At 42.5% G+C, this 144179-nt stretch overlaps 1 protein-coding gene across 1 annotated transcript; it reads right to left on the bottom strand.

The window, feature by feature from the left end:
- Window positions 1-29625: 29625 nt before the first annotated feature.
- On the bottom strand, window positions 29626-95920 carry GLDN (gliomedin; the record flags this gene model as incomplete). The annotated part of the gene is made up of 10 exons (XM_079700424.1): window positions 95546-95920; window positions 65681-65732; window positions 50579-50596; window positions 50101-50208; window positions 39595-39732; window positions 37177-37305; window positions 34405-34488; window positions 34182-34307; window positions 32485-32635; window positions 29626-30103 (listed from the first exon to the last, which is right to left on the bottom strand). Exons 1-10 carry the CDS (start codon window positions 95906-95908, stop codon window positions 29626-29628), a joined length of 1647 nt encoding a protein of 548 aa, XP_079556550.1. The 5' UTR covers window positions 95909-95920.
- Between the last annotated feature and the right edge of the window lie 48259 nt (window positions 95921-144179).

Here is a 144179-nt window from a genome sequence, read left to right on the forward strand (position 1 = left end):
AATTAAAGTGATGAAGGAGAGAAACCTGCAACCAAGATTACTCTACCCAGCAAGGATCTCATTCAGATTTGATGGAGAAATTAAAACGTTTACAGACAAGCAAAAGCTGAGAGAGTTCAGCACCACCAAACCAGCTTTACAACAAATGCTAAAGGAACTTCTCTAGGCAAGAAACACAACAGAAGGACTATACCTACAATAACGAACCCAAAGCAATTAAGGAAATGGGAATAGGAACATACATATCAATAATTACCTTAAATGTAAATGGACTAAATGCTCCCACCAAAAGACACAGATTGGCTGAATGGATACAAAAACAAGACCCATATATATGCTGTCTACAAGAGACCCACTTCAGACCTAGAGACCCATACAGATTGAAAGTAAGGGGATGGAAAAAGATATTCCATGCAAATGGAAATCAAAAGCAAGCTGGAGTAGCAATTCTTATATCAGACAAAATAGACTTTAAAATAAAGACTATTAGAAGAGACAAAGAAGGACACTACATAACGATAAAGGGATCGATCCAAGAAGAAGATATAACAATTGTAAATATTTATGCACCCAACATAGGAGCACCTCAATACATAAGGCAAATACTAACAGCCATAAAAGGGGAAATCGACAGTAACACAATCATAGTAGGGGACTTTAACACCCCACTTTCACCAATGGACAGATCATCCAAAATGAAAGTAAATAAGGAAACACAAGCTTTAAATGATACATTAAACAAGATGGACTTAGTTGATATTTATAGGACATTCCATCCAAAAACAACAGAATACACATTTTTCTCAAGTGCTCATGGAACATTCTCCAGGATAGATCATATCTTGGGTCACAAATCAAGCCTTGGTAAATTTAAGAAAATTGAAATTGTATCAAGCATCTTTTCCGACCACAATGCTATGAGACTAGACATCAATTACAGGAAAAGATCTGTAAAAAATACAAACACATGGAGGCTAAACAATACACTACTCAATAACGAAGTGATCACTGAAGAAATCAAAGAGGAAATTAAAAAATACCTAGAAACAAATGACAATGGAGACACGACGACCCAAAACCTATGGGACGCAGCAAAAGCAGTTCTAAGGGGGAAGTTTATAGCAATACAATCCCACCTTAAGAAACAGGAAACATTTCGAGTAAACAACCTGACCCTGCACCTAAAGCAATTAGAGAAAGAAGAACAAAAAACCCCCAAAGTTAGCAGAAGGAAAGAAATCATAAAGATCAGATCAGAAATAAATGAAAAAGAAATGAAGGAAACAATAGCAAAGATCAACCAAACTAAAAGCTGGTTCTTTGAGAAGATAAACAAAATTGACAAACCATTAGCCAGACTCATCAAGAAAAGAAGGGAGAAGACTCAAATCAATAGAATTAGAAATGAAAAAGGAGAAGTAACAACTGACACTGCAGAAATACAAAAGATCATGAGAGATTACTACAAGCAACTCTATGCCAATAAAATGGACAACCTGGAAGAAATGGACAAATTCTTAGAAATGCACAACCTACCAAGACTGACCCAGGAAGAAATAGAAAATATGAATAGATCAATCACAAGCACTGAAATTGAAACTGTGATTAAAAATCTTCCATCAAACAAAAGCCCAGGACCAGATGGCTTCACAGGCGAATTCTATCGAACATTTAGAGAAGAGCTAACACCCATCCTTCTCAAACTCTTCCAAACAATATCAGAGGAAGGAACACTCCCAAACTCATTCTACGAGGCCACCATCACCTTGATACCAAAACCAGGCAAGGATGTCACAAAGAAAGAAAACTACAGGCCAATATCACTGATGAACATAGATGCAAAAATCCTCAACAAAATACTAGCAAACAGAATCCAACAGCACATTAAAAGGATCATACACCATGATCAAGTGGGGTTTATTCCAGGAATGCAAGGATTCTTCAATATACGCAAATCAATCAATGTGATACACCATATTAACAAGTTGAAGGAGAAAAACCATATGATCATCTCAATAGATGCAGAGAAAGCTTTCGACAAAATTCAACACCCATTTATGATAAAAAACCCTGCAGAAAGTAGGCATAGAGGGAACTTTCCTCAACATAATAAAGGCCATATATGACAAACCCACAGCCAACATTGTCCTCAAAGGTGAAAAACTGAAACCATTTCCACTAAGATCAGGAACAAGACAAGGCTGCCCACTCTCACCACTCTTATTCAACCTAGTTTTGGAAGTTTTAGCCACAGCAATCAGAGAAGAAAAGGAAATAAAAGGAATCCAAATCGGAAAAGAAGAAGTAAAGCTGGCACTGTTTGCAGATGACATGATACTATACATAGAGAATCCTAAAGATGCTACCAAAAAACTACTAGAGCTAATCAATGAATTTGGTAAAGTAGCAGGATACAAAATTAATGCACAGAAATCTCTGGCATTCCTGTACACTAATGATGAAAAATCTGAAAATGAAATCAAGAAAACACTTCCATTTACCATTGCAACAAAAAGAATAAAATATCTAGGAATAAACCTACCTAAGGAGACAAAAGACCTGTATGCAGAAAATTATAAGACACTGATGAAAGAAATTAAAGAGGATACAAATAGATGGAGAGATATACCATGCTCCTGGATTGGAAGAATCAATATTGTGAAAATGACTCTACTACCCAAAGCAATCTACAGATTCAATGCAATCCCTATCAAACTACCACTGGCATTTTTCACAGAACTAGAACAAAAAATTTCAAAATTTGTTTGGAAAAACAAAAGACCCCGAATAGCCAAAGCAATCTTAAGAACGAAAAATGGAGCTGGAGGAATCAGGCTCCCTGACTTCAGACTATACTACAAAGCTACAGTAATTAAGACAGTGTGGTACTGGCATAAAAACAGAAAGATAGATCAGTGGATCAGGATAGAAAGCCCAGAGATAAACCCACGCACATATGGCCAACTTATCTTTGATAAAGGAGGCAGGAATGTACAGTGGAGAAAGGACAGCCTCTTCAATAAGTGGTGCTGGGAAAACTGGACAGGGACATGTAAAAGGATGAGATTAGATCATTCCCTAACACCATACACAAAAATAAGCTCAAAATGGATTAAAGACCTAAATGTAAGGCCAGAAACTATCAATCTCTTAGAGGAAAACATAGGTAGAGCACTCTATGACATAAATCACAGCAAGATCCTTTTGGACCCACCTCCTAGAGAAATGGAACTAAAAACAAAGATAAACAAATGGGACCTAATGAAACTTCAAAGCTTTTGCACAGCAAAGGAAACCATAAACAAGACCAAAAGACAACCCTCGGAATGGGAGAAAATATTTGCCAATGAAGCAACTGACAAAGGATTAATCTCCAAAATTTATAAACAGCTCATGCAGCTCAATAGCAAAAAAACAAACAACCCAATCCAAAAATGGGCAGAAGACTTAAATAGGCATTTCTCCAAAGAAGATATACAGACTGCCAACAAACACATGAAAGAATGCTCAACATCATTAATCATTAGAGAAATGCAAATCAAAACTACAATGAGATATCATCTCACACCAGTCAGAATGGCCATCATCAAGAAATCTAGAAACAATAAATGCTGGAGAGGGTGTGGAGAAAAGGGAACACTCTTGCACTGCTGGTGGGAATGTGAATTGGTACAGCCACTATGGAGAACAGTATGGAGGTTCCTTAAAAAACTACAAATAGAACTACCATATGACCCAGCAATCCCACTACTGGGCATATACCCTGAGAAAACCATAATTCAAAAAGAGACATGTACCAAAATGTTCATTGCAGCTCTATTCACAATAGCCCGGAGCTGGAAACAACCTAAGTGTCCATCATCGGATGAATGGATAAAGAAGATGTGGCACATATATACAATGGAATATTACTCAGCCATAAAAAGGAACGAAACTGAGCTATTTGTAATGAGGTGGATAGACCTAGACAAACCCTGTCATACAGAGTGAAGTAAGTCAGAAAGAGAAAGACAAATACCATATGCTAACACATATATATGGAATTTAAAAAAAAAATGTCATGAAGAACCTAGGGGTAAAACGGGAATAAAGACACAGACCTACTTGAGAACGGACTTGAGGATATGGGGAGGGTGAAGGGTAAGCTGTGACAAAGCGAAAGAGAGGCATGGACATATATACACTACCAAACGTAAGGTAGATAGATAGTGGGAAGCAGCCGCAGAGCACAGGGAGATCGGCTCGGTGCTTTGTGACCGCCTGGAGGGGTGGGATGAGGAGGGTGGGAGGGAGGGAGACGCAATAGGGAAGGGATGTGGGAACAGATGTGTATGTATGACTGATTCACTTTGTTATAAAGCAGAAACTAATAAAAAATAAATAAATAAATAAATAAATAAAATAAAATAAAATAAAGACATGCAAATCCAATCTATAATAATGGCTCACCTCACAACAGTCAGAATGATCATCAGCAAAACAGTCCACAAACAATACATGCTGAAGGGGTTATAGAGAACTGTGGACCCTCTAGCTGCTGGTGGGATGTCAACTGGTAACAGCCAGTAGTGAGAACAGAGAGGAAGTGCGTTTAAAGGTTAAAATTGAGCTACTGGTTTTCCCTGGTGGCACAGTGGTTGAGAGTCCGCCTGCCGATGCAGGGGACACGGGTTCGTGCCCCGGTCCAGGAAGAAACCCACGTGCTGCAGAGCAGCTGGGGCTGCGAGCCATAGCCAGTGGGACTGCGCGTCTGGAGGCTGTGCTCCGCAACGGGAGAGGCCACAGCAGTGAGAGGCCCGTGTACACCCCACCCTCCAAAAAAATTCAGCTACCATACGATCTGGTAGGCCCACTACTTGCCCTATCACCTGAGAAGACCAGAATCATAAAGACACAGGCTGACAATCCTACACTGCAGCACTATTTACCCTAGCCAAGACCTGGAACAACCAAAACGTTCATCAACAGATGAGTCCGAAAAGAAGTTGTCCATGTACACAAAGGTATATTTCTCCGAAAAAATATATAAATTAAATATAAAAAACAGACAAAAGTAAGAAGACATAAGCTTTGGGGGTGTATCCGCGCACAATCCCCTCTAATTTACAACCAAGGAACACTACTTCCAGGAAGGTACTGTTTCTCTTGTAACCAGAGTGGGGAATGTAGAAATGCTGCCGCCCTGTGGCCGTTTGCCAAAACAGCACCTTTAAAACCTTTGCTAAGGTCATCACGTCTTACTCACAAGGACTGAAGGGCTTTAAATGACACCTGGGTAAAAAATGTATTGAGGGAGGTAATGGTGAAAAAAATTCAAAATATGGCACATACTCCAAGAAGCCATTTAATGAGGTAAGCTGTACTCTTAAAAAAATTTTAAAAGTACATGGCTATAAGCTCAATATAAGGAATTATGAGACATATGCAAATCCAACAACAAAAAGTTATCAGCTCACAGCAGTCACAATGACCCTCAGCAGAAAAACACAAACAATAAATGCTGAAGATGTTGTGAAGAAATGGATAACCTCAACTTAAAATGGCTCCTAAACTGGTAAGTGCCAGTAACAGAAACACAATGGAGCTGCCTTTAAAAGGTAAACATTGAGATACCATATGATCCCGCAGGCTCATTCCTTGGCCTGTAACCTAGGAAGACAGAAATGGAAACACACACTTGGGCAAAACTGCACTGCAGCAGTGTTACTATACCCAAGACAAGGAAGCAACCAAAAACTCCATCAAGAGACGAATGGACAAAGAAGAACAGGTACATATACAGATGGAATATTAGCCACGGAAAAAAAATGAAACAATGCAGTTTGCAGAAACATAGATGACTCTGGAGGAAATCACACAACTTGAAGTAAGTCAGAAAGCTAGACACGTATCCTATGATATCAAATACAGGTGTTTCCTACAAATTGAAACCAATGAAGATATTTCCACAGAGAAAGCCAGTCACAGATTTATTTTAAAAAAGGATGGTTAGCCAATTAGAAAGTTGTGAAGATTGGATACATTAGGATATTGGGGTTAACACAGATATATAAACAAATGTGAAATATGTAATCACCAAAGACCTACGGAATTCCAAGAGAAGACTACTCAACACTGTGTCATAATCTACATGGAAAATGGATCCAAAGATGAATACATATATGTATAGGTATAAAAGAAACACATCTTGCACACCTAGAACAGGCAAAACATTACAATCAAATTTTTTGTCATAAAACATTAAAATTATATTAAAAAAATGAACAAGAATTAATGAGGCATAAAATTATGGGGGTTCTTCCTGGCTCATTCCATTCCAAATTACCAGCTTGGAACACAGCTTCCAGGAAGGCTCAGTTGACCTAGTAACCACATTTGAGAATGGAGAAATACTGTAGCATTTTGGCATTCCTGCAACAGCAATTTTTTTTTCCTTTTGTGGTATGCGGGCCTCTCACTGATGTGGCCTCTCCCGTTGCAGAGCACAGACTCCGGACACACAGGCTCAGCGGCCATGGCTCACGGGCCCAGCCACCCCGCGGCATGTGAGACCTTCTCGGACCGGGGCACGAACCCGTGTCCCTGCATTGTCAGGTGGACTCCCAAACACTGTGCCACCAGGGAAGACCCTGCAACAGCAATTGTAAACCCAGTGCTAATGGTCAGTTAAACTTCACCTCAATTTCAGGCTTGTAAATGACACCTACCCTCAAAAAATTTTGGGGGTCTAAAAGTGACCAAAAAATTCAAAACAGGGCCGCCGTTCAAGAAGAGAATTTCAAGAGGCATATTATAAACACAGTTTCTCTTTTCTTTCTTTCTGTCTGTCTTTTTCTTTAAGCTGAAAAAGGTCATGGAAAAATACTCCTCATCAGAAATTAATAAAGACATGCAAATCCAATGTATAAAAACATTCACCTCAAAACACTCAAAATGATCATCAGCTAAACAGTCCACAAACAATACATGCTGAAGGGGTTTTAGATAACTCTGGACCCTCTAGCTGTTGGTGGGATGTAAACTTGTAACAGCCAGTAGTGAGAACAGAATCAATGTGGGTTTCAAGGTAAAAATTGAGCTTACATATGATCTGGTAGGCCCTCCTCTGGGCCTATCACCTGAGAAGACCAGAATCAAAAGACACAGGCTAGCAATCCTACACTGCAGTAATATTTACCACAGCCAGCACTTGGAAGCAACCAAAATGTCCATCACCTGAGGAATGCACCAAGAAGAGCTGGTCCATCTACACAATGGAATATGAACCATGGAAAAGCATGAAACAGTGCTCTTTGCACCACCATAGAAGGACCTAGATATAATCACACAACTTGAAGTAACAAAGAAACCCAAAGAAAGATATGCTATGATACCACTTATAGGTGTTACCTAAAAAATGATACCCATGGACTTATTTCCAAGAAAAGGCCACTAACGGATTATGAATCCAATATTACGTTTAACGAAATGGAAAGGTGTGAGGAATGGATAAATTAGGATATGGGGGTGACAGACATATACTAATACGTATGAAACATATAATCACAAAAGACATATGGAATACTAAGAGAGGTCTATTCAACAATCTGTAATAGCGTACATTGGAAAGGATCCAAAGATGAATAGATAGACACATAGATATAATGAGCCAGATTTTGTACAACTAGAAGATACACAACATTTTAATCAAATTTGCTCTGATAAAAAATAAAAATTAAATTTAAAAACAAAAAAGAAGTAAGGAGATATAAGCTGTTGGGGCTTTACCTTGGCACATTCCACTCTAATTTATAGCCTAGTAACACGATTTCCAGGAAGGCTCTGTTGCCCAAGTACCCTGAGTTGTAAATGTAGAAATTTTGCCTCCTTGTGGCCATTTCCCACAAGAGCGGCTTTAAACCACGGCTAATGGTCACTTAATATCCACAAGGACTCAGGGCTGTAAAGGACAGCTGCCCTCAAAAATATTCTCTGAGGTATGGAGTGGCCAAAAAAACTCAAATGAGAGCAAATTTTTCAAGAAGAACGTATGAGAGGTAAGTTTTACACACCCTTTTTAAAAAAGGGAAATGGATAAAAGGTCAAAATGAGGAATTATTAGACTCATGCAAATCTAATCTGCAAAAAGGTTTCAACACACACCAGTCGAATGACCATCAGCAAAAAGTTTACAAACAATAAATGCTGAAGAGGTTTTAGAGAACTGTGTACCCTCTAGCTGCTGGTGAGATGTAATGTGGTATGAGCCAATAACAAGAACAGAAAGGAATTGTGTTTCAAAGTATAAACTGAAGTACCATTCAATCCAGCTGTTCCACCGCTGGGCCTTTCACCTGAGAAGACCAGAGTCGAGAAGACACAGGCTGGTAAAGGTGCACTGCAGCAATATTCACAAAAGCCAAGACATGGAAGCAACCAAAATGTCCAACAACAGATGAATGGACAAAGAAGAATTGGTCCATGTACACAATGGAATATTAGCCATGGAAAACAATGAAACACTGCTCTTTCCAGCACCATAGATGATCTTAGAGATAATCACAGAACGTAAGGTTAGTTGGAAAGCAAAAGACAAATATCTTATGATATCACTTATAGGTGTTATCTAACAACTGACACAAATCAACTAATTTCCACAGGAAAGACACTCACAGACTTAGAAAAGAAACTGGTTATCTAAAAGGAAAGGTGGGAGAAATGGATAAATTAAGATTAGGCTTACCTTACGTATACCAACACATACTAAATACATATATCAAAAAGACCTACCATATACAAGGGAGGTCTACGGAACACTCTGTATTAATTTACATGGGAAGAGGATCTGTATATGCATAGATATATATAATGTACAAATGAACCAGATTGTGCACACCTAAATGAATAGTATTTTAATCATTACCCTGATAAAAATAATTAAATTCAAAAAACGAAAAGGATGTACTGAGATATATACTTATGGGGGTTTTCCTGCCACATTCCATTCTAATTGACAACATAGGAACAGGACTTCCAGGAAAGCTCTGCTGCCCTAGTAACCAGATTTGGGAATGGAGAAACGCTCCCACAGTGTGGCCGTTTCTCACAACAGCAGCCTTCAACCCAGTGTTAATGGTCACTAAATATTAACAATTGGAAGCCTGTAAATGACAGGCACCCTCAAAAAAAATCCTGGGGTCGAAAATCGACCAAACAATTCAAAAGAGGGCAGGGTTTTAAGAAGACAATTTCAACAGGTATATTTTACTTGCACTTTTTTTTAACAACAACAAAAAGGTGTGGAAAAATCCTCATCATTAGGAATTATTTTAAAAATGCAAATCCAATCTACAAACACGTATCAGCGCACACCCGTGAGAATGACCATCAGCAAAACTTCTGCAAACAATAAATGCTGAAGGGGCTGTGGAGAAATGTGTACCCTCAGCTCTAAGTGGGACTAAACTGGTAAGAGCCATTAATGAATACAGAATGGAGGTGCTTTTAAAAGGTACACATTGAGCTACCATGTGATTCAGCAGGGCCACTCCTGGGGCTATGACCTAAGAAGACAGAATTGCAAAGACACAGGTAGGCAAAACTGCAGTGCAGCACTTTTACAATAGCCAAGACACGAAGCTACCAAAAAGTCCATCAACAGATGAATGGAAAAGAACTGGTCCATGTACAGGTGGAATATTAGCCGAGGAAAAAAATGGAACAATGCCGTTTGCAGCACCATACATGAGTCTAGAGGTAATCACAACTTGAAGTAAGACAGGAAGCGAAGGACACATATCCTATGATATCACTTATTGGTGTTATCTAAAATGGATACCAATGAAGATTTTTCCACAGAGAAAGGCAATCAAAGATTCAATCAACAAACATATGGTTAACCAAATGCAAAGGTGTGAGGATTGGATAAATTAGGATATTGGGGTAAACAGAGATATACCAACACATGTGAAATATATAAGCACCAAAGACGTAGGGAACACCAAGAGAAGACTGCTCAACATTGTGTCATAACCCACATGGGAAATGGATCTGAAGATGTATAGATATATGTATATGTGTAAAAGGACCACATCTTGCACACCTAGAACAAACAAAACATTGTAATCAAATTTGCTGAGATAACAAATAAAAATTAAATTAAGAAAACCAACAAGAAGTAATGATACATAAACATATTGGGGTTTTTCCTGGCACATTTCATTCTAATTTACAATTTGGAACATTAGACCCAGGAAGGCTCTTCTGTCCTAGTAACCAGATGTGGGAATGGATGTACTGAGACATAAGCTTATGGGGTTTTTGTCTGTAGCATAACCCCCATAAGGGCTTTTGGGGGTAGGCTGGGATGAAGTGAGCGAGTAGCATGGACATATATACACTACCAAATGTAAAATAGATAGCTAGTGGGAAGCAGCCGCATAGCACAGGGAGATCAGCTCAGTGCTTTGTGACCACCTAGAAGGGGTATAATAGAGACACAAGAGGGAGAAGATATAGGGATATATGTGTATGTGCAGTGATTCACTCTGTTATACAGCACAAACTAACATACCATTGTAAAGCAATTATACTCCAATAAAGATGTTTAAAAAATAAATAAAAACTGCTAACATACAAAAGTCCAGGACAAGATTGGTTAACAGGCAAATTCTATCAAACATTTAGAGAAGATCCACCCAATGGCAGAGAGCAGAAGCAGGAAGAACTACAATCCTGCAGCCTGTGGAACAAAAACCACATTCACAGAAAGGTAGACAAAATGAAAAGGCAGAGGGCTATGTACCAGATGAAGGAACAACATAAAACCCCAGAAAAACAACTAAATGAAGTGGAGGTAGGCAACCTTCCAGAAAAAGAACTCAGAATAATGATAGTGAAGATGATCCAGGACCTCAGGAAAAGAATGGAGGCAAAGATCAAGAAGATGGAAGAAATTTTTAACAAACACCTAGAAGAATTAAAGAACAAACAAACAGAGATGAACAATACAGTAACTGAAATGAAAACTGCACTAGAAGGAATCAATAGCAGAATAACTGAGGCAGAAGAACGGATAAGTGACCTGGAAGACACAATGGTAGAATTCACTGCTGTGGAACAGAATAAAGAAAAAAGAATGAAAGGAAATGAAGACAGTCTAAGAAACTTCTGGGACAACATTAAATGCAACAATATTCGTAGTATAGGGGTCCCAGAAGGAGAAGAGAGAAAGGACTCGAGAAAATATTTGAAGAGATTATAGTCGGAAACTTCCCTAACATGGGAAAGGAAATAGCCACCCAAGTCCAGGAAGTGCAGTGAGTCCCATACAGGATAAACCCAAGGAGAAACACGCTGGGACACATAGTAATCAAATTGGCGAAAATTGAAGACAAAGAAAAATTATTGAAAGCAGCAAGGGAAAAATGACAAATAACATACAAGGGAACTCCCATAAGGTTAACATCTGATTTCTCAGAAGAAACTCTACAAGCCAGAAGGTAGTGGCCAGATACACTTAAAGTGTTGAAAGGGAAGAACCTACAACCAAGATTACTCTCCCTGGCAAGGATCTCATTCAGATTCGATGGAGAAATCAAAAGCTTTACAGACAAGCATAAGCTAAGAGAATTCAGCACCATCAAACCAGCTCTACAACAAATGCTAAAGGAACTTCTCTAAGTGGGAAACACAAGAAAAGAAAAGGACCTACAAAAACGAACCCAAAACAATTAAGAAAATGGTCATAGGAACATACATATCAATAATTACCTTAAACGTGAATGGATTAAATGCTCCAACCAAAAGACACAGGCTTGCTGAATGGATACAAACACAAGACCCATATATATGCTGTCTACAAGAGACCCACTTCAGACCTAGGGACACATACCGACTGAAATTGAGGGGATGGAAAATGATATTCCATGCAAATGGAAATCAAAAGAAAGCTGGAGTAGCAATACTCATATCAGATAAAATAGACTTTAAAATGTACCAGAGAAAAGGAAGGACACTACATAATGATCAAGGGATCAATCCAAGATATAACAATTATAAATATATATACAACCAACATAGGAGCACCTCAATACATAAGGCAACTGGTAACAGCTCTAAAAGAGGAAATCGACAGTAACACAATAAGAGTGGAGGACTTTAACACCTCACTTACACCAATGGACAGATCATCCAAAATGAAAATAAATAAGGAAACAGAAGCTATAATTGACACAATAGACCAGATAGGTTTAATTGATATTTATAGGACTTTCCATCCAGAAACAGCAGATTACACTTTCTCCTCAACTGAGCATGGAACATTCTCCAGGATAGATCGCATCTTGGGTCACAAATCAAGCCACAGTAAATTAGAGAAAATTGAAATCATACCAAGCATCTTTTCTGACCACAACGCTATGAGATTAGAAATGAAATACAGGGGAAAAAAGGGAAAAAACACAAACTCATGGAGGCTAAACAATAAGTTACTAAATAACCAAGAGATCACTGAAGTAATCAGAGAGGAAATCAAAAAATACCTAGAGACAAATGACAATGAAAACACGATTATCAAAACCTATGGCATGCAGCAAAAGCAGTTCTAAGATGGAAGTTTATAGCTATACAAGCCTACCTCAAGAAACAAGAAACATCTCAAATAAAATATCTAACCTTACACCTAAAGGAACTAGAGAAAGAAGAACAAACAAAACCCAAAGTTAGCAGAAGGAAAGAAATCATACAGATCAGAGCAAAAATAAATGAAATAGAAACAAAGGAAACAATAGCAAGGATCAATAAAATGAAAACCTGGCTCTTTGAGAAGATAAACAAAACTGATAAAACATTAGCATTCCTCATCAAGAAAAAGAGCAAGGGGACTCAAATCAATAAAATTAGAAATGAAAAAGGAGAAGTTACCACAGACACCACAGATATACAAAGCATCCTAAGAGACTATTACAAGCAACTCTATGCCAATAAAATGGACAACCTGGAAGAAATGGACAAATTCTTAGAAAGGTATAACCTTCCAAGACTGAACCAGCAAGAAATAGAAAATATGAAGAGACCAATCACAACTAATGAAATTGAAACTGTGATTAAAAATCTTCTGACAAAAAAATGTCAAGGACCAGATGGCTTCACAGGTGAATTCTACCAAACATTTAGAGAAGAGCTAACACCCATCCTTCCCAAACTCTTCCAAAAAATTGCAGAGGAAGGAACACTCCCAAACTCATTCTATGAGGCCACCATCACCCTGATACCAAAACCAGACAAAGATAGTACAAAAAAAGAAAATTACAGACCAATATCACTGATGAATATAGATGCAAAAATCCTCAACAAAATACTAGCAAACAGAATCCAACAACATATTAAAAGGATCATACACCCTGATCAAGTGGGATTTATGCCAGGGATGCAAGGATTCTTCAATATACATAAATCAATCAATGTGATAAACCATATTGACAAATTGAAGAATAAAAACCATATGATCATCTCAATAGATGCAGAAAAAGCTTTCCACAAAATTCAACACACATTTATGATAAAAACTCTCCATAAAGTGGGCATAGAGGGCACCTACCTCAACATAATAAAGGCCATATACGACAAACCCACAGCAAACATCATTCTCAATGGTGAAAAACTGAAAGCATTTCCTCTCAGATCAGGAACAAGACAAGGATGTCCACTCTCACCACTATTATTCAACATAGTTTTGGAAGTCCTAGCCATGGCAACCAGAGAAGAAAAAGAAATAAAAGGAATACAAGTTGGAAAAGAAGAAGTAAAACTGTCACTGTTTGCAGATGACATGATAGTATACGTAGAGAATCCTAAAGATGCCACCAGAAAACTACAAGAGCTAATCAATGAGTCTGGTAAAGTTGCAGGACACAAAATTAATGCACATCAATCTCTTGCATTCCTACACACTAATGATGAAAAATCTGAAAGAGAAATTAAGGAAACACTCCCATTTACCACTGCAAGAAAAAGAGTAAAATACCTAGGAATAAACCTACCAAGGGAGACAAAAGACCTGTATGTAGAAAACTATAAGACATTGATGAAAGAAGTTAAAGATGATACCAACAGATGGAGAGATATATTGTGTTCTTGGATTGGAAGAATCAATATTGTGAAAATGACTATACTACCCAAAGCAATCTACATATTCAATGCAATCCCTATGAAATTACCAATGGCATTTTTTACAGAACTAGAATAAAAAATCTTAAAATTTGTATGGAGACAAAAAAGACCCCAAATAGCCAAAGCAGTCTTGAGGGAAAGAAACGGAGCTGGAGGAATCAGACTCCCTGACTTAAGACTATACCACAAAACTACAGTAATCAAGACAATAAGGTACTGGCACAAAAACAGAAACATAGGTCAATGGAACAAGATAGAAAGCCCCGAGATAAACCCACGTACCTATGGTCAACTAATCTATGACAAAGGAGACAAGGATATACAATGGAGAAAAGACAGTCTCTTCAATAAGTGGTGCTGGGAAAACTGGACAGCTACATGTAAAAGACTGAAATTAGAACACTCCCTAACACCATACACAAAAATAAACTCAAAATGGATTCGAGACCTAATGTAAGACCGGACACTATAAACCTCTTAGAGGAAAACATAGGAAGAACACTCTTCGACATAAATCACAACAAGATCTTTTTTGATCCACCACCTAGAGTAATGGAAATAAAAACAAAAATAAACAAATGGAACCTAATGAAACTTCAAAGCTTTTGCCCAGCAAAGGAAACCATAAACAAGACGAAAACCCTCAGAATGGGAGAAAATATTTGCAAACGAATCAATGGACAAAGGATTAATCTCCAAAATATATAAACACCTCATGCAGCTCAATATTAGAAAAACAAACAACCCAATCCAAAAAAGTACAGAAGACCTAAATAGACATTTCTCCAAAGAAGACATACAGATGACCAAGAAGCATATGAAAAGCTGCTCAACATCACTAATTATTAGAGAAATGCAAATCAAAAGTACAACGAGGTATCACCTCACACCAGTTAGAATGGGCATCATCAGAAAATGTACAAACCACAAATGCTGGAGAGGGTATGGAGAAAAGAGAACCCTCTTGCACTGTTGGTGGGAATGTAACTGATACAGCCACTATGGAGAACAGTATGGAGGTTCCTTAAAAAACTAAAAATTGAATAACCATATGATCCAGCAATCCCACTACTGGGCATATACCCAGAGAAAACCATAATTCAAAAAGACACATGCACCCCAATGTTCATTGCAACACTATTTACAATAGCCAGGTCACGGAAGCAACCTAAACACCCATCAGCAGACGAATGGATAAAGAAGATGTTGTACATATATACAATGGAATATTACTCAGCCATAAAAAGGACAAAATTGGGTCATTTGTAGAGACGTGGATGGATCTAGAGACTGTCATACAGAGTGAAGTAAGTCAGAAAGAGAAAAAAAATATCGTATATTAATGCATATATGTGAAACCTAGAAAAATGATACAGATGAACCGGTTTGCAGGGCAGAAATTGAGACACAGATGTAGGGAACAAACTTATGGACACCAAGGGAGGAAAGCGGTGTGGGGGTGGGATGAACTGGGCAATTGGGATTGACATGTATACACTGATGTGTATAAAATTGATGACTAATAAGGACCTGCTGTATAAAAAATAAATTAAATTAAATTTAAAAATTTAAAAAAAATTTAGAGAAGAGCTAACACCTCTCCGTCTGAAACTATTCCAAAAAATTGCACAGGAAGGAACACTCCCAAACTCATTCTATGAGGCCACCAACACCCTGATACCAAAACCAGACAAAGATGCCTCAGAAAAAAGAAAATTACCAGCCAATATCACTGATGAACATAGATACAAAAATCTGCAACAAAACAGTAGGAAACTGAATCCAATAATACATTTGAAGGATCATACACCATGATCAAGTGGGATTTATCCCAGGGATGCAAGTATTTTTCAATATCTGCAAATCACTCTGCATGATTCACCACATCAACAAATTGAAGAATAAAAACCATGCGATCATCTCAATATATGCAGAAAAAGATTTTGACAAAATTCAACACCCATTTATGATAAAAACTCTCCTGAAAGTGAGCATAGAAGCAACCTACCTCAACATAATAAAGGTCATGTATGACAAACCCACCGCTCACATCATTCTCAAAAACTGAAGGCATTTCCTCTAAAATCAGGAAAAAGACATAGATGTGCACTCTTTCCACTGTTATGCAACATATTTTTGGAAATTGTATCCTCGGCAATCAGATAAGAAAAAGAAATAAAAGGAATCCAAATCGGAAAAGAAGAAGGAAAACTGTCACTGTTTGCAGATGACATGACACTATACATAGAAAATCCTAAAGATTATACCAGAAAACTGCTAGAGCTCATCAATGCATTCAGCAAAGTTGCAGGATACAAAATAAATACAGATATCTGTTGCATTTCTATACACTAACAATGAAAGATCAGGAAGAGAAATTAAAGAAACAATGCCATTTACCATTGCATCAAAATAATAAAATACCTAGGAATAAACCTACCTAAGGAGGCAAAAACCTGTACTCCAAAAACTATAAGACACTGATGTAAGAAATCAAAGATGACACAAACAGATGGAAAGATGTACTATGTTCTTGGACTGGAAGAATCAATATTGTCAAAATGACTACATCACCCAAGGCAATGTACAGATTCAATGCAATCCCTATCAAATTACCAATGACATTGTTCACAGAACTAGAACAAAAATTTTTTAAATTTGTATGGAAACACGAAAGACCCTGAAGAGCCAAAGCAATCATGAGAAAGAAAAACAGAGCTAGATGAATCAGGCTCCCTGACTTCCAACTATACTACAAAGTTACAGTAATCAAGACAGTATGGTACTGGCACAAAAACAGAAATATAGATCAATGGAACAGGATAGAAAGCCCAGAGATAAACCCACGCACATATCGTCACCTTATTTTTGATAAAGGAGGTAAGAATATACAATGGAGAAAAGACAGCCTCTTCAATAAATGGTGCTGGGAAAACTGGACAGCTACATGTAAAAGAATGAAATTAGAACACTCCCTAACACCATACACAAAAATAAACTCAAAATGGATTAAAGATCTAAATGTAAGACCAGATGTTGTAAAATTCTTAGAGTATTATAGGCTGAACACACTTCGAAGTAAATCTCAACAATATCTTTTTTATCTGTCTTCTAGAGTAGTGGAAATAAAAACAAAAATAAACAAAAGGGACCTAATTAAACTCAAAAGCTTTTGCAGAGGAAAAGAAACCATACTCAAAATGAAAAGACAACCCACAGAATGAAAGAAAATATTTGCAAACGAGACCTAGATTAATTTCCAAAATTTCCACACAACTCATGCAGCTCAATATCAGAAAAACAACCAATTGAAAAATGGGCAGAAGACCTAAATAAATATTTCTCCAAAGGCATACAGATGACCAAGAGGTACATGAAAAATGCTCAACATTTCTAATTATTAGAGAAATGTGGATCAAAACTACAATGAGATTCAACCTCACACTGGTCAGAATGGCCATCATCGAAAGGTCTACAAACAATAAATGCTGGAGAGGGTGTGGAGAAAAGGGAACCCTCTCTATTGTTGGTGGGAATGTAAACTGGTATAGCCACTATGAAGAACAGTATGGAAGTTCCTTAAGAAACTAAAAATAGAGCTACTCTATGATCCAGCAATCCCACTCCTGGGCCTATATCTGGAGAAAAACATGGTTCGAAAGGATACATCCACTCCAATGTTCATTGCAGTGCTGTTTACAATAGCCAAGACATAGAAGCAACCTAAATGTCCATTGACAGATATATGTATAAAGGTGTGGTACATATATACAATGGAATATTACTCAGGCATAAAAAATGAAATAATGCTATTTACAGTAACATGGACGGAGCTGGAGATTATCACACTAAGTTAAGTAAGTCAGACAGAGAAAGACAAACATCATATGATATCGTTTATATGTGTAATTTTAAAAACGATACAAATGAACCTATTTACCAAACAGAAACAGACTCAAAGACTTTAGAGAATGAACTTATGCTTATCGGGGGGAATTGCTGGGGGGAGGGATAGACTGGGAGTTTGGGATTGACGTGCACACACACTACTATATTTAAAATAGAAAACCAACAAGGACCTACTGTATAGGACAGGGAACTCTGTTCAGTATCCTGTAATAACCTAAATGGGAAAATAATTTGAAAAAGAATAGATACATGTATATGTATACCTGAATCACTTTGCTGTACACCTGAAACTAACACCGTTAGTTTAACATCAGTGTTAATAAACTATGCTCCAATATAAAATAAAAATTTTTAAAAAGAAATTGAAGGTATAAGTAAATTCTGTGCTCATGGATTAGAAGAATCAATATTGTTAAAATGTCTGCTTTACACAAAGCAACCTACTGATTCATTGCAATTCCTATAAAAATTCCAAGGACATTTTTTCACAGAAATAGAACAAATAATCCTAAAATTTATATGGAACCACTGAAGACCCCTAATAGTCAAAGCAATCCTGAGAAAGAGGAACAACACTGGAGGCATCACACTTACTGATGTCAAACTATATTACAGAGCTACAGTAATAAAAACAGTATGTTATTGGCATAAAAATGGACACATAGGTTAATGGAGAGATAAGTTAACAGGTTAACAGAATGGAGAGCCCAGAAGTAAACCCAACCACATATGGTTAACTAATTTATGACAGAGGAGCCAAGAATAGGCAGTGGAAAAAGGCAGTCTCTTCAATAAATGGTTTTGGAAAAACTGGACAGCAACATGCAAAAGAATGAAACTAGACTACTATCTTACACTATACACAAAAATCAACTCAAAATGGATTAAAGACTTGAATACAAGACATGAAATCATAAAACTCCTAGAAGAAAACATAGGTGGTAAGTTCCTTGATATAGGTCTTGGCAATGATTTTTTTGGATTTGACACTAAAAGCAAAGGTAACAAAAGCAAAAACAAACAAGTGGGACTACATCAAACTGAAAAACTTCTATACAGCAAAAGAAACCATTAACAAAATGAAAAGGCAACCTACTGAATGGGAGAAAATATTTCAAATCATACATTTGACAAGGGATTAATATCCAAAATAAATAAAGAACAAATTCAATAGCAAAAAAACACAAAACTGATTAAAAATGGGCAGAAGATCTGAGTAGATATTTTTTCAAAGAAGACATACAGATGGCCAATAGGTACAGGAAAATATGTTGAACATCACTAATCATCAGGTAAATGCAAATTAAAACCATGATGAGATATCACCTCACACTTCTCAGAATGGCTATTTTCAAAAAGACAAGAGATAACAAGTGTTAGTGAGGATGTGGAGCAGGAACCCTCTTGCACTGTTGGTGGGAATGTAAATTTGTGCAGCCACTATGGAAAACAGTATGAGGGCTCCTCAAAAAATTAAAAATAGAACTACCATATGATCCAGCAATTCTATTTCTGGGTATTTAGCTGAGAAAATGAAAACACTAACTCAAAAAGATATATACACCCCTATATTCATTACAGCCTTATTTACAACAGCCAAGATATGGAAGCCACCTAAGTGTCTACCGTTAGATGAATGGATAAGGAAAATGTGATATACATACAATGGAATATTATTTAGCCATAAAAAGAATGAAATCTTGCCAATTTTGACAGCATGGATGGGCCTCACTGGCATTATGCTATGTGAAATAAGTCAGACAGAAATACAAATACCATATGACCTCTTAAAAGTGGAAAATGTAAATCCCAAACTCATAGATACAGAGAACTGACTGGTGGTTGCCAGAGGAGGGGGTTGTGGTGGTGGGGGGGGGAATAGAAGAAGGTGTTGAAAATATACAAACTTCCATTTATATAATAAGTGCTGAGGATGTAATGTACAACATGCTGAGTATAGTTAATAATACTGTATTACATATTTGTAAGCTGCTAAGAGAGTAGATCTTAAAACTTCTCATCACAAGGAAAAAAAGTTTTAACTATGTGAGGTGATGGATGTTAACTAAACTTACTGTGATAATCATTTTGCATTATATATACATATACATACATTTATCAAATCATTATGTTGTACACCTAAAACTAATGCTATATGTCAATTATATCTCAATAAAATTGGAGGGAAAAAAACCAACCAAACAACTGATTGCCTATTCCCTCCAAATGTGAAATAAAGACTTAAATGTGCAAAAGATCAATGTCACCAGAAGATTTGTACAATAAGAAATGTAAAAGGAATGTAAAGGCAGTCAGTCTTTGAAGCCAAAAGAAAATGATACCAGATGGAGGTTTGGATCTACACAAAAGAGTGAAGAGCACCAGTAGCTGTAACTACATAGATAAATTATATAAAGACTTTTACCTCACTATTTATATCTCTTTTAAAAACAACTGAATATATACACTACTATGTATAAAATAGATAACAAGTGAAAACCGACTGTATAGCACAGGGAACTCTGCTCAATGCTATGTGGTGACCTAAATGGGAAGGAAATCCAAGGAAGAGGGGATATACATATACATGTGGCTGATTCACTGCTGTACAGCAGAAACTAACACAACATTGTAAAACAGCTATACTCCAATAAAAAAAAGACAATTGATTGCTTGAAGCAAAAATAATAAAAATATACTTCTGGTTTTATAATCTATGTACTGGTGAAATACATGACAAAAATATCACAAAGACTAGGAGAGAAGAATGAAAGTATATTGTCAAAAAGTTCTTACACTATGTGTAAAATGGTGTATTGCTTGAAGATAGACTGTGATAAACAGTATAAACTAAAGTAAAATAACACAAAATAATGTAACTAATAAGCAAAGAAAGGAAGTAAGGTGAAATTATAAAAACAGTTTTCATTAGTCCACAAGGTAGCAGAAAGAGAGAAAAAAAGGACCAAAGGACAGATGAGACCATAGCAAGATGGTAGATTTAAATCAACCATATCAACAATTACATCATACGTAAATGTTGTAAACCAGAGATCAGCAAACATTTTCTTAAAGGCCATATAGTACATATTTTACATTTGCAAGTTATAAAGTCTCTGTTGTCACTACCTAACTCTGCTGTTGTAGCACAAAAGCAGCCACAGTCAATACATAAAGAAATGGATGTGGCTGTGTTCCAATAAAACATTTACAAAAACGGGAAGCATAGCAGGCCATAGTTTACTAGTCCCTTGTTTACCTCAATTCAAAGGCAGAAATAGATTGGGAAAAAAAGCAAGACCTAAATATATGCTGCCTACAAAAAAATATTTTAATATGATACCCACCAATTAAAAGTAAAAGGATGGAAAAAGATATACCATGCTAATATGAATCAAAAGAAAGCTGGAGGGCCTATGTTAATATTAGCCAGAGTACATCTAGAGAGCAAAAGGAGGGATAGGGTGCAAAGAGAGTCAGCAAGCAGTAAGATGGCTACACCTTCTGCCAAATGGATAAGGTTGCCAATATGTATTTCATTGCCAGACTCCTAGGAATGAGACCAACCAAGTAAGATAGAAAAGGACTTGTTGAACCTCCTTCATGTGGGTGTGCCTTTAGCCCTTGCTACTGTACTAGAAGGGTCAAAGGAGCTGGAAAGAATGGAGGAATCCTAAGCTTCTTTCTGAGAGGCAGTAAAGAATAGTTACTAACAGTGTGGGCTCTTGTGTCAGACAGCCTGAGTTTGAATCTTAATTTTACCATTTACAAACCGAGTGAGAGTGAGTGAGTTTCTTAATCTCTTTTAATCTGGAAAATGGGGATAAGGTTTGTACCTTATGGACTTCCCATGAGAATTACATGAGTTAATACATGTGAAGCATTTAGTACAGCACCTGACACATAGTCAGTACTTAATAAATGTGAACTATGATGATGACACTGATGTTGCCAACCACTGTGGTATTCCTTTGGAGAAAATGAAGCATTGTACCCTGCTTGTGCAACAATCTTTAAGTTGACACAATGACCCCCATCCTCTAGGAGTAAAATGTTCTTAAATATAAGTACCATTTGGAAAATAGATAACTAATAAGGACCTACTATATAGCACAGAGAACTCTATTCAACACTCTGGAATGAACTGTATGGGAAAAGAATCTTAAAAAAGAGTGGATATATGTATATGTAAAAAAAATGTACCATTTGGGGTGGCATGACTTAACCCAGGTGAATAAGGAAAAACTCAAGTTTTCCACATTTCCCCTCTACTCTCACACTCCTACAACACACAATACTTCTGACACCAGATGTGTGGGAGTTTTCACCCACTATGAAGTTCTTGGATACTGGTTGGTGTCTTAAAATTCAACTCAATTCTGACATTATCTACCTGGAGATAGCATGAGAGCCCACAGGATAAAGGCTCAGTCCTACAAGGTTGCCCCTGCTTCAGATGCCAATTGCAAGTCCACGTTGTTACCTGTGCTTCTGACTAACCGGCTATAGATCAGAAGTTCCAATGACTTCCTCTTTGGTTTTGATTAATTTGCTACAGCATCTCACAGAATTCAGAGAAACATTTTCCTTACTAGATCACCAGTTTATTATAAAATGATAAAACTCAGGAATAGCCAGTTGGAGGAGAAGCATAGGGCAAGGTATGGAAAAAGGACTTGGAGCTTTCATGCCCTCTCTGAGGGCACCACTCTCCCCAAATCTCCACATGTTCACCAATCCAGAAGTTCTCCAAACCCTGTCTTTTGGTTTTCTTATGGAGACTTCATTATACAGGCATGATTTATTAAATCATGCCTACATAATTAAATCATTGGTGATTGATTCAACCTCCAGCCCCTCTCCCCTCCCCAGGGGTTGGTGTGGGACTGAAAGTTCCAACCCTCTAATCATGGTTGGCTATAATGGCAACCTGCCCCTATGCTATGTTACCTAGGGGCTTTCCAAAAGTCACTTCATTAACAACAAAAGACACCTTTATGGCTCTCATCCCAGGAAATTCTGAGGTCTAGGAGCTCCGTGCCAGAAAGGAGACAAAGACCAATATATATTTCTTATTATAAATCACAAGATCACACCAGGTTTCAGCAACTTGAAACCAGGTGTAGGTGAAATCCGGCCCACACCTTTTTTGTGCAGTCTGCAAGCTAAGAATGCTTTTTATGTTTTTAAATAGTTAAAACCATTTTGTGACACATGAAAATGATAACACTCAAATTTCAGTGTCCATAAGTTGTATTGGAATCAGCCATGCTCACTCATTGGCGTATTGTCTGTGAGTGTTTTCAGCCACAACAGCAGAGTTCAGGAGTTGCAACAGTTCAGAGACCGCGTGTCCCACAAAGCCTAATATATTTATTATCAGACCTTTTACAGAAAAAAGTTTGCCAACAAGCTTGATTTAATGCATCCTTGAACTTCCCCCTTGTTTCTAAATGACCACAAACACTACACAAACTGCAACTTGGAAACTGCCGACCCAGATATCTCCATCCTAAATGGCAGAGTCCCAATCTTTCTCTGGCCAGGTCCTCACCTGGGTATAGAGACTTTCTTCTGTTGGGAGTTTAATCTTTGGAGCTTCGCAAAAAGCTTCTTTGGAGCTGATCTTCAAGTCCGGGGTCTGGTCCTCAGCTTTTTCTGCACTTCTACTGCAGGAGACAAGAGCCTCTTTGTGAGCTGCTAAGGAGGCCCTGAGCTTTCCCACATAGCTTTCAGTTGGCAATTAATTGCTCTCAGCTTTTTCTTATCTTTTTCCTTTTAGAGGGTCAATCAAGCTTAGCAATAGCCACCTGATTTCTTTATCCTTTTAGTCCCTATTTCTCCATGATCTCAAACACCTGATATAAAACATTAGCTGATGTATTCCTTTCCACTGCTATACCATTCCAGCTTCCCACCAATGAAAGTTCTAACAATTGAACCACCACATTTTTCCAGTGGCTATTTGTGCTCAATCTATTGTCAGCCATGAGGTCCTTATTGCAAACAGGGTGGTGAAGGATTCAGCTCCAAAGCCCCATCAGTGGCTTCATTCTGGGACCACATATGGTTAGGGTTCCCAGATTTCATAAATATAAATACAGGACTCTCAGTTAAGTAAGAATTTCAGAAAAACAAAATTTTTAGTGTAAGTATATCCCATGCCTTATCCGGGACATATTTATATACTAAAAAAATTGTTCTTTACCTGAAATTAAAATTTAGCTGGGCATCCTGTATTTCACCTGGTAACTCTACAACAGGTTGGGTTCCGCAGGAAGCAAACTCTGAGATGGAGTTTAGCTAGTAGGATGTCATTAAAGAGTGCCCTTGTTATCAATACCTTTGGAAGGATTGGAGGAGAAGGAAGCAAGAGGGCAGAAGAAAAAGTCAGTCCGTGATGCAGGTCCAGTGACAGATTTGGCTGAGCTCTGGGGATCTCTGGCACTAGAATGGCCCTTTAGAGTAGTTCCAAGTTGGGCTGAGTTGTCCAGGCCCTTATACTCACACTGATCCGTCATTGGATGAGGGAGTGCTTTCTGGGTGGAGGGGATCTCTGCAGACGAGGCAATTCCTGAAGGGGCTGACGGCTGAAGGCTATATGCCAACAGCACTCCCAGCACCAGGGGCAGAAAGGCTTTCCTGAAGTGGAATCCATGTAGTGAGTGCATCACAGTGTCTACTACGCTTGGAGACAGGATTAAAACATTGAGCAGAGAGAATAGATCATATTTAAGGGCTTTTCCACTTGAGCATCTATGATTAAGTGAAATAATGTGTTCAGATTGCTTAGAAGAGACCATGGCCCATAGCTGGTAAGCACCAGGCAGTAGTTGTGTTGATGTCTCTAAAACTTTGGGCAGGAAGGGTTGTCCAGTGGTGGGGCAGTTTTTAGAGTAACACGTGGCACTGCTTCAGCATGCTTACCTACCAACAGTCAGAAGGTGATGACTGTTGAGAAATTCTTTGGTGGGGAGTGTTCTCTGCCTGACTAGGCTTGATTTGCCATTTTCCTCTAGGTAGAGCTTTTCAAAAAGGAATGCCTTTTGAAAAAATCTTCAAAGTTAATTATTTTCTCTTTCCTGTTACAGAGACCAGATCTTTCCTTTGAAAGTGGCAGAGTGAGGTGGAAAACATGATCATAAAGTCAGGAAACAGTGTCTCATGTTTACCTTGGCACTTAAGCTGTGATGTTGGGTGAATCTTCTCTGGCCTCACTTTTCTAGGCTTTTAAATGAGAGGGTTGGAGTGGGTATTCTGTGAAGGTTCTATCTAGTGTTGACCATTTGTAATCCTGTGATTGTGTATGTGGCCTCTTGGCAAATGAGTTTGGGACACTGACCATGCCAGATTGCTAGACACAAGACTTCAGCAATTTTGAAATTAATTTTTTAGATTTTAGAAAGTAGTTTAACCACCACTTTTCAAGTAGCTCAGTTTTTGAGACTGATCATGGCAAATTGCTTGGAGGGAAAGGTAGGAAGACAAGTTAATTTCTTGCTTATTTTAAATCATAGAGTGAACAGCTATAAGATTGAATATGTGAACATCCCATGCAAGGTCTGAATGGTTCAATTAAAGGGGCAAGGCTATGTTCTTCATGGACTTTTATTTCTTTTTTGCTTTGTATTATTTTAAAGACAAAAGTCATCAGTAGCGCATGCCTGGGCCTCCCAGTAACAGAGACACTTCTAGGGAAGGTTTTAAAGAAGCTCTGTAGATCAAGGCAGCAGGTCCTTGAATTGTTTTTTTTTCATTATTTGAGGGCAGTTTTATTGTAAATTTGTTGTGTGACTAAGGGACCATTTTTTGGTGACATGAAGTGTTAACTACCTCATCAAACAGACCAATAGATAGAAACTGTTGATGCTGTGCCCCTCACTCATCTCTGCAGCCCTTGAATAAGGCTGTAAGAATAACAGGGTCACTCTGGTTCCCTGTAGGGATGAACTATAAAAGTTGCATTTATAATTTATTAAGAATCAATTTTTAGAGCACTTCTCATTTCACATAGAAAAATCAAGGGAGGTACATAGTACTATTATCCACATTTTACATATGAAACAGGTTCTGAGGGATTGAGAGACTTGCCCAAATTCACACAAATCCAATTTAAAAAATTTCTTCTTTTTTATTTTTAGCCTAAAAAGTCATGTCCTTTGTACTTGCCTCACCTAAGCCAATTAGTTAGCAAATATTCATTGCATTTATATCAGTAAGTATCTAGTCTTAGTAACTAGTACCTTTTTCATGTTTTCCTATAGAGAAAACATAGTCCATATCAATGATTTTTTTCAGTATTCAAAAGAGCTAGCAAACTGTGAGAGTTTGAACAGAGGAGCAACAAATATAATTCTACCACAATACTGGTTTTTGGTGGTTATTTTTTCTTTTAAATGTTACATGTAAATTAATAAGAGGTACAGATAACACTACACTTGTTTCAACACGTGATTGTGTTCAGCAATTATTTTTATTGACTAATTAGATTAAAGTTAAATAAATTCTAACCAAAAAAGAGACATTCACCATGATTCATTTGTTGTTCAGAATAGTTCAGAATCTGTGGTTACAGACTGGATATTATGGCTTTCAATGCAGTATGGTACACCACGTCACAGCAGCTTCATGAAGACTGAAAAGCCTGATCACGAACTTCTCCTTCATCTGGTTTGTGATCAGCCAGTCACAGCCAAAGTGTAGTCTGCGCAGCTCTAAAATGACACTTGGTTCTTCAAGCATTTGGGTGTCTCATTTGACTTTTTTATCTTGCAAACTTGGAAGGTAAGAGACTGTGAAGGTACCTAAGATCAGAATTCCTCATTTTAAAACTTTTCCCCCAGGACTCTTTCTTTGTCATAACACCTGTGCTTAGTGATACGTTGAGACCATAACCACCACATGGCTTCAATAGGACACATTATCAGTTTGCAAGAAAATGCTTTGAAATAGAGTTCACCCACATTTGAGGTTGGGAGGGGTGGTTTTATTTACTTTCTGGTGGGAAGCTATCTGCTTTAGATTAAAGAAGAATTAGAGAATTATCTGGTTTGATTCTGACATCAGAAGTGCAGACATTTGGAAAGTGCTTTAAAGTAACTTTGGTTATAAGTGACAATGTAAACTGCTAAAATGATATCTTGACCTAAAAACATTAGGTGGTACATTCTATTTTAGCAGTGAGCTCAAACCTTTCTCTCTCTCTCTTTTTTTTTTAAATCAAACACTGCAGGAAAGAATGAGTAAAATCTGAATTCTTTTCACTCTGTAAAGACAAACTTGTCACCCTTATTATGAAATTACTCATTTTTGTTTGTTGGTCAAACTCAGTTGTCCTTATATTACTCTGCCATAGCAAAAAACGAGAGAGAGAGAGAGAGAGAGAAATCCCAGTATAAACTTCGCTATATGTGAGTATATGTGAGTGAGTGAGTATATGATTCCTTACCAAAAATTTAGGGTGCTAAGATAGCTCAAATATAAAGACTAGGGTTTCTAAAACTTTTTTTCTAAAAGAAATATGTGCTAACTCAATAAGTAACCTCTTTTGGTTGCTACTGTATATACAATTAGTATTGTATATATTACTATTACAACTATCACTATGAAATTATACACATATTCAGGTCCCCTATGTCCAGAAACAGCAATGCATATTTTTAAATAGTTTAAAAGAAGACTAGTATATATTAAACACATTGATCTTGAACATGAAACTCTATTTTACTTTGTTATAAAACATGAATCTGAAGAGAGTATTTTTTAAAAGCTGTGATGACATGACACAACCAATCTAATTAAAAAGTGGGGAAAAAAGTTTCAAATACCCATTATTTTGAGAACACAACAACAATAAATTCCCTAATAGCTGCCTAGGTTTATTCAGGGTGTGGGGAGATTTAAATATTTAAATCTGTACTTCCCCTAAGTTTTAAAATGCTTCTATTAATAAGGTATAAAACCAGGACTCAGGGCCACTGAGAATCGATTTGGCTCCAGTGAAAAAGTTTCAGAAGCTCTCCCCCCAACACATTCATGTACTCAGTGAGAGCAAGTTGCTGAAAAATCTTTACATAAGTATCTCCCTAGGTCTCTTTCCTGGCTGCAGGACCACAGAAACTTTCCAGATTCCTTTCGACTCTCAGTGGCGCTGCCTGGACCTCAGTGCTGGGCTGAAGGGAAAATATGCGTATCTAAGGGCATTTAGGAGCAGGTTAAACTGGATTTTCTCCTTGCGTCCGAAGGAACCAGATCACATTCTTTAAAACTGTATTAGGGTAAGAACAGTTCATTAACTACTTTTTGGGAGGGCCATTTAATTTTATGCTGTTCTCACCCTTCTTCTTTACCAAAAACTCAAGCCATATAAATGACCACTTTTTTGTCTGGAACAAAACAAAATATAACAAACAGGCTCAGGTGAATAAGCCCTTTCAAGAATTAGGCTCACTTTATATTCTAGATCAGGGGTTGGCAAACTTTTGCTGTAAAGGGCCAGAGAGTAAATGTTTTAGTTTTTTTGGGCTGTTACTCAACTTTCTTGCAGTGATTCAACTCTGCCAGTGTAGAGGAAAAGTAGTCATATACTATAATACATAACCAAATGCCTGTGACGGTGTGGAATAAAACTTTGTTTACAAAAACAGACGATGGGCTGGCTTTGGCCGGAGGGTCATAGTTTGCTCATCCCTCTTCTAGATAATAATCACGAATGGTGCCTTCTGAAAACTGCAAAGAGCTTCCCAAGGTTCTCGCCAGCGTAATGCCCACTAGCACAGAATTTACTCTGATAGCAGATCCATATCTGTGGCAGAAGAACCCTGCAAGACCTGAGGATTCAATGTTTATGACCCAACCTGTGTATCAGCATGATCAAAAATTGATAGGAACCTGGAAGGGCCTGTTTCTGTTTCATTAGGCAACACAAGCAGGTAGTTATTCCTGGCTTTTGCTAATCTTGGAGTGGTAATCAGGAGCTGAGGATAATGACCACTCTGGTGCTGTGGTGGCAGGTGCAGATGCAGAGAAAGGTAATAAATTAGGGGTAATAAGGTACCTCAGCAGCCTTAAGGGGTCAATGCAGCTTCCAAGGCACCAAGTCATCACTAAGGAATTTGTTGCTCAAGCAATCAGGCTGATCAACTCAGAGGTAAAATTGCTCAGCATGTAGCTAAAAACCAAAAATCAAAACCAAATATGTAAAAGTTGTGAGAGCAGCAACAGCTAAGAATCACAGAATTCCCTACAACTTGAGGAAATCTTACCAATCATCTTAGCCAGCCCTTTCAAATTACCAGTGGGGAAAACGAAACCTAAAGAGGGAGAGGTAACTTGCCCAGCTAGTTTGTAAAGGAATCACCAAATATCAGCCATTTTTGAGTTCCAATCTGTTATTTTTCTCCTACAGAATCTGAATTAAAAGGGGGTCAGCAACCATATAAACACCCATGTCATGTGATTATGACAGCTAAGTACCTGACCACCCTTAAAGACAAGTTTTCTATTGGGATATACATGGTACCAGAGAACAGCTGAAATTTACTGAGGGGAATAGAATACATCCCATCACTGGTTTAACGTAGCTGACAAAAACTGTACAGGATAAAGCATTAAATGGCCATCTTCCCAAGAATATAAATTCTGGTCTCTCATATTGTATGATAACATGGCAAGAACAGATGGGGAAGTTCTTAAATCGAAGTTTGCATTGATCTGTTTCCCTCCTAACAAATCAAAGGCAAATGTTATCCTCATATCTTTGGTGTCCGTGACATAGAGGATCCCTCGGGCAATGAAGGCGTTGCCAGCCTTGGATTTGGGGTACGTGGTGTTGATGTGCTGCACCACAGAGAAGGTCTTCTCGTCCAGCTGTGCGACAAGGATGCTCGAGCCATCCACAATGGAAGCATAGATAATCCAAAGGCCCTTTTCATCTACAGCTAAATTGAAGTACGTCTTGGAATTTGCAAAGAGGTATTTTCGATCAAAATACAAGGCATTTTCAAGCTTCAGAGTTTGGGATGTCTCTTTGCCAAATTCAAATCTGAAATGTATAAAAAAGTAGATATGAGCCACCATTTTTGTGGACAAGGGTGGTTTTTTAGGCTCCTCCATTAAACTGGGGTGGGGCCTGAGATTCTGCATTTCTAGTAAGTTCCCAGGTTGTGCTCATTCTACTGTTCCGTCTGCAGTGCTGTGAGCAGCAAGGATGTAGAGGATGGTGACTACATCCCAGTGTCCACCTACTAGCCATGTGACCCCGATAAAATTCCTTAACCTCCTGAATCCTCAGGTGTTTGCTGACCTCCTGAAATGCCCTCTCAAAGTTGCAAGGGGCCTTAAAAGATAATCTAGTCCAGTTGTTTCATTTTACTAATGAGAAAAGGAGAAGTGACTGGCCCAGGAACACAAGTAAGTATCAGAGCCAGAGTTTAAACTCAGGCTTTTGACTCCAAGTTTGGGGGTTCTTCCTCTACTCCATGCTGGAGTTTTAAGACAAAAGTTTCACAGGAGGCTCAATGAAGGAAGTCACCAACTGAGAAGCGAAGCAGCAAAGTCATGGCTGTGACGTCATTTTTCTTGTCTGATAAGTGACTGGATCAATGAAGTGACGGCATGAAATCCCATGCCCCTCAGCTCCCAGAGGCCGTCTGATTTGGCAGACTCCACATCTAGATCATATCAAAAGTGGATTATGATTCAACTGCAGGAATGAAAATTCAGGAACTTTAGGCTAAAGGAGAAGAAAAAACACTAGAGGGTGCCATTGAGCAGCAGAAGAACTGAGAAGGGTGTGAAGCTGCGGGTATGCACTGGAACATAGCGAGCTTGAAACCAATCAAGAAAGCCTGAAGTAAGCTTGAAAAGAAACAAGAGTGAGGGCTTGAGAAGGCCCTGCTTGCCCATCTCAACTCTCGGGGTTCTCCTTCCTCTGAATGCCCGGGATTCAGGACTGCCATTGGGTTCCTGACTAGTACTGGCACCTACAACTGCATTCCTTGTTGAGGCTTGCCTCTCCCAGCAAAAAAAAGCATCTAATTCCAGTCTGCCTCTCCTTCTCCTCCCAGTCTGTGGCCTGGCACTGGAGCAGGGCCCCAGCATAGGTCTCCTAACCAGTGCCTCACGCAAACTTAGTGTCATTAGAAGACTCTCTTTCTTAGGGTGGCCAGTCCTCCTTTGGGCTCATTTACCCCAGAGCTCCCCTCCTACCACCCCATGTAACAGTGGTCCCCGGGAGCCACAGGACTGAATAAGAACAAATGTCACAGAAAGGAGTGTGTCTGGGGAGAGAGGGCTTCTGAACGGGAGGAGGGTCAGTTATCTTGTTCTGTTAGCACAAGATGCTGTCCAGATGACGAGGTGGTGCAGAAGCCCAGTAGAGGGGGGTGAGAGGCACAGGAGGGGACGCTTGCAGCCACGGCTGACACGTGTGTCTAATGTGGCTGGTTTAACTGCACGATGTACTAGGAGACCTGCCCCGATCCTAGCCTAGCTCTGCAGCACCAACAAGGTTGTTGAAGCTGGATCTCACAGAGGGAGAGAGAGAAGGGACCCAGTCCTCCCTCCCTTGTCTCTTGTTTGGAACGATGAGGACCATGGCTTTTGTAACACTGGAATTGTCATTTCAGAGCGGGGTACAGTGGAGGGCTGCAGAGGCTCTGGTCTGCCTTTGCATTTTTAATGAGGTCATAGGAGTTGGAGTCTCTCCTCTGAGGCCACGAGTAAGTAGGCAGGAGAGTTGGAACTTGAGTTCACTGCTCTCTTGATTTGCCCAAGATGACCCGCTTCTGTCTCTAAAGCCCAGAACTCGATTTCTTCAGGAGCCATGCAGACAATTTTCAGCAATTCTTGTGTGAAGCCAGGAAGCTTGGGCTGCTGCCCTGGGCACCGACTACCCGACTACCCGTGTGGCCACCTCCCCTCCCCGTGGCAAAGTGGAGGGAGCCGGGGAGGTGGCCTGGCGAGGGCTCCGTCAGGATGACAGAGCGATCTGAAGGCAGGGACCCTGACTTTGCCTTGCAGTCTCTAGTCCTCAGTGATCTCAGCCGTGACATGAAATTCTTCATACCCAACATTTTTCAGAGCAAAACCGATTTCGGGGTAATGATACCTTCCTTCTAGAGGGAGCTCTGGGTTCCGCTGCTTCCTTTCCCAAAGGATGAGAAAGCTCCTGCTGTTATCACTCCAGGCCTCCTTCTCTCTGGCCCTGACCTTACTCTTGGTGTCCAGACCAGCAATAAATGCAGATATGGGGCTCACTCATCGTGTCCTGTGGTTCATTTGGTCAGCAAACCCTCACTGATCTCTGGCTGTGTGTCACCCCTGGGGACATAAAGATGATGGAACCACAGTCCCTTCCCCTAAGTAGTTGAAGGATGGGCTGTGGGGCAGAGAGGAGGGTGCCAGGGGCCCCAGGGGACTCACCTCACTATGGTGTTGGAGCCTCCTTTGTGGTAGTAGAGAGAGTTGTTGTGAACGGTGTGCCCACAGCCATGGAAATAGTACGGGAGGTGGATGAGCGTGTAACTGCCGTTCAGCAGTGAGGGCTGGTCCTGGAATTCCTTCACCCTGAGGCCTGCAGGAGGGAAGCCAGCGAAAGGCAATCACAGCTTGGCAATGAGCGGGGGGAGGAAGTTAAAAGGACGGAAGATGAGAGTGAGATGTCCTGTAAGGGTCCTTGTCCACTTTCAAACGTCTCAGGCTCTCAAACTCAAAGGCCAATTCTCTTCTATGGATTCCCGAACCATCTTTTTTTTTAGTTTTTTTCTTTAACATTTTTACTGGAGTATAATTGCTTTACAATGGTGTGTTAGTTTCTGCTTTATAACAAAGTGAATCAGCTATACATATACATATGTCCCCATATCTCTTCCCTCTTGCATCTCCCTCCCTCCCACCCTCCCTATCCCACCCCTCTAGGTGGTCACAAAGCACCTAGGTGATCTCCCTGTGCTATGCGGCTGCTTCCCACTGGCCAGCTATTTTACATTTGGTAGTGAATATATGTCAATGCCACTCTCTCACTTCATCCCAGCTTACCCTTCCCCCTCCCCGTGTGTTCAAGTCCATTCTCTATGTCTGCGTCTTTATTCCTGTCCTGCCCCTTGGTTCTTCAGAACCATTTTTTTTTTTTTAGATTCCATATATATGCGTTAGCGTACGGTATTTGTTTTTCTCTTTCTGACTTACTTCATGCTGTATGACAGACTCTAGGTCCATCCACCTCACTACAAATAACTCAGTTTCGTTTCTTTTTCCGAACCATCTTTTCAACATAGTAACCACAGAGTTGGCTTTGATCCTCCCAGGAAAATGGCATCACCCTCTCCCCTACAATTTTATAAAATTTTCTATCAGGCTGACATAGGCCTGTATCGGGAAGAGCACCATGCAGTCACCTTCTGCCTCTTGCACTCCACGGTGGCCATGCTGACTCATGACCTTGCTCTTTCCTTTTGAGCCACAGAATCCTTCTCAGCTGGTCATCCAGGCAGTCACTGCCAGCTGATGTGTGAGCCTTGATGAAATGAAGCAGCGTATCTCAGCTATTGCTCTGACTAGTAGGTATGGCCAGGCCTCTTCTGGCATGGGGCCACCGCTACTACCACTGGCAATTCCTGACCACATTCCTTTGGGGCAGTGTGACTAGGGTCATGTTCAGATGCAGCAGACCTGCAAGATGACACTTCACCCTCTCCCCTGGGCCCTCTGCCTACAGATATCTGAGAAAAGTGGCCAAAAGTACTCTCCTTAAAGAAAGATAGACCATGCAGAAGAATTTGTCTCCAACATTTCTTCCGCATTAAGGTTTTTGGGATTTATAAACCCATCAGTCATAATGCTATTTGTTTCCTTCTGGACACTTTGCTGAAAATTGGAATAAGCTACACTGAGGGTGCCCTGGTCATGTCCCTGTGACCTGAACTGCAAGGCTTGTCACCAGTGTGCTCAACTGAGAAAAGTATTCTGCCTACTCATTTGGGCTTTCTAAAATAAAGAGCAAGTCTGTTACACCAATTAGCAGGGACTTCAGACACAGAAATAGGATAAGCCTGAAAGGAGGCAACGGATGAAAGATACAATTACAACACAGATATGGATCATCCACCAAGTGAAAGCACCTGAAAAATGTTCAGTCACCCAGATCCGTTCATCACTCTTGTTAGCAGACTCTCTTATCCAAGTCCCAAACGTCTCTTTAACTTTCAAAACTTGTGTTGGATTTCCAATGGACGTGATCATGGATTCTACCAAAAGAAGAGAAAAGAAAGTTACTCACCTACCAATTATGACTTTTAGCCATCTGATTTCTGAATTTTAAAACAGAGTGCTTTGTTTCTGTACCTGCTTGCAGGGAATGGTGTTCACTGACTTTCTCATCAGCTTTTCCAACCAAGGTATCATCATTTGGTACAGCACACATCTCACCTAAAACAACAACAACGATAATCAGAGCAAACTAGTTGGCACAGTGAGATATATATATAACTTTATAACTGGTTACACAACCTCAAACCAGACTCTAGTTCCGTAAGCATCCTTTACAATAGGCTCACTGAGGTTTTTGCTTGCTTGCTTTTAAGCACCAAGTCATACACTTCCAAATTTTTTCCCCTCCCTGGGGAGTTTCCAACAAGCGTTCCATGACAATATTTGCTAAGATACTACAATCAGGAAAATGTCACCTGAGTCAGCCATCCAAGCACTGAGCAACCTGGGAGAAAGACAGGCTTACTGACATGTTCCTGGTCCCTCTGGGCCAGTGGGAATCTATCACAGTCTGCATTTTTCTGGAGGGATTTTCACTTTCAGGGAAGCTGATGGGGATGAGGGAGCAGTCTCATGATGGGGTGACCCACTTTACCCTGTCTTCCTGAACTGCCAGGGAGTAGAATCACAGAGGAAGAAGGAGTCTAGAGGCAGCCCAGCACAGAGAGATTTGAGCCCCTTCCCACTCCATTTCCCACCTGTTTCTGCTTGAAGGCCTGTAGGACCCAGGTCCTTGAGGGGCACCTGATCCATAGTTGGTTTGAGGCTACAACTGAGCTCAAATTCATCCCTCTTGGCTTGTCATTGTTCCCCTTAGCAAACGGGCTTATTTCAGACCTTTGGTGGAGAGGTGGCTCAGGGTGGCAGAAGCAGGACAGGAGGCAGGGAGGAATATGGTCAGTGTGAAGACAAGAGGGAGTGGACTGCCTGGGGGTAAGGACCCCCTACCTGGGGGCAGGTCGGGGCAAATCAGGCTTTCTGAGAAAGGCCAGGCCCACTTCCCTAGACAAATTCTGAGGATTTCCAATCACCCTGTGGTTGCTTGATAGAAAGGAGCACCTCCACTGTCACTAGGGAAACTCACAGAATAAACTAGAGAGGTTTCTTTATCAGCAAAATAAGGAGGCAGGACCCTCCGCGGTCTCTAATCTTCCTTTAGCTGGATGAGCCTGTGTCTCTCTGAAGCCCTTTGTCACCCAAAGAGAGCAGTCTCGGGATCTGTTAGACTCCCCCCCCACCCCACCCCACGCAATGCTGCCGTCCTGGGTTTCATCTGGAGTTTCCGCTTAGGGGCTTGGGCTTCGCACAAGAGGGGGACAGAGAGACCCTCCCATTCTTAGTCTGAAGAAAAGGCTCTCATTAAGTCATGTAGCGCCCACCAGCTTCTAAGGCTGTGGGAGTGGGATGGGGGTTAAAGAAAGGGAGTTGGAGCAGGAGAGAGGGTCAAGTTCAGATGCTGGGTGCAACGAGGGCTCATTTCCAGGAGGAAGAGTGAAAGATAACGGCCTCTCTTTTAAAGCAGTTTTCACAACCCTGGAGCCCATCCCCTGCAGACCAGCCTCTTGGTAGACAGGTGAGGTGGAGGAGAGCAGCTCTCCAGCACCCCTCTCACTGCTGACACAGCCTCTGGCAAATCAGAATCCCCAAAGAGCAAGGTCAGACCTCCCCTCCGCTCAGGGGAAGGTTCCCACTGAGCTCACAGTCCAAGGGAGGCTGAACAAAGGGTGATGCTAATGGAGGGGGTGGCACTGACCCGGGGCGGGAGCAGCTCTGCGGTGATTTAACAGCTGGGCAGGATGTAATCAGGCTCCATTTACTGGGGGTGGTAACATCTTTGAAAGCTCAGATTCACCCACTCTGACTGTGTGTGCTCCCCAAATGTCTTTCAGAAAGAACAGTGCACCAGACAGAATGAAAGACTGTTTAAGAAAGTGGCAATGAAATCCACAGCAAGTGACAAAGAAACTCCAGTCAGGACCCTCCTCTCTGCCAGGAAGCAAGGCATCAAGTTGTGCTTTCTCACGGCCTAAGTTAGGTGAATTAGTCCCTGGTCACCACCGTGGGGAGAAGTTCTAGCTCTACCCTAGAAGGATTTCCCATTAATATGGCCCTTGATTTCTCCTTAGCTTTCAACCCCATGGCCACCCCTGTAACAACTGGCCGAGGAACAAACCATCCAGGCCTGCCAGAGATCAGGTGTCCCTTGGCCTTGACTGGCTTATTCTCAAAGTGTGGACTTCCGTCTCCGAAAGGAAGATGCTCTAAGCAGGGGCTTTACAGGCAGGCACATCTCGGTTTGAATCCTAGCTCTGTCACTTACTAACTGAGTGACCGTGGACAGGCTATGTAGTTCCTTGGGGTTTCAGCTTTGTATCTGTAAACTGGTAAGAATACGACTCCTATATCATAGGACTGTTGTAGAATTAAATGAACTGAGCACTTAGCCCTGTGCCTGGAACATCAACATTAGTGGTGGTGATGGTAGTACTGGGGTATTGTGGGAAGTTAGCCGATCTGAATTTCCCCATCATCTCCAACTCCCCAGCATCAGTCAAGCCCTTCATGCTCCAGGGATGGCAGATCTGGCAGGGAGGAGCAAAGAGTCTGGTGATAAGTGAAGGGAGCAGGATTAGGCCAGGGGGTGGGAGGCCCAATTCTAAACCTGCCACCAGTCCTCACCCCAGGCAGACTGCTCAGGCCTCCCAGGAACAGGTTGCAAGGGGGGACACTCGCTTTGGGCAAAATTTCCCTCTGTTTAAAACAAATCTGGTCACAAATCCTGGGTGAAGCCTGAGAGTTTGGGATCATTAACTGAAAAGGTGGTTCCCTGGGGCAGGGGTGGGTGACCTGGGCACTGGCCGGTGAACATGTTTGGCTGACGAGGGCCTTTGGATCTTCTGCTTCCAGGGGGCCCTGGGGGACCCGGAGGGCCCGGGGGCCCAGGTGGGCCGGGTGGGCCTTGGTCACCTTTGGCACCTGGAGAAAGAGAGAGAGAAGCAGGGATGGGGGTTGATTAAAGAGCCATTGGCAGAGATGGGCTTCACACAAGGGAGAAGGGGACCCAGCATCTCCAGGAAGGCTTGCTGAGTCCCCCTTCCCAGACATAGCTGTCCTCCAGCACTTGTTCACACAGAGTCGAGGGAGCACCCATAGTAGGTGCTGAGTTCCAACTATGTGCCAGGAACTGTGCTAGGAATTTTATAAATCTCCTCCCCTTTGTCATTCTCAGCCACTCTGTGAGATAGTATCAGCAGTTCCTCAGTGACCCGAGTCTCAGGGAAGTTCAGCGCTTTGCCCCAGGTCACAACTGGAATAGAGCTGGGACTCACCCTTAGGGGTGTCTTGCTCCTAAGCGCATCCTTTTTTCGTTGGCTGATGTTGAGAAAGCTCAACCCTGACTACTTATTAGAATCACCCAAGGAGCTCAAACACAATTCTAATGCCTGGGCCCCATCCCAGATCAATTAGATCAAAATGGTGGGGAAGCTGGTCATCTGTATTTTTAAAAACTTCCTAAGATGTTTTCTTCCTAAGATGTTTTCTTCCTAAGATGTCAGGTATGAGAAACTTGCCTCTATGTGGTGGAAGAAATCAGGGGCTCCTGTCCTGCTTTGTGACCTTGGGCAGGCAGCTTAACCCTCTGAGACTGGTTCTTCATTTCCAGATTGTCTCATACTCCCTGTCCTGACTTGTGAGAATACATTGAAGTCATCAGGGTGAGTGCTCGGACAGTTGGATTCTCTACACATCAGCAGGTGGAATCCCTACACACTTCCAGCTTCAGGTGGCCAGTGTGGGTACAGCCCTTTGCAGGGGCCATTGGTTATGGAACTTTCATAAAGATGCCGCTAGGCTGGGATATTCAATCCTTTTGTTCTACCCTCCTTTCCTGGGCTGACTGGTGATCTAAGATCCCTTTAGCTGCCTCTTCCCAGCCCCACCAAATAAGCACTTTCAGTCGCTTTAGAGTGGGCAAGCAGGGGTCACAGGGGCTAACAGTGGGTCTAAGCCCACTGTGGAAGGGGCAGAGATCTGTAGGCAGGCAAACACAATCCAACCCTCCTATTCCTTCTCTGCTCTCTGGCCCAGAGGACACACTCAGCTCTGGCCTGTTCTCTAGAACTGGGGTACACTCAGAGATGTTGCTTTCCTGAATGGTTTGTGGTCACCCTCACTTGTCTGGTAGTATAGGGCAGTGTGGTATTCTGGATGTGTAGATTTCCTGTATAACTGAGTATAACATGAACTTATATTTTCAAAGTATATTCACATATATATGATCCTGTCAAAACACTTATTAAATTTTACATATTTTGCATGGCAACTTCCCTGTTTGTTAAACAAAGCATGCTAAACCTAATTTGATCTTTCCTTGGTGCTTTGGTCTTAGCACAGTACCTGGCAAATAGCAGGTGCTCAATAAATTTTGAATGGCTGGATGGGCAACTGATTCAGGGTCATTGTTCTGAACATCTATCATCCTAGCTTCTTGAGGACAGATATTGTCTTAACTCATTTTCATATTCCTATTTCCAGCTACTAGCAAAATCCCTAATTCATAAATGGTGTTCTCTGGTATTAAAAAATGCTTATTGAACACATTAATAGGATAGTTATGTTTTTATGGTATAAATGGTCTGCAAAGTAGTGTGCTTTTAAAATTCTTCTGCCTCTTTCTGTGCCATGACCATCAGCTGTCACCTACTCTTTCCACCATGTAATTGTCTTTCTGAGGCTTGCTGTGCCTCCACCTCCTCCCCCATACACAGCAATTATCTGTTTTTAACCTGCGCTGGAAACCAGAAAAAGAAGATCAGCAACGATGTCTGCCCCAATTCTATGTCAAAAGTCTTAGGATAAGGGCCTGAGGATGGCTCTAGCTCAACTCTGAAGCTGTGCTTTCTGTCTGTTGTCCTCTGAGGTATCTGAAATTGCTCGCTTACTTGCCTTGTTCTGGATTGTGCTGGATTTAATAGCTATTTGGAAAAAGGAAGCTTCCTTCATCTGAAATCCATCCAGCCATGACACTTAGACCTGCATTATCTCAACTGCTCATGCTTAGATATCAGGTTTGGTTTCACCAACATTGGGCTTACATGCATGGTTCTCTCCTTGTTGAAAGCACAGAACTCTAAAACATGCTGCGAAACAGATGGGCACATAGGCAGCTAAGGAGAGAAGACCCGGAGCAGCCTTGCTACTAGAAGCCAGGCCAATTTCTGGGCCCATTCACCTTGGGAGAGAGCCTGAGCGCCAGCCCCTTACCTGAAGGAAGCACATCATTAGACACGTCCCCTTTGTCTCCCTTGTCACCCTTCTGCCCTGCTGGGCCCTCGTTTCCAGTCAAGCCCAGCTCACCAGGGTCTCCCTTTTCCCCTGGAGTTCCTGTGGCTCCAGGTGGCCCTGAGAGAAAAATGATTTATTAGCCTGTTGTGCAGGAAATTCTGGCACAGTAGCTACTTTGTAATATTGTACTTTGTATTTTTAAGGTGAAGTAGTTTCAGAAACCAAATACATAACACTTCATAACCATTTTAGGACAGCAGCATGTTCTCAGTTCATGAAAGAATAGTATCTCCAGGTGGTTCTGTTGAATTCTTTTTAGAGACATTTGGCTGGGCCAACAGGTTGGAGAGGAGTGAACCCCTAGAAGGACAGTCACAGCAAGAGCAGAAAGAAGGTAAAGCCTAATTGGAAGTCTGCCCTCCCCCACCCCACGCCCTCCTCACCCCAGCAGGAAGGACTGAGAACTCAGAGGGGTTTGTTTGGCACCATAAAGGTGGATGTTGTCCTCTGCATTATCTGGTATATTTCTCACAACATTGGAGTGGTAGGCTGGTCAGTTATCCTTACTCTCATTTTATAGAAGTTGGAACTAAGGCCTCAGGGGTTACAATTGATGCTAAGTGAGAAGCAAAAATCTTGATTCCAACTCCAATGCCCTTTTCTGTGACATTCCAATGCAAAATGCTTTTAATCAAAGTAGCAAAACAGGTAAAGCTGCTTTAGGACAAGCATTACAAGGGATGGTGATAGTGTGAACAAAATATAATGGAAGAAATCTCTGTCTCTGCTCACAGGGAGGCATCACTATAGGAACTACAGTCCTACCATCCACAGCTAGGAATAGTCAAGATCTACGCAGTGACTCATCTGAGCATTGTACTACAGCAGCATAGTATTCTGATGCCTGGGAGAAAGGAAGCAAACAACATGCATAATATGATTGCCTCGGCTCATAGTAGTTTCCACACAGCAGCTCAGGGAGGGGGAACCTAAACAAAGCCCAGCAATTTCACTGAGGTGAGGAGACAAAAAGTAGAGTTTGGGGAGATAAAGGTGGCTAGGATTCATGAGACAGAATATGAGAGAGGGGGTAATCATGTAGAAAGAGCTCTGGAGAACTTCAGAGGTGTTTCCTCAAGTCTTTGTCAGAGTAATAGTCTGTGCAGGGTGAAAGTCTACAAGGTAGGGAAAAGAATGAAAAAAAAGCCACTCACTACACAACTCTCAGAGCTTGCACAGGGAAAGGTTCTCATTCCCACCAGTCAAAAAAGAGAGATCTCAGAGAATGGTGCGCTGTTAGGTCGAGTCCTTGGAAAGTCTTCTCTTAGTAGTGAGGCTAAATTAGCCCAAGAGTCAAGGCTGCTGTGGATCTATCATAACAAACCTTAAAAACAAGCTTCAAGAGGATTAAACTGAGCAGAAAGTAGTTTAACTGCCCAGCCAAATGTCTCTAAACTGTAGTTTAAACTACTGAAAGTAGTTTAATCATTTAGTCAATGTAATGTAGTATATTAATAATTTAAGCAAGAAAAAAATTATATGACCATCTTGGTGGAGGCAGAAAAGACATTTGATAAAATTCAACACCCATTCTTAATAAAAATTCTCATCAAATGAGGAATAGAAGGGGACTTCCCTGGTGGTGCAGTGGTTAAGAATCCACCTGCCAGTGCAGGGGACACAGGTTCGAGCCCTGGTCTGGGAAGATCCCACATGCCACGGAGCAACTAAGCCTGTGCGCCACAACTACTGAGCCTGCTCTCTAGAGGCTGCAAGCCACAACCACCGAGCCCACGCACCACAACAACTGAGCCCGCGTGCTGCAACTACTGAATCCCGTGTGCCTAGAGCCTGTGCTCCGCAACAAGAGAAGACGCTGCAATGAGAAGCCCACACACCACAACGAAGAGTAGCCCCCACTTGCCACAACTAGAGAAAGCCCGCGTGCAGCAATGAAGACCCAAAGCAGCCAAGCAGCCAAAGATAAATGAATAAATAAATAAAAATTTATGAAAAAAAGAGGAATAGAAGGAAACTTCCTCAATCTGAAAAAGGGCATCTATGAAAAAACCTACAGCTAACATCATCCCTAATGATGAAAGACTAAATGATTTCCCCCTAAGGTCAGGAAAAAGACAATGGTATCTATTCTCATAACTTTTATTTCACACTGTACTGGAGGTTCTAGCCGGTGCAATAAAGCAAAGAAAAAGAAATAAAGGCAAACAGATTAGAAAGGATGAATTAATATTGTCTTTATATGCAGACGACATGATTATTTATGTAGAAAATCTATTAAAAAGTTGCTAGAACTCATGAGCACCTAGGCACACTGAGAGGGAAAGTGATTACTTACTATTGTGCAAAGGTATTGCCAGATATGGATCAGTTAATATGATACCCTATTGCAGGGATCATTTGCTCTTTTTTTTTTTTTTTGCGGTATGTGGGCCTCTCACTGTTGTGGCCTCTCCTGTTGCGGAGCACAGGCTCCGGATGCGCAGGCTCAACGGCCATGGCTCACGGGCCTAGCCGCTCTGCAGCATGTGGGATCTTCCCGGACCGGGACATGAACCCGTGTCCCCTGCATCAGCAGGCGGACTCTCAACCACTGCACCACCAGGGAAGCCCCCATTTGCTCATTTTGACAAGAGCCTCCTGGAGATACTGCTCAATAGAGATATTTTTCAAAGTGGCAGAGATTTCAGGCAATAGGGAAGAGCCAGAGGCATGTTTTAGTGCAAAACTTCAGTTTCTCTCAACCTCTTTAACCAAGAGGGCTTAGCATTCACTGTTTTTTCTAATTACCTTGCCAGTCCCAAGCCCCTTCTTATAGGTTCTGGCTGAGTGATTGCCCATTCACCCCTCTCCTGTGCCCCATCAACCTGGCCAATCCCCATTTTCCAACTGTCATTCTGTGCCATTGCAATTGTCCTCCCCCCAGATTTAAGACCAATTCTGAACCCTACCCCCAACTTCCTACCAGCCCCATAGGATTCCTATACAGCTGCCCCAAGAGAATCATAGAATTCCAGATCGGAAGGCACCTTAGGGGTCACTTAGATTAACCTCCCATCCAACCCTGAAAGCCCCTCTCCACCACCCGACTGGCTCCTTTCAAGCCCTTGCAGCAATGGGGAGGTTATTATATCACATCACACCACAGATCGCGCTGTAATACTCTGCACTGCCATCGGAGGCCATTATTCCCTAAAACATACATCTGGAGCTCTTAGCAGCTTTCCTTTAAGCCGAGGGAATGAAAAGGTCTTCCAGATTCAAGGCACCCTACACAGACCATCCCAAGGAAGTCAGCATGTATGAAAGAAACTTAAAGTGTTGATCACTGTTAAAAAATGTGGTGAACAAAGAAACATTTGCTAGATTTCAGCCAACTACTAAAAAAAAAACAACTCAGTGGAAAACGTGCAATTCAGCTGTAGATGGGGGTCAGAAGCCCCTGGTTCCCTGCCTCTGCCAGAGGTGATCTTGGGTGTCATCTTGCACTGATGGAGTTGCTGGGGACACAGTGGAAGAGGATGTGAAGAAGAGCAGGGACCTCTGCATGAGCACACGTTCTTTTGTCAGTATTTTAAATAGGCAATTTAGCACATTATCTGAAGGACACAAAAGAGAACACTGCCATAGTGTCCAGCCAGCACAATGCACCGAGTATAACTGATACTTTCTAAAGGTGTCACATGACCTACATTCAGCAATGCTCAGGGAAATGGTATCTTCTAGTTACTTAAGGGGTTTCTTTTTTCAGGCATTTATTCTAGTCACAAAGAGCCTCTCAGCATCATCGTTTGATTTCCCCTTCTTTTCTTTTATTCCTTCCTCTTATGCATTTTCCTCCTTTCTCAAAAAGGCAAGGTGTGAAATAGAAAAACGTTCATACTGTAATGCAGCTGTTATAATGCAGCCTGCACAGGAGCAGGTGTTTAAAGCTCAGGATATTAAGGACCTTTGTTTATGGATGTATTCTGACTCTCAGCTGTGTGTGCATGATAATTTTTAAGCTTTCATTAAGAAAGGGTAGGGGATGTTTTGTCTACGTACCGTCTTTGCTGCCTCCGCAAAGTTTTCCCTTGTCTTGGCCACGCACTGGCCATGGTGTGTCAGAAGTATGCCGCCACCTCATCAGAGGACTTGAACGTGGCACTTTCTACCTTCCCCTGATTCAGCTGTGCACAGGGACACTGTTAAACATTGTGTGGCCTGGACCCTGGCATTGTTGTCCCGTGATTCCTGGCAGGCTTTGAGTCAGCACATTCTGCCAGGAAAGAAAGGCCAGATTCCTCTTGCTTCGCTCGGGCACTGGATGTGGCTTTCTGCTATTTTCCTTCCCCAGTGGCGCCCACTCAAAACAAGCTGTTTTCCCAGCTTTAGAGTTTGGGGTTGTGTGACCAGCTGGGGTCAACGCCATCATCTTCACTGCAAGGGGTGAGGGAGGACATCTTATTTTTGGCAGGACCATCTATCACCAACTGAGGCAGAGGAAAGGGAGCCGAGGGTGTTGGGCAAAACCCAGACCCAAGACTGGGATGAATAAGGAGGAGGGTGTTTATTTCTGTTTTGGTGGAGATTCGATTCTTAGAGAAGACACTGAGGCATTAACTCTTGAGTGAGAAAGTGAGAGGCAGATGGAGAGAAAGAAAATGCTTGGTTTTGAGGCATAGCACGTCAAACTTCGAAAAAGACGCTAGTTGCAAAATTGACAACATGTACGTCCAATTCTCTCTAAATCTAAGTCGGTGTTTTCAAATAAATACAGGCATTTCCGCTCAGATTTCCTTCCTCACCCTTGGAAACACCAACAACAGTAATATCTAACACTAACATAGCACTTGCTATGTGTCAGGCCCTATTCTAAGCACTTTATATATATATATTAATTAATTTAATCTTCCTTACAACACTATGAGGCTGATACTACGACTGTTCTCATTTTACAGATAAGGAAACAGAGTGATTAAGTAACTTGCCCAAGTGCACACAGCTAGTAAGTGGAAGATCCGGGACCCAAACCAAGACTTCAAGCTCTGGCTCTGGCCTACTGCACCCTTGTTCTTAGCATCCCTAAGGTCAGACATTGAGGGTTATCTTCGTATTTCAATATCCTGGAAACAGCTTTTGGTCTAAAGCTCTAAACTCTGGTTTCGTCAGGTTAGTCTTCTTCTCAAGAGCCTGCAGTGGCTCCCAGCGGCCTCCTGCAGACATGGAGCTAAAGGCCCTGACCCCACCCCAGGCTCACCTGGGTCCCCTCTTAGATGCAGGGGCAGCCTCCTTAGAGGTTCCTCCGAGCGTGGCCTTTCTGTTCTCCCCCCTGCAATGCCCTCCCCATCTCCCCTCTGTTTGTCTCCAAGATGTTGATCACACTTAACTCTCTTGTCCTTTACACTTGTCTCTACTGTACAATCCATCCTCTACACTGGATTCTATTTGTTCATTATCTGTACAGGAAAGTTCAGATTTTTCTTCTAGCAGTATTCTCTGCTGTGTAGTATAAAGCATCTTCATATCAGAATAACCAGTTATTGAATTCATCCTGTATATACACTACATCTTCTCTTTCAACAGGACTGTAAGCTCTTATGGACAGAAATTATGTTCTATTCTTCTCATTCATGCATTCCTTCATTTTTCACTCATTAATTATTTACTGAGCCTCAGCTGGGGTTGGCTGAGAGCTATGCCAAGTAATAGTCTCTCCTTCATAGGCAAACACTAGAGCAAGCTGTTTAAAAACCAGAAGCCATGCTAGAGTTGTTGGAAGACAACCTCCTTAGCATACAGAGGAGACCAAGGCCCGATGAGGGACTGACCCGCCCAAGGCCTCAGAGCCAGTCGGGGTTCGAGGCAGGTGCTCCCGGGAACTCCTTTCCTGGCTCCCCTCTGCCAGGAGAGCAGGGACCATTCTGTCTGCCTGACGGGTTAGTACTCATTGAACTGTGCGCTCCTGCACACGTCCTGCGGGCCTCTCTGAAGGGCTGGCGCTCTCCCACCCTCCCAGGAAAACTCAGGGTCAGGCTCAGCATTATCCTTCGACAATTAACAGCACTAGCTCCCGAGGCCCAGCCTTCCTTCCCTCGGCTCCTGCTCTGCGGCACCTCCAGTAACGTCGCTCTCACAGCTCGGGCCCAACCCCCTCAAGCCTAGACGTTTAGTGCAGTCGTGTTTAAGAGCAGGGGTCCAGGAGTCAGAGAGGCCTGGGCTCGAGTCCCACCTCCTCCACTTATTAGCTTTTGGACGTTGGACAAGTTATGTCCATTAGTTCAACCATGACTTGATTGCCCTCTTTCGCTGGCTGTTCCAGGCTCTGGAGGTTGAGTCTAAGCAAGAGTGACATGGCCTGGTTCTCACGGACCTCATGTTCTCCCTAGGGAGTCAGACCATCAGCATATCAACAGGCAACAACTGGGAGAGAATTTCAGGGAGGGATATGTTATTGGAAAAGAGCAGGGAATGTGACTGAGCTGGTGAGGCAGGGGCCAGACACAGAGGTCAGGGATGATCTTGAAGAGGAAGTGACTTATAAGCTGAGATCTGCTCTGTGGGAAGGACGGGCCTCAAGAAGGGCCGGGCCACAGCAGTGCAAAGGCCCTGGGACAAGGGTGGGCCTGACCTGTTTGGAAAACAGAAAGATAAGGTTTCTTCATCTGGGAAAAATACGGCTGGTAAAAATACCCATCTCCTTGGGGTTGCTGTGAAGACTAAATGAGGTGAGTGTAGAGAGGACTTGGTAGCACGCCTGACAGTAAAGGTCAGCTATTTACTATTGTCCAGAGGATCACTGCTAGAGGGCACGGTCCAGCCTAACCCAGTCCTATCTCTGTGGAACACAGTCTCTTTTTCCTGATTTTGCTAATAGCACTTGTTGTTCCCTCTTTGTGGAATGCACGCCCACTCCTCCCCTCTCCCACCCCTTGCCTGGCAAACCACTAACGATGCTGGAACTCTCAGCCGAAATGACGGCCCTTCCTTCTCCACAGCCATGACCCTGACCCAGCAGGTCACATCCTGCATGAGACCCTGTGGCTGACAGAGAGACCCAGACCACTAACGTGAAGGCTCTGGAAGGGCCTGGCCCCCGCCTCCCATCTCACCTTGCTGCACACCCCCTCCCCCAGCTGCCCCAGCAGGGCCTTGGCAGGTGTGTGCCCTCCACCTGGGCCACCCTCCGCCTCGCCCTCATCCCTCAGGTCTGACCTCAGACGTTACCTCCCGACTCGCCGTCTCTGCACTGTAGCTTATAACACCCTGTTCTTTCCTTCAAATGTGCACCTCACATTGCGATTACAGATGTATTTGTGTCGACTATTTATGTCTGCCTCCCCACCAAAGATGGAAAGTTCCACAATAGGGGCTACATCTGTTTTGTTTCCCCACTAGAACTTGGAACCCTCTCAATAAGTATTTGCTGACAAATGTTCCCACCCTCTGCTGCTGTTCTTCCTGCTGCTCAGTCTGTCCTTGGCCTCCTTTGCTGGCTCCTCCCCTTCTACTTGGTCACTAGATGCTGTCACTTCTCAGGGCTTGACCCAGGCTCTCCTCTGCCGGTAGCTCCCTCCCTAAGGGACTGCACCCTAGCCCACAAGCCCATTGCCTTGGGTGACGCCCTAATGTATACCTCTAGCCCCGGGGACTTCTCTAACTGCAGACCTGCATCTTCAAGGCCCCCCCCCCGACACTTCCTCCTGGATGTTTCAAGGCATTTCAAACTCAGCACATCCCATGCTGAGCCATGACTGTCTCCCTGGACCTGAGTCGGTCTGGGGCCCCTCACCTCAGGGAAGAGCAGTCAGGCAGGATGAAAATCTCACAGTCAGTCTTGGTGATCCCTTCCCCTTCTTCCTCATATCCACCTTCCCCCAAGTCCTGTCGAGTTCACCCCCAAATATCACTCAGCTCATCGGCCTTTGCACACCCCACCTGCATCCCTTCCGCCCTCACGCTGAGTAGCTTCTGCCCTGTTTCCCTAACAGCAGCGCCTGTGCGCTCGCTCCAGTGTGTCCCCCACCAGCAGTGGTGGGGGTATTACAGAAAGGCAGATCTGATCATGTCACTCACCTACTTGAAACCCCTTCGTGGCTTCTCATGGCTCCCGGAATAAAGTCAATTCCCCTCCGTGGCCCTGCCAGCTCTGGTCCCGCCTCCCACTCCCTGCAATTCTGTTGATTGCTCTGTGGGATGGGAATCCATCCTGGGCTCAGGAAGGGAGCAGGGGAGGGAAAGCAGAGCTGTGGGGCTTTGGCAGGGTGACACGGACAGCACAGCCCTTGCTCTGATGTCGGATGGTCCAGGCTAGAGTCTAGGCTGGCCGAGGGCTGAGCAATGCTTCCAACAACCTACTCATAGAGCTAGGCTTTTCAAAGCCTCCTCCTTTCCCTCCTGTAGGCTCCTTTGTGTGGCTGCCAGGGAGGTGTGCAGGGCAGGTGTCTGAGTACAAACCCCAGTTCTTAAAATGCTCAGGGCTAACCTGATTTGGTCTTGTTACCTCTCTGGTTTCAACTTGACCATGCTCACCTCTCATCCTTTCTGTCCAGCTACGCTGGCTTCCCTGCCACTCCTCAGCGTCTGCAGGCACACTGGACTTACAGGCTCCGCTGGAACCCTCTCCCCCAGACAGTCCGCCACCTGCGCTCTCCTCTCCTCCAGGTGTCTGCTCAAAGGTCCCTTCTCAGGGGGCCTCACCTGGCCTCCCAGCCTACAGTCACGCCCCACCCTACACACTTCCTATCCCCTCCCCTTGCTCTATTTTTCTCTTTAGCACTTAGCACCGCGTAACAGACAATATATTCTACTTATTTATCTTGTTCATTGTCCATCTGCCCAGACTAGGATGTCAGCCTCATGAGGGCAGAGATTCTGTCAGCTTTTTCGTTTCTGGATCTCCAGCATCTAGAATAATACCTGCCACATAAATATGTCTTACAGAAATAAATAGACTTTTTCTTTTCTGCCCTCACTGGGTTGTGGGCTACATGCTAAGCATATCTCTTCAAAGCTAGAGATCTGTCTCAGACCTTTTTGGAGCTACCCCTTTCTCACCTGACCCACATCCAGTGCTGTATGGTGGTCCCTCCCCCTCACTGTTGGCTCTCATAATACTCATTACTGAATCCTCAGGACTGGATCACATTTCCGGGGTCTTTCTGGGATAAACCAAGTGCCTGAACACTGACGGTCATCATTAATTGATGCTGATATTCATTTATAATTATAGTTATTATCTGACATGTAAGGGTCCATTCTGCTCTGCAGTTCTGGCTGTAACTGCTGGACTTCTGGGGACGGAGTTGACATGGGCTGCGTGGGCCCATTTTCACAGAGGCTGCCCCTGGGAACACAGATATGCAGGCTTTGGCAAGTGGCAGAGCCCCTCAACAATTTTCTCCCTTTCCACTGGCTCTCACTCAAATTGTTTAAGAGCAGAAACGCTGGAAGGGGTTCCTGTGTTGTCTGGAAGAGTTGTTCTAGTGGTTCTTCTAGCCTGGGGCCTGTCCAGGTGAGTTGGGGCAGTGTAACCAAGAGATTGAAAATAGATAAGAGGGTTGGTGGAGCCTCCACCCTCAGCTGTGGCTAAGAACCAGGCCTTCCTCGAAGCGTCCTGAGGAGTCTCTAACCCCTGCCCTCAAGCCTCCACTGTGCCATGTGCCAGCTCTCTCCAGGTGACTCTGCCCCGGCCTTCCCCATGGACTTCCCAGGACTGGTGCTCAGAGCCCCTCAGAACTCGCTCTGCCCCAGCCTCTAGCCCCCAGACCCTACCAGGCCTTACCTGAGCCCCTGCTGGTCACTGCTCCCTGAGACATCTGACACCTTGGTGTTTCCAGGTCTTTGCTTGGGTGGTGGCAATGCCACCACTCACTGCAGGGCAGAGGAGGTCTCTCAGAGATGCCAGCCACATCTTCTTAATAGTCCTGTGACCCCTGGACAGGAGACCCTGACAGCTGTGTGACCACACAACCTGAGTGTCAGCCTGGATGCTGCCTTTCTACTCAAATCATTCTAGTGATTCCTCCAGCCAGGAAAACCTAGGGGTCAATATCAGTCAACTGATTTTCAGTCAAACACAAAAATTTTCTGGGCAGGAGGAGGCAGCGAGAAGGTCAGGCAGGAACGACCCTTGAAAGAACTTGGGGTACCAGCACAGACAGCCTTCACAGCCCGTGTAGTGCCCCTCCCCAGGACTGCTCACTCCTGACCCTTCCATCTGTCTGTCTGCATCAGAGCAAGCAGAGGAGTGGACATCAGCTGTCAGGTATACTGCTTCTCTCGGGCAGACTGGATATAAATCTTATCAGGGCTGGACCAAAGAGAAGGCCCTTGCCGCCCCAGAACACAGCAGCTTCCAGGCAAGCATTAAACAGCCTTGCATTCAGAGATGCAGCACTTTTCCCCCACTGCACCAGCTTTGGTTCGTCCAAAATGCAATAATGGAGACAAAAAACAAGGAAATGAATTAGAAGAGTGACAAAATACCCATTTTTCCTCTTTTTCCATTTGCTCCTTTTTCACCTTTTGGGCCCTGGAGACCAGGCTGTCCATCTGATCCGTTGTGTCCTGGTAACCCACCAATTCCTGGAGGTCCTGCATCAAAACACAGGAAATGGGAACATTTAAAAAAATCTTCACGGAAGTTAACATGATTTCCTTTAGCCAGTGAAACTGGCCAGGCATTGACACCTCTTCCAGATCTTCTCTGGCTTCTTCCTTTCCTTCTCTACCTTCCCTGCCCCCGCCTGCAGCAGTGACAGGTGGGGAATGGTGATAGCAAGTTCTCAAGTGGGAGGGAACAGGAGAGCTGGTGATTGGGGCAAAGAGAAGGAGGGGGACACAGTGATAGTCAAGGCTGCCTTCAGACTCTTCTTCCTTCCCTGCCTCAGTCCCTTCTGAGTGATCCTGGGGAGCCAGCCACCCATATCCTTCCCATGAACTTGGAAAATCCATGGGCTCTTACCTGCTGGGCCAGGTGGTCCTACAACAGAAAAAAAAATTTAGATGATAAACCACAGATGGAAGAAAGTCAAGCCAACACCACAACCCAAAAAACAAAGAGCACCTTCCCCCTCTTAAAACGTACTAATCATCTATGGGCCCTAAGGAACCATCCCATGCCTTTTATTTAGAACTCAGTATATTTGCCCAAAGATTCTTAAAAACAATTCAACAAAGACCCATTTGCCAATCAAAACCACTTTTGCTTAAATTCCAATGGACTAAGAATAATTTCTAAGTGGCTTCAATATAGACTCATAAATCAGTCATCTCTTAAGCAATCAACTTAATTAAATGAGGTTTGGTGACAATGTGGGTGGGCACTAGTGCAGCCCTGGCACAGGTAGGTGTCAGGAAGTGCTGCTTTTGCATGGCTGAGATCCAGCTGTCCCAGGAGCAGCCCCAAACACGCTCATCCAGCCAGCCTGTCTCCTCTAGGCCGCCAAGGGGAATTGAGAGCAGAAGCTGGTTTGCTTGGTCCCTATTTTGTTGCATAAAATAGCCTGAGAAAACTCAAGGGCCCAGATCAGGTAACAGACACCTTTCTTAGTGTGTAATTACCCAAGGATCTAAGGGGTTCATGTGAGTAATTTACACATAATCTAACACAATAATTTTGCTTCCACAAATAGTCTTAGTGTCAGTTATTCCATTTAAGCACTCGGACAAGCCAGTGAGGTCATAACATGAACAGTTGAGGGTCTTTTGTTTCTCCGGACCACATATAACAATCACCAATATTGGAGTGGGTAGGTCTTTCTAAAGATCCAAGCCTGTGACTCTTCAGAAAAACACCATTTATACTGATGAACCTAGTGGCAGGGCAGGAATAAAGATGCAGATGTAGAGAATGGACTTGAGGACACAGTGGGGGAAGGGTAAGCTGGGACAAAGTTAGAGAGTAGCACTGACATATACATACTACCAAATGTAAAATGGATGGCTAGTAGAAAGCTGCTGCATAGCACAGGGAGATCAGCTCGATGCTTTGTGATGACCTAGAGGGGTGGCATAGGGAGGGTGGGAGGGAAACGCCAAGAGGGAGGGGATATGGGGGTATATGTATACATATAGCTGATTCACTTTGTTGTACAGCAGAAACTAACACACACAACACTGAATAGCAGTTATACTCCAATAAAGATATATATATACACACACACATATATATATATATAGATAGATAGATAGATAGATATAGATCTATAAAAGAAAACCACCATTTACTAAGCACTTCTGTGTGCACCAAAATCTTCCTATAAGTAGAAATCTTGATTCTTGTGTCTGCTGTGTTTACGACCTATCTGAGGAAGGTGAATACTTTGAAACCACAACGAGATGAGGGAGCTACAGAGAAGCAAACCCCTACAGAGGTGCCGGGGAAGTCTGGGCACATGGCAGTCGGAGAAGGCTCTCAGAGAGAGTGAACCTTGAGCTGTGGCTCTGAAGACACAGTGGCCTGAGATGGCTGCAGGGGTGAGGGCTGGGCATCCCATGCAGGAGACCAGCTGGAGAAAAGGTACAGGGCGGGGAGCTTGCGTGATTCAGGGTGAGAGAAAGGAGGAAGAATGGCTCAGCTGGAGTGTGTAGAGACGAGGCTGAAGTGTATACTTGGCAGAGGGATGTGGGGCAGCAGCACTCGAAGACCAAGTGGAGGGGTGTAGACGGTATGTGCAAGGCAGTGCAGAGCTACAGTAGATTTCTTTTTTTTTTTTTTTTTTTTTTTTTTTTTGCGGTACGCGGCCCTCTCACTGTTGTGGCCTCTCCCATTGCGGAGCACAGGCTCTGGACGCGCAGGCTCAGCGGCCATGGCTCACGGGCCCAGCCGCTCCGCGGCATGTGGGATCTTCCCGGACCGGGGCACGAACCCGTGTCCCCTGCATCGGCAGGCGGACTCTTAACCACTGCGCTACCAGGGAAGCCCAACAGTAGATTCTTAAGCGGGGGGGGGGGGGGGATGACACTGAAATCAGCGTGTGTTTGATATCCTCTCTGTAGATGGATATGGAATAGAACTAGGGAATGAGATGAGAGAGAGAAAGAGACAGGGAAGGAAGGGGGTGGGGCAGGGAGAAAATATCCAGAGGATCTTTGTAGTTAAAGTTTGGGACAAGGTTGTGGATAAATGCGGTTGGTGACTGTAGAGTTCTAGAGGGAGCTAGACATTCGACAGGTATTTCCGCAGAAGAATGGGCAGGACGTGTCCATGTTTGATTGGGTAGGAAACAGCTGAGGAGGCCTCTCAGACGACTGAGCCTGGACACTGATGAGCCTATTTGACAGACATGAAAACTTTGGGAAGAATAAGTGTGTGAAGGTACGCTTTCAATACATACAGTCCTATGTTGGGCAAAAATGATTTGCTGAAAACGGCACGGCATTTTCTAGGGTCAGTGTAGCTTGTAGTCAGTGTGGTCAGTTTACCGCCAGATGGCGCACACATGCCCTGGTAAAAGGAGGTGATATGGCCCTTTGAGAGCTGTCAGAAGAAATCAATCAATCGTCAGTCCCGACTGCAGATGGAGCCAAATTCAGATGTGCAGATTGGTAGAAAACGGTAAACAAGCAAGAATCAACTGTATATAGTAGGTTTCAAGAGTTCTCAGGGAGGGATAAATTGGGAGATAGGGACTGACATATACACACTACTATATATAAAATAGATAACTAATAAGAAACTGCTGTATAGCACAGGGAACTCTACTCAATACTCTGTAATGATCTACATGGGAATAGAATCTAAAAAAGAGTGGATATATGTATTTGCATAACTGATTTACTTTGCTGTACAGCAGAAACTAACACAACATTGTAAATCAACTATACTCCAATAAAAATTAATTAAAAAGAAAAAGGACAGTCCAATAACCATTTCCATGCAGTGGAGTATTGGAGAGAGGTCCTGGCTGGAACTGTATACTTAGGACACATTAGTTATGGCCAAGGGTATCACTATGATGAAGTGTTTAGATCAGCGTTTCTTGACACTGACCTGAGATTCTTGATACCCTAAGGCTACAGTTTTTACACATTTGAGGCCACAAAATCAACTAGAATGCTTGTAAAAATGCAGATACCTAGGCCCCATCTGGAGATTCTGATTTGGTTTGGATTTAGAGTAAGGCCCAGGAACTGGCATTTTTACCAAGCACCACAGCTGTATGGGATGCAGGTGTTCCTGGGTCCCCTCGACCTGATGTGAAAATTTTCTGGGAAAAGAGTCAGTCCTTAAAGGGGCTCCTGTCCCTAGAAATATTGGAAGCTACTAGCCTTCAGGTAAGAGTGAAATGTCTGAGCCAAATTTGGGGATGTAGAGAGGGGGACACACCCCATCTGGAGGGAGACAGGTGATAGAAGAAGCACAAGGAAAGAGAGAGAGAGTGATCTGAAGATAGAGGAGGGAAGCCAGCAGGTCTCATGCCTTGAAGCTAGAGAATTTCAGAAGAGAAAGGATGACAAACGGTTCCAAAGAGCTCAGGAGCAGAGTGCTACAGTGATGATGACTGTCCCAATATCCCGGGATGCCAATTGAGCTGCTCACAGCCCCTTACACCCAGAAGAAGCCCCAAATATGAGTCATTATAATAACGTCAAATGTGTGCCTACTAGCTATTTAGCAAACCATCTTTCAGAATTTTTTTTAGCTCCTGACCCTTCTCCTCTTCTGGAATAACAGACCCTCTAGGAACACGTGTGGGCAGCCACATTCATGTTAACACTGTATGCAGGGCTGTTTCCTGGGCCTGCCAGCAGTGCAGCTACACAGGACTCCACGCTAAGAAGGGAGCTCCCTGCTTGGGTTTAAATGCTCTGCAGTTGCCGTTTGGACATTCTTAACCATTTTTTCTTTGAATTTGTGCTTTGTAAGTGAAGTCTGCTGGGACAGTGGACCATGGCCCAGGGGCTTTGAGTCTTGGTTTGTATGTGGCCCTGCCTCCTATCTCCTCCCTGCCTCCCCAGGACAGATTTCCCCTGCCTGCTCCTGTGCCCCTTGATGTGTCCTCCCCACTCCCTGCCCCATCAGTAACTGCTGCCACCTGCCACCCCAGTGGGGGCCCAGGCTCAAGGGCAGGGGAGGCTAGGGTTGGGTGTGTGCCCTGAGTGCTTTTGTCCCAGGGGGCCCCTGTGCCTGTGAGGGTCTGTACTCATGTAGTGAGTAGCCCATGCCTCAAGGAGTACGACATTAAGTAGCAAATAAAAAAGCCCCACCATGGCAGGTCAAGAGAGGTTGTGGAAGAAAGGAAAAAGCCTTTTTCCTGCTTCATGAACAAGGGACCCTGCATTTTCATTTTACACTGGGCCCTGCAAATGGCTCTGATTACCCCACCCAACACTCTTAGCTGGAGTTGATTAGAATTGGGTAGATGCGTGATAGGAGCTGAACCACTTAGATTTTTTTCTCCTTGCAATCTAAAGTTGACCCACAATGCCCCTACTTATGTAAAGTAGAGGTCTGTGGATGGCCATGCACAGTGAAAAATGTCAGTCTGCAGAGAGAAGAAAATGAAGGAGAGAGAAGCAGAGATGAGGGACTGGGTGTCTGCTAGAGAGTCAGAAAGGCTGAGACAGGAGCTGTATGGGTTCCCAGTGGCTTTCCAGTTCCTGGCTCCAGCTCCCTGGGTCAGGCTGCTTCCCCTGCCCTCCTGGTCTGTCTGTGAGATACCCTTCTGTCTCATGAGGCAGGCTTTGTTTTCACCAGACTGGGTTTCATTGTCATCTTCCTGGACCCACAGACAGATTGCGTTTCCCTGCCTTCCTTCCATGGTGGGGGTGGGGAAGTGAGATACCTCCAGGCCTGACCTTTTAAAGTACCCAATGGGTACCATCCTTTGTTCCCCTCTCTTCCCTTGGGAGTGACCTTGGCACCTGGTGCTCAGATGATGGAGCTACAAGACGGCAGCACTTGGATCTCTGAGTCCTCAGAACTGCCTAGGAGAGTCATCCAAATTTCGCTGGACTTTGTGGTATGGGAAATAAGCCTTTGCTGTGTTAAGCCGCTGAGATTTTAAGGTTTAATTGTTACCAGAGCATGACCAAACCTAGCTTGACAAATACATCCCTCTATCTTTTTAATAATTTATAACCTCTCACCTGCTTTCCCTCAGATAAGCTCTAATGGGCTCCTGATACAAGCAAACAGTAGAATCTTAATCGAGACAGGATATATAGGCACCAGAGTTATGGGGAGTGAATAATAAAGAAGTGTAAGTCTCACTTCCTGTCTTCAAGGGCAGGTGCTGGCCAGTGGCTAATGCTACAGGCTTCTGGAAAACCTGACTCCTTGGATGCTCCCACCACAGTCATTCCAAGTCATAGGAGAAGACACTTATCTCAAATTTCCTTTTAGTGGCCTCCCTTTTCAACCTGGGATGGTGTCAGAACTGATGCTGCCTGATCCAAGTGACCTGCTTAGCACAGCAATGACCACAGAGGAAGTGGCTACACATTTCCCAAAGCCTTGCTGATAGAGGAAAAAAAGAAGACAAAAAATCCAAATAGGTTTATCATTGCAACAAAAAGAATAAAATACATAGGAATAAACCTACCTAAGGGGACAAAAGACCTATATGCAGAAAACTATAAGACACTGATGAAAGAAATTAAAGATGATACCAACAGATGGAGAGATATACCATGTTCTTGGATTGAAGAATCAACATTGTGAAAATGACTATACTGCTGAAAGCAATCTACAGATTCAATGTAATCCCTATCAAACTACCAATGGCATTTTTCACAGAACTAGAACAAAAAATTTCACAGTTTGTATGGAAACACAAAAGACTCTGAATAGCCAAAGCAATCTTGAGAAAGAAAAACGGAGCTGGAGGAATCAGGTTCCCTGACTTCAAACTATAGTACAAAGCTACAGTAATCAAAACAGTATGATACTGGCACAAAAACAGAAATATAGATCAATGGAACAGGATAGAAAGCCCAGAGATAAACCCACGCACATATGGTCACCTTATCTTTGATAAAGGCCCAGAGATAAACCCATGCACATATGGTCACCTTATCTTTGATAAAGGAGGCAAGAATAAACAATGGAGAAAAGACAGCCTCTTCAATAATTGGTGCTGGGTAAACTGGACAGCTACATGTAAAAGAATAAAATTAGAACACTTCCTAACACCATACACAAAAATAAACTCAAAATGGATTAAAGACCTAAATGTAAGGCCAGACACTATCAAACTCTTAGAGGAAAACACAGGCAGAACACTCAATGACATAAATCACAGCAAGGTCCTTTTTGACCCACCTCCCAGAGAAATGGAAATAAAAACAAAAATAAACAAATGAGACCTAATGAAACTTAAAAGCTTTTGCACAGTGAAGGAAAACATAAACAAGATGAAAAGACAAACCTAGAATGGGAGAAAATATTTGCAAATGAAGCAACTGACAAAGGATTAATCTCCACAATATACAAGCAGCTCATGCAACTCAATATCAAGAAAACAAACAACCCAATCCAAAAATGGGTGGAAGACCTAAATAGACACTTCTCCAAAGAAGATATACAGATTGCCAACAAACACTTGAAAGGATGCTCAACATCACTAATCATTAAAGAAATGCAAATCAAAACCACAATGAGGTGTCACCTCACACCAGTCAGAATGGCCATCACCAAAAATCTACAAACAATAAATGCTGGAGAGGGTGTGGAGAAAAGGGAACCCTCTTACAGTGTTGGTGGGAATGTAAATTGATACAGCCACTATGGAGAACAGTATGGAGGTTCCTTAAAAAACTAAAAATAGAACTACCATATGACCCAGCAATACCCTGAGAAAACCAGAATTCAAAAAGAGTCATGTACCACAATGTTCGTTGCAGCACTATTTACCGTAGTCAGGACATGGAAGCAACCGAAGTATCCATCATTGGATGAATGGATAAAGAAGATGTGGCACATATATACAATGGAATATTACTCAGCCATGAAAAGAAGTGAAACTGAGTTATTTATAGTAAGGTGGATGGACCTAGAGTCTGTCATATAGAGTGAAGTAAGTCAGAAAGAAAAACAAATACCGTATGCTAACACATATATATGGAATCTAAAAATAAATGGTTCTGACGAACCTAGTGGCGGGACAGAAATAAAGATGTAGATGTAGATAATGGACTTGAGGACATGGGGAGGGGGAAGGGCAAGCTGGGACGAAGTGAGAGAGTAGCATTGACATATATACAATACCAAGTGTAAAATAGATAGATAGTGGGAAGCAGCTGCAAAGCACAGGGAGATCAGTTCGGTGCTTTGTGACCACCTAGAGGGGTGGGATAGGGAGGGTGGGAGGAAGACACAACAGGGACAGTATATGGAGATATATGTATACGTATAGCTGATTCACTTTGTTATACAGCAGAAACTAACACAATATTGTAAAGCAATTATACTCCAATAATGATGTTAAAAAAAAAAGAAAGTAAGTAAGGCCTGGGTCTGCTGCCATAGGAAGAGGTAGTGAAAGATGCAACTTCATAAACCTGGTATTTCCAGGCCTGGAACACCTCCGAGGTCTGTAGACTTGACTCTTCCTTACTCCTGCTCCCAGCAAGGACTCCCTGGGCCTCAGGATTCATGCCAGCCACAGCTTCAGTGCCAGAGAGGAGCTCTGGCCAGAGTGGGGGTGGTCCCCTCTTTCCCTTGGGAGGCAGGCATGCTTGGCTTTCCTTAAGGGATGGCCTGACAGGGTCCAAGCCCGATTCCACATTTGGAGCCCGAATCCACCAACACTAAAACAACTTGCTAGCTTGCTCAGTGAGGCCAGTTGAGTGAAAACATCATCAGCTACACTAGCTGTTCTGAGAATGGCCTATCCATTTGTTTACCAAAGGTTGAACTGTCTACAGCTTTGAGGCCTCAGTTCCCACCCTCTGTGTGCTGGTCCATCCTCTGCAACCACCCCTGCTGCCAGCTATTCTGCCAGTCCCAGGGCACCTGACGTGGGAAAGTATGTATCTTTCCTCATATGCTCCCATTAAACTGAAGCTTTGGTCCAATCTCATTTATTTGGTGCATTTCAACTTTGGATTATGACCATGGCAACCTTAAAAATTAGTACAGTAGGGATAGCAAATAAGTTTTTTTGTTTTTAATTTTATTTTTTTTCGCCGCGTTGGGTCTTAGTTGCAGCACGCGGGAACTTTGTTGAGGTATGCGGGCTCTTTGTTGCGGTACATGGGCTTCTCTCTAGTTGTGGTGTGTGGGTTTTCTCTCTCTAGTTGTGGCATGTGGGTTTTCTCTTCTTTAGCTGTGGCGCACAGGCTCCAGGGCACGTGGGTGGGTTCCAGAGTGCGTTGGCTCTGTAGTTTGCAGCACACGGGCTCTCTAGTTGTGGCATGTGAGCTCAGTAGTTGTGGTGCATGGGCTTAGTTGCCCCGTGGCATGTGGGATCTTAGTTCCCTGACCAGGAATCGAACCCGTGTCCCCTGCACTGGAAGGCGGATGCTTTACCACTGGACCATGAGGGAAGTTCCAGCAAATAGGTTTTATTTCAAGTGCCAATTCTAATCAATTAGTACAACTTTCTGCAACACCAGAAAAGAATGACCTGAGACCTGAGGCCATGCTTGGCAACAACTGTGATCCACTATTGATGTCTGCCTGGAAATAGGATAAGAAGTGTTATCACTGGGTTGGAGTCTCGTGGCTGCAAGGAGAATGGGCACTGTGGATTTCAAGCAACTCTGTTGCAACAAGCAGTTCAGCAATATTATGGTTTAGAGATTTTCCAACAAGTCCCTATGTGGAGGCCACTGGAGGTGAAGAATTACCCAAGACCTGCCTTCTTCAAGATACCTGCTCTTCCAGAAGATATGCTTCTGGGGTCCCAAGGAAACCTGGGCTCAGGGGTAAGATGTATCCAGAAAACCACATGTTATTTGACAAACTCTGCACTAGCAAAAACCCCAGACTACTCTAGCTAGTGAACTGCCCTCACTATTCACCTGAGATGTCACCAGCTGCACAAAACTACACGGCATCTGTCTTTGTCCCCAGAGCAACCACAGCTGAGTCCTGGGAAAGGGACAGGAATGGGGTTTCATGGTCACAGCTGGACTAGCCTCAAGTCACATGCACCTGCTTTTTTAAAGATGAATCTAGTGTGGAGCTAGATCTTGTTCTCAGGCCCCAAGCCCAGGGTCTGCCCTGGCAATCCTTCCTGAAGGCATTTTCTGGGAGCTCTGGACCAAGGCTCTCTTCCCCTCTCCCCGAAGTTCCCCAATTCAGTCCTGGGTCCTGTCACCTCCCCGCCCCCAATCCAGGCAGCTTGGCCTATCCCTAGGTACCTCCTTGCCTTTCAACTTGTACTTTTCACACCTAAGTTTTAATTGAAGGGATTTCTATGTAAAAGGAGGCCCAGGGCTTCCCTGATGGCGCAGTGGTTGAACGTCCGCCTGCCGATGCAGGGGACACGGGTTCGTGCCCCGGTCCGGGAAGATCCCACATGCCGCGGAGCGGCTTGGCCCGTGAGTCATGGCCGCTGAGCTTGTGCGTCCGGAGCCTGTGTTCCGCAACGGGAGAGGCCCCAACAGTGAGAGGCCCGCATACCGCAAAAAAAAAAAAAAAAAAAAAAAAAAGGAGGCCCAATTTCAAGCTACCATGAAAAATGAAGGGGCTGGCATTTGAAAAGCATTTTTAGGTGTCAAAGAATAACCTCCTCAACCCATTTCCAGCATAGATGCGATCCCGCCAGTCTCTCCTAAGTGGTCTCAATAGCTCCAGCCCACATTCACTGAACAGCTTGGCTCTCATTCTATCACTATAAAAATCAGAAAGAAAGAGGCTTTTCCTGTGCCTCTCAACAGGGCTTTTGTGCCTGTAATTCCATCCATTTGAGCATTTCTCTAGCGCTCATTACTGTCACACACGGGAACGCTGAAAAGGGACTTCCGGAGATGGAAGAAAGCTGCTTAAGCCACAAGGGTTTCAGAATAAAGGATCAAGCTGTTCTGAAGATATTTAATTTTCTGTGAGGGCTGAAATGTGACTTGAGTAACTCAATTAGCATCTTCTAAGAAGCCACAGGATTATGGCTTTTCTCTCTGAGGCTAAACTAAGCGAACAAGAGTCAGAGTTGGACACAGGGTTCCTCAGAGAAGCATCTTTCTTACCAGCCCACCACTCCCATTAATCACTTACATAAATCACAGGTTTAGTCATTCAACAGACTCAACTAGAGCTCCTAACACATGGCAGGTAACGAGAGGTACTGGGGAGAATATTGCAGAAGAGGTTTCTTACAACTCCACACACACTGTGCACTGTGAAGTGACCAGGACCTCCCCAGAGCCTGGGGCAATAGACTGAGGAGATCCAACACAAGCTTCACATGGCTTCAAAGTCTTGTGGTTATCTTTAAAGTCCATGAGAGCTATGCATTTACTCCGTAAAAGGATTTTTTCTTTCTTTTTTAAATTGAAGTAGAGTTGACCTACAATATTATATTAGTTTCAGGTACACTACATAGTGATTCAACATTTATATACATTATAAATTGATTACCATAAGTCTAGTAGTTTGCCACAGTACAAAGTTACTGCAATAATATTGACTATATTCCCTATGCTGGACACTACATCCCCATGACTCATTTATTTTATAACTGGAAGTTTGTACCCCTTAATCTCCCTCACTTACTTCACTTACTCCCTAACCCCCCTTTCCTCCCTGTTTGTTCTCTATATCTGTGAGTCTGTTTCTGTTTTATGTTTGTTCATTTGTTTTGTTTTCTAGTTTCCACATATAAGTGAAATCATACAATATTTGTCTTTCTCTGTCAGACTTATTTCACTTAGCATATTACCCTCTAGGTCCATCCATTTTGCTGCAAATGGCAAAATTTCATTCTTTTTAATAGCTGAGTAGTATTCCATTGTATATATATACCACATCTTCTTTAACCATTCATCTGTCAATGGGCACTTAGGTTGCTTTCATATTTTGGATATTGTAAATAATGCTGCAATGAACATAGGGGTGCATATATCTTTTCTAATTAGTTTTTTGTTTTCTTCAGATAAATACTCAGATGTGGAATTGCTGGATCATATGGTAGTTCTATTTTTAATCTTTGAGGAACCTCCTGTTTTCCATAGTGGCTGCACCAACTTATAATCCCACCAACAGGGCATGAGAGTCCCCTTTTCCCCACCTCCTTGACACTTGTTTTTAGTTGTCTTTTTGATAACAGTCATTCTAACAGGGTGAGGTGATATCTCATTGTGGTTTTGAATTGTATTTCCTTGATGATTAGTGAAGTTGAGCATCTTTTCATGTGTCCATTGGTCCTCTGTATGTCTTCCTTAGAAAAATGTCTATTCATGTCCTCTACCCATTTTTAATTGAATTGTTTGTTTTTTTGATATTGAGTTGTTTGAGTTTTTTATATATTTTGGATATTAACCCCTTAACAGATATATCAGTTGCAAATATCTTCTCCCATTTATTTGGTTGCCTTTTCATTCTGTTGATGGTTTCCTTTGCTGTGCAAAAGATTTTTATGTAGTCCCATTTGTTTATTTTTGCTTTTGTTGCCCTTGCCTGAGGAGACAGAGCCAAAAAAATATTGCTAAGACTGATGTCAAAGAGTGTACTACCTGTTTTCTTCTTACATTTAAGTCATTAATCCATACTGAGTTTATTTTTGCATATGGTATAAGAAAGTGGTCCTGTTTCATTCTTTTGCATGTGGCTGTCCAGTTTCCCCAACACCATTTTATTGAAGAGACTGTCTTTTCTCTGTTATTGGCTTTTAATATTTCTTGTAAGGCCTCTTTAGTGGTAATGAATTCCTTTACAAGCTTTTGCTTGTCCGGGAAACTCTTTATGTCTCCTTTAATTCTGAATGATAACATTGTTGGGTAAAGTATTCTTGGTTGTAAAATTTTTCCTTTCAGTACTTTCAGTATACCATGGCACTTCCTTCTGGCTATAAAGTTTCTGCTGAAAAATCAGCTGATAGTCTTATGGGGGTTTCCTTGTACATAACTAGTCTTTTTATTGCTGCTTATAAGATTCTTTAACTTTTGACATTTTAATTATAATGTGTCTTGGTGTGGGCCTCTTTGGGTTCATCTTTTTGGGGATTCCCTGTGCTTCCTGGACTTGGATGTCTGTTTCCTTTGCCAAGTTAGGGAAGTTTTCAGATATTATTTCTTCAAGTAGGTTTTCTGTCCCTTTCTCTCTCTCTCTTCTTCTTCTTATGGGACCCCTGTAATTCAAATGTTAGTATGCTTGACCCAGAGGTCCCTTAAATTATCTCATTGTTTAAAATTCATTTTTCTTTTCACTGTTTTGATTAGGTGATTTTCACTATTCTGTCTTCCAGATTGCTGATCTGTTCTGCATCCTCTAATCTGTTATTGATTCATTCTAGTGTATTTTTCATTTCAATTATTGTATCCTTCAGTTCTGATTGGTTCTTTTTTATATTTTCTTTCTCTTTGTTGAAATTCTCACTGAGTTCATCCATTGTTCTCTAGAGTCAGTGGGCATCTTTATGACTATTACTTTGAACTCTTTATCTTATAAATTGCTTATCTCTGTTTAATTTAGTTCCTTTTCTGATGTTTTGTCTTGTTTTTTCATTTGGAAGGTATTCCTTTGTCTCTTTATTTTGCCTAACTCTCTGTGTTTGTTTCTATGTATTAGGGATGCTGGCTACATCTCCTAGTCTTGGAAGAGTGGCCTTACGTGAAAGGTGTCCTGTGGGGCTCAGTGGTGCAATCCCCCCTGGTCACCAGAACACTGCTATGGGCATGCTGATGCATGGGGCTGGTCTTCAGTGCAACTGACTTCGAGGCCAGTCTGGGACTACTGTGGGTGCTCTGTGGTGCAGGGCTGGCCCCCTGGAGTGGGAGCCACTTTGGAGGGGTGCTGGTGCCAGCCAGGGCTGCCCAGCGGTTGGGGCAGGGCAGAAAGTGTTTTGGAGGGACCAGCTGGAATGGGTCCTCAGGGGAAAGTCAGGGTGGGGCACACAGTGTTAGTCAGGTTGATGGACAGTGACAGAAATGGTGCCTGCCAGTGGTTCCATCCCCAGAACCCTGCCCCTCAAGCGCACGCCTTAAAATTCATCAGTGAGTCTCCTTCTCATGTGACCCAAGCACTTTTCAAGCTGCTGCCTCTGTGCTGGGAGTCAGAGTGAGTGAATGTGTGTGCAAGCCCCTCAGGAGCATCTCAGTCTCCCACAGCCCTTCCACTTTCCTAAACGTAAACCTTACTGGTTTGCAAAGCCAGGCATTATGGGGGTTTGTCTTCCCAGTACAGATCTCCCAGGCTGGGGAGCCTGATGTGGGGCTTGTAGCCCTTGCTCCTCAGGGGGAATCTCTGTGGCTGTGACATCACTCCTGTGTGTGGGTTGCTGCACTGGGGGTGTGGGTTGGACTAGACTGTGTCTCTGCCACTCCTGCCTGTCTCACTGCGTCCTTTGCTTTCTGTTCTTTGTTTAGAAAACCTGTTCTGCTAGTCTTCAGGTAGTTCTCAGAGATAGTTGTTCTATAAGTAATTGTAGTTTCGGTGTGTCCACGGGAGGGAGTGAGCTCAGGGTCTTCCCACTCTGCCCTCTGGATGTGGACCTCTCCCTAATACACATTTAATGCAAAACTAATTTCCCTCTGTTTCCTCAGAATGCTACACCCCCTTCTCAGAGGCAGGAAATGAAGTGTCTGAAATCAGGCACCATAGGCCCATCCTTGGGCCTGGTTAGTGCCTGGCTGGGGCAGAGGGTGATGAATTGGGTGACTGGCCTCAGTTCAAGGTACCACACATTTCTAATTACCCAAGACCTAGTTATTTTCCATGGCTGTACTTCTATGGCAATACCAAAGATATTATTATTTTTCATAATTACATTATAATTGGTTTTTAGCCCAGTAAAAACATATGGTAAAAGCAAACCAACATGTATTTTCATAACCTAAAGGGTTCCTAGGTATTGGCCAGCACAGGTGTTCCCCATATGAGCTTCTGAAGGGCAGGAGGCAGGCGTCCCTGCCCTGAGACAAGAGGCTGGTCTCTCTCAGACTCTGGAATAATCACATCAAGACCATTCCCCTGGAACTTCCCTGGCAGTCCAGTGGTTAAGACTGTGCTTCCACTGCAGGGGGTGCAGGTTCAATCTCTGGTCAGGGAACTAAGATCTTGAGCAGCCAAAAGAAAACAAGAACAAAAGACCACTCTCCTCTTCCCCTAACCCATCCACCAGCCATTCCAGGTCCTAAGGCTTGATGTGCCTTGAGGTTAATTCCCTCCCTCCTTTCTACTTGTCCTTGATTCACTGAGTGGAGGGGGACAGAGTATGACCAACCTCCAGTCCCACCCAGCACACAGTAGTCACCACACAAAGCACTCTTCATAAAAAGTATTTTCTTAACTAATTAGCGGTTTGCATCTAGAGCTTCCCATTCAAGCTGTATGTATGATATAGGGAAATAATTACTTCTGGTAAGAGCTCTCTATTATTTTTTTTTTTTTTTTTTTTTTTTTTTTTTTTTTTTTTTTTTTTTGCGTTATGTGGGCCTCTCACTGTTGTGGCCTCTCCCGTTGCGGAGCACAGGCTCCGGACGCACAGGCCCAGCGGCCATGGCTCACGGGCCCAGCCGCTCCGCGGCACGTGGGATCTTCCCAGACCGGGGCACGAACCCATGTCCCCTGCATCGGCAGGCGGACTCTCAACCACTGCGCCACCAGGGAAGCCCTCTCTATTATTTAGCAAGGTCTTTTTCCTTTCTTTTCCCGTTTAAAAAACTAATGGAAATAAGGAAAACATCAATGGCCTCAGTTCAGGGTACCACACATTTCTAATTACCCAAGACCTAGTTATTTTCCATGGCTGTACTTCTATGGCAATACCAAAAATATTATTATTTTTCAAAATTATATTACTGTTGATTTTCAGCCCATTGAAAACATCTGGTATACAAGTAAACCAACATATATTTTTATAACCTAAGGAGTTCCTAGGCGTTCATTCTGCCCCAGCCCTTTGGCCAGCATATGTGTTTCCCACGTAAGCTGCTCTTGGTCAGTGCTTGGCCAGCCTACCTGTCAGGCAGATACCCCTGGTGCTGTTGCACAGGTCCACCATCACTCGGATCTGCAGGAAGAGAGAACCATTAAAGCGGTTTGGTAGGCAGTGGACCCTGAACTTGCCCTTTATTCAGACAAGCAGAAAGCAATTATAAAAATTTACAAAATAACTTCAGGAGAATATGTAGAAGTCTGAGGAAAAGTTAACCTAAAACTGAAAAGAAACCCTTAAAAGATCTAAAGATTTTTTTAATATCTGCAGCTCATCTATCAACATTGTCAACAGAATCTCCTTGATTTCTACCAAACTCTGAGAAGGCCAAGGATGGGGAAGAAATCACCAAATCTACATCCAGGCTGGCCCCCACAATGTCTGAAGGGCTCAATCTGTGGGTCTGAATAAAGAGGGCTGGTGAGCTTAGCAGTCAGAAGCAAACACTTAACTATCTGAGTGAGTACGGGTGAGGTACTTAACTCCTTGACACTTTGGTTTCCTCTGAAATTGTAGATTATATGAGTAGCTGTCTTGAGGGTTAGGCAGCTCCATGTCTGGCATGTGGAAACTGCCCTTAGAGGAGTGATTCTCATGCCATGTGGACACTGCCTACTTGCCACTGGATGGCCACCTGGAATACATGGTCACTGCATTGTGGTACCATCCTGACACCTGGTTCCCACACACCACTTTACACTCCTCCTCCCATGCATTTTCCACGCTGCTGCTAATGAGCTTCACAAAACCCAAATCTGATCAGGTCAGCCCTGCTTCAAACACTTTTGTGACTCCTTGCTGCTCTAAAGATACAGCAAAATTCCTCCTTCTCCAGCCTCAGCTCACACCATTCCCCCCTCCCTTTCTGTTCTCTAGTTCCACTCTGCCTCAGTTTTCTGATCTGTAAAATGGGGCTATTTGTAGTACTTACATCTTAGGATTGTTGTGAAGTTTTAGTGAAGTTATATGTGAAGCTCTTAGAACAGTGCCTGCCATGTAGGAAGCACACACAAAAGTGTTTTCTGTTTTGTGGAGGCAGCAGAGAGTGCAGATAGAGGCATGAATCCTGAAGTCAAACTGCTTGTGTTCTAATCATGGCTTTGCCATTCACAAGCAGTGTGACCTTGGGAAAGTTACTTAACCTCTCTGTGCTGCAGTGTCCTTGTCTGTAAATGGAGTTTACAGTACCTACCTTACTTAAAGCATGGTTATGTGGATAAATGAGTGAATACAGGCAATACTCTTACAACAGGGCCCGGCATATGATAAGCAAACTCTATTTATGCTACTGTTTTGATGGTTCCTTGGATATGCCTAGAATGACTTAGTTAATTTATCAATTTACCATCCAAGAATTTCAAATTTATACATAGAGCAATTTTTAGACCCAAATAATGTGGCATTTCAAAACTGTGGGAAGAAACATTATTAGTTGGGAAATGGAGTTGAGACAGCTGGATAGAAATGTGGGGAAAAATTAAAAAGATGGATCCCTATTTCACTCCTTACACTAAACAAGTTAAGTGAGCCCCATTAATCTAAAAATTAAAAGTTAAAAACTAGTGAAAATACTGAAGGAAACCTTGGGGAAAATATTTATAATGGTATTAGAGTAGGAAAGACTTTTCTAAGAAAGAAACAACGCTTACGCTATATATAGGAAAAATGTGATAAATTCAACTGTCTAATAATTAAAAATTTCTGCAAGAGGTAAAATACTACAAACAATAACAAAGGAGAAATACAAACTTAGAAAAATAATTGCAAAGGGCTTGTATATAAAGAGCTGTTACAAAGCAATAAGGGAAAAAAACAAAAACAAAGGAAAATGGGCATTGGAACCAGGCAGAAAGTTCAAAGAAAAAAAATAGTGCTTTATCTTCACTTACAGTTGAAGAAAAACATCAAATTATGAAATACTATTTTTACTTCTTAGGTTTGTTAATAAAAAGAATAACAGCACTTCTCACGAGGGTGTCAGGAAAGTAGCACTCTCATATTGTGTTGATGGAAATGTAAAGGGATACTGCCTCTCTGGAGGGCATTTTGACAATATCTATGAAAATTTAAATGGATCTACATTTTGGCTCATCAATTACGCTTTGAGATTTATTCTACAGATACACTCATATATGCATGAGAAGATGTAAGTACAAAGATGGTTGTTGCAAAAATGTGTGCAAAAGCAAAAACTAGAAACAACCTAAATAATGATCAGTGAGGTCTGGTTAGAGAAATTGTAGCATATTCACATAAGGAAATACTGTGAAAAAGAGTAAATTTAAATCCATAAAGCTGATATTGAAAGATCTCCAAGATAAACGAAAAAATACAAGGTACAGAGGAGTATGTATAGTGTCCTTTCATTTATATAAAAAAGTAGTACATACAAAAATGCTACTTTATGCTTCTCTCTTGCTGCTTTCCAGATTCTCTCTTTGTCTTTGACTTTCTAGAATATTTCTGGAGAGAAACTTAAGAAGGAGAACTGAAACCTAAAAACTCCTCCTCAAGTAAGGAGCAGTAGAGAGCCAGGGTCAGAGGGAGCTACACTAAGCATGATTGGCCCTTCTGTTTTATTCAAAATTTTTGCTGATTTCTCTCTCAATTAAACTCTTTGTAAAAAGAACATGTTTTGGTTTGAAGGGAAAATTTGTTTTGTCTTCTACCTAGGTTTATTTTGTTTGCTAGGAGATCCAGAGGGAAACTTGTACGGTATTTACTTTTTGTGAAGTGTGTCAGCAGGTGCTTACTGACTGCTTTAGAAATTTATTGTGAAATATATCATACATATCACAAAAATATGAAAGGTGTGCCAACAGTTTAAAGATGAATAATAAAACAAACATGTATACACCACCTTCAGCTAAACAAGGCTTTAGAGCATCCCAGGTGCCCCTCCCAAAGCACACCCTTCCCTCCCAGCCACAACCACTCCCTGAGCTGAAGTATATTGGGCCATGAAACTCTCCCTTTTGTACAGATAGCAACAGAGAGGCTTAGCGAGGTGAGGTCATTTATTCAAGGTCACACAGCTTGCTCTTGGAAAAGCCAGGCTCAGCTCCAGGTTTCCTGATTCCAGGTTTACTGCACTTTCTATTATGGCTCTGATGAGTATCTTAACGTAACCATAAGAAATTTCGATTCACTGTGTTTAGTCATGCTCATAAATTAATGCAATCAGCTGCACTACAAAATTTATCATCTTAAAAAATGTATAATTGTCCATTGAGAGGACCATTAGAGGCTTCACAATGCTTCATCTGTTGCCTGGGGGATCACAGCAGAAGGAGTAGTTAGAAACAACAGAAGCATCAATAGGGAAAATTAACCTTTCTCTCTTTTATGCTCATCACTGGTCTGCAGTTGGCACAGCTTCTATAAAAAATGATGAAGAAGGAGTTTTCATTTCCGGATCTTTTGGCTTCATTTATATGCTAAAAGTTAATTTAGATATTTACCAGGAAATTGTGTTAATCTTCACTCGGGAATATTCTTTTAACAAACATGGTCTATATAAGATTGTATCAAGGTAAAATGTGGTATGAAAAGGTATGGCCATAAGAAAACGAAAACTTTTTTTTTTCCTGATAATAATGATTAAGAGTTTGGATGAAAATAAGAAAAGTCAAAATTGAAAGTCACAAAATCTAGCTTGTCAAATTAAGGAGTCATATTTGGTATACAAGGCTTCCTAGATCTTGATTTAGGATTTGAGAACGGTGAAGCTGGAAGAGGCCTTAGAGCTCATTGTCCTGGGGGTGTCAGGCAGGACCCATCCAGGACGTGGCCCTGCCCCCTCTCGAGGCCATCTCCCCCTGCTCTCCCCCATTGCTCTGCTCCAATCACACTGGCCATCATCACTGGTCTTTGCCATGCCTTATAAGGCATGGGGACTTGTTTTCAGCTTTGACAACATATGGCAGCAATGGGAGAAAAGACAGCCAAAATGGGTCCCATTAGTGGCCTGACCAGACCTTCCAGTTTTCTCTCTGGATACAGAACTGGTCTCGCTGGATTAGTAGAACTCATGGGATCTTAGGAAATTCATGGGCAAGGAAGGGGCCCCTGAAGAAAAGTAATGGACTTCTTGCTAATCTGGCATCAGATGGCTTGAGCTGGCTCTAATTCAAACTAAAAATAGATGGGACTAATTTGGCAGCCTCTATGAGAAAGAAAATGCTATGAACTGGGAATCTCACTTGCAGGAAGCTTATACAATGATATCTGGGCAAGAATGATTATTGCAACATTGTGATGGCAAAGGCCTTCCAAAAATCTAAATGTTCATCAGTAAGGCACTTGTTAAACAGATGAGAAAGAATGAAGTAGATCTATATGGACTAATCTGGAAAGATGGCTTTGACATACTGTTAAGTGATAAAAGCAAGGTGCAGCCCAAGCCATATAACACAATACAGCTTTTTGGTTGGAAAAGAATATTTAGATATGTCTGGATAAGCGCAGAGAAAAGTTGGAAGGCTCATGAACCAAACCATTAACAGATTTTTTTTCTCCTGGAGACTGAGACTAGGAGATAAAAGGGGGATTTTCATTTCTTAGTTTGTATTGTTTTAAAAGATATGTTGGGATTATGGGTGAATTTTACTTTGCTATGCTTTAATAATTCAGAGAGAGAGAAGAGAACATGCAAGCATTATATGAACCCAAAAGATGGGTCTAATGATCCAGCTTTCTCTGGGAATCCAAATATTATGCCTTCACAATAACCCCCATCACTTGGAATAACTTGGACAGATCTCTGTTGCTTCTAGACAAATGAATGTAGAATGAACTAGAACAGCTGTCTAGTGAGTTGCAAATTGTTCATTAGTCGTAAGATATTTCTTTTTCCCACATAAATTGCCAACCCTCCAAATAAAAAAACAAATAGAATGAAGCTACTCTGGGTTAACTTATCTGTAAAATGAGAGGGTTGGACTAGATAGATGATTTCAAACTGTGCTCCCAGGAGGAATCAGGGGAGGAAGTGGGGAGGGACACCTGGAGACCTAGAGTCAGGGGAGGAGGGATAAGAAAGCTGAGGTCCAAAGAAAGCAAGTGAAGTAGCTGGCCCAGCCTCCCCTAGCTGGTTCCAGAATAGAGTCCTACTTCCCCCCACCCCCCACCCCGCATCTACTTTTTCATACCATTTAGCCTTTGCAAAAGGAATTGTCTGAAATTCAACAGGAAATGCAAATTTTTGCTTTAGTTTACTTTGAATGTGAACAAGATGTTAGATTTTTATCAGTTGATTATGCATCAACTTCAAGAAATCTCTTCTGTGCAAAAAAGAAAGGTTTAATCAAAAGTGTTTCTCATCAGAATGAATAGAGCTAAATGCCGTGTGCTGCCACTGCTCATCAGAACACAAAACCTCAGGTAGTTGGCTGGCCTCCCTCTTGAACTCCCTTCCTCTCACCTTTTACTCTCAGGACTGATTCACGAAAAAGTAAGGGAGCAAACCTGCCTGTCATCACCAGTTTACGTATTGCTGAAATAATGTGTCCTGTCATGGCTTCTCTGAAGTTCCCCAAGTACAGGTTCTGGTTTGCTGGGGGGAACAATGTTTAAGTTCCAAGTAACCTTTCAGATCTGACCTATTTTGTAACTTAAATTCCATTTTCTTAGACAACTGAATACCCTTTATGGTGCTCCTTAATTTGCAAATTGCTGTTATTTTGTGTATGCAAATCATCCTTTAGAAAACATCGAGCTATGAATGTGGTGGCCCAGCTGCTGGAGGGTTAGACCACAGGTATTGGCGGAATCTCTCATGGGGTCTGAAGCTGCGGTGAGCAATCCTGGACTCATCCCTCTGAAAGGCAGGAATTCACACTGGGACCAAGACGTGGTGATGACAATCTGCAAACCCTAACAGGAAGGTGCGGTTTGCTATGTACCGGGTGAAATACTGAGGCACGACGTTCTTCCTGCAGCCCCACAGGAAGATCAGCCAAAGGTCTAGGCATTTGTCGCAAGTGAACAAACCCTGGCCATCCCACACTAATGGCCTGGGGCCGAGTGCTCTTGTCAGTTGAAACTGGTATCCTCAGAGCCCAGCTAAATCCTAATGAGTCTTCCCCAAAGACCTCCATTCCCACTAACTGCCCCCTTTACAGCCCAGCAGCATCACCACGTGGCTGCTTGTTGGCACGCTCTGTCATGTTTTTCAGGCTCCTCAACCAGATAGGCTCCTATTGGTAGGGACGTACTCTTCCTGTACAGTGCATTCACTCATCTGGTCCCTTTGCCGACATTAGAATGGTATTGAGCACATAGTAGATATTCAACAAATACTTCATTATTGACTACTCAATCAATTGGGAGGGGAATGTGCTCTTCAACCAAAGATATTATTCCTTTTTTGACCAGCAGTACATGGGAACCGAACATCTAGCATGTGGTTACCTGTTTCTCTTTGTGCCCATTTGCTTAAGATAACCTTTTTGGCAAACACTCCACTAATCCCTAGAAAATAGGAGCTTGGAGATACTAGGGTTATCCTATAGGGTCCCTGACACATGGCTAACAGAAAATAACAGAAACACTTCATGCTGTCTTGAGTAGAAATACCTGGTTAGGCCTGAGTTGGCCAGGTAGAGACTGGGGTGCTGAATGAAAAGGAGTCTCAAACATCAATGAAAATGCAATGCCATAGGGAAAACATGGTATTCCCCAGCTCTTCCTGCTTTGCTAAGTAGATCAGAATGGAGGTGAAGACCAGCCTGCCCTCCAAGGAGCACGGGTCTCAGACTACTTGTCCCTAAGGCATTTATTTTCCCGAGTAGCTTACAAGGGCTGAACTGAATTGCTAGTGATGGTGCGGCCTCCCATTGCCCTCCTTCTCACCCTGCCTCAGTAATTGCCTGGATTCTCTAATAAAATGCTGAACAAATAGTTAACATGTATTGGTTTAGAGTCCACCCACAGTCTTGGCCAGCCCTCTTGCACACAAAGGCTGGGGGGTCACAGAAGTTGAAGCAGCTCAGGCTGGGCCCAGGCCTCCTCAGCAATCCCAGTTGGAAGGGGCAGTTCCAGCAAATGCCCTCACCCAATGTCTCCGGCAAGATTACTTTCAGCCCGGATCAGGGCCTGGGGGAACAGCCCTGTGCCATTTATTAACCCTGGGGACACCTAAAAATGCATGATGGAAGTCCCTGAAGGAGCAATTCCTTCCCCAGGTGTGCTTGGAGGCCTTCTTTAGGTCTGACCTGATGGGGGAGATGAGTGACTTGTTTCTTGTTGGCTGAGCAGGATCCCCTACTAGCTCCCCAGCCCCTTGACAAAACAGGACTCATGGCAATACTTACCCCAGGGAGTGGCTGTGAGGAGTAAATGAAGGAGTCCTTATAAAAACAACTTTTTGGTGTTCGTACTAGTGTTACATAAACATGATTTCTCATGATTTGAATGTAAATCAGCTGATTCTGCTTTTTAAAAAATCGTCAATTCATACTATTTTAATCAAAGCCTGATTACTAGTTTCGAAATGTAAAACAGAGTAGGATTTATAGAAATAACCAGATATAAATTGATAATTGCCCTAACCCACTAAATATAAGCCTCGATTGGTATTATAACTCTCTTCCTAAACCATTCCCTTCTCCCACCAGGAGCCCCTCAAGTGCCAGCAAGCCCCAGTTCTCAGCCTTGTCCCGTCTGCAGTTCAAGCAGCCACCTCTCAGGAATGGCCTGTCCTTTTGCATTTCCTCCTGTCGCCTGCTTAGTTGGGAGCTGCTGACAGCCTGGACTCCTCATGCTAACATGCTGACCCGGCTCCAGAACCAGGAGTGATGGGCTACTCTCAGAGGAGGCTCAGAACGCCTTTCCCACTATCTCCTGTGCTCACACCTTTCTTCCTCCAGGTCGGAGATGGACTCAAACATGGAGACAACATGATGTTTTATCTACTTATACTGCATCTCATCCTGACACAGTTCTCCCCAAGTCATAAGAGAAAGTAGCAGCTAAAAATCAAGTTACTAAGTTCAAATCCAACTTTAAGAAGTTGTTTTGTATTGAATTGCCTATTTTCAAGCCCAGCAATTTTACAATTTATTCTGGCCAGTTGTTTCTTAAAGGGGAAAAAAGCTCTTTCTATCTCTGTGTATTTTAAACACATGCAAATGTAATGGAATAGCTTTCAAGTGAAATTATATGTAACTATGAGAAAATATTGGTAACTATTTGATCTTGAGACTTGAGGTAGGAAAGAACATTTTAAGCATAAAAGCAAAAGAAGAACCCATAAATGAAGGACTTTATAGATTTGACTACATGAAAATGGAAAATTTTAAATACTCCCCACCAAAAAAAAACCCCAGCAAACAGAATTAAAAGATAACACCCAGGACTGAACAGTGTGGTGTAAAGAACATGAGTTTTGGGAGTCAGATACAGCTAAGTCTGATCTGAGTGCCAATTCCTTCACTCACTGGCTCTGTGTCCTTGAGCAGGATGCTCTCTAAGCCTCAGTGACATGTCTGTAAAATGGGAATAATCATAATAATGATAATAATAGCAACTACCTCATAAGGTTGTTACCAGGATACGGACTTTTTTGACACACATACCTAAAGCTCTTAGCATAGTGCCTGGCAAGTTTTAGGTTCTCACTAAATGTTATAATCATTACTAAGGGAAAAATACTGCAACATGTGTAATACACAAAAAGCAAATAGCTTTTCTATATAAAAGGTATTTGTAGATTAGTAAGAAAAATTTTTTAAACAAATTAAAAAATGAGTTAAAACATGAAAAATCTCCCACAATGATTTCAAATCACCAATAGACATAAAAAAAAATTCATCCTCACTGTAATCAAACACCTGCAGCCCCTTCCATGATGTTAGGGATTCAACCTGTCCCAGGGTTGGGTCCCGCTTATTTATTTATTTATTTATTTATTTAGTGTCCTACAATTCAACTCAATTCTTCCTTTTAAAAAATTGTTTCAGGTGTACAGTATTATAGTTCAACATCTGTATACAGTAGAGTAGACTACCATAAGTCTAGTTACCATCCATCAACATACAGTTGACTACTTTCACCCAACCCTCCAACCTCCTTCCCCTCTGGTAATCACTAATCTCTTCTCTGTATCTATGAGTTTGTTTTATTTTGTTTCTTGGGTTTTTTTGTTTAAGATTTCACACTTGAGTGAAATCATAGGGTATTTGTCTTTCTCCATCTAATTTCACTTAGCATAATACTCTAAAAGTCCATCTATGTTGTCACAAATGGCATGACTTCATTATGTTTTATGGCTGAATAGTATTCCATTCCATCTTCTTTATCCATTCATTCATTGATGGGCACTTAGGTTGTTTCCATATCTTGGCTATTGTAGATAATGCTGCAATGAACAAAGGGGTGCATATATCTTTTCAAATTGGTGTTTTTGTGTTCTTCGGGTAAATACCCAGAAGTGGAATAGCTGGGTCATATGGTAGTTATATTTTTAATTTTTTGAGGAATCTCTATACTAATTTCCATAGTGGCTGCACCAATTTACAGTCCCACCAAGAGTGCATAAGGGTTCCCTTTTCTCCACATCCTCCCCAATATTTGTTACTCCCTGTATTTTCAATAATAGCCATTCTAACAGGTGTGAGGTGATATCTCATTGTGGTTTTGATTTGTATTTCCCTGATAACTAGTGATGTTGAACATTTTTTTCATGTGCCTGTTAGCCATCTCTATATCTTCTTTGGAAAAATGCCTATTCAGATCCTCTGTCCATTTCTTGAATCAGGTTTTTTTTGTTGCTGATGTAGGAGTTTTTAAATATATTTTGGATAATAACCTCTTATCGGATATATGATTTGCAAATAACTTCTACCATTCAGTAGATTGTTCTTCATTTTGTTGATGGCTTCCTTTGCTGTGCAGAAGCTTTTTAGTTTGATTTGGTCCCATTTGTTTATTTTTGCTTTTGTTTCCCTTGCCTTTGGAGTAAGATCCACAAAAACATAGCTAAGACTGATGTCAATCAGGTTACTGCCTATGTTTCTTCTAGTAATGGTTATGGTTTCAGGTCTTTCTTTCAAGTCTTTAATTTATTTTGAGTTAATTTTTGTGTATGGTGTAAGATAGTGGTCTAGTTTCTTTCTTCCTTTCTTCCTTTTTTTTTTTGGCATATGGCTGTCCAGTTTTCACAACAATATTTACTGAAGAGACTGTCTTTCTCCATTGTATGTTCTCTACTGCTCCTTTGTCATATATTAATTGTCCATATATGTGTAGGTTAATTTCTTAGTTCTTAATTCTGTTCCACTGATCTATGTGTCTGTTTTTGTGCCAGTATAGTATAGTATATTATAGTATAGTTTGAAATCAGGGAATGTGATACTTCCCCAGCTTTGTTCTTCTTTATTAAGATTATTTCGGCTATTCAGGGTCTTTTGTAGTTCTGTACAAATTTTAGAATTATTTGTTTAAGTTCTGTGAAATTTGCCATTGATGTTTTGATAGTGATTGCATTGAATCTGCGATTGCTTTGGGTAGTTTGGACACTTTAATAATATTAATTATTGCAATCCATGAGCACAGAATATCTTTCCACTTATTTATGTCTCCTTCAATTTCTTTCATTAATGTCTTGTAGTTTTCAACATATAGGTCTTTTACCTCCTTGGTTAATTTTTTTTATATAAATTTATTTATTTTATTTATATTTATTTTTGGCTGCATTGGGTCTTTGTTGCTGCGTGCAGGCTTTCTCTAGTTGTGGCAAGCAGGGGCTACTCTTTGTTGTGGTGTGTGGGCTTCTCATTGCAGTGGCTTCTCTTGTTGAGGAGCACAGGCTCTAAGTGCACAGGCTTCAGTAGTTGTGGCTCATGGGCTCTAGATCGCAGGCTCAGTAGTTGTGGTACATGGGCTTAGTTGCTCCATGGCATGTGGGATCTTCCTGAACCAGGGCTCGAACCCGTGTCCCTGGCATTGGCAGGCAGATTCTAAACCACTGCACCACCAGGGAAGCCCCTCCTTGATTAATTTTATTCCTAGGTATTTTATTCTTTTTGATTTGGGTTTGCATTGCTAATGGGTTTGTTTTCTTAATTTCTCTTTCTGACAGTTTGTTCTTAGTGTATAGATATGTCATAGATTTTTTTTTTTTTTTTTTTGGCCACACCAAGCAGCTCTAAGGGATCTTAGTTCCCTGACCAGGGATTGAACCTGGGCCTCCTGCAGTGGAAGCGCAGAATCCTAACCACTGGACTGCCAGGGAATTCCCACCACAGATTTTTATATATTGATTTTGTATCCTGCTACTGTTCTGAATTCATTTATTAGTTCCAACAATTTTTTGAGAGTCTAGGGTTTTCTATGTATATTATCATGTCATCTGAAAATAGTGACAGTTTTTACTTCTTCCTTTCCTATTTGTATAACTTTTATTAATTTTTCTTGCCAAATTGCTGTGGCTAGAACTTCCAATACTATGTTGAGCAACAGTGGTTAGAGTGGGCATCCTTGTCTTGTTTCTGATCTTAGAGGAAAAGTCTTCAGCTTTTTGTTGTTGAGTGTGATGTTAGTTGTGGGTCTGTGATATATGGCCTTTATTATGCTGAGGTATGTTCCTTTTATACCTACTTTGTTGAGAGTTTTTATCATTAATGGATGTTGAATTTTGACAAATGCTTTTTCTGCATCTATTGTATTAAAATACATCTAGTCTAAAATGTGAAGTGGATAGCTGGTGGGAGGCAGCTGCATGGTACAGGGAGATCAGCTCGGTGCTTTGTGACCACCTAGAGGGGTGGGAGAGGGAGGGTGGGAGGGAAACACAAGAGGGAGGAGATATGGGGATGTATGTGTGCATGTGGCTGATTCACTTTGTTGTACAGCATAAACTAGCACAATATTGTGAAGCAATTATACTCCAATAAAGATGTTAAAAAAACAAAATAAAATACATCTGGTCTAATGTGTCATTTAAGTCTGCTGTTTCCTTATTTTCTGTCTGTATGGTTTATCCATTGATGTAAATGGGGTGTTATAGTTCCCTACTATTATTATATTGCTTTTAATTTCTCCCTTTAAGTCCATTACTATTTGCTTTATATATCTTGGTGCTCCTCTGTTGGGTGCATATACATTTATAAATGTTACATCTTCTTACTGGATTGACCCCTTTATCATTATCTAATGCCCTTCTTTGTCTTTTATTACAGTCTTTGTTTAAAGTCTATTTTATCTGATATGAGTATATCTACTCCAGCTTTATTTTCTTTTCCATTTACATAGAATATTTTTTCCATCTTTCACCTTTGGTCCGTGTGTGTACTTACTTCTTCTTTTTCTTTTTTTGGAAAAAAATTACCCCTTATTATTTTTTTGTTGTACTTTTAAAAAAACTTTTTATTTTATACTGGAATGTAGCCAATTAACAATGTTGTGATAGTTTCAGATGCACAGCAAAGCAACTCAGCCATACATATACACATATCCATTCTCCCCCAGACTCCCCTCCCATCCAGGCTGCCACATAACATTGAGCAGAGTTCCCTGTGCTATACAGTAGGTCCTTGTTGATTATCCTTTTTAAATATTAGTAATGTGTATGTGTACTTACTTCTGAAGTGAGTCTCTTGTAGGCAGTATATAGATGAGTCTTGTTTGGTTTTTTTCAATCCATTCAGCTACTTTGTCTTTTGATTGGAAAATTGATTCCATCTACATTTAAAGTAATTATTGATAGGTATGTACTTATTGCCATTTTGTTAATTGTTTTCTGGCTGTTTTTGTGGTTCCTATTTGTTCCTTTCTTCTTCTCTTTCTATCCTTGTGTTTTGGTGGTTTTCTTTAGTGGTATGTTTCAATTCATTTCTCATTTTCTTTGGGGTATTTACTATAAGTTTTTCCCCTGTGGTTACCATGAGGTTCACATATAACATCCTATGTAAATAGCAGTCTGTTCCAAGTTGGTAGCAACTTAAATGTGAACACATTCCAAACCTTTATATTTTTACACCCCTCCACATTTTACACTTGTGATGAGACATTTTAAATCTTTTAATTTTATGTATCCCTTAACTAATTATTTTAATTGTAGTTAATTTTACTACTTTTGTTTTTTTAACATTCCTGGTTGCTTTATAGGTGATTATCCACCAGCTTTATATAATATTTACTTTTTCCAGTGAAATCTTTTACTTTCATACGTTTTCATATAATTAATTAGAGCCATTTTTTCAGCTTAAAGAAGTCCCTTTAATATTTCTTATAGAGCCAGTTTAGTGGTGGTGAATGTCTTTAGCTTTTGCTTAACTAGGAAACTCAATTTTTCCTTCAATTCTGAATGATCGCCTTGCTTGGTAGAGAATTCTTGATTGGAAGCTTTTTCCTTTCAACACTTTGAATATGTTATGTCACTCCCTTCTGGCCCATAAGGTTTCTGCTGAAAAATCTGCTGATAGTCATATGGGGTTTTTCTTGTATGTAACAAGTTGTTTTTCCCTTGTTGATTTTAAGATTCTCTCTTTATCCTTAACTTTTACCATTTTAACCATAATGTATCTTAGTGTGTGTCTCTTTGGGTTCATCTTATTTGGAACTCTCTAGGCTCCCTGGTCTTGAATGTCTTGTTTCCTTCCCCAGATTAGGAAAGTTGTCAGCCACAATTTCTTCAAATAATTATTCTGGCATTTTCTCCCTCTCTTCTCCTTTTGGAACCCCTATAATGCAAATGCTATTCCACTTGATGTTGTCCCAAAGTTCCCTTACGGTATTCTTCATTTTTTTAAATTATTTTTTTCGTTTTGCTGCTCTGTTTGGGTGAGTTCCATTGCTTTGTCTTCCAGTTCACTGATTTCTTCTTCTACCTCATCCAATCTGCTGTTGAACCCCTCTACTGGATTTTTTTTCAATTCATTTACAACTTCTGTTTGGTATTTTCTTATATATTCTATCTTTTTGTGAATTTCTCACTGCATTTGTCCATTCTTCTGAGTTCAGTGAGCATCTTTATGATCATTATTATGAACACTTGATCAGGTATATTGCTTATCTCCATTTCACTTAGTTCCTATTTTGAGGTTTTGCCTTGTTCTTTTAATTGGAACATATTCCTCTGTCTCCTCATTTTGCCTAATTTTCTGTGTTTGTTTCTATGTATTAGGTAAATCAGCTACCTTTCCCAGTCTTGAAGAAGTGGCCTTATGTAGGAGATATCCTGTGAGGCTCAGAAGTGCAATCCCACCTGGCCACCGGTGCCAGTAATCAGGGGTGTCCCCTATGTGGGCTGCATGTGCCCTCCTGTTGTGTCCAGGTTGTAGCTACTCCTGCGGTACATTGGTGGGTGGAGCTGGCCCCATGAATGGTTGTGCAGCCTGGTTGTGGTGGCTGTTGTATGCTGGTGGGTGGGGCTAGCCCTTGAAATGGCTGTGTGGCCTGCCACGTTGGCTTTCATGCACTGGTGGATGAGTTATTGCACAGCTGGCTGTAAGGCCTGGCCAAGGCACAGGGGTAGGCAGGGCTGTTGGTGGGGCATGCCCATTGATGCTAACAGGTTATATAGAGATTTCCAAAATGGTGCCCTCCAGTGTCAGTATTAGCAAGGCAGCCTGAGATCACAAAAATGGCTCTCGTCAGTGTCTCAGTCCCAGGGTAGTGTCCCAACAGGTTCCTGCCTCTTTGGCAGATACTTCAAGATTAGTAAGTGGGTCCCCCTCACCTATAGTCCAGGCACTTTCAATCTGGTGTTTTTGCACTGATTTTCAGGTTGAGTGAGTCTGTGCATGAGCTCTTTAAGTGGTGGTTTTCTGTTCCCTGGAGTCCCATAATTTTCCTGGACATATTTCCTGTTGGTTTTCAAAGCCAGGTGTTTTGGGTGCTCATATCTCCTGTGCATGATCTAAGGGCTGGGGTGCCTCATGTGGAGCTCAAATCCCTTGCTCCTCAGAAAAAAACTCTGCCTTTGTGATCCTTCCCGATTGTGGATTTCCATGGCTAGGGTGTGGTTTTTTCCTTGGCATGACCATATTTCTGGTTCTCTTGTTCGCCTTGATGTTGTCCTTTTACCTTTTGTTCTGGAGACTCTGTTCATTCAGTTTTCATGTCCTTTTTAGAGGGAATTATTCCATATGTAGTTGTAGATTTGTTGTGTCTGTGGGTGGAGGTGAGTTCAGGATCTTCCTATGCTGCCATCTTGAACCCTCTCCTGGGCCCTCCTCTTTTAAACATCAAACTACCAAGCCTCTAATATCTTCTCCCACCCGATCTGGCCAGTGATTCTCCAATTTAGGATGTATTAGAATCACCTAGAGTGTAATCTACATACAGATTTCCAGACTCAACCTCCACTGATTCTGACTCAGCAGATCCAGAATGTAGCCCAGACATCAGCATTTTTAAACAGATGCTCCCAGGTCTTTTTGATGAAGATGACCCCCACCCACACTTTGAGAAGTTCTACCCTGTACCACCAAAAACAAGGGCTTGTTCCAGCGTCTTTCAGTTCCTGCAGGCTCTCTCTCTCTCTCGCTCCGTTTTCCTCTCCCAGAAAACTCCCTATGAACTCAGACCTTGAGAACAGAGTCCTGCCTAACGAGGTGGGGCTCTTTTTGTTCTTCTCCTGATGATTCTTCAGCAATTAAAAAAAAAATAAAACCAGAAAGGATCACAGGGTAACTTCTCCATAAGTCACCATGCTTTGTTAACTTATTAACATGCAAAACACTTTTAAAATTAGAGTTTTTATATCTTTCTGTATTTTCCAAGTTACTATAATGGAAACATTAAAAATCAGAAAAAAAGTTGCAAAACTCCTAGTCATTCTCACACTTCGTATATCATCCTAGCTGTAGCTCTGATGTCGCTTTCCCAAAAGCCTTTCTTCCCCATCTCAGGTTGGAGATGTTCTTATCTCCCCCACAGCATCCCTCACTTCTCCCATCAGGGAACTCTTGTCATTGCCTGGTTACTTGTTTGTTCCCCACTAATTGTAAGCATTTCGGGGAGGGGAAGTATATATCTTGTTTATTTTTATAACCTCAACACATAGCCAATAGCTTTCCACATAGTAAGCTGTGAATGAATGAATTCTTCATTCCTCAGCAGGATAGAGAACATTCAAGAAGCTAGAGGCAAGACTGAATATGTTAAATAGAAATTTAAAAAATATAAAAAAACACCAAATTCAAACTTATAGAAACGAAAGCTAGAATGTCTGAGGTGAAAAGTACACTGAGTGGGACTAAGAGCAGAAGAAAGATTAATGAATTTGAAGACATAACAATAGAAACTAGACAAAATGGAACACATCGAGAAAAAAGACTTAAAAAGCAAACAGGTCATCAGTGAGCTGTGGAAAAACTTAAAGTAGCCCAATATATGTGTAATTAGAGTCCCTGGCTGGCAGGGTGGGCAGAAAAGTATCTGAAGAAATAATGGCAGAAAATTTCCCAATTTTAATGAGAACTATAAACCCACATTTCCAATAAGCTCAGCAAAACACAAGCAAAAGAAACATGAAGAAAATGACACCAAGGCATATAATAATAAAACTGCTTAAAACTTTCAGTAAAGGGTAAATCTTAGGGGCAGCCAGAGGAAGAAAAGACACAGCCCACAGAGAGGAACAAAGACAAGAAGAGCAGGCTTCTCATTGCAAACAGGCAAGTGAGAAGATAGTGGCGTGACGTCTTTCAAGTACTAAAAGGGAAACATTCTCAATTCTATACTCAAAATAACTTTCAAGAATGAAGGCCAGGACTTCAGACATTTTTTACATCTCCCTCTATCATGCTCCACCTAAAACGAACCACCTGCCGTTCAAGGGCCTTTTTCCCTTTCTGAAGCCCTGACCATCCCCCAAGTTTCAGCTCAAATGCCACCTTCTTCTTGAAACTTTTCTTGATTGCCCATTGGATTTTATTCTTACTTCTCTTAGGGTCTTACTATCCTTTGCTGTGTCATATGTGCTTGAGGATTTTCCCCTCCCACTAGCCGATGAGTTCCCTGAGGGCTCCTTTCTTGTTTTTCCTATCACCACGGTGTGCACCCACACTGCCCAGAACAGGCGCTTAGCATCTGTTATACTGACTTACATATTACCTAATCCCTGAAAGATTTCTTTTAAACTTCTTTCCAAGGTACTTCTGATGACTTAGAAGTACCTATTTATTCATTAACAAATACTTGATAAGTTGGGCCCTATGTTTATAAAGGTAAGTAAGACAATCTCTGGGTACAAAAAGCTTGCAATATAGTTAATTAATATAATCAGTTGTTTATACAAGAGTTTTAAGTAAAATAATCTGGGTTTAGTAAGAGGTAGATAGACTCTTGGTTAGAACCTCCCTGTGTCCAGGTCATGAGTATTATCATGCTCAGCATCTCCACTATTTCCTGGTTATACCTCCAACTGGAATTCCTTCCCTCCCAGACTCTGGTATTCAGCTGCCTCTTCAATATCTTCACTTGAACATCTAACAGGAATCTCAATGTCAACATACCCCAAACTGAACTCCTGATATTCCCCTCAAAATTATTCCATCTGCAATTCTTCTATCTCATTAACGGCAATTCTATCTTTGCACTGCTTGGCCACTAACCCTGAAGTCACTGAACTCCGTTTTTCCCCCCCTCATATTCAAGCTGTCAGCAAATTCCATCAGCTGGACATCAGACATATCTAGACACTGTCCATTTATCATTCTACTGCTACCACCCTGGTCTCAGCCACTGTCTTTTTTCACTGCAGTAGCTAAATAAATGGCCTCCCTGCTACCACTGCCCACCCTCCCCACACAGAGAGTCTAGTTCCATCATAGTGATCCTTTGAAAAGGCAGGTCAGATCATATCACTCCTCTGCCTAAAATCATCCAAAGACTCCCCATAAAGGCCAATGTCTTCACAACAGCCTGCAAGGCCCTACTTGAACTGGTCCTCTTGTCCTTCCTTCCCCCAGTTATCCCCTCCCAGTCTTCTTGCTGTTCCTTGTGCTCTGGGGACACTCTCCTATCTCAGGGTCTTTGCACTTGCTGTTCCCTCTGCCTGAACAGCTCTCCCCTAGATTTCCACATGGCTCACTCCCTCACCTCCTTCAAGTTTTTGCTCAAATATCACCTTCTTAGTGAGGCCTTCCCCACCCAGAAGACTTCCAGTTGCATCTTCCCCTTCCTGCTCCCTAGTCCTCAACGCTGCTTTATTGTTCTTCACAGCACTCATCACTTTCTAATATTGTAGATAATTTACTTATTTACTTTGGTTCTTGTCTGCTCCTCCCCCCTTCCCCCACTGAACATAAACCCCAACAGGACAGGGATTTACATGGTTTATTCATAGTGTTTCTTGTGCACCCACAGTTGTGCCTGTGATATAGTAGGTGCTCAGTAACTACATGCCGAAACTAACACACACCTCCAAAACTCTTAGTATGAAAAGGAACTAGGTTCAGAGACTGGCAGATACCTTAGTATATATTTGCCCTTGCTGAATTGTGGATGCATTTTATGAGTGAAGTAGTATTCATCAAATACCTCACTAGAGGTCTAGCGAAGAGTGGAGATATATTTAAAGAGACAAGGTGATCAAAGATGACAAATTAGAGACCAAAACTGTACACAAACAAAGTTTTAGTTGTGTGATACAGACAATAAGTGCAGAAGAGGTTAGGGGTGGAAGAGATGAGTGTTTTGAAGTGAGCTAAGAATCACTTGTCTCCCCCAGGCCTCTAATGGAGTTTTCTGAAGCAGGAGTACTGCTGGAATAATCTCTCACTAACTGTTAATAACAATATTTTGTGCTCACATTGTTCCCTTCAACAAGCATCTTCAGTTAATTTTTGATTTTTATCTAAGCATTCTTATCTTCACCTTATAGTCAGAAAAGTATACATAAACCATAGTTAAGTAACTTGTCCAATGTTGGGGGAATGGACAAAGAATTAATCCATTATCCCAAACTCTGCCCTTTGGCATTCTTTGTACATAGCAAAAACATTTGTGAAGATGTTTTGTCCACCTACTCTCCGCTCAGAGAATAGCTACAAGTGGTTAGCCCAGAAAATATTTAGAGGAGGTCCTTGGGTTGAGATGCTCACCCACAAAATAATTGTTGATGATGTTAGCATCAGAAAACTGGCTGGATGGAACTGTTGGTTTGACAAACATGCTGTTCCTATGGGGTTCAAAAAGATTTGGTCTATGAAAGGATAAATGCATGAGTTCACCTTGAACATGAATAAAATATTTGCAAATTATCCTTAGTATAATTAACGTCCTTAAATTCAATACCCAGCATATACATATTGAACCCATGAACCATAAAAATGACTATCTGGGAAATAACATTCTTTCTAGAAGTCTGTGTGTTTCCCTTATGGCACCCGAGATGCCAGACCTTGTAGTTACTCTAGAACCTGCCCATTCTCTGGCAAGTTCTATTGATTCAATATCCATTGTTTTAATTACAAGGCTTCAAAAGTCCCTGAAGCACAAAAAGGAAGGATTTGAGAAATACTACATATCAGTAACAACAAGCTAACATATATTGAGTTCTAGGCACCATGCTAAGGACTTCACATGGATTATTGAATTGAATCCTTGTGATAACACCTAAGGTAGATACTACTGTCATTGCCTTCTTAAGAATGAGGAAACTGAGATTCAGAGAGGTTGAGTGATCTGTTAAAGGTCACACAGCTAAGAGGGGAGCTAGGAGTAAACACATAGTATGATTCCAGCACTCATTATAAAGGCTTTCGGGTCTGCCTTTTACTTTTTAGACTTGTAAAGACCTCTCTCATGGAGAAGACAGAATTCTTCTTGGAAGAAATGGGTTCTCCTTTCCTTGAATATTCTTTTAGTCTTCAGTTTTCCTTCCCTCTTTTTTCCTCTCATATTCAGTCTCAAAACAAATTTAGCATCCTCACTTCTAAACTAACCCACTTTAGGTTCCTCAATTCTGTCCATGATGCCACCATCTTTGGATGGATCTGGACCAGGTGGTTCCTTTCTCTTTCTTATATCCAATTAGTTCCCAATTCAATGCATTCTTATTTCTTGGTATTTCTAGGATCTGTATCTTCTCCATTTCTGATGCCATCACCTTAGCCAGACAGAACCATTTCCTGCCTGGACTAATGCAATAATTTCCTAACTTTCTCCCTGTCTCTTGTCTCTCCCCTGTGCAGTCCTTCCTGCATTGTACAGCCAGACCAGTCCTATAAAACCACATTCTTCATGATTGCCCCTTGAAAAATTCTCCCAATTGCCCATCAGATTCATTCTCAACTTTTCAAAAGTAGAAATTCAAGGCTCTCTCTCATGTAGCCATCTTAATTCCTCTCCCATAGCCCAAACTCCCCAGTGCAGGAAAGCTTCTTGCTTTTCCAAGCCTTGTACCACATTCATTCCTGTCCCTAGACCTTGGCTCAAGTTATTACCTGCACTTGGAATGATTTTCCCTCCTTGCCTGCTCAAATCTCACCAACACTTCATTGCCCATTACAAGTTCTGTCTCCTCCATGAAACCTGCTTTCATCACTTTAGTGAGGATTGATTTTCTCTCTTTGTCACTGCCCTGATGCTTACTGTAAAGGATTTTTCTCTAAAGGTCTTCCTGTTCAGAGGGATTGATTCCAAGGTCCTGAAATGCTGCCTAAAGGGAGAAGGCCTTTTCTACCTTTTTTTTTTTTTTTTTTTTTTTTTTTTGCGGTATGTGGGCCTCTCACTGTTGTGGCCTCTCCCGTTGTGGAGCACAGGCTCCGGACGCGCAGGCTCAGCGGCCATGGCTCACGGGCCCAGCTGCTCCGCGGCATGTGGGATCTTCCCAGACCGGGACACGAACCTGTGTCCCCTGCATCTGCAGGGGACTCTCAACCACTGCGCCACCAGGGAAGCCCCCTTTTCTACCTTTGAGTGAAAGGATTCCAGACACCAATCACACTAAGTTACTGAAAAACTGGGGAATTATTTTGCAGCTGCCAGCTCATCATTTTAGCTTGGGTACAGTTATCCACAATCCATTTCCAAGTCCTTCTCAGTTTTTACATACAGCCAATGCAGGATCTCCAAAGTTCCCAGCACTTTGATAAGCACAAGAAACTTTCTGAGTGGCAAGATGAAGGGGTTATTCTACCTATTGTGTTCAGAACAAATTGCATTTTAAGTGATCTTTAGTTGGCCTTGTTGTTTTAACTCTACCTTTCAGTAAAGAAAATTGTGTCTCAACTTTAGTCAGACTAGAAGTAAATTATATCTACTTAAAATATAGAGCTATTAAAACCCAAAGAGCTACATAAAAAAAAAGCAGCTGATGGGCTGAAAAATGCTCCCTTTGTAGAAGAATTACAACCTAAAATCATCATCTTGTTTTACACAACATGACCTTTAGTCTGTAGATAAAATGCATGTAAATGAAGCTTGAATGTCAACTAGATTTGGCCAAGGATTTTTTTCTGGTGCGGGGGGGAGGGAGGGAAGGAGAGTTTGAATAATGTAGATTTTTTTTTAAATGTCTTTTTTTTCCAGATAAGTATGTTTTATCAGATATAAAGACTATTTTGATAGTTCTCACATAGGTACCTATATCCTAGAGAACATGAGACCCCTAAGAAGTAAATTGTTCTCCTTTCTTAGAAGTTTTTTGCTCTACCTTCCACTCACATTTTGTCAATTTTCCAAATGAAAGCACCCAAAACTTTTTTCAGGACTGCCACCAACAGGAATCAGCAGGAGTTAACAGCTACGCCAGTCAGAAATGGGGTGAATGTGACTCTCTTCTAGTGGGTGTCAAACCTCGTCATCAGTGGCCATGAAACAGGGGTGAGGCCCCAGGAAAGCCTGAACTGTTGAAGAAGCCTTGTTCCCATATCAAGGCTAATTCTGTTTTGTTTTCAATGACAAGATGATTTAGGTTGGTGTGATGTCACCCTAGGCTTCAAAAGGCCAAATATGATCCCGAAGCAGCAGCTGATAAAAGCACATATGATCAGACAACTTGGCATTCTGAAGAAAGTGGAGATGAAGAGTAAACCCAGAAACAAGATACTGAGGGCTTTGGACAAGGAGGGCTACATGATAAAGTCATAGTGATTAATCTCAGTAACAGCAACAATGAACACTTACTGGAAATCTGACTATACCAGGCACTGCCCTTTACCTACACTATTTCCCTTAAACCTCCTAACAGCCCTATGAGGTGCATACTATTATCTCAGTCTTACAGAGGAGGAAACTGAGGGTTGGGGAAATTAAAAGGCTTGCCCAAGGTTGCCCATCTACCAAGTTGTGGGCCCGGGATGAGAATCCGTCTGACTCGTGGGTCAGACGACTGCCACAGCATACCTCAGGGAAGCATCAGGGAGAGAGAATTGGGCTGCAAACCTGACTGTGAAGAAGGAACCCCAGGTCTCTCAAGTTAAGGGCAGGAACACAATGGCTGAAGGTGGCAGTAGCACCACGTGGAGGTGAGCTTAGACCAGCCAAAGATGGATCCTGAGACACGGGCTTTACAGAGGATGAACAGCCCCTTGGCACTGGAAGACCCGTGATCTGAGCAGTTGTTCTGCAACTCACCCAGAAAGGGCTCTCCGCCCAAGAATCTCTCAGCCTGTCATCTAGTGGGCAGTGGTACAAAATGACAGGCAGGTCTGAGGGATTCTGCTGTCTCCCCAGAGTTGAGTGGCACTTTTCCGGGGGGGACCATGACTTTGAGTTCATTTTATCCTTGGCACAGTAGCAGTGAAGGTTGAAGGAAAGGCAGGGAAATAGCAGAAAAAGATGAGAGTGGACAATTCACGAGGCCCCAGCAGGTCCATCCTGCTCAGGCTGTAAAGGCTCAGCAGGCTTGTTCCTGCTGCCCTCACCTCTGCTGCTTTGGCTAGAAAGAAGCTAAGAACTTTTGAATAGCCACAGGACCTGAGAGCAGGTCCAAATGGTTTAATGCCTTTAATGTGGTCAACACAACTTCCCTGTCCCTACGGGTCCAGATGCTCAGTCTTGACCCATTTGTTTCTCACATAAGTCCTTAGAGAATCATGACAACTGTACATCTACACTGAATGCTTTATTTGCATGTGTGCAAAATATGTGTCAATGAAGAAAGTGTCTGAAGGATGTAGCTAAGGGGCCACCTTTCTCCTGTCTTCCTCACATACCATCATGACATACCTCACATACCATCATACTTCACATGAGTGAAGTTTATGGCTGTGTTCACAGTACCAATACCAGACACAGTCTTAGCAGAGATGTAGCTTCAAATTCTTTCTTACCCTTGATACCTGGAAATGGCTTCTAACATGCAAATTAACCCCACAGTGTCAGGTGTGACATCCCAAGTGCCCACGTGCACATGCTGCTATGAGGAAGGCCACGGAAACCCACCTCCCAGTCTCTCCATGTGGGTTATTACTTTGGCTGCCCAGTCTTTTTTTGTTCTGCTCTATCAGGCCTCTGAGCTCTCATCAGGGTCCACTTCATGTGAGAGGACCTAATGGGGTATATGTTTCTCCCCTTCAACTGAAGAGAATAGATGGGGTGTGAAACAAGGCCTAGATATGGGGTTAAATGGGTGGCTAAAAGCTGTCCTAACACTGACTGCTCTTGACTTGGGAAGTCAGCTTATGGGGAGCAAAGGCTTGAGGGCTGGCTCAGCCCCACAGCCTCCCTCTAGAGTGAAACCACAGTCTCAGGGCAGCTCTGTTTCCTTGTGGGAGGTCTTAAACTCCAGGGTTAACCCTATGCTAGAAGAACCCTGATTTTACTAAATTAGCTCTCCAAAGGAACCATCCCTAGCACCCCTCCGTTCCCATGGACCACTGTCTAAATAAGAGGTTGGCAAAGTTTTCTGCAAAGGACAAGACAGAAAATATATTAGTCTTCGTGGGCCGTATGGTCTCTGGTGCAACTACTCAGTTCTATGGTTGTCATGTGTCAAGCAGCCACAGACAATACATTAACAAGTGGGCATGGATGCATTCCAATAAAACTTTATTTATGGTTACTGAAACTTGAATTTCATATAATGTTCATGTGTCATGAAATATTATTGATTTTTTTTCCTATCCATTTATAAATTTAAAAATCATTCTTAAGTCATGGGCCGCACAAAAACAAGTAGCAGGCTTGATTTGACCTTAGGCCATAGTTTGTTAACCCCTGGTCTAAATCCTCAGCTTTTACACCCTGGAAGTGACCCAGTTCGAGGGGGAAAGGCAAGGGTTACCTTCCTTTCCTTCAAGGAAATATAGCATCCATACAAGCAGAAGCTGTAACTATAGGTAATGTGATTTTTGTCCCCTGTAAACAAGATAATGCATAGATCCATATAAGTGTACCTCATAGCAGTCATCATGAAAAGTTCTGTTTGCTATAATGCATTACTGCTTAACATAGCTGGAATCTCCTCCTTGAGAATGACCTTCAGAACACATGTTTTTGAAAAGCCATAGTGACAGGAAATCTCCATCCTCCGAAGGTGGAGTTAATGTTTAGAGACAGCCAGAAACAAAACAAAATGAAACAAACCAAACCAAACTGAATGCAAAAAACCATCTCCATTTAATCACCAATAATGATAACAATGGCATAGATACCACTATCCTTTCAGAACCAGGCTGGGAAATCAGTGGTGGGGGTGGAGGTTGTGCTGGAACTAAATAAAGCCATTTTTGTTCAAAACTACTCATTATTATGAGATGAGCCTGCTGCAAACTAAGCTTGGCCCCTAACAATGTGAGTGTTGTTTGGCCAACACACTGCCAGTCAATTCAAAAACATTTTGAGGGAATTTTTGTCAATACTTCAAAGCCAAGAGATTTCACATAAAAAGTCAGATTTTTTACTTTTCTTGACAAAATCAAAAGATCAGGCACACTGGGCTCTCATTCTCATACAGCAGCCACCAGCAAAAGCCTCCCCTATAGACACAGCACATGAACCTTGGGCTGGAGCAGTCCCTACCATGCCCTATGGCCCCCAGCCCAGGGGCAGCTGCCATGTAACCTTGTGCTTATGGCCTTTTCACTCACGATAAGAGTAACACAATCACATGGTTCAAAAGTCAAAATGATGCACAAAGCTATGCAATGAAAGGCTCATTCCCACCTCATCCCCACCCTCTCTAATTAAATACTTTTGTTAATTTCATTTATTTTTTCCCCCTTCTTCCTTACACTTTTGTCACTTAAAATATATCCTGGGGGGCTTCCCTGGTGGCGCAGTGGTTGAGAGTCCGCCTGCCGATGCCGGGGACACGGGTTCGTGCCCCGGTCCAGGAAGATCCCACATGCCGCAGAGCGGCTAGGCCCGTGAGCCATGGCCGCTGAGCCGGCACGTCCGGAGCCTGTGCTCCGCAACGGGAGAGGCCACAACAGTGAGAGGCCCGCGTACCGGAAAAAAAAAAAAAAATATATATATATATATATATATATATATATATATATATATATATATATATATATATATATATATATATATATCCTGGGGATTGTTCCCATAACAGAACATAGAGAACTTACTTATTCTTGTTTTACAGCTACCTCGTATCCCAGTGGATGTATAGGTCAGTTTATTTAACTAGTCCTGTAGTGGACACAGGTTAATAGTCTTTAGTTTTTACAAATATTCTGCAATGAATAACTATGTGCATACGTCATTTCAGAGGTGATAAAGTCTGTTGTGCAGGATAAATTCCCACAAGCAAGATTACTGGGTCAGAGGGTAAATGGGTTTGTAATTCAAAGGTATTGCCAAATTGGCTCCCATATGGGTTGTAGCATTTTGCACTCCAAACAGCAATGCAAGAGCATGTCTGTTTCCCTTCAGTTTCCCCAACAGAATATGTCGACAAACTTTTGCAGTTGTCATTCTGACAGGTAAAAATTATATTTCAGAGCAGTTGTAATTTGCATTTTTGAATCAAGAGTTCTTTTCCTGTGTTTTTAAGAGAAATTTGTATTTCTTTTCCTGAGAACTATCTGTTCCATACTCCTACTGGATTCCTATTTCTGTTGCAGATTTCCCTATTAAATTCTTATCTTTTTAAATCAACTTCTAGAACTGCTATATATGTTCAGAAGAGTAGCCCTGTACCTATGATATGAGCTGCAAATATTTCTTTCCAGTTTGTCATTTATCTTTTGCCTCTGTTTATGGTGTATGCGTTTGTTTTTATTGTTTGTGATGCAGTTTTGTTGTTGTGTGTGCTTTTTAAATGTGGTTAAATTTACTTATTTATTTATTGTTTGCTTCAGTCTTTTGAGTTATAGTTTGAAAGAAAGGTATTCCCCATTCCAAAATTAAAAATGAATTTACTCATATTTCTTCTAGCAATTTTAGACTTTCATTTTTTAAATGTAAATCTTTGATCCATTTAAAGCTTGTTAAGGTGCACATTGTGAGAAGTAAAACTTTCTTGGGTGCTCGACCCAAGATTTCAGGGAGGATGATAAAGCTACCAGAACATCCATAAGAGTGAGACCTGAAGAATGGGTGAGAGAGAGCAGCTGATGAGAGGAAGAGGGAGAAGAGGGGTGGCGAGGGAGTGGAGACTAAACAGAAGCAGCAACTCCTGCAGGAGTTCCTGGCAGATGGGTTCCATTACTGGTCAAGTCACTGGTACCCAGGGCCCCTTTTATTACTTTTCTCCAAAGTACCCACTTACTTTTAAAGATTTAATGTGTTTGGCTGTACCAAACTAACTGTAATTAAGTAATAATTAGTTATGTTGCCCTTTTAACAAAGTCATTTACAGCTGCCAATCAGTTTCCGGTCAGACTGTGCTAACCAGAATGACCACACTGAGTTGATGTACTTAGGGCCAAAAGCACAGAACTTAGAAGTGTCAGTTGGCTTAAGAAGGCTCATCTTGGATAAATGAGCCATTTTGGAAGACTTTTTGAAATGCTGAAATTAGTCTGCATACAGCTTACTTCTTTGTTCCTAGATCTCTAAGGACATGGGACTTCTGATTTCACCCTCATTCAAGACCTACTGGTGCTATATAAAAGGGCGAGGGAAAGTGTAGACTTCAACCTTCAGAAGTGGGCACATTGACCTCCATGCTGTACACTAAATAGTTCTCTTAGCAGCTTTTCTGCTCAAGGTTCCCTGAGAAAGTTCTTAAAAATTGTTTGCTCATGTGAATAATTCTCTGTTCTGAGAAAAACAGAGAGTAAAAATGCAAAAAATCTGCAAAGGTGAATGGTGACAGTGTTGCTAAAATAAAGTATGTAAAGGGCTTTTCACCAATTAAGTTGGTTCCTCTGCCCAAAGTAGAGACCTCGAGGGAGAACTGATGAGAGTGAGATGCTTAACATAGCTGACCGTCATCGGGAAGGCATGCTAAGGTCCTTTGTGTTGGTGAGTGGGCACCACCCTTATCAATTAATTCAGAATCTCTGGGAGGTGGGGCCTAGGCATCAGTCATGTTTAAACTCCCCATATGATTTCAATGTGCAACCACTGCTCTGGAACGGTGTTATTCAAAGTGTTGTTCTCAGACCAGCAGCACTGATGTCAGCGGGAGCTTGCTACAAATGCAGAAGCCCCAATTTAGACCTTCTGAATCAGAATCTGTATTTTAACAAGATCCCCAAAATATTCACATGCACATTAAAGTTAGAGAAGCCATGGTCTAGAGGAGCTTTTCTCAAAGTGTGGCAGCTAGACCACCTGTATCAAACTCATCAAGGGGCTGGGAAGGTGGGGGAATGGGGATCAGGGGACTTCTTAAGGAAGCCGATTCTGGAGATTATAATTCTACAAGTCTGAGGGTGGGGCCCTGAAATCTGCATTTTTAATATGTTCCCAGGTGATCCCTAAGCCTACTGTTTGAGAACTACTCCCAAGAGGAATATGATAGTGGTTTTCTCCTGGCCTGCATAGAAAGTCCCTCAGTGACTCCAAAAGGTCAAAGCACACCCACTGCAAGTGGGGGATGAGTTGGCGATAATCTACAAGTGCTTCTCAGCCTGACAAATGTAATGTTTCTGCTGACTTGCAACAGAGCAGGTGGCGATAGTTAAATCAGCTTTCATATTGACACAGAAATGAGTCTCTGCGTCCTCTTGGGTTAATGACTGAACAGGATGCAATTTGGATACATAAGCCTCTACCTTAAAAGCAGGATTAAAAATATAAAATGTTGATGTTCAGATGCATCCTTCTCAGATGATTTCAAAAACCCCTCAAAATGCGTGGTGGAGAGCCAAGAAAGAGTGAATTCCCTTAAGGAGATTTCTTCGTTTTACAGAGTTCTTTTTGAAATTTTTGCTTGGGCCCAGATTTCTAAATGATAACGTGGGTAAAAACTGAATCCAGGAATGGAAAATGTGATCTTTCTCAAAAGATGTGTTTGAAGTGTATAGTACTTCCATGTAGTTTTATTTTATCTTTTTTATATAAAATACTCCTTGATTGATTGATTGATTTTTGGCTGCGCTGGGTCCCTGCCGCTGCCCGCGGGCCCTCTCCAGCCGCGGCGAGCCAGGGCCACTCTCAGCCGAGGTGCTCGGGCCCCTCATTGCGGTGGCCCCTCCCGCCGCAGAGCATGCGCTCCAGGCGCGCGGGCCTCAGCAATTGTGGCTCACGCGGGGGCTCCAGAGCGCAGGCTCAGCAGCCGTGGCGCAGGGACCCAGCCGCTCTGCCGCATGTGGGATCCTCCCGGACCAGGGCTCGAACTCTTCCCCCACCCTCCTCCTCCCCTCCCCCCTCCCCCCTCCCCCCTCCCCCCTCCCCCCTCCCCCCTCCCCCCCTCGCATTGGCAGGCGGACTCCCAACCACTGGGCCACCAGGGAAGTCTTCCATGTAGTTTTAAAAGCACTTCAGCTCATGTAAGATATTTAAAAGCTTCTATAACAGGTTTAAGTGGATTTATCTTCAAATACCTAGGATTCCAAAATATGGCTCACACTTGACTTGAGGTGACAGAACTGAAATCTTTGTAATTTTAAAGTGAAATAAGACCATAGCGGTTGTAACGGATAATGAAATGAAATGGGGAACTGCAATGTGATCTAAATGTAATTGTTAATTACTGAGATAAAATCAGCAAAAGCAAAGAAAGTTAACACTGGAAAAAAGATTTTTGAGGCTTTGATTTAAAGACTTTTTTAACAGCAGTGTTTCTTAAACCTTCTGGGGGTAGTGCAATGGAGCCCCTTTGAAAATCTAACGAAAAGCTATGGATTCTCCCTAGATACACGCTCCTGCGAGAGCACACGCTGACATTTTCTGAAGTTCCATAGACTTCTCAGAGCCCATATGATGAACCTCAGCTTTGACACTGCGTTTTAAGAAAATTGCTCTATGTTGATTTCCACTATTTGTAACCACTTTAGACACAAGATTAAGTTTCTCTGTAGAAAGGTCCCGGGGGTTGGTAAAATTAGGGCTGATTGTTTTCACTTAAACAGACTATTAGGTCGGCAGTCTTGTGCTGATGAGCCGAGGCCAGGTGAAACGCCAGACCACTAGATCATGCCAGGGAAATAATCCCTTTATTGAAGAAGCCTGCGCTCTCTCAGAAATGCTACCTCCGTGCTCTCAGGGGGCCCCTACGAATTGCACAGGCACAGCCCGGGGCTGCTGTGGCTCCTGGCACACCAGAAGGTGAAAACTTATGTCCAAAGTTAGGAAGTAGGCTCTTAAAAACACTGCCTACTCCCCTCATTTATCTGCAGACTGAACGACGTCAGAGATGGAAGACTTACCCCTTCACTCCCTCCCCCATTTAACAATGAAGAAAACTGACCCCAGAGGGCTAAGGTGCTTGCCAAGGTGACTTCCCCAGAGGGCTCACACCCAGGACCTCTCCCCACGGCACTCTGCCATCTGGCCAGGGGAGGAGATGGCGTCTAGGGCTCTCTCCCCACACTGTACGCCGCCAACCCCGGCGGGGGCGCGTCAAGGGGAGCTGAGCCCCCGCCTACCGGCACCATGGAGTAGGTCATCATCAACAGCATGTCGTGGCTCTCGGCGCGAATGTGCTGCGCCGGCTCCCCGCCGTGGCTGCGCTTGTTGCGCGCGGCGCTCACAGGGTCTGGCGGTGGCGTGGGCGCCCGGTGAGGTGCGTGACTCAGCTCCGCCAGGAAGGCGCGCAGGGCGCTGTCCTCGCGCTGCTCCCGGCCACGCTGCGCCTCCAGCGCTCGCAGCGCCGCGCTCAGCCCGCGCCACTGGCACAGCGCGAACACCGTGCCCGCAGCATTGAGCGCCGAGAGCAGGGCCACGGCGGCCAGGGCGCCGCGCAGCCCCCAGCCCGCGCCCCCGCGGCCTCGCTCCGCGCCTCCGGCCATACTCTGTGCGCCTCGGGCCGGGTCGGGCAAGGCTCTGCCGCCTTTCAACCCCGCAGCCTTTATACCCTGTGGGCAAGCTGTGGGCTGGTGGCAGCGCCGTGAGTCACGCCGCCCTTTGGCCCGGCTGGTGGGGCGGATTGGGGACAGTAGCGGTGGCGCCCGAGCAGCCCGGAGGGACAGGCAGGCGGAGAGGGGGAGAGGAGCGAGTGGAGACAGTCCGCGGAGGGGGGCAGGGCTCACGCTCCTGGTGCCCGGCCAAGCAAACCAGCAAACCCGCCTCTCCTTTCTTTTCCCCCGCTGCCCTGTGCGTGGGCATTGCCGTGGCCCAGACGGGCAGAACGAGGGTCAGACTGAGGGGGAGAGCAGGAATTCTTATGGCCTGAGAAGTCGCTGGATTCCACCCCCTCCTCCCCCTACACTGCCCTCTCTGGAGAAAAGGATCAGCATGCCCAGATGCCAAGGCATGTGCCCACTGTTCTGGGAGGTCTGCTGCTGGGCTGGGTCCCAGGCTGCCTATCATTCCTCCCCAGGGTCATAAGGCCTCATGTGGCTACTGAAGACCCCACTCGATCTTTCCTAGGAAGGGAATGGCTAGAGACAGGGAAACGGCTGGCACTGGAGGGTTAAAAAAGCCACCCATCAGGACCAGAAAAGCCCAGCCCTGCATGACAAGCAGGAATCATCTGTGAAGGGAGATTATTCAGGATGTGACAGGCCAAGAACTCTCCCATGAGACCCATATCTGGGAGGTAGCAAGGTGATGAGAAAAAAACCTCCAGAGTGGAAATCAGGAGAACTGGTTCTAACCCTATCCTGCTGCTACCCAGCTGGGGGACTTTGAGCATGTCCCAAGACCACTCTGGACTGATTCTGAGGTGCTTTCTGGCTGAAGGGTTGTGACTCTGGGTCCCTGCTGGACCTTACCTTACTTAGCCTGTCTTACTTGAGGGGGGCAGTTGCCTCATACCTCCTGGCTACCCCTTCACAGCCCCCGCCATTTCCTGTTAGCTCATTTGCTTGCTGTGCCTCAAGGGTCACTGTACCCCCCTCCCCCATGCAGAGTCACTTCTCAGTCTCCTCCAAGGACCTCTTCATCCCTATTTTTCTCAGCTTTCTCTAGAATGGCTCTGCCTCCCTGGGGCCCCAGGGCCTGCAGGAGGCCCTGGTGGTGTGGGAAGCCACAACTAGAAGACAAGTTTGCGGTTTCCACAGCCCATTATCTCAGAGAAGGAGGTGGCTCCCTGCCACTGAGCCAGCTGGAGCTTCGAGGTTCTGTGTCAAGGTCTGGATTCCTGAGTTTTGATTGGGACATTGACCAACTTGCATATTCTTAAAAGAACATCCAGGATGAGGAATCAGGAAAGCATGAAGGCCCAAGTGGTTCATGAAGGACCTCAACTATGGGGACATGATGTCTGGGAGGGGATGGGGGTGATACAGAAAATGTTGTCCAGTTCCTCCCAACTCCAACATACTATGACCTATTGGAAGAATTGCCATGTGCCCTCATCTCTTTTCATCTAGGCATAGGATGCCAACTGTCAGGCTTAGGACCAATGGGGAGAAGCCATGGAGAGACAGAGTTGGAGGTCGGTCGGCCCCAGTAAGATTTTCATTATGTCACTAAAACCTTACTGAGTGCCTACTGTGTGTTGGACACAGTAATGGGTGTTGGAGGTACAGAAATGAACAAGACAAGCAGCTTTTGCAGTGTAAGCAGTTGGAGTCCCATGGAGCCTCCTGAGCTCTTTATCCTAACATTCATACAGTTTCTGTTGCCTGACTGTCTGTCACCAATGCCCACCATTAACAACAGAGTATACAGCTCCTGAGGTTAGGGGTCACATCCTGTTTAACCCTGTCTCCCCCACAACAAGCAGCACAGTCCCTGGCTTAAAATGGCCATTCAATAATTACCTGTTAAATGAGCAAATGAACAAACAAATGAAAGGCTGTATGGTGAGGGCAAGGCTATGTTAAATGATGTGTGTGTAGTGGTGGTAGGGCTTAAGAATGAAACCCTGCTTATGCCGCAGAACAGGCCCCACCTTCCTTGGAAGGCTGCCTGTCTAATGGTCAGGAGAGTGAAAGTATCCTGACACACACATCCCCACCCCTTCTGGTTCAGGGCCCACAGGCAGTAGAAGATGTTCAATGGACTTTAGTGTGGTTGGCTATGGGCTGTCTGAACTTGCTGATATCCATATACTGTGCCTGCGCTGTTGACCAACTTCTTAGTTCTTCCAGATCTTATTTCTTTAGTTGGGTTATAGTATGCTTAAGGAAGGGACCTCTCTTCACTGTGTCCATCACAGCATGGACTTGGGCGAAGTAGTAATATTTGATTAATTGTCAATGCTTTTTTAGGAACAGGACTTTGAGTGGGTGGTAAACTTGGCCTTTTGTCTGAATACAGTGACTTTGAGGTTGGTTATGTGGGACACTTCAATCTGTGGCTTCCTAAGCCTCCTGAGACTTTTTCAGAGGCTGATATGTCTCTGTAGGCTGCCCTGTCTAGTATTCTCTGGATGAGCTGGTACATTCTACTTATTATTAAAAAATAAAGTTAGCTATTAATCTGGCCTGTTTTGTTGATATAGGGGGTTCAAGATACAGCGAGGACATGGGGAGGTATCTGAGTTTCCTTTTCTGGAGACCAAAGAAGCCAAGAACATCATGTGCTATCTTTACAATGAGAAGTAGTTTTTCCATTAAAAGGCAGATGCTTCATTTCCAAAGGTTAAATAGAATGGTCCTTAGAAAATGATTCCAGCTGGTTAACTTTAGGGCCCTGGAGAATAAAATCCAATTCAAGAATATACTCCAACTTTAATTCCATGGCATTTTCTCCTGATTGTGAAGTGAATAATTTTCATTTACTTTAAGGCCTAGCACTTAGGTATTTTGGTCCAAAGGTTGGCAGCTATGTTGTGACTTCTGATGGTGCTTTGCTGCCTCCCCAGCCCCACCCTTCCTCTTTGCCACTGGTTAGGGAGAAAGTCTCTCTAATAATTGCCAGCATGTACGTCTATCTTCCATCCAACCACCTCTGGTTTTAACTCCCCATTTCTACATTTTAACCCCAAGAAACTTCAAGCCACCCAACCAAAGTTAGAAATTCTCTCATTTTCCTTGTTTGTTCACTCGTTCATTCATTCAACCATTCATTTATCCAGTTATTTAACAAATCGAGTGCTTACTATCTACCAGGAACTGTGCCAGGAGCTAGGAATAAGATAGAGAGCAAACCCAGACACCATTCCTGCCTTCCTGAAGGCCTACAGTCTAAGAGGGGAGACAGATTAACCAAGTACTCACAGATGCGAGGGTATAATTCTAAATGAGATGATGAGATGGATGCCCTGAAATAAAGGAGTGTGATTCTGTGAGATTATATCACCGAGGTACCTGTCCTAGACGTGGAGTGTGGTGCCAGGGAAGGCTTCCCAGAGGAACTGATGGTGCTTGAGTTGGAAACTAAAGGTGAGTCGTCATTAACTAGGTGACAGTTTGGGTGGGAGAGTTGCAGGCAGAGGGGAGAGCATGTGTGAGGCCCTATAGCAGGAGGTACCATGGCTTATTTGAGGAACCATTAAGAAGGCCAATGTGGCTGCAGCATGGAGAGCACTGGAAGCAAGGAGGGGAGGGAGTGAAATGAGGCTAGAGACAGAGTTAGGGGCCAGTCTCTGTGGGTGGGACTTTGTAGGCCTGGGGTCTTTATTGTTAGAGGAGTGGGACGCCAGTAAAGGGTTTTAAGTGTATGTGTGTGTGTGTGGGGGGGGGTTGGTTTGGTGGATGACAAATGACAGCGTTTCGTTTTCAAAGATTACCTTTTCTTGCAGGATGTGCAGTGGCTCCTGTCACTACAGAAACTATGTATGATCTCTGACCCTCACCAGGCTAAATCTCAGCCTTTAAACCCACTTTTCCAAATGAAATAAGAAAACATTGAGTTCTAGAAAGTGCCACTTTCTCTTTCACTGCACATTTAAAGGTATTTAAAAAATAGAACTGCAACTAATGTTTAGATGATTTGGCTAATCTTGATACTAGCTGGAGTTTTTATATAATACCCAGCAGATATTTGCATTTTCTGAGAAGTCAGCCTTTGGTGCTTCAGGCTGAGACCACCAAATCAGGTTATGCCTAGGGTTAGGAATAAGGCTAGATAATATTGCTTCCCTTATGAGATTTTGGTCTAAGTTGATCAGGTAACAGATTTCCACCTATCATAGTTATAGTTTCTTAGGCCTTTGAGCAGCCCAATTATTGTTGGACATGGAGCTGTCCAAGGTTGTACAGTAGTGCTATTTCAAATTTCCCCTTTACCCTTTCTGTGCTTTGTTTCCTTTGTTTGCAGTAAACATACCCCCCCATCCCATCCTGCCCTTTTAGCACATGGTAGCCAATTGTCACAGATTGGGTTCCCTGGAGCAGATACTGAGATGGAATTTGGGGTGCAAGATATATATTAGGGATCAGCATCTATGAAGGAAAGAAAGAGGAAGCAGGATTGGGCAGAAGGAGAAGTCCAACTCAGTGCAGTCCTGCCAAGCCTTGGCCAGCCCACTGGGAAGCTCTGGATTGAGTATTGCCCATCAGTCCTGTGTCAGGCCAGAATGACTGGGCTTCCTCCCTCTTCTCTCTGGGTCACGGGGCAGATGTGGGCTGCCCTGGGGAGGGTGTGGCCTTGGGCCAGGTGGCTCTTGAAGCTGAGGCACACCTTGACCTTACTCCCTGCAGCAAGTCCTTCCTTGAAGGGGGACATGGGCACATCTCCATGTCCACATTTCCACCTGATTAGTGACAGACAGGTCCCCAAATTCCAACATTAGTAGACTCTTAATTGTAACCTTGTCAGACTGTTGAGAGAAGTCTTCTTTTTCATCTGGAGTTATGGCCTTTCAGTAAATAAAAGAAGTGATTGTTTTCAGAGGCTGAAGGAAAAATATGAAGAGGAGCTCCAAGACTGGCTTTGAAATGGCTAAATCCGTGGAAGTAAGATAATACTGCAAAGCCCCACTTAAGAAACTTGAACCGCTGTTTTTGAAAGGACAAAACAAAGCTTTATATGTGTAGAGCAGTTCAGTTTTCAAAGTACTTTCTCATGTCATTTGAACCCCATAATAAGCCTGTGAAGTGAGCAGGGTAAGTCTTACAACCACTTCACAGATGGAAAAGCAAGGCTCAGGTGGGGTAAGTGCCTTGCTCAAGATCATCCTGTTGTAACCTCACCAGCATTTATCCATGCCCTCTTCATTGAAAGTGGGAACCTTCTTGGCCCAAATTTTGGCCAGTCAGGAATGCTCAAGATCATGGGCAGAAAGTAGGGAAAAATAGGGCAGGGAAAGGATTCAATTTGATGAAATGGAAAAGGGCTTAGAGTGGCACTTGGCTCCAAGGCTTATAAACAAAGGCGGTGTAAGCACTGAATGCTAGAATGTGTGAGCTTCACAAGGGAGAGGAAACCAGTCCCCAGTCTAACATTTTATGGAGGGTTCACAGAAAGCAATGATGTCAGAATATGATTTCCTGGAGACTAGGTAGTGGAACCAACATCTCTGCATCTCAGAGATGAATAGTGAATCTGAAAGAAATGTGAACTAGGAGTCTGAGAGCCCAGGACCTTTTCTTCCTGGGATCAGAAGCCAGAGTGACAAGCAAGATTATATATACCTCATCTCTCCAGAGGCTAAGTGGGAGGGACCAAAAGGGATTCCTGCCAATATCAAGACTGGAGAAGATGGCACTACATCTACAGAGCCAGGGGACTGAAGCCAGGCATTGGAGGACTGCCCCCAGCCAGGGGGAGTGCAGATCAGACTACAGACCCTGACTGCGATGACTTCTTTTTCTTTTTTTCTTAAGAGATGTGCACAGCTGTGATACTGGGCTTTATCTCTCCTATCCTTCTCTCTCTCTTTTTTTCATGATCTTACAAAACAATTAGGAATGAATTATTCTTGTGTGTCATTTTACCTTCTTTCTTTTTAAAACATGTTATCGTGGTAAAAACACTTAACATGAGCTCTACCTGCTTTACAAAGTTTTAAGTATATGATACAGTATTGCTGACTATAGGTACAATGTTGTACAGCAGATCTCAAGGATGTATTCATCTTGCTTAACTAAAATATTACATCCTTTGATTAGTAACTCTCTATTTCATCTTCCCCCGCTCACCCCCAGTCTCTGGCAACCACCATTCCACTCTTTGATTCTATGAACTTGACTATTTTAGATACCTCACATAAATGAAATCATGTATTTGTCTTTCATGATGACTTTTTTCATAATGCCTTTTTAGCATAATATCCTTAAGGCTCATCCATGTTGTCTCATATTGCAGAATTTCTTTCTTTTTTAAAGGCTGTATAATGTTCCATTGTATGTATATACCACATTTTCTTTATCCATTCATCTGTTGATGGACATTTAGGGTTGTTTCCACATCTTGGCTATTGTGAATAAAGCTGCAATGAACACAGAAGTGCAGAAATCTCCTTGAGATCCTGATTTCAATTATTTTGGGTGAATACTCAAGAGTGGGATTGCTGGATCATGTGATAGTCCTATTTTTAACTTTTTGAGGAAACTTCATACTGTACCATAGCAGCTGTACTATTTTGCAATCCTACCAACAGTGTACAAAGGTTTCAGTTTCTCTACATTCTCACCAACACTGTTGACTTTTGGTTTTTTGATGATAGCCAGTGTGAAATGATATCTCATTATGGTTTAGATTTGCATTTTCATGATGATTAGTGATGCTGAGCAGTTTTTCATGTACCTGTTGGTCATTTGTTTGTATTATTTGGAGAAATGTCTATTTAAGTGGTTAGCCCATTTCTTTAATCGGGTTATTACTTTTTGTGCTATGGAGTTGTAGGAGTTCTTTATATAGTTTGGAGATTAACCCCTTATCAGACATATGGTTTGCAAATATTTTTTCCCATTCCATATGTTGCCTTTTTACTCTGTTGATTGTTTCTTTTGCTGTGCAGAAGCTTTTTAGTTGGATGTAGTCTCACTTGTCCATTTTGCTTCTGCTGCCTGTGCTTTTTGTGTTAGATCCATGAATCATTACCAAGACCAATGTCATGAAGAATTTCCACTATGTTTTCTTCTAGAAGTTACAGAGTTTCAGGTCTTACACTTAAGTCTTTAATCCATTTTGAGTTGGTTTTTGTGTATAAGGGTCCAATTTCATTCTTTTTTATATTTATATCCAGTTTTCTCAACATCATTTATTGAAGAGACTATAATTTTCCCTTTGTGTATTTCTCAGCACACTTGTCAAAGATCAATTGATTGTATATGCATGAATTTATTTCCAGGTTCTCTATTCTGGTTCATTGTCTATACTTCTGTCTTCATGCCAGTATCATACTGTTTTGACTACTATAGTTTTGTAATATACGTTGAAATCAGGAAGTGTGATGCCTCCAGCTTTGTGCTTGTTTCTCAAGATTGATTTGGCTGTTCATGGTCTTTTGTGGGTCCATATGAATTTTAGAATTGTTTATCCTATTTCTGTAAAAAACTGCCATTGGGATTTTGACAGGGATTGAATCTGTAGATAACTTTGGGTACTATGGACATTTTAACAATATTAAGTCTTCTAATCCATGATCACAAACTGTCTTTCCATTTGTGTGTATTTTCTTTGATTTCTTTCACCAGTTTTGTAGTTTTCGGTATGTAAGTCTTTTACTTCCTTAGTTAAATTTATTCATAAGTATTTTATTATTTTGTGCTATTGTAAAGGGACTGTTCTCTTAATTTCCTTTTCAGATAGTTTGCTGTTCGTATATAGAAACACAACTGATTTTTGTATCTTGCAACTTTACTGAATTTGTTTATTCTAACAGTTTCTAATGGAGTCTTTAGGGTTTTCTATTTATAAAATTGTGTTTTCTGCAAAGAAGGACAACTTTATTTCTTTCCTTCCAGTTTGGATGCCTTTTGTTTCTTTTCTTACCTATTTGCTCTGGTAGGACTTCCAGTACTATGTTGACTAAAAGTGGTGAATGTAGGCATCCTTACCTTGTTTCTGATCTTAGAGGAAAAGCTTTAGTTCTTCACTATTGAGTATGATGATAGCTGTGGGCTTCTCATATATGACCTTTATTATATGGAGGTACTTTTATGCTGTTCTTAGTTTGTTGAGGGGTTATTATCATGAAAGAATGTTGAATCTGTCAAATATTATTCTGCATCTATTACAACAATCATGAGATTTTTTTCCTTTATTCTGTTAATGTGGTGGCTCACATTAATTAATTTCCATCTGTTGAAAGACTTTAGCAACCCAGAGATAAATTCCATTTGGTTATGGTGTATGATTCTTTTAATGTGCTGTTGGGTTCAATTTGCTAGTATTTTGTTGAGGATTTTTACATCTATATTTATCATGGATGTTAACCTGCAGGGTTTTTTTTGTTTGTTTTTTGTTTTTTGCGGTGTCTTTATCTGCCTTTGGTATCAGGGTAATGTTGGCCTCATAAAATGAGTGTGGAAATGCTCCCTCCTTTTAAATCTTTTGGAAAACTTTGAGAAGGATTGGCATTAATACTACTTTAAATGTTTGGTAGAATTCACCAGTGAAGCCATCTGGTCCTAGGCTTTACTTTTTTGGGAGGTTTTTGATTACTCATTCAATTGCTATATGAGTTATAGGTCTATTCATATTTTCTATGTCTTCATGATTCAGTCTTGATTCTTGTCTTCATGATTCAGTCTCATGAAACATACATGAGTGTATGTTTCTAGAAACTTACCAATTTCTTCTAGGTCATCCAATTTGTTGGTGTATGATTATTCATAGTAGTCTCTTTTGATCCTTTTATTTCTGTGGCATGGGTGGTAATGTCTCCTCTTTCATTACTGATTTTATTTATTTGAGTCTTCTCTCTTTTGTTCTTAGTCTAGCTTAGGGTTTATCATTTTCATTTATCTTTTCAAAGAACCAGTTCTTAGTTTTGTTGTTTTTTTCCTGTTGATTTTCTATACTCTATTTATTTCTGCTTTAATCTTTATTTCCATTCTTTGACTAATTTTGGCCTTAGTTTGTTCTTTGTTTTTCTTGAGGTGTAAAGTTAGGTTTTTATTTGATATCTTCCTTCATTTATAGTGTAGGCATTTATTTCAATAAAATTTCCTCTTAGTATATTTTTGCTACATCCCGTATGTTTCAGTGTGTTGTATTTTGTTTTTGTTTGTCTTGAGGTAGTTTTCTAATTTTCTTTTTGATCTCTTCTTAGAGCTAATTGTTGTTTAAGAGTGTGTTGTTTAATTTCCAGACATCTGTGAATTTTCCAGTTTTCCTTCTGGTATTGATTTCTAGTTTAGTTCCACTGTGGTCAGAAAAGATAATAATCTTAAATTTGTTAAGACTTGTTTTGTGACCTAACATGTGATCTACCCTGGAGAAAGTTCAATGCGTACTTGAGAAGAATGTGTGTTCTGCTGTTGGGCAGAATGTTCTCTGTATATCTGTTAGGGTCATTTGTTCTATAGTGTTGTTCAAGTCCCATGTTTTCTTATCAATCTTCTGTCTGAATGTTCTATCCATTATTGAAAGTGAGGTATTGAAATATTCTACCATTTTTCTATTGCTGTCTATTTTCCCCTTCAGTTCTGTTGATGTTTACTTATATGTTGAGGTGCTCTGATGTTGGGTGCGTATATACGTATATATATTGTTATATCTTCCTGGTAGATTGACATTTTTATCTTATATACTTATTTGTCTCTTGTAACAACTTTTGCCTTAAAGTTTATTTTGTCTGATATAAGCTTAGCCACTTTTACTTTCTTTTGGTTACCATTTGTATGGAATATCTTTTTCAATCTCTTCATTTTCAGCTACGTATGCCCTTAATCTAAACTGAGTTTCTTGTAGACAGCATGTAGTTGGGTCTTGTTTTCTTATCCATCTAGTCACTCTCTGTCTTTTGATTGAGGAGTTTAATCCATTTACATTTAAAGTAATTATTTACAGGGAAGGATTTCCTATGACCATTATGTTAATTGTTTTCTCTTAATCTTGTAATTCTTTTGCCTGTCTTTTTCCTCTCTTGCTGTCTTACTTTGTATTTTGTTGATTTTTATTTTTGTATTGATAGGCCTTGATTCCTTTTTCTTTTGTGTAACTTTAGGTATTTTTGTGTCTATGGTTACTTTGAGGCTTACATAAAATATCTCATAGTTGTAACAATCTATTTTAAGCTGATAACTTAAATTCAATCACGTACAAAGACTCCACCCTTTAATTTCTCCTGACCCTCCTTATGTTACTGTTGTCACAATTTACATGTATTCATGTTGTATCTCTTTTAACATATTTTTTAGTTATAGTTATTTTTAGTACTTTTGTTTTTTAACTTATATACTAGAATTAAAAATGATTTACCCACCACCATTACAGGAATACAGAACTCTGCATTTGTGTATATATTTACCTTTACCAAGATTTTCATGCTTTCTTATACTATTTTGTTTTTAGTACCCTTTTATTTCAATTTGAAGAACTCCCCTTTAGCATTTATTATTAGGAGGTCTAGTGGTGATGAACTCCCTCAGCTTTTGTTTGTCTGGAAATTCTTTATTTATTTATTTATTTTTTTTTGCTGCACCATATGGCATGCAGGATCTTAGTTCCCCAACCAGGGATTGAACCCATGCCCCCTGCAGTGGAAGCACAGAGTCTTAACCACTGGATTGCCAGGGAAGTCCCTTATCTTCATTTTTGAAGGACAGTTTTTGCCAGGTGTAGTATTTTTGGTGGCAGTTTTTTCCTTTGAGCACTATGAATATATCATACCATTCCCTTTTGGCCTGCAAGGTTTCTGCTGAGAAATCACTGATTGTTTTATGGTGGCTCACTTGTATGTGACAAGTTGCTTTTCTCTTGTTGCTTTTAAAATTCTTTGTCTTTGACTTTTGACAATTTGATTATAATGTGCCTCAATGTGGGGTTTTGTGGTTTCTTATTTTTGGTTCACCTTATTTGATGTTTTTTGGGTTTCTTGGATCTGGATGTCTATTTCCTTCCCCATATTAGGGAAGTGTTCAGCCATTATTTCTTTGAATAAACTTTCTAGTCCATTCTCTCTTTGATCCTTCTGGGATCCTCACAATGCATCTATTGGTCTATTTTACAATGTCCCATAAGTCCCTAAAGCTTTCTACACTCTTTTTCATTCTTTTTTTCTTTTTGCTCTTCTGACTGAATTATTTTCAATGACTTGTCTTTGAGTTCACTGATCCTTTTTTCTATTTAATCTAGTGAGTTGCTGAGCTCCTCTAGTAAATTTTTCAGTTCAGTTATTGTGTTCTTCAGCTCCATGATTCCTGTTTGGTCCTTTTTTAAAACATTTTCTATCTCTTAGTTAAAATTATAATTTTGTTCATGCATTGTTCTCTTGAACCCAGTGAGTATCTTTATGACAGTTATTTTTAATTCTCTGTCAGATAGATCATATAATTCCATTTCATTAGGGTAGTTCTCTGAAGATTTATGTTGTTACATTGTTTGGCACACCTTTTCCTCGGCTTTCTGTGTTAGTGTCTGTGCACTAGACAAAGCAGACTGGCCTTGTACAGGAGGAGACTCCCACCAATCAGCCTGGCTAGCAATTCTGAGGGCCTCTCAGTCTTTCACGCTAACCTAGTCCATTTCTTTTGTTCTTTGCAGTCCCCAGGTGTCTAGGGTCATTGGACACTCTGTCCAACTTCTTCCCTCCACAGGGAGAATCTGGGAACTGGGTTTTTTTTTTAAAAAAACCTGCTTGCTTTATGCTGAAACATGAAAGGATACTATGGTGACTGCCAGCCCAAATCTCTGTCTCTGTTCTCACTAGCCCCCAGGTGGCTAGATTTTGCCAGGTCACATCAACATTCCAAGACAAGCAAGTCAGAAGCCAGTCCTGTAGGAAACCTCCAGAAAGTTGTGGTATTAGAAGCCTGAAGAAACCTTTCCCTTGCCAAGGAGAATCAGGCAGCTATGGCTTTTGTTTGTTCACTCTGTGCTGAGTAGAGGGGAGAAGCCATGGTATCTACCAGTCCACATGGCTGTCTCTGTTCTCCTCTGTGTGGTTAGACTGTGCTGGACACATCAGAGCTCCAAGACTGGCAAGACGGAAGCCAGTTCTATGGGAAGCCCCCTCAGAAAAGTTGGGGCACTGGACATGTGAAACAACTCTTCCTTTCTAGGAGAAACTGGGAGCTAAGGTTTTTCTTCTTGATCATATAGAGCTGTGCTGGGGGTAGCAATTCTGGCAAAAGGATGTCCCTAGTAGCTTCAGTAAGTCTGGCTTACTGTTTGCCTGGGGTGCATGAGACTTTCAGTTGGTTTCTGGATTTCTCACTGACTGAGGGAATTTGTCGATGAATTGCTGCTGAATTGGTGTGTTTGTGGGGGGAAGGAGGGCCCAGGTCTTCCTACTCTGGTATCCTTCTCAGATATTACTCTGAGATGGCTTCTTGAATGGAATCATACTGCTTTCTTAAAGCTGGGCATGTAAGCACCTGATCTCTAAATTGCCCCTTCTTCTGTGTTCATAAGAAGGCACCAGTATCTGGCACCAGTAGGTATCCTGGCAAAGGGACCTGGCTAGATGAGAGGGAGAGGAATCATACAGGTGCACTGAGTTTATCTTTGTTCCTGAGAGTAGGAGGTATGAGAAATCTGGGAAATGAGAGTCTTCCTCCTGTGGCCTTGATAAGGGGACTAATACCCACCATTTGTGGGTCTGCTCCTTCTTAAGGTACCCTAGCGGCTGGAATGGAGCCCAGAGAGCAGACATAAGAAAAGACTACCATAAGAGGGACCAGCAATACTTAGAAGAGGCTTGCATGAAACCAAGCCGAAAGAGAACAATGATAACTTTAAAAATAAGACTAGGATGTAAAGATTGCAGTAGAGCACAAAAAGACTTTCTGAAACCAGAAGATAAGATCTGCAGACAAATTAAGTAGATAGAAAAGAGGTAGTACTTAAGTAATACGAAGTAAAATTTCCAAGCTAAATTAAAGGACTGAGTCTGCTGATTGGAAGGTTTCAGTAAGTTGTGGGCAAGACAAATGAGTCATAGCTTGGTAAATTCCTGAAGTCTGAGAATAAAAAGAAAACCTACACTCTTCCAGAAAGAAAGTACAAGTTACTTACAGAGGAAGAAGTATCACGGGGGCATCAACTTTCTTATCTATAACACTTGAGGCAGAGAAGACTGGAGTGAATCATGTAAAGATTAACAGAAAAAAAAAAAAACTGCATACTGAAAATACTGTAGCAAGGTCTTACTCCCCTGTCAGAGTGATAGAAATATATTTGAGGATATGCAAGGATTCAAAGGACATGTCACCCACATCTTTCATCAGAGAAAAAGATGTTAAGAAACGATCTAACCAAACAATAAATGAATCAGCTTAAAGGCTTCAGGATAGAGGGAGGATGGAAAAGAAAACAAATAAGGTTGAGCAAGAATCTGTACAATATATAATTAGTTATATTTGGATGGATAATAAAAGACCATTTAGGAATGTGTAATAGAAGTGCTCAAAATAGAAGAGACATATTTCAAGGGAAATAGCCTGGAACTAAAAGTACTGAAGGAGAAAGAGGGGAAGTAAAAGTTTTCCACAGGTCTCATGTTGCTGTGTGAGAGTGGGAAGTGAAAGCATTCTAAAGATTTCATCCTGCAGAGAAGGAAGAACAGCAGGAGAATAGAGAATCTGGAGGAAATAGTTGGATACATCTTCATATAATGGGTCTGACTGAGTGACACAAAGGAGGCAGCTGGTAGAATGGAAGAGTACAGCCCCCAAACTAACAAGGAAAATAAAAGAATTGAATAGCAACTTGAGTTAATTAATACAAAGGAAATGGGGGGGAGGGATGAAATAAATAATGAACATTAAGTGAAATAAAAGAAGTCACTGATGACTTGTTTGCTAAATACAATACATACTTTTCAGCCTAAAGGTCAGTCTTGTTTGACCTCTCTGCAACCTTTGGCACTCTTCATCACTCCCTCCTTCTTGTCACTCCTTCCTCCCTTGGCTTCCATGACATTACTTTCTTCTAGTTTTCCTCCTATTTCTCTGACCATTCCTTCTCAGCCTCCTTCAACTGCTCTTCAACCTCTGTTCGCCTCAATGGCCAGTATTCTCCTGGGTTTTGCCTTACAGCCTCTCTATAGACTCTCTCTTGGTGACTTCACCTACTTCCAAAGCTTCTGACCACCACCTACCATGGAGGACTCCCAAACTCTGTCTGTAGCCTAGGCTTCTCTTTTGAGCTCTAGACCCACAGGGCCAACTACCAATGGCCTCCACCTGGAGGCCCACAGTGACCTCAAACTCAACACATCCAAACTTTCCCCAAGTCTCCTGCTCCTTTATTCCCTCAAACAAAACAAAAACCCTTATCAAGCTGATGGAAGGAAAGAGCATACCATTTTACTTTTTATTACTTTATTAGTGATGGCAAGGTTTTAAAAAATATTTTATCAATCAATTGCATGTGTGTGTGTGTGTGTGTGTGTGTACACAAATCCTTTCCCCACTTGATATTCCTTATACCCCTTCCTTCCTCCCTGCCCTGTGCCTTAATTTGGGTCCCCATCATGCCTCAACCAGACTACTGCAGCACTTTCCCTAATGCTCTTCCTGTTCCCAGTCTGCTAGTTAATGCACCTATATTTGACTCTTCAGTCCCAGTGATATGTTTATCATACAAATCTGATCATGTCACTCTCTTGCTTAAAATATTTCGGTTGCTTCCTATTGCCTTCAAAGTGAAAAACAAACTTGCTGGCATGGTTCACACAGGGCCCTCCATGATCTGACCCCAGCCTATTCCCTCTGGCCTGTCTCTCACCATTCCACACTGTGCCTTATATTCCTTCTCCCAGCTTCCTGGAGGTACCTGCTCCTTCCCTGTTCCCTGCCACAGCAGCGCTCATCTCTAGCCTGTTTTGTCCTTCTTCCCTTCTCTATCTGCCCAACTTAAATTCATTCTTCAAAATTACGCTAAGTGAAATAAGTCAGACAGAGAAAGACAAATACCATACGATATCACTTATATGTGGAATCTAAAAAAAATAAAAGAACAAACATAACAAAACAGAAATAGACTCAGATACAGAGAACAAACTAGTGGTTGCCAGAGGAGAGAGGAGTGGGAGGATGGGCAAAATAGGTAAAGAGGATTAAGAGGTACAAACTTACAGTTACAAAATAAGTCATGGGGATGTTCTGTACAGCATAGGGAACATAGCCAGTAATATTGTAATAACTTGTACGGTTGATAGATGGTAACTAGACTCATAGTGGTGATCATTTCATAATGTATAAAAATATTGAATCACTGTGTTTTATACCTGAAGCTAACATAATATTGTATGTCAACTATACTTCAATAAATAAAACACTTCACCTCTGGTGGTCCCTCTGGAGAGCCTTCCTCATCCCTGACCCCACCTCCTTGGGAGGGTTAGCTGCCCCAGCTATGTGCTCCCACTGCAATTGTGTTTACCTATCCTGGTGTACATCCCATCATTTTACAGTTGCCTTTTTACCTATCTTCCTGCCAGGCTGTGAGCTCCTTAAGTGTAGGCCTACATCTTGCTCATCATTATATTCTCAGAACTTAATGCATGCCTGGCATACAGTAGACATTTAATGCATTTTTGAATGAGTGAGCAAATACCTGATAAAATGAAATATCTTTCCTACAGTTTCTTTCTGAGGCCTCCTTTCCTGACCACAGGATTCACTCGCAGAAGGGGAAGTAATCACAGTTGCACACTGCCATCTCCTCTGCCCAATGAAAGAGGGTGCTCCTTTGAGAAACTTTCTCCATTCCAGGTGGTGTTTGAAGGGGGTTCTCTACATCTGCCTACCTTGTAAAACTTCCCTGCCTTTGGCCCTGGCCCTCTTGACCTTCCTGGGGAAGCACTACTAATACCAATGTCTTTCCCCAAAGCTCCTCCCTGTTTCAAAAGAGACTCTAAGCCTGAATGTCCAAGCAGATACTGAAAAAGGGGCCAAAGCCCCAGGGGCCAGTCAGTTCTAAAGGGTGCCTTGTTGGCCTTCCCTCCCCTTCCTGTTTGCCATTGCCTGGTTCATGCTGAGTTTGGGGTGGGGTGGGGTCCTGTGTGCTGAAGCTGGAGCCTCCTCATACAGTGCTTCAGGGTATCTTAGGGTGGACTATGGCTATGATGGTGAGAGCCCAGGGCTCTGGGATGGGGGACCAGAAGGCAGGAGGCAGGGCAGGGCAAGGACATGGCTCAAACTTGTGTGAGAGTGTATTAGTTAAGGCTCTTCAGAGAAACAGAACCGATAGGATGTGTATAGAACCAATAGGAAAAGTATAGATAATATTTAGATAGTCTGTATACACACACACGCATAAACACACACACACACACAGATTTATTATAAGGAGTTGTTCATGTCATTATGGGGGGTGACAATATGTGCAGGGTGTTGGCAAGCTGGAGACCTGGGAGTCTGATGGTGTGGTTCCAGTCTGAATGCCAGCAGGCTCAAGGCCCAGGAAGAGTCCATGTTTCAGTTCAAGGCCTAAGACAGGAAAAAGTCAAATTTTCAATTTGAAGACAGTCAGACAGGAGGATTCTCTCTTACTTGAGGGAGTGTCAGGCTTTTTGCTCTATTCAGGGCTTCAATGGATTGGATGAGGCCTACCCACATTAGGGAGGGCAATCTGCTTTACTCAGCTGATTTCAATGTTAATCTCATCCCAAAATACACTCATAGAAACACCCAGAATGTTTGGCCAGATAGCACCCCGTGGCCCAGTCAAGTTGACACATAAAATTAACCATCACAGAGAGCAATAGGGTGAGCAGAAAACTCCTAACTCTAGCTTTTGGAAGATTCTCCCCCAACAACATACACCCCTGCCCTGTTATTTAGACTTCCCAGAGAGGGTGGTTCCACCTCCTAAGAGGCATTTTTGGAAATTTATGGAGGCATTTGTCACAATGATGGGGGTGGTGGTGCCACTGATACTTAGTGGACATGGGCAGAAATGTCAGATGTTCTACAGTGGTCAGGACAGTCCACACCCAAGGGACTATGTTGCTTGACTTTCAAACATCCCACTGGATGTTCACGTCTGTGAAAATCTTGTTCATAATTATCTGGGTCTAGCATCCAATTTCATTTTATATATAAACACAAAGGATTTTTTTAACAGTTTTAACATACATTGAATTTCTCAGGAGTGCAAGATTGAATGAAGGTAGTAAATTTTGTTCAGAATTTTTACTGAGTGTTGTTCACCATTCTTGAAAATAATATGAATGGCAATGCCAATCACAGTAGGTGAGTGGCCCTTAAAACACATGTGTATCTGTGTGCATTTATATCTATTGCATTCATGGTCATTCTGCATATAGGTGCACACATCCAGCTACTCACTAGATCTTCCAGTTGTAGTTGTGTACACATTTTTTTCAGGTATTGACATACTTATTATTTTACTTTAAAACTGCTTTTCTTTGTTTCTTGAATATAATGCAGTGAATGTATTAATTTTTCTGAAATTATGGATTTTAGAAGGGAAATTCTTTGTATAGGCAGATTGTTTTACCTCTGGTTTTCATTTGAGCATAACAAAGGGAGAGTTACAAATGATTTGTTATAAAAAGAGCACTGGGTTTAATGTGACAGAGAGCCACTATTCCAAGTGAGCCAGTGTCCTGAAGAAATGCTCATCTGTCTGTCAGTCCCAAGCCTGGCCCCAGGGGGCCTGTGTACAGTGAGGAGACTGGGTCCCCAATAACTTTTTCTTCACTTTGTGGTAACTTCAGAAGTTAACAGATCCCTAGGCAAGTGGCTGATGTGTCCTGCTCCTTAGTGTCACTGAGATATTACTTTGTTTAACCAAGGGGTGGAAGGATCAAGAGGCTTCCTGCTTAGTTCCTCCCAGGAGCTTATAGGCTCCGCCTCCTCCATGAAGGCTGCCTGGATCAGTTCCACCTCAAGAAACCTCTCTCTCGCCTCTCCTGATCTTCCTACGCTTGCTCCATCTTAACTTCTTTCCATGAGTTCATTTCCTATCATCTCCTCAAATGGATTGTAAATTTCTTGAGGGGAGAGCTTGATGTGTCCTGTGTCCTAAGGTGCTCATTAAGGATGTTGAATGAATGAATGAATGAATGAGTGAATAAATGAGTGGATATATCATGTGGAGGGAATATTGGATTGCTTTACTAATTTAATCCCAGTGTCTGTGGAAATCAAATAGAAGGGACTGTTCTGTGCTTTCTAAACAGCGAGATCACCAGCTAGCCCCCTAGTGGTGCCTTGGGCTTTAATCAGCAATTTAATTAGCCCTGGCACCTGATTCTAGAAGAAATGGAGAACAGCAATGAGCTCAAGCAGGAGAGAGCTGCGCTATCACCAGCGTGACATATGGCACCATGTAACACCTGTCAGCTTCCATTTAGGTTACTTTACTTCTAAATGTTAGAAGTGTTCATTCTTTTGAGATGCTACATAATTAAGACCTTTTATTGACTGCCTGAAACCAAGAATATGAGTTACTTTTGGATGATTAGGAGTGTATACAAAGTAGCTGGAGGTGTAGTGGGTGTAGGGAACACAGTTCTGGATTTGGATTCAAAAGACTGGCTTGATCCCTGACTTTTCCACCAGCTAGCTGTATGGCCATGGACAAGCCAGTTCATACTTCCAGGTTAAAAGTCTATGAGTCAGGGCCTCCCTGGTGGCGCAGTGGTTGAGAGTCCGCCTGCTGATGCAGGGGATACGGGTTCGTGCCCCGGTCTGGGAGGATCCCATATGCCACGGAGCGGCTGGGCCTGTGAGCCATGGCCGCTGAGCCTGCGCATCCAGAGCCTGTGCTCCGCAACGGGAGAGGCCACAACAGTGAGAGGCCCGCGTACCGCAAAAAAAAAAAAAAAAAAGTCTATGAGTCAATGAAATGCAGTAAACAACTATTTAAAGGAACTACACAGTGATGCACTGGCAGAGATAGATGTGCCATGGAGCAAGAGATGCTTAAGCTTTAAAGCCCCTCATTACGCTGACCCTTCCCAAGGCCCTGTGCCTTTGAGTTTGAATGCTGTCATATGTACATTGTTTCTTTCTTTAGGTACTTCACATAACTTAGACAATTCTGATAAAAAAATATGAGTGAAAGTCTAGATACCTGGGATTTACTAGTTTTAATATTAAACTTGAGCCACGTTGTACGTTTTTTTGTAGTTGAGAATTGTCCCAGCAAGAATTTTCTACTGTAAGGTCCATGTCATGTTCCTATTAGTTTTGCTACAGTCTTATTCCTCGTTGTCCAGGAGTTCTGGACATTTGACTTAAATACTGCAGATGCATTTTTCTTCCTTTGTTTTCCTAGAAGAGCTTTGCCTCTGGCCTCTTGGAAGGCATGGCTGGGTTAGGTAAATTATGCATTGAGTTGACAGCCTTCAGTAGAACAGATCCTTATTCCATAGCAACCTGATTTGGACACCTGCCTTAATCAAACTGAGAGAATTTGGGGGGACTCAGGAATTCTCTTAATTGTTGGGTAAGTATGAGAGACAAGCTCCATGGTTTAGCATCATACTGTTAGCCCAAGAAGGCAGAGCAGAGAAAGCAGATGGTGAAGGAGGTGAACATCTTTAGGCTGAAATTTCTTACAAGCACCCACAAGGCATCTCTCCTCAGCTTGCTTTTCAGAACCACTATAAGGGCCTTGCAGCCTGGTTTGCATACCCACCCCGATCAACGTGGGGACTGTTTATCTGGGCTTAGGAATTCTCTTAATTAGTTTTTCTTGTTTACTGGTATTTTATTCCCTTTTGCCTGAAGGAGAGAAAGAACTGTTTTCTTTCTTTGTTTATTCTTCCTGGTCATTTTCACCAAAAATGAGGTTACATCTCCACTTCTGACTTCAATTTTTGTCGAAGATGAGCCCCAGCATTTTCTTATTGTTTTGCTTATGACCTCTGTTTTCCCAGTATAATCACTTCCTCCTCAGAATTATGACCCACTAGGATCCGTATGGCTGACAGTAAAAACTCCAGATCAGTGGACAGCTGAAATGGGTTTACAGGTAACATTTACTTTGCCTGTCTGAAACCTGCATTATCCATTTATGTTTTCCTCATTTAAGTTTAATTTCCACATGTTTGTTTGTTAGTTGGATTTAAAATTGCGCTTAGTTTTAAAACAGCTTTGAATATGCCTTTTATCTTTTTGGCTCAGATTTACCTTTTAGTTTATATTATTTCTGTTTCATCCTCAACTAGCCATGAACTGGATTTGAAGAACCGGGTTATACCCCAGCTCTGATCAGTGTGACCTTGTCACCCAGCATGCATTACTTAATTTCATCAGACTGGGGCTTAATAAACATGATGGTCCCTCTCTTTACAGTGTTTGAGTGTCCTATGAATTGGCTTTGTTTTATTCACTCTTGTTTCTGTTAGCATTTTTAGAACAATTTTCAAATTTATATGGGAGCACATTGTCATCATATGAGCCTAATGGTAATTAGGAATGGCTAGAATAAGTGCCAGCATAGTATTTATGATTTATAAATATTGATCTTGGGAAATGCTGAGAAATGTTTACATTTAAATAAGAAGAGTGTCTATCGTGTCGCAGGATTGGAGGGCTGTCCTCTGAGAGGAGAATGTGGGAATAGCCCAATTCTATGGGCTGCCTGGCTTTAAAATAGCCCCAAGCTTGTCATCGTGCTGCCCAGTCTTCAAGGGGGCTGAGAGATGCTGTGAACAGTGTCAGAAGGGCCACATTTTTGTATAGGTTAAAAAAAAAAAAAAAAGCAAGACCTCTATGTCTCCTGGTTTTATGCATGACACAGACCCTCCTCCCTTCTGCCCTGCATGCCAGTCTCCTGCTGTCCTGTTACGGTTGGTGTCAGAAACCTTGCCTGTGGTGAAGTTCAGCCTGTGAGCTTCAGAGACTTGGAGTGTTTTCTTGTGGGGGGGAGGAATCCCTGCAGTGATTAGGAGGTGGAGAAGGGACAAAGCGTGGGGCAGCCTAGAATGGAAAGCACTGGCATCCTTCTCTCCCTCCCGCGTCTTCTCCGCAGGCCTTGTGAATGGCAGAGCTGAGACAGAGCTGACTTAGGGAGTGGGCTGCTTTCAGACACACCGGCAGAGGAGGTGGTGCAGGGTGCGGACATGTAGGTCTGTGCTGAACTTTACAGTTTGCAAGTGCTCTCACATGATCTCGTGGGTGTAGGTCAGAGGCTCCAGAATCATTTTATAGTCATAAAAATTGGATTTCAGAGTGATTAAATGAATTTCCCAAGAGCACACAGTTTTTAAAGAAAGGGTAGAGCCAAACCCAAATCCAGAAATTTGGCATTGGAAGCCTCCCATGCCACAAAACATCTCCCTCTCTTGGTTCATCTTTGGTGCCTCAAGTTCAACTCTTCAAAATGAATTTCTGTGGGAATGTAATGGATTTTTTTCTCCTATGAAATATCCATATTTCAATTCTTGAGGAAACATTAAGCCTGAGCGTGAGTTAGTCAGATGGCTCCTTCCCACTTGAGTGCAGACACGATAGAAGGAGTTTCTCGTCAGGTGGGAAGGAGAGGGCTGGAGAAGCCAGGCATGGCAGGCAACTGCAGGCCACCCAAGGGCCTGGACTCTTGGGGTGGTGGGGCTGTGAGGATGGGTCCAAAGAAGGCAGCCCAGGAGGCCACTGGAAGAGTAAGCTTGGGAGGAGGGTAGAAGGTCAACTGCCTTCTTTTTACTGGGCCAGCTAAGGCCTGTCCAGGGCCCTTGTGGTTCCAGCAGTCATTTGGTACAGCAGAAAACACTGAATTCCTTGGAGCCGTTGAAAGGCTTTCATTCAAGCCTCAATGGCTTTCATTGGAGGCTTGAAAGTTTGGAAGCTCTGTGTAAGAAGCAGTTTAGGAACAGTTCAGCCAGAAGTGGGTTGTGTTCCCTGCAGACCTATAATTCTAGGAACTGCACTGTTTCCTAATGGGATCACTGGCTATGGACTCATGGAACTGAAAAAGACTCCAGAGCCAGAGCGGAAGAGAAACTTAGAGATCCTGCTGTCAGGGACTTGCCCAAGGCCACACGGTAAGTTAGTTTCACCCCAAACTGTTGCAATCAAATGTACTCACAAAGACCTCACAAGGGAGTTTGGGGAGGGAAGGTGGAAAACATGTTGTCAAACATTAGAGTATGACAAGTTCTCCTCAGAAAGTTCTCTATTCTACCAGGAATTTTAAAAGTGACAACTGAAGGGGGCCTATGATATATTTTTAAGCAGTTTGGTGGTGTTACTGACATTTGAGTATTTCCAGTTTGTTTTTACAGCTTGGGTGGTGAACAGCAGCAGCAGCAACAAACTCTTATATCACACTTCTCTCTAAAAGCCAAAGCAGTTCCCTTCTGTAAATATAGTGTACAAAAAGAGAGAGGCATTTGCATATGGTAGCTCTCTGTATTAATTTTTCCCCTGTGCTTCCAAATCAGGCTAGGGGCTGCACAGTCCAGAGAAAGCCTCCATCTGTTCTCGGCAGGAGATCAGGGGAAGAACACTGCCTGGCAAGCAGACCGCCTTCCTCCAAAGAGGCCAGGGCCCTTAAAACTCATAGATGAGCTCCCCCCGCCCCCGCCAGCAAGGAGGCAGGAAAGTGCTCGCACCTGTGCACTCAGTCCACCTCAAGTCCAGGAAGCAGCCCTGGCAGCCGGTGGCGGGAAGGCCGCACGTACAGGGGCATGGGAATGGAGTTGCATCTCTACCTTCTCACCTCTGGCACAAGGCAGGAGCGTGCTCCCTGGCTTAGCTGCTGCTGTCAGGAATTTCAGTTTTCAGGCTTCTTTTCTAAACAGCGTTTCTCTCAGTGTAGTTCACAGGATGTTGTTGAATTCCCCTTTCTTTCTTTTCAGGGAGCTCCTCTCCGTGAGGGCCTAGGCCTCCCCTGTCTCAGGACAGGGTCCTTCCCGCCTGCACACTCTCTCATGGGCCTCCAGGGCCAGAGGATGAGTCCCTAGTGCTGTCCATCTGCTATGTTTCCACCTGCTCAATCCGGCAGATATTCACTGATGACAGACTCTGGGTCAGGTCTGGCGTGTGTGGCAATGGAACTGTCTGCTGTCTGACCTTGTGGAGGCTACAGGCCAGTGAGGGAGACAGCTACGGGGTCATGAAGGGAGAGGGCTGAGAGGGACCTCAGGAGTGGGGTTGATGATGCAGATTCCATGTCTCCCCAGACTGAGGTATCTTTTGTCTTGTTGGGGCCACAGAGAACTTCAAGAATTGCCAGTGTCCGTAAACAGAGACTCTGGGAATGTCCTTCTGTCTTTCCCACTCACTTGGCACCTGACCGTGTACCGTTTTGTACTGGACTGTTGCTTAGCTGTGTCTCTGAGTTCTTGCCTCAGCCAGATGACGAGCTTCTTCAGGTGGTGCCGCCGAATCCCATCTGCTTTCCCTAGTGCTTCCTCAGCCCAGGGCCCGGGGTGGAGGCAGGTGCTCCCTCCAAAGGTGTTTGGCAAACACACTTGTGCTGGGGGGAGTCAGGCAGCTGGGACCTGGGGTAGGGCTCATGGCCAGTGGAGGCCTCAGGGGCTTGGCTGGCTTCCTTTGGCCCCCTTCTCCTCTGAGTGTGGCTCTTGACACAACCTGATTTGCTCCCAGACTTAAGGCCAATGGCTCATGACATAGTGGTGAGCAAGGAACTGGGCCACAGGCTGTGCCATCGCACAGAGGGGAAAGAGCATTTGACAGGGGGATCTAGGTTTGGACCTCAGGCCCTCCAGTACTTGTTAACTTGGGTCTCCACGTCTGTAAAATGGGATGATGCTGTCTAGCTCCTAGCCTTGTGAAGATTAAAAGTAAATGTGTGTGAAAAAATGACGAAAGTTTGATTGTTGCTTCATGGCCTATAAGGGATTTCTCATCCCTGATCTCATTTCAACCTCATAGTAGAGCAGGCATTATTATCATTTCCATTTTACAGATGAAAAACCTGAGGTTCAGAGAGTGTTGACCTACTAGAGATCACACACTATTAAGAGGTAAACTGGGCCTGGAGCCTAGCCTGATTTTGGCCAACCTCTGTTGCTGTCTGTCTAAAAGGACAGCTAGTACATGTGCAGTGTGGTACAGGGTTTTAAAGTCCTCTTGTGCCCACCAGCTGCTTATTTCTCCTAGAGGAATGTATAAATGCAACATATTGCTATATATAAAATACTTAGGGCATGATTTTCATGAAACTGCTGCAGCCAATGAAGCAATGAACCTTTGGTAATCATGTGGATACAACTGCTTAACTGGCTATCACTTATTGGTGACAATGACAGGTTATGAGGATTGTGTAAAAACTGTAAGAATGTCTACAAGGTTTAATTATTATCCCTGGTGAGATATTTTGACTATGCTACAACATGTGAAAGTGTTTGTAAGAACTGTATGTGCTTCTGCATCTGATAGAATCTGCTTATATCTTCAGGAAACTTTGTTATGAACAAATTCAAAACAGAAATATAGATCAATGGAACAGGATAGAAAGCCCAGAAATAAACCCATGCACCTATGGTCAATTCATCTATAACAAAGGAGGCAAGAGAAAAGACAGTCTCTTCAATAAATGGTGCTGGGAAAACTGGACAGCTACATATAAAAAAATGAAATTAGAACATTCTTTAACACGATACACAAAATTAACTCAAAGTGGATTAAAGACCTAAATGTAAGACTGGATACTATAAAACTCTTAGAGGAAAACATAGGCAGAACACTCTTTGACATAAATTACAGCAATATCTTTTCCGATCCACCTCCTAGTGTAATGGAAATAAAAACAAAAATAAACAAATGGGACCTAATTAAACTCAAAAGCTTTTGCACAGCAAAGGAAACCATAAACAAAACAAAAAGACACCCCACAGGATGGGAGAAAATATTTGCAAATGAAGTGACTGACAAGGGATTAATCTCCAAAATTTACAAACAGCTCATGTAGTGCAACATCAAAAAAAACCCCAAATAACCCAATCATAAAATGGGCAGAAGACCGAAATAAACATTTCTCCAAAGAAGACATACACATGGTCAAGAGGCACATGAAAAGATGCTCAACATTGCTAATTATTAGAGAAATGCAAATCAAAACTACAATGAGATATCACCTCACACCAGTCAGAATGGCCATCATCAAAAATCTACAAAAAATAAATGCTGGAGAGGGTGTGGAGAAAAGTGACCCCCTCCTACACTGTTGGTGGGAATGTAAGTTGGTGTAGCCACTGTGGAAAACACTATGGATGTTTTTTTAAGAAACTAAAAATGGAGCTACCATATGATCCAGCAATCCCACTCCTGGGCATATATCTGGAGAAAATCATGGTTCAAAAGGATACATGCACTCTAATGTTCACTGCAGCGCTGTTTACAATAGCCAAGACATGGAAGCAACCTAAATGTCCATCGACAGATGAATGGATAAAGAAGAAGTGGTACATACATACAATGGAATATTACTCAACCACTAAAAAGAATGAAATAATGCCATTAGCAGCAACATGGATGGACCTGGAAGTTATCAAACTAAGTGAAGTTAAGTCAGACAGAGAAAGACAAATATCATATGATATCACTCATATGTGGAATCTAATTAAAAATGATACAAATGAACTTACTTACAAAACAGAAACAGACTCCCTGAACTTAGAGAATGAACTTATGGTTACAAGGAGGGAATGGTAGGGGGGGAGGGACAGATTGGGAGCTTGGGATTGACATGTACACACTGCTATATTTAAAACTGATAACCAACAAGGACCTACTGTATAGCACAGGGACCTCTGCTCAATGCTCTGTAATAACCTAAATGGGAAAAGAATAAATACACATACATGTATAACTGAATCACTTTGCTATACACCTGAAACTAACACAACGTTGTTAATCAACTATACTGCAATATAAAATAAACATTTTTAAAAAATAAAAAAGAGAAAACTTTGTTATGAACAAATTTAAATTACTCTTTCATGTCTGATTTCAGATATTTTAAGTGGTGCATCAGAGAATAGGAATGTTGATTATAGTGTTTATAAGGAAATGGATGAATATTCTACTCATAACTATTAAAATCTGCTGGACTTAGGCTAAACCTGATATGTCAAGCTATAATAAAATAAGGTGAACATATTCCATCTTTAGCATGATTAGGGGAGAGGGTGTAGGGATGAGAATCCTAGGCTGAGCTTGGAAAGAAACAGCGACTGCTTGGCCAAAGGAAAGGGAGGTTGTGCAAGACAACAATGGGGTGGACAGGTGATGGCCCAGGGCAAAGTCTGGCAAAGTGCCTGGCCCCTTGTACTTGGGCAGTGAATGCAGAGGGACCAAGATCCATCCATTGTCTTCAGCTCTGCAGGCTACTTCTCAAGGTGTTTCCTGTGGAATTTCCAGAAGAGAGCCAGGGTGGTCAGCTTAGAGGAATACGTGGTTCATGTTGGAACACTGGACATACCACATTACTGGAAAGATACACACTGGATGATCTGCACAGTGAAACTCAACTTTCCAAATGCTGGCAATGATAGGAGATTCAGTTCCAATGACCAGTTGTTTATTGAATGGATGCCAGTGCAAATCAGAACAAATGCATTCTAACCATGACAGTCACAGGAAGGACACAAAGAACGGAGTGTCCCTGATCCCATGAAACAGCTCAATGGAATCTGTGAACTCTAGAACCTAGAATGGGAGGACTCTTATATCCCTTCCCCATGACCAGCCAAGATTAAGAGCCCTGGGAGGCCTGAGGTCACAGAGGTCTGGGTATCTGTGGGCCCACTCTCTTCCCAGAAGATCCCTCACCCACATGGGGTCATGTGCAGAGCATGGGTGGTGTGACTCCTGGATGGGAGTCTGGCTCCTGACTGCAGGTGGAGTGAGCACAACTGGAATCTGGCAGGAGATCCTTGGCACTGGTCAACCCATCAAACGAGGTAAGTCCTTGGAGTCTGAGCAGGGACAGGAGACTATTCCATGCTTTGGCAGCGAGTGGGAAGATGTTAGAATGGGGGGCTCAGCAATAAAATGGACAACCTGGAAGAAATGGACAAATTCTTAGAAATGCACAACCTGCCAAGACTGAATCACGAAGAAATAGAAAATATGAACAGACCAATCACAAGCACTGAAATTGAAACTGTGATTAAAAATCTTCCAACAAACAAAAGCCCAGGACCAGATGGCTTCACAGGCGAATTCTATCAAACATTTAGAGAAGAGCTAACACCTATCCTTCTCAAACTCTTCCAAAATATAGCAGAGGGAGGAACACTCCCAAACTCATTCTATGAGGCCACCATCACCTTGATATCAAAACCAGACAAGGATGTCACAAAGAAAGAAAACTACAGGCCAATATCACTGATGAACATAGATGCAAAAATCCTCAACAAAATACTAGCAAACAGAATCCAACAGCACATTAAAAGGATCATACACCATGATCAAGTGGGGTTTATTCCAGGAATGCAAGGATTCTTCGCCCCAAATATATGCAAATTAATCAACGTGATACACCATATTAACAAATTGAAGGAGAAAAACCATATGCTCATCTCAATAGATGCAGAGAAAGCTTTCGACAAAATTCAACACCCATTTTTGATAAAAACCCTGCAGAAAATAGGCATAGAGGGAACATTCCTCAACATAATAAAGGCCATATTTGACAAACCCACAGCCAACATCGTCCTCAATGGTGAAAAACTGAAACCATTTCCTCTAAGATCAGGAACAAGACAAGGTTGCCCACTCTCACCACTCTTATTCAACATAGTTTTGGAAGTTTTAGCCACAGCAATCAGAGAAGAAAAGGAAATAAAAGGAATCCAAATCAGAAAAGAAGTAAAGCAGTCACTGTTTGCAGATGACATGATACGATACACAGAGAATCCTAAAGATGCTACCAGAAAACTACTAGAGCTAATCAATGAATTTGGTAAAGTTGCAGGATACAAAATTAATGCACAGAAATCTCTGGTATTCCTATACACTAATGATGAAAAATCTGAAAGTGAAATCAAGAAAACACTCCCATTTACCACTGCAACAAAAAGAATAAAATATCTAGGAATAAACCTACCTAAGGAGACAAAAGACCTGTATGCAGAAAATTATAAGACACTGATGAAAGAAATTAAAGATGATACAAATAGATGGAGAGATATACCATGTTCTTGGATTGGAAGAATCAACATTGTGAAAATGACTCTACTACCCAAAGCAATCTACAGATTCAATGCAATCCCTATCAAACTACCACTGGCATTTTTCACAGAACTAGAACAAAAAACTTCACAATCTGTATGGAAACACAAAAGACCCCGAATAGCCAAAGCAATCTTGAGAACGAAAAATGGAGCTGGAGGAATCAGGCTCCCTGACTTCAGACTATACTACAAAGCTACAGTAATCAAGACAGTATGGTACTGGCACAAAAACAGAAAGATAGATCAGTGGAACAGGATAGAAAGCCCAGAGATAAACCCACGGACATATGGTCACCTTATCTTTGATAAAGGAGGCAGGAATGTACAGTGGAGAAAGGACAGCCTCTTCAATAAGTGGTGCTGGGAAAACTGGACAGGGACATGTAAAATTATGAGATTAGATCACTCCCTAACACCATACACAAAAATAAGCTCAAAATGGATTAAAGACCTAAATGTAAGGCCAGAAACTATTGAACTCTTAGAGGAAAACATAGGCAGAATACTCTATGACATAAATCACAGCAAAATCCTTTCTGACGCACCTCCTAGAGAAAAGGCGATTAAAAAAAAAAATAAACACATGGGACCTAATGAAACTTCAAAGCTTTTTCACAGCAAAGGAAACCATAAACAAGACCAAAAGACAACCCTCGGAGTGGGAGAAAATATTTGCAAATGAAGCAACTGACAAAGGATTAATCTCCAAAATTTATAAGCAGCTCATGCAGCTCAATAACAAAAACACAAACAACCCAATCCAAAAATGGGCAGAAGACCTAAATAGACATTTCTCCAAAGAAGATATACAGACTGCCAACAAACACATGAAAGAATGCTCAACATCATTAATCATTAGAGAAATGCAAATCAAAACTACAATGAGATATCATCTCACACCAGTCAGAATGGCCATCATCAAAAAATCTAGAAACAATAAATGCTGGAGAGGGTGTGGAAAAAAGGGAACACTCTTGCACTGCTGGTGGGAAGATGAATTGGTACAGCCACTGTGGAGAACAGTATGGAGGTTCCTTAAAAAACTACAAATAGAACTACCATATGACCCAGCAATCCCACTACTGGGCATATACACTGAGAAAACCATAATTCAAAAAGAGTCATGGACCAAAATGTTCATTGCAGCTCTATTTACAATAGCCCAGAGATGGAAACAACCTAGGTGTCCATCATCGGATGAATGGATAAAGAAGATGTGGCACATATATACAATGGAATATTACTCAGCCATAAAAAGAAACAAAATTGAGCTATATGCAATGAGGTGGATAGACCTAGAGTCTGTCATACAGAGTGAAGTTAGTCAGAAAGAGAAAGACAAATACCGTATGCTAACACATATATATGGAATTTAAGAAAAGAAATGACATGAAGAACCTAGGGGTAAAACAGGAATAAAGACACAGACCTACTAGAGAATGGACTTGAGGATATGGGGAGGGGGAAGGGTAAGCTGTGACAAAGTGAGAGAGCGGCATGGACATAATATACACTACCAAACGTAAAATAGATAGCTAGTGGGAAGCAGCCGCATAGCACAGGGAGATCAATCGGTGCTTTGTGACCGCCTGGAGGGGTGGGATAGGGAGGGTGGGAGGGAGGGAGACGCAAGAGGGAAGGGATATGGGAACAGATGTATATGTATAACTGACTCACTTTGTTATAAAGCAGAAAGTAACACATCATTGTGAAGCAATTATACTCCAATAAAGTGGTGAAAAAAAAATAAGAATGTGGGGCTCAGAACAGGTCTATGGAGTTGAAGAAACATGGCTTTTTACCTCAACTTTGCCATCAACTGAGCAACACTGGGTAGGTGGCTTCATTTCTTTGAGCCTCTGTTTCTTCATCTTCATCTGTAAAATAGGGATGGGCATTATAACTTTCTTGTTAGGCCGTTGAGGGTAGTAAATTAGATAATGTATGTAGAGCATGCAGCACTGTGCCTGACACTTGGAGACTTACCACACAGTAAAGGAGCACCCTGGCCACAGCAGCCTCATGGGGGTGGTGAAGCAAGGGCCCCAGAAAGCATCCTCTGACTTAAAGGTAGGTCTGGATCCTAGACTTCTGGCAATTCCCAAAGCTTCCTCTTGGAGGTGTGGGGGTGATTGGAGGAGTGCACAGTCCAGTTACCTGGCTATGTCAAAGTGTAAAATCTCCATTCTTACACTTTCTGCCCCAGATCCTTTCAAAGGCAGAACAGAACTGTGGGATGACTCTGGACTAAGTGTCAAGAGAATTGAGACTGATTCTGTCACTCCCTGGCTGGGTGACCTTGGACAAGTCCTGTAACCTAGGCATGGATTTCTTCATTTGAAAATTGGGGGAAAGGTCATTTGCTCTATTTGTCTGTCATAGGATCAAATCCAACCTCTTTAGCCTGGCATTCAAATTCCTTTCATTATATTCCCTGATCTCAGCTCCTGTAAATCCTCTTCATACCCACATGGGCCTGCGAAGCTAAACCTTTCTTAGCCTTTCCTTCATACCCAGACAGAACCTTCTTGCCCAAATCTTGTGTGTCTAAACACCTTTGCATTCCCTACAGCATTTAGCACAGGGTCTTGCATAAAATAGATGATTATTTTATCTATTAGGATTAGGTTTGCTTACATGTGACAGGAAAATGAAAATAGTAGCTTAAACTAGAAATTATTTCTCTCTCATAGAAAACAGGTCCAACAGAAGTAGCCCAGGGCTGGGATGGTGTCTCCAGGTAACAGGGACCAACGCTCCTTCTGTCTTCCTGTTCCACCATTCTTAGCACATCATCTCATGGTACACTATGGCTGCCAAGTTCCAGACATCTCATTCTCATACTCATTCGGCCAGCATAAAGGAGAGAAGAAAGAGCCCAAAATTTGTCTTCTCTCCCTTTAGGGAGACTTCCTGGGTGCTACATGTGACTTCTGCTCATATCACCTTATTGGCTAGAACTTAGTGACATGGTCATTCTAGCTGTAAGGGAGGCTGAGGAATATACTTTTTAACTGAGCATATTGCTATTTCTAATAAAATTGATAGGGAAGAGGGAGAGAAGAGATACTGACATACCCATATGGTTACCTCTGCCACAGTTATTAAAAGAATAAAAATTATGAAAACACACTACCAAGTTTAAAGCCTCATACAATGGATGAGATTATGATTACAAAATACTTACCTTGTTCGAAATGGTACTGGTGTCCTGATCTTTAGGTTAGAAACAGCCGAATTCTTCTTCACCTCTGGTGGGAATGTGGTGACATGTTTTTTTCATAGAATGACAATTCAGAGCTATAAGTGAAGATACATTTTGGCCCTTCTCCCTTACCACATTTTACGAATGAGGAAACTGAACTCCAGAGAGGCTAAGTAATTTGCCCATTGTCCCATGACTAATGAAGGAGCTAGGACTAATACTTGAGTTTCTGGACTCTATCAAGGGTTTTTCTGCTCCTCTGTGATGAGTGGCCCATTCAGGTTCTGGAGGCCTTGAATTCTGTGGGTATCCCAATCCTGGCTGGGGACGCTGCTTGTCCAGCTCCCTTGTAGGCAGATCTAGGTCACCATGTTGTCAGCTGCATCCCTGCTGGCATGCAGTTCAAAAAGCCTTCCATCTGCAGAGAGGGAAACATCAAGAAATAGAGGAGCGTGCTATTTAAATAATGAGGCTTTTTTGCTCACAGCAAATAATTACCTCCCTTCCTTTGTACCTAGAATGCACAGGGTCCTGAATGAGGTCCTGAAAAGAAGCATAAGAAATGGTTGCTGCCCTTGAAGATGTGGATGTATGGATTCATTTTTCTTTTCATTCATTCATTAAAACATTATTTATTGAGCATCTACTAAATGTAGACACTGGGTGCAGCACTGGGGATACAATAGTAAACTGTGCAGACATGCTTCCTGCTCTGAAATTGCTTATAGTCCAGTGGAGGACAGAGACCAGTAAACAGGCAACTACAATATGGAATTAAAAGTGCCCTGATGGGAGGGGACAAGGTACTCCAGGTATGTCACCTGGACTAGGGTGTTGGGGGTAGGGTCAAGACTTGGTGGGTGAGATAACATTGAAGTGGAGACCTGAAGACTGAGGATGTGTAGGCCAAGGGAGTGCTGTGTGAGGGGCACGGAGGGTGGAAAGGAAGAGTACTCCAGATGGAATGTCCAAAGGATTGTGTGTGTGAGGAGCTGAGAGGGCTGTATCATGACCAGAGTGGGACAGGCCTTGGTGACCACGGTGGAAGAGAGGCGTGGGGAATGTTGAGAAATGTGACTGGAAAGGTGGGCAGGACTTTGAAAGGCCTGTTGGAGAGTTTATATTTTATCTTGAGGCTAGTGGGATAAAATGCTTGAGGCATATTTGTATTTTAGAAAGAGTCCTCTAGCCTCAGGGTAGAGAATGGATTGGAGGGGCAGGTTAAGATGTGGGGAGACCACTTAGGAGGCTGTTGCAGTGCTGGTGGCCTGAACCAGAAAAAGGCCCTGAGAGGTAGACAGAAGTTGATGGATTTGAGATATCGCTGAGAGGTACAACCGACAGTCTTTGGTGACTAGTTGGAAGTAAGAAACTAGAAAGACAGAGGAAACTAACATTCATAAAGAAAAATGTTAAAATAACAAAGACAGATGTTAACAAACAAAGCCATGGAACAAGAGCTCTATCCAGAAAGAAAATGGCAGCATGATCCGTGTGTTTTAAGGAAAGGATAATTGCTGTGGGCTGGAAAGATATTAGAGCGCTTCCTGGAAGAGTTGAGATTGGAGCTGGGCCTTGTGTATGGGTAGGATTTTGGTGAATGGAGAGGACATTACAGACTGAACAATGATGCAAGTAGGAGTACTGAGGCAGAACGGTGTGTGATTTTTTTAGCAGATGGTTTGGTTGTCATTTTCTTGGGAAAGCCACAGAGAGCTGGTTCTCCAGGGGGTGCAACTAAAACTTTTGCTGAAAGGAGGGACCGGGGAGATGAATCTCATTGCTCTTTCAGAGTGGTACAGAGTTCTTTGTGTATCCCAAGGCCATTTGTGTTGGAACCTCAAGGGGGTCTGTGGACCACTAGACAGCCCAGCATGACCAAAACCCCACAGATCTCAGCTTCCACCAGGAAAAAGACAAAAGGTCCTCCTTCCCCCAAAGGAATGGTTTTATGCTTGTGGGTCTTTTGCAGTGACCCAGGTCCCCATGTTTAGAGCTGCTACACCAGGGTGCTGCTTTATAATTTCTGGACCCCTGCAGAACCCTGCCTGGAAGCCTGCATTGTGAGTGAGGCCTGTGGACCCAGCAGAAAGACTTCTTGAGCCCAAGACTGTGGAAGACACAGCTGTGTAACCAGGTGTGTGGAGCAGCCTCTCCGGCCCTGGGGGCAAGTGTCCTGCCAGGCATCATGCCCTGTCTGACCACCCTGCCCCACACCTCTGGGTACTGGCTCCAGCTATGGCCCCCTGATCCCACGTTCTCTGGTTCAAAACCTGCTGGCGTCTTCTGTCTTGGTCCAGCCTCCAGTCTCTGACACTGCCTCTGATCTAAGGACTGCTGCAATCTTCCCAGGGACCCCTTTCTAGGGGCATTGGCCCCTGACAGTGACCTATAAGGTAAATAATTATAACCTCCAATTGACCAGCAGCACCACTTAAGGAGCCACAGTGCCCTGGAGCCGTGCTGGACTCTTCATGCCTTCATTTCTAATGCTCATGATCCTTTTGCGAAGCACATGTTATCCCATCTTACCGAAGAAGAAATTGAGGGAGATTAAATGGCTATTCAAGGCCAACAAGCCAACCTGTCCACTGCCCTGCACATCCTGTATGTGAGCCAGGGAAGTCTAGGAGATAATTTCAGCAGCATTGTGCTAGGCACTTCAAAAAGGTTACATTTTATCCTCACAAGGACTTAACAAGATAAGTACTATTATTCTCTTTTTACAAATGAGAAAACTGAGACTCAGAGAGGTTAAGTATTTATTCCAAGGTCACATAGCCAGGAAGTGGAAGAGGTGGGATCCAGACCTAAGTCCGTCACCAAAGTCTCCTCTCTCCGCCTCTCCAGGTGCCTAAACAGGTGAGGGTCAAACCTTTTCCTGAATCAAGACTCCTATGCCCCGGTAGGAAAGCACAGTGATTCAGGGAAATAGTTACAGTGGAGTCATGTGCCCTGTCCTTTCCCAACCCACTCATGTGAGCCTTTTGAAGTTTTTATAGAGGGAAGAACCAGGACCAGAGATGAGGGAGGGCTTTGCATGGCACCATCCTACCACTCTGTTTTCTCAGTCCCTTCTGTTCTCTTCATGCCTCATGGACATGGTTCCTAGGGTTTGGGCCCAGGGCCCCAGCTTACAGGATGCCTAACCTCTGCTCCTCCTACCCCCTGCTCCTCCTACCCCCACCCTCCTGTTCCAAGGCCAAGACTACTCAGCTTTGATTCAGGTTGGATGAGTCATTAAGGGTAAAACAAAGAAGAGAAGGTCTATTCCCTTGCCAGGGAATGAACCCACCCACATTTTGACTTCTTTTTGTTTTGAGATGATGACACTATGCAATGACTCAGAGTTATCACACTCAAAGAGACTACTTTGTATTCTTCTTGAAAATGAAGGCAATGTGTGAATAAATGAGCTGAAAATGGCTCATGCAGGGAGGGAAAGAAGACCTCTGGGCACATCAATGCAGCATGGAGGCTGAATGAATGTGCAGGAATGTGAGGGGACAGAATTCCTTGGTGGAGAGGAGAGCCGAGTGGAAGCAGATGTGAGGGCCATGCAGCAAAGCTCTTCAAAGCTCCTCAATGGCAAAACCTGAAGAAACAACCACCAGTCCCCAAGCCTATTTGACTTAAAGCCAAGCACATTCACAGGCACTGGAGGGACGGAAGAGAAGACTTTTTCAAAACAGCCTTCATACACAGAGTGTGGGGATGGAGAACTTTTCTGTGTCTAATACCAGAAAGCCTCTCCAGCCAAGCAGCCTGGCTGGAGGGCAAATGAGGGAATGCAAAAGGCACAGAGCATCTTGGAGCCGACTCTCAACACTGTGTTCTTCTCGGGAGGAATGAACTGAGAGGATCTAATCTACTACATCCTGTCCTTCTAAAGTGGGGTAACTGGCCCTGTGCCCAGTAGCTGTAGCTCACAGCTTGGCTCTGGCATTGCCCAGGGCCTCTGGTTCTTGGTGGTGGGAAAAGAGGACAGAATTGGATGCCAGAACAGTTGGCGCTTTCTCCAGCTTAGTGCTGGATGGTCTGGGGCAAAATTCTCAACCTCTCTGAGACTATTTTCTCTGAGAAAACTGGAGGTGATTGCTCTCATCTACCTGAGAAGATAGCGGTTGGGAGGATGAAATGAGAAAATGCGTGAAATGAGAACTACTCTGTTAACTGTAAGATGCTACACAAGTGGTAGTTATTATTGTGTTTACAGACATAGGGAATTAATGTGTTCTGACAGACGACATTACACTAGGAATCCAAGGCAATGAGGGCATTCCATTCCATTCCTTAGCATCTGAAAAATATGATGACATTTGAAACGAGTTTACTGGGAGTGAAAGTTTTCTATAGAGCTTCCTTTCCTTTGCAATGAATTCCAGGCTTCCCAGGGTGCTTGAAAGTTTCTGTAGGAAGCTGCTGGGGAAAGCCAACCTCCATTTTGGTTGCTTTGAAACTCCATTTTTGGTTCTGTGATTATCTCCATTTCAGTCATTTGCACCATTACAAAAGGTGCAAAACTCTTGGCAGGAAAATGGTCTCTTGTTTCATAGCACTAGGTTTTGATAAATAATGTTATAATTTTTTTAATAGAAAAAGTCTACATAGGAACTGATCATCGATATCTTAGAGCTAGAAGGGAAATTAGAAGACCATGTAGCTCAACCTTGAGATTTTTCAGACAAGGAACTGAGGCCTAGACAGGGGAACTAGTTTTCCCTGGGTCTCACACTTGAGTCAGTGAGCCAGGATTAATCTCCTGGTGTCTTGTATTCATGTGCTCCTTCCCTGACACCAGGGTCAAAAACTCAGATGTCTTTAGGGTCCAGGCAGGTAAGAAGGAGAGTATTGGTGGGTAAGATGGTAAGAAGGGGTAGAATGTTCAGTTCAGTTTTCTTTAAGTTTATACTGTTTGCAGAGAATCTGTAATTTATGTCTTTCACCAAATTTGGGACATCTTCAGCTATTATTTTTTCAAATTTTTTTCTCTATCAATCTTTCTCTCTTCTCTCTTAAGAACTCCAATGACATGGATGTTAGACCCTCTGATTTCCTCTCATAGATCCCTGAGGCTCTATTCATTATTTTTCAAACATTTTCTCTCTGTTCTTCAGATTGAATAATTTCTATTGATCTTTCAGCCTACTGATACTTTCTTCTGGCATTTGCATTCTGCTATTAAGCCCATCGAGTGAATTTTTATTTCAGATATTTCTCAGTTCTAAAATTTCCATTTGGCTGTCTTTCCTTTTTGTTTTTTGAATAGTTTTTGTTTCTTTCCTGAGATGTTCTATCTTTCCACTCATTTCAAGAGTTTTTACCTTGACGTCATGAAGGATGGTATAATAGCTGTTTTAAAATTTTTTTCTAGTAATTCCAACATTATCATATCTTTTCCTTGATAACTGGTCAGATTTTTCTGCTTCTTATCACATTGGATAATTTTAGATTGTAATCTGGACTTTTTGTATGGTATGTAGTGAGACTCTGGGTCCTCTTAAAATCAGGACAAAGTGACAAGACAAAAAAAAATAAGAACTACCCTCATACTCTTTACATAACAGGGTTATGTGAATTTTTCTGAGTTCCTCTATCCAGAGTTATAGGTTTTCTCTCAGGGATTTTAGGTACCTGAGCTGCTAGCATGGTGGCAGTGCAGTCTGGGGGCTACCTATGGCCTTAAAGCTGAACTAAAGGATAAAAAATATGAGAAAAAAGAACAGGGTTTTGTCCACACTCTCTAGATTGTAGGGTCCAATCTTCCAGGTCATTTGGCCATAAAAATGGGCTGTTTCTTGGAGTTGTTGCTGTACATGACTGCCATGCAGTTTCATAACTCTGTACAGTAGTCACGGACAGGTCAAATCCAGGAGAAAAATCCCAGGAAACTTGCTGCTACCATATTGGTCATTCATCATATTTTGATTTTTTTCCCCAACCCCCCTGCTTTATTTACTGTTCAAAGTCCTCAGTTAGTTGTCTTTGTTGTTGTTCAGAATGTTTAGTTGTAATCAGTGGGAGAGACAGAGTGCAGCATGCCTCCTCCATTTGGTTGGAACCAGAAGTCTAGCAACACACTTGGAATCCTTCTCTTCTGGTTGGTGCTCCCCAAAGTGTTACTGGCAGCAGCCCACTGATAGAACCTGTGTTTGGGGATCCTATATACCCTGGTCTGGTGGTACCAGCTCCCAGGAGTCTATGGCTCCAAGTTTTCTGCCTTATTTGGGTAGATACTTGATATAGATGTTCACTCAGCAAAGATGTATTGTATGCCCCTATGTGCTACATCCTGGGGATACAAAAATGGCTAATATATGGTCCCTGCCCTCAATGAGCTCACAGTCCAGTGGAATAACAGGAATTTGGACTAGAAATTTAGGACCCGAGTTTGAGATCTTTCTCAAGGTCTCTTGTGAGCCCCCAAACCACAACACATTGTCAGAGAGCATTTCCCAGCCCAGTTCTGGGGCTTTGCCTTTCTAGAAAACATCTATATTGCCTCTCTCCTCTGAGGGCAACAAACCACAAAGCACTTCTACCAAACAGTATATAAAGTACTACTTTTAGTTTTGTGAACTCTACAAAATGCCAAGATTACTCTGTGTAGCAATCTTCTTGCCTACTATATATAGTCTTAGAGAACACAACCTGGTTTGGGGTTCCAGAACTCAAAAGGGAAGTGAAGGCATTGGAGAGTGTCCAGAGTGGCACTTGAAATGGAAGAAGAATGGAATCTGATATTTAAAAAAATAAGAGTGGGAGAAGCTGAGGAGCTGCCAAGGAGATAATCCTTCATAAGGGAGATAAACTATCTCCCTCACTCTACCTCTGTGGCCTTTTCTATTTGAAAGCATTTACCTTCTCTTTCTACATCAAAGTAAGGCCAGAGTGTTGAATCTGGGAAAGGAGATAAAAATGGGAGGAAGAACAGGGGTCAGACATTTAACTAGCACAAGTAGGTGCCATAAGTCAGCAAGGGTGCTCTGTGTATCAATTGTCTTGCCGTTCTCACCACAATCCAGCAAGACTTTGTGATAAGCTTTGTGGTTCCTATGGTACATAAGGAGACTCCGACTCAAAGGGTGACATGATTTTCTCAAGGTCTTAACAGCAAAACATAGACTAGAACCCAGGTCTCCTGAGTATGGGTTCTGTTTTCTCCATTCTGTCAGCGTCTAAGACTTTAGGGTCTAACTATGTTCCCTTCTCATACCACTAGAGCCATAGCAGTCTGCTGTGGCCTTTGGGGAAAAGAGACCCTGCCCCTGACAATGGGATCTGGATGCTCACAAGAGAGGAAGAAGTCCACTAGGAAGCCAGGTCCCAGGTTCTCCAGAACTAGATCTCCTTTGATCATAATTCAAGTAAGTGTTAATCTCCCTCTCTAAAAAAATAAAATAATCAGAAACTGACCATGATACAAAGGAAGAAAAGCTAAGTTAAGGGAGGGATCATTTTCCAAGACACTTTCCTCTGACCAGGAGGGTGATCTGGGGATAGAAGACTGTCCCCCATTACTCAGAAGCAGCAGAGGAGCAGGGTTATCCCTCCTAGTTCCCCCCAGGCCTCAATGCTGGCCCTGGCTCAGAGGGGAGCTAAGAGCTTTGAGGTGGAAGGCTTCTCTCCTTCCTAACTGGTCAGTGAGGAGCAGCTTCTCCTGCTCCAGGAGGGTCGGGGCTACCTGCATGTCGCATTACAGACCAGACAGGGCTTCTCCTTGCCCACCTCCCTTCTGGCTCCTTTTCTTTCACCATCTCATGCCCTCTTTATAATTTAATAACAAGGAGAAAAGAAATGAACATTGATTGAGCTGCAACTGTAGCAGGCACTGTGCTAAGCACTTTACATTCATTAGTTTCTAGCAGAGGACCCAGTACACTGTTGGTGCCCAGTAGTTAATTAGCTCTTACCCTTAGTGTCTCCATCCTTCATTTCACTAGAATCCAGGTACGAGGCACTGGGTGACTGCATTCAGTTTCATGACTGCTGAAGAGTAGAGACAAGAACAACATCAAAATGGCAGCGGTGAAAATGAGACTAGCATTAGGTTGAATCACACACATTTCTCGAGGAGGAAACTTAGGCAACCCAGAAACTGACAGCTTAGCAGGGAGCCAAGTAAGAAGATATGTGGAAGCCTATGGAAACTTGGGGCCCAAGCAGCATCTCTTAGCATCAATTTGCACCCAAAGAGCGTCTTTAAAAGTTGGCTCACACTTGCCCCAGAGCAAGCAGCCTTTTACACCATTACAATGCTCTGTTCCAGATGTGACTAATTTTTAATCCCTGTAGTTCTCAATTAGTCATGAGCTAATTCTGTAAAAAAGTCAGAGTAAGACCACATATGATTATATTTCTCTGGAAAGAGAAAGGAAGATTGCCTGAGACCACTGGACCGCACCAAAATAGAGGGTCCCAGCTAAAACCTTTGAAGGCTTGTGATGTCAACAGATTCCCTAGAGAGGTACCATGTCCTTTTGATTTTTTTGTGTATTATATTTTGAATGCCATCTTCTCCTCTCCTTTCCACTGCCTTGGCTGGGTCCTTATCACTTACACCATAAACTCCCAACAGTCTCCCTGCCACCAATCCAGACAAACACAACCAACCATGGATTTTCATAAAACATTTGCTTTTGATGGATCCAAACGACTTTAGTGGCTTTCCACTGCATACAGGAAAGATCTAGACTCAATAATCAAAACCTTCCGCAGCTGCTTGCTTTTCCAAACATCTCTACTTCCTGCTGTGAATTCCACCTTCAACACAACTGGTTCACTTATTGCTACACAAATATGCCTAGACTCCTCCAACCTTCCCAACTTTTTCCTGCCCCATGCCAGTACCCCACCCCCCTTCTCAGTCCTCATCACTGATGAGAGATTATCCTTCCTTCAAATATGGGCTCAAGGCTAGTCACCTGGTCTCTAGGCAATTTCCCCCTCCTCTGCAATTGCACCTTTTTCTGGACTCCTCGTGCCACATGTAATCATCCTGTATTGTTATGTCTGTAATTTGTTTCCATGTGGGGATGTGACAGCAGAACTGCGCCATACTTTTCTCACAAAATAGGCACTTAATATTCTATTGCACAATCTACTAGAGCTTTGAAATTTCATTTAAAGATAACTTTATCATTTTAAATGTTTTATTGTTTTTAGTGGAGACTTAGGGCCCTTGAGATGGTAGAAGAAAAAGAGATGGAGGGTTTTCTTTTTAAAGCTATTTGTCCTTCCTGTGCATATTATATAACCTCTAATTATTTCCAATATTAAAGAAATAGTCCATCTGAACCCTTTAAAATGATTCAAATATTGAAATAATTCACCAGTTCAAAACAAACTGGTGTGACCCTTGCAAAAATTTTTTTTAAAAGAAGAAGAAAGAAAAAACAAATATTGGCTCTTCTGGGGGAAAAAATAAAATGGCTGTGCTTTTTTTTTTTTTTTAATATTCTGAAAGAATTGAAAATGCACCACAAAATGGTGGAGCTTGTTTTTGTGCCTTCGGTAGCAAGTAACAACATGAAAGAAAGCTCTAGGAAACGACTAAATTTCAGGGAAGAAACTTGCCATGTTTCAAGGGACAAAAGTGAAGGATTTGCCTTTGATGGAAACCCACTGTTGACACCTCCCCAGAGTGTAAATTTCATCTGTGGATTCTCTCCTCTATACCAGTCTCCTGTTGGGTGGGAGAACTCACAGACCTGTAGCCAGCACCACTCCCCTGAGCATTCCTCTTGAGAAGGAAAGACATGGATTTTATCCCTACCGTGGGGATCCTTAGGAGGAGGGCAAGTCTTCTTTGCTTAATTTTATATTTCAGCACCTCTCACTGAATGACTCCAGCTGGCCAGGATGCTCTCTTGCTTCCGAGCTTCTCAAAGGACTCCAGATCTTACATCCTCTGTCCTCAACATTTACTCCCTCCTTTACTGACTGTACTAGTTTTCTATTGCTATGAAACAAATTACCACAAACTTAGTGGCTTAAAACAATATAAATTCATCTCACGTGGGTCTGGAGTCCAAGTATGGGTTAGCTGGGTCCACTGCTCAGACTAAAATCAAGGTGTTGGCTGGGGCTGCAGTCTCATCTGAGGCTTAGGGCTCTCTTCCAAGCTCACTGCTTGTTGGTAGAAGTCAGTTCCAGCTCCTAGAGGCCACCTGCCATTCCCTGTCATGTGGCCCTCTCCACAACATGGCACATTGCTTCTTCAAGGTCAACAGAAGAGCATCTCTGCTGCTTGAAATCATTCTGACTTCTCTGAAGGCCTGAACTCTTTTAAAGGGTTCACCTGGTTAGTTCAGGCCCACCCAGAGTATCTCCCTTTAAATTAACTTGAAGTCACCTGATTAGGGTCATTGATTTCATTTACAAATCCCTTTTGCTATATAAGGTAACAATCACGAGAGTGAAATTACATCATATTCATTAAGTCCTGCTCATTCTCAAGGGGTGGGGGCTTACACAGCCATGTGTACCAGGGGGCTGGAATCTTGGGGGCCACCTTAGAATTCCGCCTACCGCATATCCTTCCCTCCTGTCCTAGGTCAATGTGGCTCAGTCTTCCATTTCACATTTTGGCAGAATAGGATCCGGATAACTTGTCATTCCCAAGCCTTTCTCTTGATGTGGCCCACCCTGGCTTTCCTCTCTGGTTCATCACCTCCCAGCTCCTCTCTCATAGCCGCTTCTGCAGTGTGCCTGGTGAATCAATGCAAGTGTCCCCTCCTTTGTGACCGCCTTCCCTTTTTTCTTCCCCATCACCTTCACCCAAGCAGAATTGGGAGCTGTGCTCCCTAACATCCTGGATGGACCTCTGTGACTGCAGTCATTTGTCATACTGTGACCTTGGCACAACTGCCTCTCCTCTTGGCCGTGTGTCTCTTCATGGCAGGGATCTGTCATGTCCATTCCATCACCTCAGGGCCAAAGACACGTACCAGGTGCTCAGTAAAGGTTGGATCAATGAATGGAAGGTCCAGCAGCAGGCCAGCAGAGAGTATGTGGGGACACAGAGGGAGTCGTCAGCTGGCCCAGAGCATGGGGGTGTCAAGGCAGCAGTGGAGGCCAGTGAGCAGCACCTGTGTTCACATGTTAAGTTTGTATTGGCTGAATTTGTTTTTGAGACAGTCCTAGCCTTATGACTGTTTTCCTGCTAGCTGAGTTTCCCTGCTAGCCATGTGACATAGGTTATGCCCTCACAATTCTGTTCTTAGGAATCTTCCAAAATCACATTTTCCTATAATGCATTGAAGAGTTGATACTCATGGGTGATGCCCTACATTGAAAGGAAGCGAAGCAGCCATGGGGGGGATAGTAAACTATCTATTTTGAAGTGCAACCCTAAAGCTTACCTTGTAGAGTTTATGCTCATGCATCTTTTTAAAAGTAAATCTAAAACCTTGAATATTATGCTAAGAATTTTCTCTTGAAGGAAACAGAGGTATTGTCATGTCACTGGGAATTCCATGGCTTATGGAGATTCTCTTGGAAGACTTTCTAAGAGTGATAACTCCATCATGTCCAATCTACTTTCCTTCCTTCAAAACAAAAAAATTAACTATCAAAGTAGTATTTGGAAAAGGCATAAAATGTAAAGAAAATAAACACTCCTCATCATCTCACTATCCACTGAAAACCATTTTAACATGATTTAGGATGGAAAAAAATAGGGAGAGAGTTTTACTCCTGCAAAGGACTGCTGTCTCCCTTCAAGATTTTGCAGCAATCGTTAGCTTAGTGATAGTGGGCGGAGAAGCATAAGTCATGTAAAGGTGACTTTATTTGGCAAGATTTACTGCCTGGCTGGCAGCTAAAGGGAGAAGAATGGGGAGAAAGCAAAGGTTTCCACAACATCCCCAAGACAAGGGATACACTTATGCAAACCTAGCACCAGGGAGAGGGCCAAGTGGGAAGTTCAACTCAACATTTATAGAGCCCTCAATATATCTCCCAATCCAGAAAAGCAATGAAGATGTTAATCTTTGAAATCACTAACTAAATAAAATGTCAATACTTATTTTAAACAAAGTTGCTTGTAGAGCACACTGCAGGTTTCTAACAACCTTGTCCTTCTCCATCCTGTACTTCCCCCCACCCCCGCCTTATATTTCTGGACTTTTCTGCTGTAATTGATGAACGTGGAAGGGCTGGAAGCTCTGCTCCTATTACTATATTGTCAGCCTGCAACACTTTCCATTTGGAGACGCTGCTGCATCCTGCACCCTGCCCTTTCCCTCACACTTGCTGCTTTGCAAGATCCATTCACACCTGTGACCCTAGGTCCTGCTTCTCCACTCTCAGCCTGGGAACTTCAGGTTCCTAGGGGACATTTCTTCTTACTGACCCACCAGCACATGCAACTGCAACTCCAAGTTGAATTTGTCATGACGTGTCCCTTCAGCTTGGCCCTCTCTCCCCTCCCACTGCCTCCTGCCCTTTAACCAGCTCCACTTGTCAGTCTCTTAGAAGGGCCCTCTCTTCAGTCATTGGCCATTCCCTGTGCACACACAACCTGCTGTTTTCACCTCCTTGTCTTTGCTCAGACTGTTTCCACCACCAGGGAGGCAGATACTTCAAAACTTCTTCCTTTCAGAACCTTCTTTCCAGAAACTCTGCCTACCAAAATCCATCTGTATCTCCTACTTGGCACCTCCAAGTGCTCAGGTATTTGGGGTGGGCTCTGTGTTTTACATGTCTGTGCTGTTGCTATTCTTGACTTATTGGTAATGACAATACTAAGAATGATTACTATTTATTTAAGGGCTGCTAAGAGCCAGGACATATATCTTTCTAAAAGGCACAGGCATAAAGAGAAGGAAAGCCACTCAGAATACTAAGGGAGAGTCATTGGGAAGTGAAGGTTCACACCCTTACCTCCTTCAACCCTCCTCCCACTTCCCCTCTCCCAGCCCTCCCTTCAGTGCAGAGACTTCTGGGAACAGCAACATTCTAAGCTCTTAACAGCTGAAGCCTTCCCAGAGGATTCTGTCCCACAGTGACAGTGGGCTGAAGACAGGGAAACAGAGAGGTCCTTTAGGAATGGTTGGGAGTGAGAAGGGGAGGGGAGAGGTAAGGACCAGCCTTAGGAAGAGGTAGACTCCAGGCCTGAGTTCCTCCCAGCCTACTGGCATAGCACATTGTGCCATGGTTAGAGCCTCACTCCTCCCTTAGCCGTTTCTGCATGCCTCAGAAAGGGTTCACTGAGCTCAGCCTTCAGGGGACCCAGAGGTGAATCAGACATGGATCCTGCCCTTGAGGAGCTTACTGTCTAGTGGTGGAAAATGCCAAGTACCATAGCAAAGCCCATTCCAAGGGTCACGGGGCTTCAGAAGAGAGAAAGATGCAGGCTGGACACCAAGGAAGGGCTGCCAGAGGAGGTCGCATTTCAGCTGGACCTAGGAGACTGAGAGGGAACTTCCCACAGGTTGAGAGAGATTGGAGGTGGTGCTAGTTATGGTGATGGACACCTTCAGTCCAAGACTGTGATCTGTAAGGGGAATAGCTGGAGAAAGGTGAGAAAGAGGCCAGGAGACTCTGGGCATATTCTCTAGAAAGAGAACACCAAGGATGACACTCTGCCTGCTTTAACATTTTGCCCAATATTGCCCAGAGGAAAATAGGTTGTTGTTTATAGGGAGTAATGGTTAAAAGTTGAGAACTCAGGGCTGGAATGACAAGTGCTCTCTGAGGGTGGTTAGGCTGACCTTCAGCCCCGTTATCCCATGTGTCTGTGATTTAGAAGGGGAGCCAGTGACATACCTTTGGGCCTAAACAAGGTCTCTCCATCAGTGAACGCCCTCAGGTGAGCAATGATGCTTCACAGTAGAATGGGAGATGGGACCCCAAAGAGTGAAGATGCTCAGGACTGTTCATTTGAATTTGCAAGAGTGTCAGGTCCATGTTTAGCTCATGTCTGCCAGCAGAAAGAGTATGGGCACAGGTTTTGAAGAGTGTAGGCAGATAGAAGTGAGAAGAGGACTGGAACTGACCCAAGGTGGGGAGAAGATGGCAATGAGTTGCTTGATGCGAACAAAAAAAAGTCAAGAAGGGGCAACGGGATGAAAATAAAATACAGAAGGGGAAATGTATTTAAGAAGTCTATACTTTAAATATTTAATCCAGTTTTCCTTTTCCCCTTTGTTGTCATTTTAGAATTGTAGCTCTACCATTTTGTAGAGATTACAGAAGGGACCTTGTAAAAATTTTTCTTTGGCAGGGAAATTGTTACCCAAATTTTACTCTTTTAAAAATGTTTATACAACTTTCAAGAACAATTTTTGCTTAATCTTTGGCGGCATCGCACCCTTTGGACTTTTGTTTTTAAGCCCAACCATAATCAGTATTCCTCCAGGATTCTAGTCATTCCCAGTGGGCTGAATTTAGCCAGCAGTAGCCCTAGCCTTGGAAAGACAAAGCAACCCAAGGCTACTTTATGGAAAAGAAACTGGCAGATAAATCAGGTCTAGACAATCAAAGAAAAAGAGCAGAAGACTCAGGCCTGAGAGAGCAGAATCATGTCTTGGATGGCCAAAGAAAAGGAAGGAAGGCACGGTGGGTTAGCCAGAGTAGGGTCAGCATGCAGCCCTGTGGTCCTGATCCTAAGAACCCTCAGGAGTGGCAAGGGGACATTCATTCTCTGCTTGACCTTTTATACACCTAACTCAGTGGGAGGGCCCTTGGCCTTGGAGGTGTAGCCCCTGCACCCAGAATTAGGTGAATCCTGCCTCTGGTCAACTCAGGACCAGAAAGGCTAAATTGACCTAATTTGGAAAGGAAGCTTTGTGCCCCCTCAGGTGCATGCTCAGTGGCTGCCCTTGTAGGGTGGGAACTATAGAATAGTGCAAATAACCTCAGGATATCATAGAGGAGGATGCAAATGACAAGGGGCAACATGGCCAAGTCCAGTGTGAGAAATTGCCTTTGGGAATTTCTCCACATTGGTATTCTTTGAGCCTCCAAACTCAGTTCTGAGTCTTTCCAGCCTCTGTCTGCCTTGTAGTTTGCCTCCAAAGTCCAGCTTTCCTATGCCCATTTTAAGCCCAAGCAAAGGACCTCTTCAACCCTTAATGTGGCAGGTCTCTTTGGATCTGATTTCTCTTCTGACAGCCATCCCCACCTGCCCCTGGTCTGACTGCATTATCTTCCTTAGGGAGGTGGTTTCCTTTCTTAGCTTTCTGTTCACTTCTCTTTGCCTCTTTCTCCTTCCTGCTGTTTCTCTGATTGCACTTTGCTGGCCTTCAATCATATTGGTGTCCCATACAGTTTGTCCCCTAGTATTGTTTTCTGTTTCTAGGGGTGGTGATTTTCTTAAAGGGAATGTCCTTCTTATTATAGTTTTTAAACAAATAAAAAAACAGTTGCACTAACAGGGAGCCCTGATCATTTGATACACTAAAAAGGCACAGAAGATGGATATAATTCAGGGGAAAGGCTATTCCTCGTAGGAGGGAAAAGCAGCAGGAGCTGGCTCCCAGTGTAGGGCTAGGGCTAGAGGAGGAGAGCTGGTGGTGATCCTGCTCAGACTCTGCAGGCCTCTGGCACAGGAGGTTCTAGAGCTGCAGGCCTGGCAGGTATGATGGGAGTAGTCTCTTTAGGGTCTTATTCCCGAAACTCTCTGCTTTGACTATTGGCAGGGGAGCAAGGGGTCAGTTTCACTCAATGCTGTCACAAGTGACTCAAATCTCTTTGTATTGCACCCTGGAGATGACTCTGAAAAGCACCAAAATGATTTCTAAAGACTCTTAGCTCTAAACAACAAGTTAATAGGTTTTTTGTAGCCCTTCTTGTCAGTTGTGGCTTGGGGTAAAACATAGAGCACTCAGTAACTTATGTAGAAAAATGTTGGAAGAGTCCAAACATTTGTTGGAATGATTCCAAAGAAGCCTAGAGAAGGAGTAAGTTGAGATCATGGAGCTGCCCTTTAAGGACTCCTTAGGGGTCACTTCTCCCTCCAAATCCTCTTCGTGAATTTCTATGAAGAAGAGAGTCTAAAGAGTGTTACTCAAACTGGGCTCAGGACTCCTGGTGGCTCAGGACTCCCAGGTGGGCTGACAAACTGGAGAGGCATGTTTATTTGTGGTGGTGTGGTCTGTCCTACCTCATCGGCTGCCTCTCCACTCTCCCTGTTGCTCAGATTGGCTCTGCATTCTCCTGCCTTCACACAGAGGCAGCTGCATAAATGAGAGTCCTCCCATCTCCATTTCTGTCCAGTGAAATCATACCTCTCCTCTTGGCCCAGCTCAAATGTCACCACCTCTAGAACCTTTCATGAGTGTCCTGTTGGAAGTCAATGTTCCCTCCTCTAGACTCAGAGACCATTTGGTTGGGCTCTCCCTCAAACTCTAAAAGCTGGAGAGTATGTCAGTGAAGGTCTTGTCTCCCCCACTAGGCCATAAAATAAAAGTGAAAGGAAGATTGCGGAGCCCCAAAGTCAGGGTAAGCCAGAAAGGTGGCACTTGTTTTCTCAGCCATTACATTCCTACAAAGGGGCTTCTTGTTCTCTCTCCCTCTCCATGTGGGAAAGTACCCTGAAAGGGCTCCTCATGGCCTTGTCTTTCCAAAGGCACAGCCAGGTCTGCAGATGTAGGATTTGAGCAACTGTGGCAAGGCAACCCTGACCACATGGCCCATCCTTTCCAGGCTCCAGCTGACCTGATCAAAGGCCACTTTGGAAACAGCTCCATCCTAAGAGCCACTAAGAGCTGTGGAGGCAGGAGTAGGGGAGGAAAGGCAAATATCAAAGTTCTTGTATGATCCTGGGTAGCAACTGGCCAGC

Source organism: Hyperoodon ampullatus (genome assembly GCF_949752795.1).
Source record: "Hyperoodon ampullatus genome assembly, chromosome: 3".
NCBI lineage: Eukaryota > Metazoa > Chordata > Mammalia > Artiodactyla > Ziphiidae > Hyperoodon > Hyperoodon ampullatus.